Source organism: Dendrobates tinctorius, unplaced genomic scaffold (genome assembly GCF_039654945.1).
Source record: "Dendrobates tinctorius isolate UK_male_01 unplaced genomic scaffold, ASM3965494v1 ptg000232l, whole genome shotgun sequence".
NCBI lineage: Eukaryota > Metazoa > Chordata > Amphibia > Anura > Dendrobatidae > Dendrobates > Dendrobates tinctorius.
The window spans coordinates 17,592,148-17,736,326 of record NW_027361899.1 but is presented as its reverse complement, the minus strand read 5'-3'; the positions used below and the strand labels follow the sequence as shown (position 1 = coordinate 17,736,326).

The 144,179-nt window shown below is 43.5% G+C and overlaps 2 protein-coding genes across 2 annotated transcripts; one reads left to right on the top strand and one right to left on the bottom strand.

Moving 5' to 3' along the window:
* Positions 1-32,852: 32,852 nt before the first annotated feature.
* LOC141060153 (uncharacterized) lies at positions 32,853-42,477 on the top strand. Its single transcript, XM_073556431.1, has 3 exons — positions 32,853-33,133; positions 33,392-34,113; positions 42,274-42,477. The coding sequence occupies exons 1-3, from the start codon at positions 32,968-32,970 to the stop codon at positions 42,475-42,477; spliced, it is 1,092 nt and encodes a 363-aa protein (XP_073412532.1). The 5' UTR covers positions 32,853-32,967.
* A 2,030-nt stretch (positions 42,478-44,507) lies between these two features.
* Positions 44,508-131,879, bottom strand: ITPKB (inositol-trisphosphate 3-kinase B). Its single transcript, XM_073556380.1, has 8 exons — positions 131,578-131,879; positions 119,346-120,633; positions 73,558-73,657; positions 73,110-73,323; positions 65,702-65,906; positions 60,003-60,104; positions 59,522-59,593; positions 44,508-52,025 (listed from the first exon to the last, which is right to left on the bottom strand). The coding sequence occupies exons 2-8, from the start codon at positions 120,465-120,467 to the stop codon at positions 51,810-51,812; spliced, it is 2,031 nt and encodes a 676-aa protein (XP_073412481.1). The 5' UTR covers positions 120,468-120,633; positions 131,578-131,879; the 3' UTR covers positions 44,508-51,809.
* Between the last annotated feature and the right edge of the window lie 12,300 nt (positions 131,880-144,179).

Sequence of the window (144,179 nt, the reverse complement as noted above, 5' to 3'; positions counted from 1 at the left end):
GCAAGGAAACTCCTAGAGAGGGCGTCTGCCTTGACATTCTTAGTGCCCGGAAGAAAAGAGACCACAAAATCAAAACTTGTGAAAAACAAGGCCCACCTAGCCTGTCTAGGATTCAAGCGCTTGGCCGACTCCAGGTAAATCAAATTCTTGTGGTCAGTAAGGACCACGACTTGGTGTCTGGCTCCCTCCAACCAATGTCTCCACTCCAAAAATGCCCATTTCATGGCCAACAGTTCCCGATTCCCCACATCATAGTTACATTCGGATGGGGAGAACTTTCGGGAAAAGAAAGCACAAGGATTCATTTTAGATGTCACAGGATCTTTTTGGGACAACACCGCTCCTGCACCAATCTCAGAAGCGTCCACCTCCACCTGAAACGGGAGTGAGACATCAGGTTGCCGCAAAATCTGAGCAGAAGTCAATCTTCGCTTCAGCTCCTGAAAGGAAGAAACAGCCTCCGGAGACCAATTCAGCACATCAGCACCCTTCCTAGTCAAATCTGTCAATGGCTTGGCAATACCAGAAAAATTAGCTATAAATTTCCGATAAAAATTAGCAAAACCCAAAAACTTCTGGAGGGCTTTCAAAGAAGTGGGCTGAACCCAATCATAAATGGCCTGTACCTTGGCCGGGTCCATTTCAATAGTTGACGGAGACAAAATAAATCCCAAAAATGAAATCCTCTGTACCCCAAAAAGGCATTTCGATCCCTTGACATACAGGGAATTCTCCCTCAAAATCTGGAACACAGTCCGAACATGTTCCACATGAGAGTCCCAATTCTTGGAGAAGATCAAAATATCATCCAGATAGATAATCAAAAATTTATCCACAAAGTCTCGGAATATATCGTTCATGAAGCACTGGAAGACAGAAGGGGCATTAGTGAGCCCAAAAGGCATCACCAGGTACTCAAAATGTCCCTCCGGAGTATTAAACGCCGTCTTCCATTCATCCCCATGCTTAATGCGAATAAGATTATACGCCCCCCTGAGGTCAAGCTTGGTAAACCAGCAAGCACCTTTAACTCTGGAGAATAGATCAGAAATCAGGGGTAACGGATACTGATATTTAACAGTAATTTTGTTGAGGGCACGATAGTCAATACAAGGCCTTAATGAACCATCCTTTTTAGCCACGAAAAAAAAACCAGCACCTAAGGGTGAAGAGGATGGTCTAATATGACCCTTCTCCAATGCCTCCTTAATATAGGATCGCATAGCCTCGTGCTCGGGTACAGATAAATTGAAAAGCCGACCCTTGGGGAATTTACACCCCGGGTTCAGCTCAATAGCACAGTCATAACTCCTATGAGGAGGCAAAGACGCAGACTCATTCTCACTAAATACATCATAAAAGTCAGCCAAATAGTCAGGAACATCATGTGACTGGGGAGAGGTGGAGAAAACAGGAGCATCACTAAGGGCACACCGACAACCCCAACTCACCACAGACAAAGATTTCCAATCCAGAACTGGATTATGGATTTGCAACCAGGGAAACCCCAGAACAATGGTATCATGCAAATTATGCAACACCAAAAATCTGCAATTTTCTTGATGGTCTGGGGCGACCCGCATTACCACCTGGGTCCAAAACTGAGGTTTATTCTTCGCCAAAGGAGTAGCATCAATACCCCTCAAAGGGATAGGCGTCCACAGAGGTGTCATAGGAAATCCACAACGTTTAGCAAAATCCAAGTCCATCAGGTTCAGAGCTGCTCCTGAATCCACAAAAGCCTTGGCGGAAAATGTGGACAGGGAGCAGATCAGAGTAATTGCCAGAAGAAACTTAGGTTGAACACCACCCACAGAAAACGTGTGTGCACAACGTTTCTCTCGTTTAGGGCAGACAGAAATAATATGCGAGGCATCTCCACAAAAAAAACACAGCTTATTACGCCTTCTGAACTCCTGACGTTGCGCCCTAGACAAAACTCTATCACATTGCATAGGTTCAGACATTTGTTCAACAGGTGGTAACATCTCTCGTGTAGTTTTGCGTTCACGTAAACGCCGATCCACCTGAATGGCTAATGACATAGAATCGTCAAGACCAGAGGGAACAAGAAATCCCACCATAGTATCTTTTACAGTTTCTGACAAACCCTTCCGAAAGAGGGCTGCCAAGGCACCATCATTCCAGGTAGTAAGGACCGCCCACCTTCGGAATTTTTGACAGTACAACTCCGCCGAATCCCGACCCTGGTTCAATGCCAACAGGGTCTTTTCAGCCTGATCAATAGCATTAGGTTCATCATACAACAACCCCAAGGCTTGAAAAAATGCGTTCACATTATTCAGAATAGGATCATCAGGTTTCAAAGAAAACGCCCAATCCTGGGGATCGCCACGCAGCAAAGAGATGACAATTTTAACCTGCTGCGCAGAGTTAGGCTTCAAGGCAAAAAATAATTTACAATTATTCTTGAAATTCAAGAATTTAGACCGATCCCCCAAAAATACATCAGGAGAAGGAATCTTTGGTTCAGCAGCATGTGAATGAGCAAGATAGGCGGAAATTCCCCGCACTTCAGCAGCGAGCTGCTCCACACAATCAGACAATTGCTTCATCTCCATTGAGAGAAAAATCCCCCTACGGCCTCAGAGATATAGAGGAAAAAATATGCACACAAAAAAAAAAAAAATTCTGACACTTTTTTTTTTTTTTTTACAATTCTCTCCTGCTATTGAGTACCCTAGAATCTGCGGTATGGCTGGTGATTCTGTTATGATGAGTCACCGAAGGAGGAAAAAACAAAATACCAGCTAAGTCCAGAAAGACCAGAGAGGCTGGCAGCTATCGGATTGCAGACCCCTGAACCTATCCACACAACTAGCAGTAGCCGTGGGGGGTTCCTACGGTGCCCTAGACCCCTCGATCACAGCCGGAGAACTATATAGCCTAAAGACAGAAAGGGGAAAAACTAAACTGCCTGTTATGATTCCACCACACGGCAGGGGAAGAAGGTGCCACTGAGCTCCACCCACCACTGACCCTACCTACTTGCTGGTCCCACCCTAGCCGGTGGGCGACAACTGGGCGGCGGTCCCTACCTCGGCGTAAGTGCAGGGAGCTACAGTGAGGGTAAACCGAGGGTGGAATGAGTGCAGGACAACCTAAGGGAGACAAGCAGCAGCAAGGAGGACTCCTAGAGTGAAACTAAAGAGTGAATGAACCTGAAGGGTAAAACCATGAAACCCAAGCTAACACAAAAAATACTAAGATTTCAGCAAAGACAAAAGCGGAAAGCTGGAGTCCCAGAGGTACTCAACGAAAGAGAGACCGGGAGGCTGTCAGAGGTTGTACCGGACAGCGCTGTAGGGAAGACAGGAATCCGTACCACAGAAGAATCACCGGCAAGGAGTGAGAGCCCTGTGGAGTGTTAAATAGGAAAAAGGCGGGACATAAGCACAGGAAACAGTGAAGCAGCCAATCACCAGAACGGAGGAAGAACGATGAACGAAAGAGAACTAGTTGATCAGAAACTGTATCTTAAGACTGGTTGTGTGGCACAGCCAGTAAGGCAGCGAGACTTGCTGTGGAACACAGACTAGACCCCGGTACGAATCCTGACATTACCCCCTCCTTTATGAGGGGCCCCTGGACCCTCACACAGGGAAGGCTTCTCAGGAAAATTGATATGGAACCTCTTACATAACCTGGGAGCATGAACCTCAGAATGAGACACCCACAACCTCTCCTCAGGGCCATACCCCTTCCAGTCCACCAGGTATTGCAGGACCCCACGAACTTTCCTGGAATCCAAGATCTTTTTTACCTCAAACTCGGGGTGACCAAGTACAACAACAGGAGCAGGAGGTGTGTCAGCCGGACAAACTGGAGGTACATAAGGTTTTAGGAGAGAGACATGGAATACCTTATGCACTCTCATCGCCTGGGGGGAGATCCAGTTTGACAGAAACAGAGTTGATTATCTGAGATATTTTAAAAGGACCAATGTACCGGGGAGCCAGTTTACCAGAGGGGACTCTTAGTTTCAGATTTTTAGTAGAAAGCCACACTTTCTGCCCAACTTCAAAGGAAGGACTTCTCCTCCTTTTCATATTAGCAAAGTGGCATTGTGACTCATGAGCCTTTTTGATGTTGCTTTGGACTTGCTCCCAAACTGACCGCAGATCAGAGGAAACAATCTCTACCTCAGGATTGTCCGAGGGGTCCTCAGAGAAAGAGCTGGATTTAGGGTGAAATCCCATGTTGCAGAAGAAGGGAGACATCCCTGTGGAAGAGTTCACCCTATTATTTATGGCAAACTCTGCCAAGGCAATAAAAGATGCCCAGGTCTCTTGCTTATCAGCCACATAGCAACGTAAGAATTGTTCAAGGGCTTGATTGGCCCGTTCTGTCTGCCCATTGGTCTCCGGGTGAAAGGCCGATGAGAAAGCAAGGGAAACGCCAATTTTACTACAGAAAGCTCTCCAGAATTTGGAGACAAATTGGGTACCCCTATCTGACACAATATTAGAAGGAATTCCATGCAGCCGCACCACATGATTTAGAAACAAGGGGACCAATTGCTTGGCGGATGGCAATTTGGGTAAAGGAATAAAGTGCGCCATCTTACTAAAGCGATCCACCACAACCCACAAGGTAGTCATTCCCAGGGAGGAAGGTAAATCAGTAACAAAGTCCATGGAAAGATGGGTCCATGGCTTGGAGGGAACAGGTAGAGGACATAGTTCACCCAAAGGCCGTGAGCGGTTAACCTTAGACCGGGCACAAATGTCACACGCCTTGACATAGGCAGTGGCATCCCGGCGTAAAGTCGGCCACCAAAAATTTCTGGAGATTGACTCCATAGTACCAGAGATACCAGGGTGACCTGAAAGAGGAGAGTTGTGGTGTTCATTCAGCAGTCTCAAACGCAAATGACAGGGAACGAACCATTTATTATCAGGAGAGCTGGACGGAGACAAATGTTGAAATTGCTTAACTTCAGCAAACAAATCAGAGGAATTAGCAGCCAAAAATACTTTATCAGGTAAAATGGGAACAGGTGGGATGTTTGACGGTTGTTCAGGCAAGAAGCTTCTAGATAGCGCGTCTGCTCTGGCGTTTTTGCAGCCGGGTCTGAAAGAAATCACAAAATTAAAACGTGAAAAGAACAACGCCCACCTTGCCTGTCTTGGATTAAGCCGTTTGGCCGTTTTCAGATATTCAAGATTTTTATGGTCGGTGAGGACAGTAACAGGATGTTTGGCCCCCTCCAGGAAATGTCGCCATTCCTCAAAGGCCAATTTTATAGCGAGCAGTTCCCTATTCCCAATATCATAATTTTTTTCAGCTGGGGAAAACTTCTTTGAGAAGAACGCACAGGGTTTCAAATGAGTCAAAGACGAAGTCCCCTGTGAAAGTACTGCCCCCACCCCTGCCTCCGAGGCGTCAACCTCAACAACAAAGGGTCTCTCCTGATCAGGCTGGGTAAGAACAGGAGCAGTGGCAAAGCTCTCCTTAAGAAACGTGAAGGCGTCCACTGCATCTTTACTCCAGTTTACCAAGTCGGAACCTTTCACAGTAAGATCTGTGAGAGGTTTCACCACAATGGAGAAGTTTTTTATAAACTTGCGGTAAAAATTGGCAAACCCCAGAAATCTTTGAAGAGCTTTCAAAGATGCAGGACGAGCCCAATTAAGAACCGCTTTTACCTTCTCCGGCTCCATTGTGATGGCCTGGGGTGTCAAAATATGACCCAAAAAAGATAGACTTTGGACCCCGAAAATACACTTGTCTTGCTTGGCGAAAAGTTGGTTATTGCGGAGTACCTGGAGAACATCCCTTACATGATTTAAATGTGAGTCCCAGTCAGGAGAGAACACTAAAATATCATCCAGGTAGACAATTACATAGCGGCCAATAGCATGTTGGAAAATATCATTGGTGAAATTTTGAAAAATCGCCGGAGCATTGCACAGCCCAAAGGGCATAACCAGACACTCGAAGTGGCCCTCGGGGGTATTGAAGGCGGTCTTCCACTCGTCGCCAGCCTTTACACGAATGAGATTATACGCCCCTCTCGGGTCCAACTCCGAGAACCATCGAGCCCCCTGAACCTGGTTAAACAGGTCCGGAATCAACGGTAGTGGATATTGGTTACGGACAGTTATTTCATTAAGACCTCGGTAGTCTACACACGGCCTAAGTCCTCCATCCTTTTTACTGACAAAAAAGAAACCTGCGGCCAGGGGTGAGGTGGACGGACGGATATGCCCCTTTCTTAGAGCCTCTTGTACATATTCACGTAAAGCTTCTCTTTCAGGAGGTGATAAATTCCCTTAGGGAATTTACAATTGGGAACCAAATTGATAGTACAGTCATAGGAGCGATGAGGTGGCAACCGCTCAGATTCCTTCATAGAAAAGACATCTGCGAATTGGCCCAAAAGATTCTGAAGAGAAGCTTGTACGGAGACGATACCACAAACGTGTGTTAACAAGCATTTCCGTGAATAATCTGCACCCCACTTCTCCAATTCACCAGAAACCCAGTTAATGTTGGGGTTATGGAGCTGGAGCCATGGAAGCCCCAGTATGACACTAGTTGGGAGGTCATGCATAACCAAAAATGACAGCTGTTCCACATGCAGTACACCAACCTGAAATGATAGCAATGGAGTACAGAGACTAATCTCCCCATTTGCTAGTGGGGTGTTATCAATACCAACTAATTTAGTGGGGTGAGCGAGTGGAAATAAAGAAATACCCAATGAGACAGCAAACTCATAACACATAAAATTAGCAGTAGCCCCTGAATCAATCATGGCAACTCCTTCTCCCTTAGAGGAGGTGAAAGCAATAGAAATTGGCACTAAGAGTCTCTTAGAACTTAAAGGAATTACCTGTCCACCCACAGGCCTAGGTGGTGTATTCCGAGAAGATTCCTGTGGAGTGCCAGGGCGCCGCGGGCAATCCTTTATCCAGGGCCGAGGATCTCCGCAGTAAAAACAGGTTCCAGGTGCGTGGCGTGGACGGCAAGGACTTGGATCTGTGGTAGCTTGCATGGCTCCCAATTCCATAGGTTCGGCAGCTGGCAGATTGGGAACAGCCGGAGTGACCCTAGAGAAAACGGAAACTTGTGCTGCTGCCTGCTCCGATCTCCTCGCCCTTAACCTGCGATCTATTCTGACCATTAAAGCCATCAGCTCTTCCAGAGACTGGGGCAGAGTGTAGTGTACCAATTCATCCTTTAGGGCTGGTGAAAGGCCCCGCTGAAATTGATTCCGAAGGGCGGGATCATTCCAACGGGTAGCTAAGCTCCATCTACGAAACAGGGTGCAATAAACCTCTACCTCCTGATCACCCTGGGTCAGGGAGGTAAGGTTTGCCTCGGCCAGAGCGACTTGGTCAGGCTCATCATAAATATTCCCTAAGGCTTGAAAGAAGTTGTCTACTGAATCACGGAGATTTGAATCTGGCGGCAGAGAGAAGGCCCACTCTTGGGGTCCCTCCCGTAAGCGAGAGATTATGATACGGACTCTTTGAGCTGGGGGGCCAGAAGAAATAGGTCGTAATTGAAAATATAATTTACAATTTTCTCTAAAAGAAGCAAATTGGCTTCTATCTCCGAAAAATGGCTCGGGTAAGTTAACTCTAGGCTCAGAATTAGTTGTCCCTGCAACGGCAGCTGCTTGAATTTGCTCCTGACGCTGGACCTGCGCAGCAAGATCTTGCACCAGCTGAGTAAGACCCTGCATTTGATTGACTAAAGAGGTCATAGCGTCCATAGGGAAGGCCGGTGATTCTGTTATGATTCCACCACACGGCAGGGGAAGAAGGTGCCACTGAGCTCCACCCACCACTGACCCTACCTACTTGCTGGTCCCACCCTAGCCGGTGGGCGACAACTGGGCGGCGGTCCCTACCTCGGCGTAAGTGCAGGGAGCTACAGTGAGGGTAAACCGAGGGTGGAATGAGTGCAGGACAACCTAAGGGAGACAAGCAGCAGCAAGGAGGACTCCTAGAGTGAAACTAAAGAGTGAATGAACCTGAAGGGTAAAACCATGAAACCCAAGCTAACACAAAAAATACTAAGATTTCAGCAAAGACAAAAGCGGAAAGCTGGAGTCCCAGAGGTACTCAACGAAAGAGAGACCGGGAGGCTGTCAGAGGTTGTACCGGACAGCGCTGTAGGGAAGACAGGAATCCGTACCACAGAAGAATCACCGGCAAGGAGTGAGAGCCCTGTGGAGTGTTAAATAGGAAAAAGGCGGGACATAAGCACAGGAAACAGTGAAGCAGCCAATCACCAGAACGGAGGAAGAACGATGAACGAAAGAGAACTAGTTGACCAGAAACTGTATCTTAAGACTGGTTGTGTGGCACAGCCAGTAAGGCAGCGAGACTTGCTGTGGAACACAGACTAGACCCCGGTACGAATCCTGACATTACCCCCTCCTTTATGAGGGGCCCCTGGACCCTCACACAGGGAAGGCTTCTCAGGAAAATTGATATGGAACCTCTTACATAACCTGGGAGCATGAACCTCAGAATGAGACACCCACGACCTCTCCTCAGGGCCATACCCCTTCCAGTCAGGCAGCGAGACTTGCTGTGGAGCACAGACTAGACCCCGGTACGAATCCTGACACTGCCCCAGAGCAGACCCCAAAGCAATAGGCAGCCCCCAACATATAATGACGGTGAAGCAAGATGAAAACACTAACACAGATAGAAAGATAGGTTGAGCAAATGATGGGGCCCAAGCTAACTACATAGGACAGGATAGGAAAGCTGCTGTCTGCCATCCGCAAAAACCCTATCAAAATGAGCCAACCGACTGATAGGAAAAACAGGCCCTGAAGTCGCTAGGCTTCAAAAGACTATATCAGCACTCAGGTATATTCTGAAGACAGAGCAAAATATCAACAGAACAGAGACAAAAATGGAATCCAGCTCACCCCCGGCCGGGGATGGCAGAACTCCCAAAAAACAAGGCAAAACAAAAACAAAACTGAAGAGTACAAAGCAGAGCAGAAAAACTTAGCTTTGAGATGCAGGAATCAGACTGGTCTCCAAGAATCCAGCAGGAAAATCACCAGCCAGGAAGAAGGGCGTCGGCAGCCTTATATCCAGTCCTCAATTCCAGCCACCCAGTCATCATCCAGCTGCCCAGGTGTTTGGTAATCAGTCTCACTACCTTCTTTCACTAGAGGAGGGAGTTCATCAGACCTCAATGCTGAAGGGAAAAATGAACTCACAACATATGGCTCCTTATCCCCATCCTTGTATGCATGGCTCCTTATCCCCATCCTTCTATGCATGGCTCCATATCCCCATCCTTGCATGCATGGCTCCTTATCCCCATCCTTGCATGCATGGCTCCTTATCCCCTATCTTTGTATGCATGGCTCCTTATCCCCATCCTTGTATGCATGGCTCCTTATTCTTATCCTTATCTGCATGGCTCCTTATTCTTATCCTTATCTTCATGGCTCCTTATCCCCATCCTTGTATGCATGGCTCCTTATCCCCATCCTTGCATGCATGGCTCCTTATCACCTATCTTTGTATGCATGGCTCCTGATCCCCATCCTTGTATGCATGGCTCCTTATCCCCATCCTTGTCTGCATGGCTCCTTATCCCCATCCTTGTATGCATGGCTCCTTATCCCCATCCTTGTATGCATGGCTCCTTATGCCCATCCTTGTATGCATGGCTCCTTATCCCCATCCTTGTATGCATGGCTCCTTATTCCCATCCTTGTATGCATGGCTCCTTATCCCCTATCTTTGTATGCATGGCTCCTTATCCCCATCCTTGTATGCATGGCTCCTTATCCCCATCCTTGTATGCATGGCTCCTTATTCCCATCCTTGTCTGCATGGCTCCTTATCTCCATCCTTGTCTGCATGGCTCCTTATCCCCATCCTTGTATGCATAGCTCCTTATCCCCATCCTTGCATGCATGGCTCCTTATCCCCTATCTTTGTATGCATGGCTCCTTATCCCCATCCTTGTATGCATGGCTCCTTAATCCCATCCTTGTATGCATGGCTACTTATCCAAATACTTGTATGCATGGCTCCTTATCCCCTATCTTTGTATGCATGGCTCCTTATCCCCATCCTTGTATGCATGGCTCCTTATTCCCATCCTTGCATGCATGGCTCCTTATCCCCATCCTTGTATGCATGGCTCCTTATCCCCATCCTTGTATGCATGACTACTTATCCCCATCCTTGCATGTATGGCTCCTTATCCCCTATCTTTGTATGCATGGCTCGGCTCCTTATCCCCATCCTTGTATGCATGGCTCCTTATTCCCATCCTTGTATGCATGGCTCCTTATCCCCATCCTTGTATGCATGGCTCCTTATTCCCATCCTTGTATGCATGGCTCCTTATCCCCATCCTTGTATGCATGGCTCCTTATCCCCATCCTTGTATGCATGGCTCCTTATCCCCATCCTTGCATGCATGGCTCCTTATCCCCATCCTTGTATGCATGGCTCCTTATCCCCATCCTTGCATGCATGGCTCCTTATCCCTTATCTTTGTATGCATGGCTCCTTAACCCCATCCTTGTATGCCTGACTCCTTATTCCCATCCTTGTATGCATGGCTCCTGATCCCCATCCTTGTATGCATGGCTCCGTATTCCCATCCTTGTATGCATGGCACCTTATCCCCATCCTTGCATGCATGGCTCCTTATCCCCTATCTTTGTATGCATGGCTCCTTATCCCCATCCTTGTCTGCATGGCTCCTTATCCCCATCCTTGTATGCATGGCTCCTTATTCCTTTCCTTGCATGCATGGCTCCTTATCCCATCCTTGTAAGCATGGCTCCTCATCCCGATCTTTGTCTGCATGGCTCCTTATCCCCATCTCTGTCTGCATGGCTCCTCATCCCTGTCCTGGTATGCATGGCTCCTTATCCCCATCCTTGTATGCATGGCTCTTTATCCCCTATCCTTGTATGCATGGCTCCTTATCCCCATCCTTGTCTGCATGGCTCCTTATCCCCATCCTTGTATGCATGGCTCCTTATCCCCATCCTTGTATGCATGGCTCCTTATGCCCATCCTTGTATGCATGGCTCCTTATCCCCATCCTTATATGCATGGCTCCTTATTCCCATCCTTGTATGCATGGCTCCTTATCCCCATCCTTGTATGCATGGCTCCTTATCCCCATCCTTGTATGCATGGCTCCTTATTCCCATCCTTGTCTGCATGGCTCCTTATCTCCATCCTTGTCTGCATGGCTCCTTATCCCCATCCTTGTATGCATAGCTCCTTATCCCCATCCTTGCATGCATGGCTCCTTATCCCCTATCTTTGTATGCATGGCTCCTTATCCCCATCCTTGTATGCATGGCTCCTTAATCCCATCCTTGCATGCATGGCTCCTTATCCCAATCATTGTATGCATGGCTCCTTATCCCCTATCTTTGTATGCATGGCTCCTTATCCCCATCCTTGTATACATGGCTCCTTATTCCCATCCTTGCATGCATGGCTCCTTATCCCCATCCTTGTATGCATGGCTCCTTATCCCCATCCTTGTATGCATGACTCCTTATCCCCATCCTTGCATGTATGGCTCCTTATCCCCTATCTTTGTATGCATGGCTCCTTATCCCCATCCTTGTATGCATGGCTCCTTATTCCCATCCTTGAATGCATGGCTCCTTATCCCCATCCTTGTATGCATGGCTCCTTATTCCCATCCTTGTATGCATGGCTCCTTATCCCCATCCTTGTATGCATGGCTCCTTATCCCCATCCTTGTATGCATGGCTCCTTATCCCCATCCTTGCATGCATGGCTCCTTATCCCCATCCTTGTATGCATGGCTCCTTATCCCCATCCTTGCATGCATGGCTACTTATCCCTTATCTTTGTATGCATGGCTCCTTATTCCCATCCTTGTATGCATGGCTCCTTATCCCCATCCTTGTATGCATGGCTCCTTATCCCCATCCTTGTATGCATGACTACTTATCCCCATCCTTGCATGTATGGCTCCTTATCCCCTATCTTTGTATGCATGGCTCGGCTCCTTATCCCCATCCTTGTATGCATGGCTCCTTATTCCCATCCTTGTATGCATGGCTCCTTATCCCCATCCTTGTATGCATGGCTCCTTATTCCCATCCTTGTATGCATGGCTCCTTATCCCCATCCTTGTATGCATGGCTCCTTATCCCCATCCTTGTATGCATGGCTCCTTATCCCCATCCTTGCATGCATGGCTCCTTATCCCCATCCTTGTATGCATGGCTCCTTATCCCCATCCTTGCATACATGGCTCCTTATCCCTTATCTTTGTATGCATGGCTCCTTAACCCCATCCTTGTATGCCTGACTCCTTATTCCCATCCTTGTATGCATGGCTCCTGATCCCCATCCTTGTATGCATGGCTCCGTATTCCCATCCTTGTATGCATGGCACCTTATCCCCATCCTTGCATGCATGGCTCCTTATCCCCTATCTTTGTATGCATGGCTCCTTATCCCCATCCTTGTCTGCATGGCTCCTTATCCCCATCCTTGTATGCATGGCTCCTTATTCCTTTCCTTGCATGCATGGCTCCTTATCCCATCCTTGTAAGCATGGCTCCTCATCCCGATCTTTGTCTGCATGGCTCCTTATCCCCATCTCTGTCTGCATGGCTCCTCATCCCTGTCCTGGTATGCATGGCTCCTTATCCCCATCCTTGTATGCATGGCTCTTTATCCCCTATCCTTGTATGCATGGCTCCTTATCCCCATCCTTGTCTGCATGGCTCCTTATCCCCATCCTTGTATGCATGGCTCCTTATCCCCATCCTTGTATGCATGGCTCCTTATGCCCATCCTTGTATGCATGGCTCCTTATCCCCATCCTTATATGCATGGCTCCTTATTCCCATCCTTGTATGCATGGCTCCTTATCCCCATCCTTGTATGCATGGCTCCTTATCCCCATCCTTGTATGCATGGCTCCTTATTCCCATCCTTGTCTGCATGGCTCCTTATCTCCATCCTTGTCTGCATGGCTCCTTATCCCCATCCTTGTATGCATAGCTCCTTATCCCCATCCTTGCATGCATGGCTCCTTATCCCCTATCTTTGTATGCATGGCTCCTTATCCCCATCCTTGTATGCATGGCTCCTTAATCCCATCCTTGCATGCATGGCTCCTTATCCCAATCATTGTATGCATGGCTCCTTATCCCCTATCTTTGTATGCATGGCTCCTTATCCCCATCCTTGTATACATGGCTCCTTATTCCCATCCTTGCATGCATGGCTCCTTATCCCCATCCTTGTATGCATGGCTCCTTATCCCCATCCTTGTATGCATGACTCCTTATCCCCATCCTTGCATGTATGGCTCCTTATCCCCTATCTTTGTATGCATGGCTCCTTATCCCCATCCTTGTATGCATGGCTCCTTATTCCCATCCTTGTATGCATGGCTCCTTATCCCCATCCTTGTATGCATGGCTCCTTATTCCCATCCTTGTATGCATGGCTCCTTATCCCCATCCTTGTATGCATGGCTCCTTATCCCCATCCTTGTATGCATGGCTCCTTATCCCCATCCTTGCATGCATGGCTCCTTATCCCCATCCTTGTATGCATGGCTCCTTATCCCCATCCTTGCATGCATGGCTACTTATCCCTTATCTGAGTATGCATGGCTCCTTAACCCCATCCTTGTATGCCTGACTCCTTATTCCCATCCTTGTATGCATGGCTCCTGATCCCCATCCTTGTATGCATGGCTCCTTATTCCCATCCTTGTATGCATGGCTCCTTATCCCCATCCTTGTATGCATGGCTCCTTATCCCCATCCTTGTATGCATGGCTCCTTATCCCCATCCTTGCATGCATAGCTCCTTATCCCCTATCTTTGTATGCATGGCTCCTTATCCCCATCCTTGTATGCATGGCTCCTTATCCCCATCCTTGTATGCATGGCTCCTTATCCCCATCCTTGTATGCATGGCTCCCTATTTCCTTTCCTTGCATGCATGGCTCCTTATCCCATCCTTGTAAGCATGGCTCCTCATCCCGATCTTTGTCTGCATGGCTCCTTATCCCCATCTCTGTCTGCATGGCTCCTCATCCCTGTCCTGGTATGCATGGCTCCTTATCCCCATCCTTGTATGCATGGCTCTTTATCCCCTATCCTTGTATGCATGGCTCCTTATCCCCATCATTGTCTGCATGGCTCATTATCCCCTATCCTTGTACGCATGGCTCATTATCCCCATCCTTGTATGCATGGCTCCTTATTCCTATCCTTGTATGCATGGCTCCTTATTCCCATCCTTGTATGCATGGCTCCTTATCCCCATCCTTGTATGCATGGCTCCTTATTCCCATCCTTGTATGCATGGCTCCTTATCCCCATCCTTGTATGCATGGCTTTTTATCCCCATCCTTGTATGCATGGCTCCTTATCCCCATCCTTGCATGCATGGCTCCTTATCCCCATCCTTGTATGCATGGCTCCTTATCCCCATCCTTGTATGCATGGCTCCTTATCCCCTTCCTTGCATGCATGGCTCCTTATCCCTTATCTTTGTATGCAAGGCTCCTTAACCCCATCCCTGTATGCATGGCTCCTTATTCCCATCCTTGTATGCATGGCTCCTTATCCCCATCCTTGTATGCATGGCTCCTTATCCCCATCCTTGTATGCATGGCTCCTTATCCCCATCCTTGCATGCATGGCTCCTTATCCCCATCCTTGTATGCATGGCTCCTTATCCCCATCCTTGTATGCATGGCTCCTTATCCCCATCCTTGCATGCATGGCTCCTTATCCCTTATCTTTGTATGCATGGCTCCTTAACCCCATCCCTGTATGCATGGCTCCTTATTCCCATCCTTGTATGCATGGCTCCTTATCCCCATCCTTGTATGCATGGCTCCTTATTCCCATCCTTGTATGCGTGGCTCCTTATCCCCATCCTTGTATGCATGGCTCCTTATCCCCATCCTTGTATGCATGGCTCCTTATCCCCATCCTTCCATGCATGGCTCCTTATCCCCTATCTTTGTATGCATGGCTCCTTATCCCCATCCTTGTATGCATGGCTCCTTATCCCCATCCTTCCATGCATGGCTCCTTATCCCCTATCTTTGTATGCATGGCTCCTTATCCCCATCCTTGTATGCATGGCTCCTTATCCCCATCCTTGTATCCATGGCTCCTCATCCCTGTCCTGGTATGCATGGCTCCTTATCCCCATCCTTGTATGCTTGGCTCCTTATTCCTATCCTTGTATGCATGGCTCCTTATCCCCATCCTTGTATGCATGGCTCCTTATTCCTTTCCTTGCATGCATGGCTCCTTATCCCATCCTTGTAAGCATGGCTCCTCATCCCGATCTTTGTCTGCATGGCTCCTTATCCCCATCTCTGTCTGCATGGCTCCTCATCCCTGTCCTGGTATGCATGGCTCCTTATCCCCATCCTTGTATGCATGGCTCTTTATCCCCTATCCTTGTATGCATGGCTCCTTATCCCCATCCTTGTCTGCATGGCTCATTATCCCCTATCCTTGTATGCATGACTCATTATCCCCATCCTTGTATGCATGGCTCCTTATTCCTATCCTTGTATGCATGGCTTCTTATCCCCATCCTTGTCTGCATGGCTCCTTGTCCCCATTCTTCTATGCATGGCTCCTTATTCCTATCCCTGTATGCATGGCTCTTTATCCCCTATTCTTGTATGCATGGCTCCTTATTCCCATCCTTGTATGCATGGCTCCTTATTCCCATCCTTGTATGCATGGCTCCTTATTCCCATCCTTGTATGCATGGCTCCTTATCCCCATCCTTGTATGCATGGCTCCTTATTCCTATCCTTGTATGCATGGCTTCTTATCCCCATCCTTGTGTGCATGGCTCCTTATCCCTATCCTTGTATGCATGGCTCCTTATCCCTATCCTTGTATGCATGGCTCCTTATCGCCATCCTTGTATGCATGGCTCCTTATCCCTATCCTTGTATGCATGGCTCCTTATTCCTATCCTTGTATGCATGGCTCCTTATCCCTATCCTTGTATGCATGGCTCCTTATTCCCATCCTTGTGTGCATGGCTCCTTATTCCCATCCTTGTATGCATGGCTCCTTGTCCCCATCCATGTATGCATGGCTCCTTATCCCTATCCTTGTATGCATGGCTCCTTATCCCTATCCTTGTATGCATGGCTCCTTATCGCCATCCTTGTATGCATAGCTCCTTAGCCCCATCCTTGTATGCATGGCTCCTTATTCCTATCCTTGTATGCATGGCTCCTTGTCCCCATCCTTGTATGCATGGCTCCTTATCCCTATCCTTGTATGCATGGCTCCTTATTCCTATCCTTGTATGCATGGCTCCTTATCCCCATTCTTGTATGCATGGCTCCTTATCCCCATCCTTGTATGCATGGCTCCTTATCCCTATCCTTGTATGCATGGCGCCTTATCGCCATCCTTGTATGCATGGCTCCTTATCCCCATCCTTGAATGCATGGCTCCTTATCCCCATCCTTGTATCCATGGCTCCTCATCCCTGTCCTGGTATGCATGGCTCCTTATCCCCATCCTTGTATGCTTGGCTCCTTATTCCTATCCTTGTATGCATTGCTCCTTATCCACATCCTTGTATGCATGGCTCCTTATTCCTTTCCTTGCATGCATGGCTCCTTATCCCATCCTTGTAAGCATGGCTCCTCATCCCGATCTTTGTCTGCATGGCTCCTTATCCCCATCTCTGTCTGCATGGCTCCTCATCCCTGTCCTGGTATGCATGGCTCCTTATCCCCATCCTTGTATGCATGGCTCTTTATCCCCTATCCTTGTATGCATGGCTCCTTATCCCCATCCTTGTCTGCATGGCTCATTATCCCCTATCCTTGTATGCATGGCTCCTTATTCCTATCCTTGTATGCATGGCTTCTTATCCCCATTCTTCTATGCATGGCTCCTTATTCCTATCCTTGTATGCATGGCTCTTTATCCCCTATTCTTGTATGCATGGCTCCTTATTCCCATCCTTGTATGCATGGCTCCTTATTCCCATCCTTGTATGCATGGCTCCTTATCCCCATCCTTGTATGCATGGCTCCTTATTCCTATCCTTGTATGCATGGCTTCTTATCCCCATCCTTGTATGCATGGCTCCTTGTCCCCATCCTTGTATGCATGGCTCCTTATCCCTATCCTTGTATGCATGGCTCCTTATCCCTATCCTTGTATGCATGGCTCCTTATCGCCATCCTTGTATGCATGGCTCCTTATCCCCATCCTTGTATGCATGGCTCCTTATTCCTATCCTTGTATGCATGGCTCCTTGTCCCCATCCTTGTATGCATGGCTCCTTATCCCTATCCTTGTATGCATGGCTTCTTATTCCTATCCTTGTATGCATGGCTCCTTATCCCCATTCTTGTATGCATGGCTCCTTATCCCCATCCTTGTATGCATGGCTCCTTATTCCTATCCTTGTATGCATGGCTCCTTATCCCTATCCTTGTATGCATGGCTCCTTATCCCCATCCTTGTATGCATGGCTCCTTATTCCTATCCTTGTATGCATGGCTCCTTGTCCCCATCCTTGTATGCCTGGCTCCTTATCCCTATCCTTGTATGCATGGCTCCTTATTCCTATCCTTGTATGCATGGCTCCTTATCCCTATCCTTGTATGCATGGCTCCTTATTCCCATCCTTGTGTGCATGGCTCCTTATTCCCATCCTTGTATGCATGGCTCCTTGTCCCCATCCTTGTATGCATGGCTCCTTATCCCTATCCTTGTATGCATGGCTCCTTATCCCTATCCTTGTATGCATGGCTCCTTATCGCCATCCTTGTATGCATGGCTCCTTATCCCCATCCTTGTATGCATGGCTCCTTATTCATATCCTTGTATGCATGGCTCCTTGTCCCCATCCTTGTATGCATGGCTCCTTATCCCTATCCTTGTATGCATGGGTCCTTATTCCTATCCTTGTATGCATGGCTCCTTATCCCCATTCTTGTATGCATGGCTCCTTATCCCCATCCTTGTATGCATGGCTCCTTATTCCTATCCTTGTATGCATGGCTCCTTATCCCTATCCTTGTATGCATGGCTCCTTATCCCCATCCTTGTATGCATGGCTCCTTATTCCTATCCTTGTATGCATGGCTCCTTGTCCCTATCCTTGTATGCATGGCTCCTTATCGCCATCCTTGTATGCATGGCTCCTTATCCCCATCCTTGTATGCATGGCTCCTTATTCCTAACCTTGTATGCATGGCTCCTTGTCCCCATCCTTGTATGCATGGCTCCTTATCCCTATCCTTGTATGCATGGCTCCTTATTCCTATCCTTGTATGCATGGCTCCTTATTCCTATCCTTGTATGCATGGCTCCTTATCCCTATCCTTGTATGCATGGCTCCTTATTCCCATCCTTGTGTGCATGGCTCCTTATTCCCATCCTTGTATGCATGGCTCCTTGTCCCCATCCTTGTATGCATGGCTCCTTATCCCTATCCTTGTATGCATGGCTCCTTATCCCTATCCTTGTATGCATGGCTCCTTATCGCCATCCTTGTATGCATGGCTCCTTATCCCCATCCTTGTATGCATGGCTCCTTATTCATATCCTTGTATGCATGGCTCCTTGTCCCCATCCTTGTATGCATGGCTCCTTATCCCTATCCTTGTATGCATGGGTCCTTATTCCTATCCTTGTATGCATGGCTCCTTATCCCCATTCTTGTATGCATGGCTCCTTATCCCCATCCTTGTATGCATGGCTCCTTATTCCTATCCTTGTATGCATGGCTCCTTATCCCTATCCTTGTATGCATGGCTCCTTATCCCCATCCTTGTATGCATGGCTCCTTATTCCTATCCTTGTATGCATGGCTCCTTGTCCCTATCCTTGTATGCATGGCTCCTTATCGCCATCCTTGTATGCATGGCTCCTTATCCCCATCCTTGTATGCATGGCTCCTTATTCCTAACCTTGTATGCATGGCTCCTTGTCCCCATCCTTGTATGCATGGCTCCTTATCCCTATCCTTGTATGCATGGCTCCTTATTCCTAACCTTGTATGCATGGCTCCTTGTCCCCATCCTTGTATGCATGGCTCCTTATCCCTATCCTTATATGCATGGCTCCTTATTCCTATCCTTGTATGCATGGCTCCTTATTCCTATCCTTGTATGCATGGCTCCTTATCCCCATTCTTGTATGCATGGCTCCTTATCCCCATCCTTGTATGCATGGCTCCTTATCCCTATCCTTGTATGCATGGCTCCTTATCGCCATCCTTGTATGCATGGCTCCTTATTCCCATCCTTGTATGCATGGCTCCTTATCCCCATCCTTGTATCCATGGCTCCTCATCCCTGTCCTGGTATGCATGGCTCCTTATCCCCATCCTTGTATGCTTGGCTCCTTATTCCTATCCTTGTATGCATTGCTCCTTATCCCCATCCTTGTATGCATGGCTCCTTATTCCTTTCCTTGCATGCATGGCTCCTTATCCCATCCTTGTAAGCATGGCTCCTCATCCCGATCTTTGTCTGCATGGCTCCTTATCCCCATCTCTGTCTGCATGGCTCCTCATCCCTGTCCTGGTATGCATGGCTCCTTATCCCCATCCTTGTATGCATGGCTCTTTATCCCCTATCCTTGTATGCATGGCTCCTTATCCCCTTCCTTGTCTGCATGGCTCATTATCCCCTATCCTTGTATGCATGGCTCCTTATTCCTATCCTTGTATGCATGGCTTCTTATCCCCATCCTTGTCTGCATGGCTCCTTATCCCCATCCTTGTATGCATGGCTCCTTGTCCCCATTCTTCTATGCATGGCTCCTTATTCCTATCCTTGTATGCATGGCTCTTTATCCCCTATTCTTGTATGCATGGCTCCTTATTCCCATCCTTGTATGCATGGCTCCTTATTCCCATCCTTGTATGCATGGCTCCTTATCCCCATCCTTGTATGCATGGCTCCTTATTCCTATCCTTGTATGCATGGCTTCTTATCCCCATCCTTGTATGCATGGCTCCTTATCCCTATCCTTGTATGCATGGCTCCTTGTCCCCATCCTTGTATGCATGGCTCCTTATCCCTATCCTTGTATGCATGGCTCCTTATTCCTATCCTTGTATGCATGGCTCCTTATTCCTATCCTTGTATGCATGGCTCCTTATCCCCATTCTTGTATGCATGGCTCCTTATCCCCATCCTTGTATGCATGGCTCCTTATCCCTATCCTTGTATGCATGGCTCCTTATCGCCATCCTTGTACGCATGGCTCCTTATTCCCATCCTTGTATGCATGGCTCCTTATCCCCATCCTTGTATCCATGGCTCCTCATCCCTGTCCTGGTATGCATGGCTCCTTATCCCCATCCTTGTATGCTTGGCTCCTTATTCCTATCCTTGTATGCATTGCTCCTTATCCCCATCCTTGTATGCATGGCTCCTTATTCCTTTCCTTGCATGCATGGCTCCTTATCCCATCCTTGTAAGCATGGCTCCTCATCCCGATCTTTGTCTGCATGGCTCCTTATCCCCATCTCTGTCTGCATGGCTCCTCATCCCTGTCCTGGTATGCATGGCTCCTTATCCCCATCCTTGTATGCATGGCTCTTTATCCCCTATCCTTGTATGCATGGCTCCTTATCCCCTTCCTTGTATGCATGGCTCATTATCCCCTATCCTTGTATGCATGGCTCCTTATTCCTATCCTTGTATGCATGGCTTCTTATCCCCATCCTTGTCTGCATGGCTCCTTATCCCCATCCTTGTATGCATGGCTCCTTGTCCCCATTCTTCTATGCATGGCTCCTTATTCCTATCCTTGTATGCATGGCTCTTTATCCCCTATTCTTGTATGCATGGCTCCTTATTCCCATCCTTGTATGCATGGCTCCTTATTCCCATCCTTGTATGCATGGCTCCTTATCCCCATCCTTGTATGCATGGCTCCTTATTCCTATCCTTGTATGCATGGCTTCTTATCCCCATCCTTGTATGCATGGCTCCTTATCCCTATCCTTGTATGCATGGCTCTTTGTCCCCATCCTTGTATGCATGGCTCCTTATCCCTATCCTTGTATGCATGGCTCCTTATTCCTATCCTTGTATGCATGGCTCCTTATTCCTATCCTTGTATGCATGGCTCCTTATCGCCATTCTTGTATGCATGGCTCCTTATCCCCATCCTTGTATGCATGGCTCCTTATCCCTATCCTTGTATGCATGGCTCCTTATCGCCATCCTTGTATGCATGGCTCCTTATTCCCATCCTTGTATGCATGGCTCCTTATCCCCATCCTTGTATCCATGGCTCCTCATCCCTGTCCTGGTATGCATGGCTCCTTATCCCCATCCTTGTATGCTTGGCTCCTTATTCCTATCCTTGTATGCATTGCTCCTTATCCCCATCCTTGTATGCATGGCTCCTTATTCCTTTCCTTGCATGCATGGCTCCTTATCCCATCCTTGTAAGCATGGCTCCTCATCCCGATCTTTGTCTGCATGGCTCCTTATCCCCATCTCTGTCTGCATGGCTCCTCATCCCTGTCCTGGTATGCATGGCTCCTTATCCCCATCCTTGTATGCATGGCTCTTTATCCCCTATCCTTGTATGCATGGCTCCTTATCCCCTTCCTTGTCTGCATGGCTCATTATCCCCTATCCTTGTATGCATGGCTCCTTATTCCTATCCTTGTATGCATGGCTTCTTATCCCCATCCTTGTCTGCATGGCTCCTTATCCCCATCCTTGTATGCATGGCTCCTTGTCCCCATTCTTCTATGCATGGCTCCTTATTCCTATCCTTGTATGCATGGCTCTTTATCCCCTATTCTTGTATGCATGGCTCCTTATTCCCATCCTTGTATGCATGGCTCCTTATTCCCATCCTTGTATGCATGGCTCCTTATCCCCATCCTTGTATGCATGGCTCCTTATTCCTATCCTTGTATGCATGGCTTCTTATCCCCATCCTTGTATGCATGGCTCCTTATCCCTATCCTTGTATGCATGGCTCCTTATCCCTATCCTTGTATGCATGGCTCCTTATCGCCATCCTTGTATGCATGGCTCCTTATCCCCATCCTTGTATGCATGGCTCCTTATCCCTATCCTTGTATGCATGGCTCCTTATTCCTATCCTTGTATGCATGGCTCCTTGTCCCCATCCTTGTATGCCTGGCTCCTTATCCCTATCCTTGTATGCATGGCTCCTTATTCCTATCCTTGTATGCATGGCTCCTTATCCCTATCCTTGTATGCATGGCTCCTTATTCCCATCCTTGTGTGCATGGCTCCTTATTCCCATCCTTGTATGCATGGCTCCTTGTCCCCATCCTTGTATGCATGGCTCCTTATTCCTATCCTTGTATGCATGGCTCCTTATCGCCATCCTTGTATGCATGGATCCTTATCCCCATCCTTGTATGCATGGCTCCTTATTCCTATCCTTGTATGCATGGCTCCTTGTCCCCATCCTTGTATGCATGGCTCCTTATCCCTATCCTTGTATGCATGGCTCCTTATTCCTATCCTTGTATGCATGGCTCCTTATCCCCATTCTTGTATGCATGGCTCCTTATCCCCATCCTTGTATGCATGGCTCCTTATTCCTATCCTTGTATGCATGGCTCCTTATCCCTATCCTTGTATGCATGGCTCCTTATCGCCATCCTTGTATGCATGGCTCCTTATCCCCATCCTTGTATGCAAGGCTCCTTATTCCTATCCTTGTATGCATGGCTCCTTGTCCCCATCCTTGTATGCATGGCTCCTCATCCCTATCCTTGTCTGCATGGCTCCTTATCCCCATCTCTGTCTGCATGGCTCCTCATCCCTGTCCTGGTATGCATGGCTCCAGTCCTTATCGCCTTCCTTGTATGCATGGCTCCTTATCCCCATCCTTGTATGCAAGGCTCCTTATCCCCCATCCTTGTATGCATGGCTCCTTATCCTCATCCTTGTCTGCAGGGCTCCTTATCCCCCATCCTTGTATGCATGGCTCCTTATCCCCATTCTTGTATGCATGGCTCCTCATCCCTATCCTTGTCTGCATGGCTCCTTATCCCTATCCTTGTCTGCATGGCTCCTTATCCCCATCCCTGTCTGCATGGCTCCTTATCCCCATCTCTGTCTGCATGGCTCCTCATCCCTGTCCTGGTATGCATGGCTCCAGTCCTTATCCCCATCTCTGTCTGCATGGCTCCTCATCCCTGTCCTGGTATGCATGGCTCCAGTCCTTATCCCCTTCCTTGTATGCATGGCTCCTTATCCCCATCCTTGTATGCAAGGCTCCTTATCCCCCATCCTTGTCTGCATGGCTCCTTATCCCCATTCTTGTGTGCATGGCTCCTCATCCCTATCCTTGTCTGCATGTCTCCTTATCCCTATCCTTGTCTGCATGGCTCCTTATCCCCATCCTTGTATGCATGGCTCCTTATCCCTATCCTTGTATGCATGGCTCCTTATTCCTATCCTTGTATGCATGGCTCCTTATCCCTATCCTTGTATGCATGGCTCCTTATCCCCATCCTTGTATGCATGGCTCCTTATTCCTATCCTTGTATGCATGGCTCCTTGTCCCCATCCTTGTATGCATGGCTCCTTATCCCTATCCTTGTATGCATGGCTCCTTATTCCTATCCTTGTATGCATGGCACCTTATCCCTATCCTTGTATGCATGGCTCCTTATCCCCATCCTTGTATGCATGGCTCCTTATTCCTATCCTTGTATGCATGGCTCCTTGTCCCCATCCTTGTATGCATGGCTCCTTATCCCTATCCTTGTATGCATGGCTCCTTATTCCTATCCTTGTATGCATGGCTTCTTATCCCTATCCTTGTATGCATGGCTCCTTATCGCCATCCTTGTATGCATGGCTCCTTATCCCCATCCTTGTATGCATGGCTCCTTATTCCTAACCTTGTATGCATGGCTCCTTGTCCCCATCCTTGTATGCATGGCTCCTTATCCCTATCCTTGTATGCATGGCTCCTTATTCCTATCCTTGTATGCATGGCTCCTTATTCCTATCCTTGTATGCATGGCTCCTTATCCCCATTCTTGTATGCATGGCTCCTTATCCCCATCCTTGTATGCATGGCTCCTTATCCCTATCCTTGTATGCATGGCTCCTTATCCCCATCCTTGTATCCATTGCTCCTCATCCCTGTCCTGGTATGCATGGCTCCTTATCCCCATCCTTGTATGCTTGGCTCCTTATTCCTATCCTTGTATGCATTGCTCCTTATCCCCATCCTTGTATGCATGGCTCCTTATTCCTTTCCTTGCATGCATGGCTCCTTATCCCATCCTTGTAAGCATGGCTCCTCATCCCGATCTTTGTCTGCATGGCTCCTTATCCCCATCTCTGTCTGCATGGCTCCTCATCCCTGTCCTGGTATGCATGGCTCCTTATCCCCATCCTTGTATGCATGGCTCTTTATCCCCTATCCTTGTATGCATGGCTCCTTATCCCCTTCCTTGTCTGCATGGCTCATTATCCCCTATCCTTGTATGCATGGCTCCTTATTCCTATCCTTGTATGCATGGCTTCTTATCCCCATCCTTGTCTGCATGGCTCCTTATCCCCATCCTTGTATGCATGGCTCCTTGTCCCCATTCTTCTATGCATGGCTCCTTATTCCTATCCTTGTATGCATGGCTCTTTATCCCCTATTCTTGTATGCATGGCTCCTTATTCCCATCCTTGTATGCATGGCTCCTTATTCCCATCCTTGTATGCATGGCTCCTTATCCCCATCCTTGTATGCATGGCTCCTTATTCCTATCCTTGTATGCATGGCTTCTTATCCCCATCCTTGTATGCATGGCTCCTTATCCCTATCCTTGTATGCATGGCTCCTTGTCCCCATCCTTGTATGCATGGCTCCTTATCCCTATCCTTGTATGCATGGCTCCTTATTCCTATCCTTGTATGCATGGCTCCTTATTCCTATCCTTGTATGCATGGCTCCTTATCCCCATTCTTGTATGCATGGCTCCTTATCCCCATCCTTGTATGCATGGCTCCTTATCCCTATCCTTGTATGCATGGCTCCTTATCGCCATCCTTGTATGCATGGCTCCTTATTCCCATCCTTGTATGCATGGCTCCTTATCCCCATCCTTGTATCCATGGCTCCTCATCCCTGTCCTGGTATGCATGGCTCCTTATCCCCATCCTTTTATGCTTGGCTCCTTATTCCTATCCTTGTATGCATTGCTCCTTATCCCCATCCTTGTATGCATGGCTCCTTATTCCTTTCCTTGCATGCATGGCTCCTTATCCCATCCTTGTAAGCATGGCTCCTCATCCCGATCTTTGTCTGCATGGCTCCTTATCCCCATCTCTGTCTGCATGGCTCCTCATCCCTGTCCTGGTATGCATGGCTCCTTATCCCCATCCTTGTATGCATGGCTCTTTATCCCCTATCCTTGTATGCATTTCTCCTTATCCCCTTCCTTGTCTGCATGGCTCATTATCCCCTATCCTTGTATGCATTGCTCCTTATTCCTATCCTTGTATGCATGGCTTCTTATCCCCATCCTTGTCTGCATGGCTCCTTATCCCCATCCTTGTATGCATGGCTCCTTGTCCCCATTCTTCTATGCATGGCTCCTTATTCCTATCCTTGTATGCATGGCTCTTTATCCCCTATTCTTGTATGCATGGCTCCTTATTCCCATCCTTGTATGCATGGCTTCTTATTCCCATCCTTGTATGCATGGCTCCTTATCCCCATCCTTGTATGCATGGCTCCTTATTCCTATCCTTGTATGCATGGCTTCTTATCCCCATCCTTGTATGCATGGCTCCTTATCCCTATCCTTGTATGCATGGCTCCTTATCCCTATCCTTGTATGCATGGCTCCTTATCGCCATCCTTGTATGCATGGCTCCTTATCCCCATCCTTGTATGCATGGCTCCTTATCCCTATCCTTGTATGCATGGCTCCTTATTCCTATCCTTGTATGCATGGCTCCTTGTCCCCATCCTTGTATGCCTGGCTCCTTATCCCTATCCTTGTATGCATGGCTCCTTATTCCTATCCTTGTATGCATGGCTCCTTATCCCTATCCTTGTATGCATGGCTCCTTATTCCCATCCTTGTGTGCATGGCTCCTTATTCCCATCCTTGTATGCATGGCTCCTTGTCCCCATCCTTGTATGCATGGCTCCTTATTCCTATCCTTGTATGCATGGCTCCTTATCGCCATCCTTGTATGCATGGATCCTTATCCCCATCCTTGTATGCATGGCTCCTTATTCCTATCCTTGTATGCATGGCTCCTTGTCCCCATCCTTGTATGCATGGCTCCTTATCCCTATCCTTGTATGCATGGCTCCTTATTCCTATCCTTGTATGCATGGCTCCTTATCCCCATTCTTGTATGCATGGCTCCTTATCCCCATCCTTGTATGCATGGCTCCTTATTCCTATCCTTGTATGCATGGCTCCTTATCCCTATCCTTGTATGCATGGCTCCTTATCGCCATCCTTGTATGCATGGCTCCTTATCCCCATCCTTGTATGCAAGGCTCCTTATTCCTATCCTTGTATGCATGGCTCCTTGTCCCCATCCTTGTATGCATGGCTCCTCATCCCTATCCTTGTCTGCATGGCTCCTTATCCCCATCTCTGTCTGCATGGCTCCTCATCCCTGTCCTGGTATGCATGGCTCCAGTCCTTATCGCCTTCCTTGTATGCATGGCTCCTTATCCCCATCCTTGTATGCAAGGCTCCTTATCCCCCATCCTTGTATGCATGGCTCCTTATCCTCATCCTTGTCTGCAGGGCTCCTTAACCCCCATCCTTGTATGCATGGCTCCTTATCCCCATTCTTGTATGCATGGCTTCTTATCCCCATCCTTGTATGCATGGCTCCTTATCCCTATCCTTGTATGCATGGCTCCTTATCCCTATCCTTGTATGCATGGCTCCTTATTCCCATCCTTGTGTGCATGGCTCCTTATTCCCATCCTTGTATGCATGGCTCCTTGTCCCCATCCTTGTATGCATGGCTCCTTATTCCTATCCTTGTATGCATGGCTCCTTATCGCCATCCTTGTATGCATGGATCCTTATCCCCATCCTTGTATGCATGGCTCCTTATTCCTATCCTTGTATGCATGGCTCCTTGTCCCCATCCTTGTATGCATGGCTCCTTATCCCTATCCTTGTATGCATGGCTCCTTATTCCTATCCTTGTATGCATGGCTCCTTATCCCCATTCTTGTATGCATGGCTCCTTATCCCCATCCTTGTATGCATGGCTCCTTATTCCTATCCTTGTATGCATGGCTCCTTATCCCTATCCTTGTATGCATGGCTCCTTTTCGCCATCCTTGTATGCATGGCTCCTTATCCCCATCCTTGTATGCAAGGCTCCTTATTCCTATCCTTGTATGCATGGCTCCTTGTCCCCATCCTTGTATGCATGGCTCCTCATCCCTATCCTTGTCTGCATGGCTCCTTATCCCCATCTCTGTCTGCATGGCTCCTCATCCCTGTCCTGGTATGCATGGCTCCAGTCCTTATCGCCTTCCTTGTATGCATGGCTCCTTATCCCCATCCTTGTATGCAAGGCTCCTTATCCCCCATCCTTGTATGCATGGCTCCTTATCCTCATCCTTGTCTGCAGGGCTCCTTATCCCCCATCCTTGTATGCATGGCTCCTTATCCCCATTCTTGTATGCATGGCTCCTCATCCCTATCCTTGTCTGCATGGCTCCTTATCCCTATCCTTGTCTGCATGGCTCCTTATCCCCATCCCTGTCTGCATGGCTCCTTATCCCCATCTCTGTCTGCATGGCTCCTCATCCCTGTCCTGGTATGCATGGCTCCAGTCCTTATCCCCATCTCTGTCTGCATGGCTCCTCATCCCTGTCCTGGTATGCATGGCTCCAGTCCTTATCCCCTTCCTTGTATGCATGGCTCCTTATCCCCATCCTTGTATGCAAGGCTCCTTATCCCCCATCCTTGTCTGCATGGCTCCTTATCCCCATTCTTGTGTGCATGGCTCCTCATCCCTATCCTTGTCTGCATGTCTCCTTATCCCTATCCTTGTCTGCATGGCTCCTTATCCCCATCCCTGTCTGCATGGCTCCTTATCCCCATCTCTGTCTGCATGGCTCCTCATCCCTGTCCTGGTATGAATGGCTCCAGTCCTTATCCCCATCTCTGTCTGCATGGCTCCTCATCCCTGTCCTGGTATGCATGGCTCCAGTCCTTATCCCCATCTCTGTCTGCATGGCTCCCCCATCCCTGTCCTTGTCTGCATGGCTCCTTATCCCCTTCCTTGTATGCAAGGCTCCTTATCCCCCATCCTTGTCTGCATGGCTCCTTATCCTCATCCTTGTCTGCATGGCTCCTTATCCCCCATCCTTGTCTGCATGGCTCCTTATCTCCATCCCTGTATGCATGGCTCCTCATCCCCATCCTTGTATGCATGGCTCCTTATCCCCATCCCTGTATGCATGGCTCCTCATCCCCATCCTTGTCTGCATGGCTCCTTATCCCCATCTCTGTCTGCATGGCTCCTCATCCCTGTCCTGGTATGCATGGTACCTCATCCCTATCTTTGTATGCATGGCCCCCATGAGAAAAGCATTAAAAAAACAAACAAACATGCTACTTAACCTTCCCTGTGCGCCCTTGCAGCATCTTATTCCGGTGACAGCAGCTCTTGCAGATGAGCGATCACGTGTCCTCCCTCATTAAGGGAATGAATATTCACTCCACGCCTATGGGAGTGGAGAGAGGTGAATATTCATTACCTTAATGAGCGGGCACCCGTGATAGCCCGGCAGCTGCTGGAAGCCGGTGGCTGCGGCTGTAACTGTGCGCGTGCCATAGGTTCGCCGCACTGTCGTATGCTGATCCTCAAAATCAGATCAGAACAAAACATTCTCAGATCCATGATTTTCATGTATGTGTGAATGGACCTTTAAAACTCTACGATCTCCTGTGCCATCCGATAAAAAAAACCTGGAAGCACAAGGACATTTCACACAAATATGAGAATGCAGAATAAGGGAATTTACAGATAACATTATCCCTCCACGTCAGAGCAGACACAGAATAATATCTACATCCCGGCACTTACCCCTGATGTCTTGTCTGATTAGAGACACTTTCTCCTGTTTCTTCGCCATCTGGTCAGACCTTCATGTCGCCATCTCCCAGCCACGACTCGTCTTGTCACGATGATCGTCACAGCCCTGAAAATAACAATGTCACATACATTGTATACATACATGTGTTTCCCCCTGAATACAGATCTGTACCCCACCATTAATGTGCTATTAACCATGCACCAATATAAATATACAGTGATAAGCTGCTCTGTGCCCCCCATTCACTATCATCTCTGACTCCCAGTAATATAAATTATTGAGTCTGTGTGCACACGGAAACTACGCACGGTTTTACAGTACAGGAAAAGTGAATGAGATCCTTGAAGTCTCCTGCACACGCTGCTTATTTATTCCTTGCAGATTTGTAGCAAAATAAAATCTGCATAATGTCAATTCTTGCAGCGTGTTTCACCTGTACTAGTGGGGAAAAACACGTAACAAAAGCATGGCCAAAAAATACATGTATTTTACGCAGCATTCTTCCTGACAACACATTAGGACATGTAGCAGAATGTCCTGCAAATCCTGACCGTGTGCACATAGCCTTAGTCCCTGTCCTGAGTGCCCATCATTCATTATAAGTCCTTTAAAGCATCATAATGAATTTGGGGGTGAGAGGAGACATTATCATGTACTGAGCATCCTCCGCCCCCTCCCAATTCATTACAAGTCCCTGACAGCGTCTTCTCCCATCTTTCAGTTCATTATAAAGGGTCCTGTGCACCTTATCGCCTCCTCTCCCCAATAAATTTTAAGTTCCCGATAGCATCACAATGAATTGTGACATGAGGGGAGGATGCTATCAGGGGCTTAGCACCGTCCTCCACCACCCAATTCATTTTACATCCATATCTAATGTCCTCCTCTCTCTGTTTGTAAGTCCATTATAAGTCCCCCTTCCTCCCATCCCAATCCCCCACCTCCATCATTGCCCTCTCCAACACCCCAAGCACTTTTCTTCCCCACCATCCCTATCATTGCCCTTTCCACCACCACCACCATCTTTGCCTTCTACCCCACCACCCCCATCATGGCCCTTTCCACCACCCCCATCAGTGCCCTCTCCACCACCTACACACACACACACCACCGCTCACCTCCGCGCACACACACACACACAGCATCACCCATCTCTACGCACACACACACACACACACCACCGCTCACCTCCGCGCACACACACACAGCATCACCCACCTCTACGCACACACACACAGCATCACCCACCTCTACGCACACACACACACACACACACCACCGCTCACCTCCGCGCACACACACACAGCATCACCCACCTCTACGCACACACACACACACACCACCACCACTCACCTCTCGGCCCGTTTCCCGCAGCCGCAGCATGACCGTCGCCGGCAGCTTCCTCTCTCTGACACAGACGCATGCTGAATGTTGACATCATCCAGCCGCGCTGCTGTCTCAGATAGGAAACGCGGGCAGGAAGCAGGTCTGATCCCTGCAGCTCTGCTGCCATTTCCATTTTCTCCTATAGACAGCGGAGCTGCAAAGATCACTCCCTGCCCGCCGCACATGAGGGCAATCTAGCCAGAGCCTCGGGGCCGGAGAAATGGTCCAGATTGCCCTCATTATTAGCCCCCCTCCACCACCAGGCCCCAGTGCAGCTGCATCGGCTGCACATGCGGTATGTCTGCCCCTGACCTCCAAAGCAGGTGAAATTTTGCATTAAGAAGTACTACTGGACTGTACAGGGCCCATCTACTGTTCTTTCACAGGGGCCCTTTTTGGTCTGTGTCCGTCAGTGCACTAGAGGGAATAGGAAGCAGAACATACAGTCTCTAGGAGGAAAGATAGTCCATACGGTCAGTCCCTACATTGAGTCCCTACAGTCAGTCCCTGTGGGTGTAAAATAGCGACACCAGCTGGAATTTTTTGCAAAGCTTTTAAAGGGGTTGTCCACAACTTAGACAACTCCTTCATAAATACTATATTCACCTCCTGCACCCCGGCGTGGTTCCACTGATGTCGGCGCCGGGTCTCCCCGCACTCCGATGACATTGTCATGTTATGTGAGTAGTGCAGGAGGTGAGGATCTGTTATTCTTATTTTATACTGTGGAATATAGTATTTATATCTAATAAAGGGTGTCTTAATAGTGGACAATCCCTTTAAGTCTGCATTACGCCATGATTTTCTCCTAACTCTCAGTCACTGTGCAGCTCTCAGCAGGTCTCTCCATAATGATAAGTATTGAAATGAATGCACACACTGCCATCTTGTGGGCTTTATGCAAAACTGCAGCTTTACAGAATTTTTTTTTGTCTAGTCTGCGACTTTGCTTTCTAATATCTGTGAAGGTCTATCAGTGGTAATTATATTGTTAGATGATGTCTAAGGAAAATCTGTCTATAATTGAATTTTATTTAAGTAATATACACAGAATTCTTCTTTTTTAATGGTTAGTAATGCATCATGCTGCTCCTGCGCCCCACTGACAAAAAAAGAAAGAAAAGGATCCACATGGCCATATGAATAAAAATCTGTAGCTTTATTTCACTTGATTAAAAAGGTTGTCCAGACAATTAAAAAACAGTGCACATTCTGAACCGTTTCTGGCCGAAGCCCTTAGTTATAGAATATAGAATGATACCTGCGCCCCACTATCTTCTCCCTCTGCCAACTCGTTCAAATGATGTTATGCCTCTGAATTGGTAGTTGGCTTTTCTGCTGCTACTTTGCTGTATAAGGCTAGTTTCACACTAGCGTTTGTGAGAGCAGCGACGGCCTGCGCACGGCCGCCGCTAAGCCCCGCCCCCTGCCGCGCCTCCGCCGGTAGCTCCGCCTACCGGCGCATGACGCTGCATGCGCCCTGCGTCCCCTATCTTTATCACTGGGGGTGCAGGCCGTGCGCAGTATGCGTTTGGCGGCGCATGCGCCTTTTTGACGGTGCGCCGACGCAACCAAACTGCAGCAGGTTGCGTTTGGTGCAGGTCGGCGCACCGTCAAAAGGACGCATGCACCGCCAAACGCATACTGCGCACTAGGGTGACCGGATCTCATATGGGGGAAAAAAATATCGGAATCTTGTTCGTCTGGACCCCACAAAACGATTCCCCTTTCCAGATATTGAGATAGCCAAAATTTGAGCTCGATCAAACGACGTTAACCCATGCCGCTCGTTGCTCAAAGTTTGAAAAAATCCAAATTTTTGGCCAAAAAGCTGACATATGGAGCCATAACTCCAGAATGGTAAATAATAAAAACACGCTTAATATCTCAAAAGAAAGCTAATGTTGTTCTTCAAAATGTATATGTTACACACAGGGTGCATGTAATTTCTATTTTAGGGATGGTGATTTTACTTCGGCGTACAACCGACCTTTTATTTATTCAGTTTAGTTTCTATAGTGCCTTTGAGCTGGTTAGATCGAACAATTATCCAGTGAAGATATTTTAACGTTTTTTTTAAATTTTCCAAGTGTGTGTGTTATTGTTTTTATAGCTATTATTATTATTATTATTATTATTATTATTATTTATTGTTATAGGGCCATTTATTCCATGGCGCTTTACATGTAAGGAGCGGTATACATAATAAAAGTACAATAATGTTAAACAATACAAGTCATAACTGGTACAGGAGGAGAGAGGACCCTGCCCGCGAGGGCTCACAATCTACAAGATGTGGGTGATAATACAGTAGGCGAGGGTAGAAAAAACTTCACGTCGAGTGGAGAAGTCTTCAAAAAGACCGGAAGAAAACATCGGAAACGGCCAAGAACAAATTTAAACAGTTTGTTGAAAAGTTGAATGATCTCTTTGATATTGCTCAACAAGATGCCTTGGCTCTGATGAAATTGGAAGAAGATAAGGCATTTCTCGTGAAACAGAGGCAGAAGGGCCGCCCAGGTTCCATGGCTGGAGTGGATCTCAAGTTGTCTCGAGCTGAAGAAATCAAGGCGCAAAAGGAACTTGCAAAAATGAACCGACAAATCCAAGAAGAAACTTTTGATATTGGTGAGTTTATTTTATTATTATTATTATTATTATTATTCTAAAAAGTAGATAAACAAATAAGTAAATAGTTTCATTATAATTGAAAGAAAATTGTACATGAGAGCATCATTTGGCATCTTTATGATTGAGTTTATATTCTTAAAATAATACCTATTGATAATTAGAAGTAGGTAATTTAGTACCTATGTATTATTACTATTCTGCTAAAACGACAAGTTTTTATAGTCTTTTTTTTCTCTTTCTTTTGTTGCTTCTTAGAGACGGATGATGAAGACAAGCTCGAAGAAGGAAAAGAAGAAGATACTGAAGAGGACAGCATCTACCAGGAACTTGAGAGCTTGGAGGAAATGGACATCCCTGAAGAAGCTGCAGAAGATCCAGGACCATCTGAGAGCAAGAGGATGAAAGTTTCATTTGCAAGGGGCGTTAAAGAGATTTTAAACATGAAATTATCCATTGTGTTAGATCGATGTAAGGTATCCGACAGAAATGCCACGAGAATTTTAATAGCTACTCTAGAAGCACTAAACCTTGACCCTCTTGAGTACAAAGTCTCGAAAACTTTATTACATTCTAGAAGGCAAATGTTCAGAGAACAATATACTAAAAAATTTTTAGATAAAGTAAACATTCCTGAAAAAGAGCCCGTGGTTGTCCATTGGGATGGTAAACTTTTACCGGGTGTTTTAAAACATGAGCAATGTGAGCGAATAACTATTGCTATTTCATATGGCGAAAAGGAACAGCTGCTGGGAGTTCCTGTAACAGCAAGCAGCTCTGGAGAAGAGCAAGCCGTAGCCGTATATGAATGCCTACAGGAATGGGGTCTTCCCAACACCGTCAAGGCGATGTGCTTCGACACTGCAGCATCGAACACGGGAAGACTCAAAGGAGCATGCGTCCTATTGGAGCAAATGTTAGGAAGAGAATTGCTACACCTAGCTTGCCGTCACCATATCTTGGAAATTTTGTTAAGAGGCGTATTCGACACAAAAATGGGATCAACCACTGGACCTCATCCAGACATTTTCAAAAGATTCCTCACTGCGTGGCCCAAGATAGACAAAGGAAAATACGACACAGGTATCAGTGACAATCTAATACAAAAGCAGCTAACTCCAGAAGTAATTGCAAATGTTACTGCTGAATTCGAGACCAAATTAACTGAGAGCCACCCCAGAGATGACTACAAGGAACTGTTGCAGTTGGTTCTTGTATTTGTTGGATCACTAGACGGCAATGTTGTGGGTTTTAGAACTCCAGGAGCCATTCATCACGCTAGGTGGATGGCAAAGGCTATTTACTGCTTAAAAATGTTCATTTTTCGTCATCAATTTAAGATGTCTAAAGAAGAAGAAAGTTCTGTGCGTGCCATTTCTGTTTTCCTAGTTAAAATTTATTGTAAAGCTTGGTTCAATGCTCCAAAAGCTCATCTTGCGCCAAAGCAAGATTTAGGTATTTTGCATAGTCTGTTAGACTATAAAGAATGTGACAACGACATTGCAGGAATAGCCCTGACCAAATTTTCGAACCATTAGTGGTATTTGAATGCAGAGTTGGTGGGATTATCGTTTTTTGATCCCACCATTACAGACGATGAAAAGTTGTTAATGGCTAATAAATTGCTCAGTAGCACAGATGAACCATCAGAGCACGCTAGGGTTGTAAATCCAAAAGTTAGGAAAGAAAAATTAAAAGAGGTAGGAAGTAACCGACTTTAACGACCTTCTGACAAAAGATGAAGAACAAAAGCAATATGTCCTGCAAGTTGTAAGCAAATGCCGAGCGTTATATTCTGACGTTTCAAAAACTACTTTAACAAAAGCTCTAGAATAGATTAGATAACTATGTAAAATTATCAACTCGTGTAGGTACTACGTCTGTGTCTTTTCTGTGTCTGTTTTGTATGTATTATATACCTCATTTTTTTATTTCAAAATAAAAAATGTCATTAGACTTATCAGTATTACTTGTTTTTTTGTTATATTTCTACTTTAAACTCAAAAATATACCAAAAAAAAAACAAAATTTATCACTTAATAACAAAATATACGAAGTATGCTCCATTGCTCCTAGTGGTACCAGGTCACGTTCTTGGGGCTAAAAGCTGTTGTAACTCAGTTTGACTTAAAATAACAACAATTATGTATAAAATATAAATTTTGAAGAACAACATTAGCTTTCTTTTGAGATATTAAGCGTGTTTTTATTATTTACCGTTCTGGAGTTATGGCTCCATATGTCAGCTTTTTGGCCAAAAATTTGGATTTTTTCAAACTTTGAGCGATGAGCGGCACGGGTTAACGTCGTTTGATCGAGCTCAAATTTTGGCTATCTCAATATCTGGAAAGGGGAATCATTTTGTGGGGTCCAGACGGACAAAATTCCGACATCGATTTTTTGTGGTCACCCTACTGCGCACGGCCTGCGCCCCCAGTGTTAAAGATAGGGGACGCAGGGCGCATGCAGCGTCATGCGCTGGTAGGCGGAGCTACCGGCGGAGGCACGGCAGGGGGCGGGGCTTAGCGGCGGCCGTGCGCAGGCCGTCGCTGTGCTCACAAATGCTAGTGTGAAACTAGCCTTAGCCATCTAAGTTCTAGTTCCAGTTCACATGTCCTGATAGTACCGGTACTGGAATTCTAGTACCAATGCTATCTGTGTCCATGTGTCTGTGTCTAAGGCTAGGTTCACATTGCGTTAGGGCATCCGTTTAACGGATCCGTTACACGGATGCGCTAACGCTAATGTCATTTTTGGTATCTTTAGCGCCATAGTGCTAACGGTATGCATTAACGCATGGTAGCACTCCGGTACCTAGTGCTACTATGCGTTAGCCCATACATTCCTATGCACAGCGAATGGGTCCGTTCGCTGTGCGTTAATGCCAATGCACCCAAAAACGCTGCAAGCAGCGTTCGAGGGTGGGTCAGGAAATAACGTATACTTTCTAATGCATGCCGATTTTGGCATGCGTTAGTATGCGTTACTAACATTGCGGGCAATGGGTGCGCTAATGGATCCGTTAGATAGCGTTAGCGCCGCTATCTAACGGATCGTGCTAGCGGATTGCCCCTAATGCAATGTGAACCCAGTCTAATACACGTGTGGCATCCATGTGTCATTCGTGTGCTGCATCAGTGTCACACGTAAGAGTGCCTGGGAAAAGCAGTACAATTAGTGTTGTTCCCAAGTGCCGGGTGCTAAATGCAGCTCTCAACATTTTTGCCTGGTTTCCCTGCGATCAGGAGTTGGAGTCAGCACCCACTATGTGTGTTTATCGTGTATTAAATAAATACATTTAAAAAAAAGTCATATGGTGCCCTTCATTTTCCTAACCAGCTGAGGGAAAGCCAACAGCTGGGAGGCTGATGTTAATGTTCTGAGAAGGGGCTAATAGCCATAATGGTTCCCAGGCTATTAATCTCAGTTCACAGCTTTGTACTTAGCCTTTAATGGTTATTGTAGGGGAGACTCCCCCAAAAAAATGATGTGGGGTACCCCTATATTTAATAACCAGCAAAGGCTAAACATTCAGTTGCAGGATGATATTAATAGATGAGGAAGGGGCCATGGATATAAATGGTGCATCCAATAGATGCCCCCTGTATTTCTAATTTAATACTGGACATACCAGCAGTGCTGAGGTAGCAAGAGGTTGCTCACACTACTGTCAAACCTGTCTTTCTGATTAAATACTGGAAATACCAGGGAATGCTAAGATGAGAAGAAGCTGCTCATACTTCTGTCTACCTTGTCTATCTGATCTAATACTGGAGATACCAGGGGTGTGGAGGTAAGAAGAGGCTGCTCACACTGATGTTCACCTGTCATAGCTCAGTTTGGGTATTTGTTCCTGTGACCCGTTGCGTGGTCGGTTCCTCTGTCTGCTGAGTTATTGCCCTTTCTTCCCTGTCCAAATGTTGATGGTTTCTAATTTTTTAGTTTTCCTTTCTTGGTTTGATTCTCTTTAGATGGTTCTCATTTTCCTATTTTGGTTTGCCCTATCACATTCTGAGTGGAGTATTATATGTTCACAAGTCACTGCATTTCCTTGCTGACTATACTATTGGTCGATGTGTGTTCAGGAATTCCATCCCTTAAGCTAAGGGATTTACCTTGTTTGGTAAATTCCAGCTGTATTCTTGCAGTGAGTCTATTTGCTGTCCCACCCTGCTCCTTTTCCTTTTCCCACTGTTGACTTTCAGAGAGATTATACTTGCTCCTTTTATTTAAGGTTCTCCTTAGCTTTCCCTCTCTACTCTATATGTGTTGTAGGTAATGATAGGTGAACCCGAACAGTAAGGTTCAGGGTCCATGTCGAACACCTACTGTTCGGGCAAACCCTGAACACGGACTTCTCCAGGAAGTCCGTGTTATTGTTTGAGTTCGGTACACCGTACCTGATCATCAGGTACTTCCCACATTGCATGACAGTGGAGAAACACCGGCAGCTTTGATCAGCGATAAGATCATTACTGCCGGTCAGAGCGCTAGCAGCCTTGACTGACGGTAAAAAGTTTACCTCCAGTCACAGAAGCACTGGCTGATGAGAGTATGCTATTCCCATCAGTCTACACCTGCTGCTGCTAATAACAGAGACACCAGGAGTGCTGATGTCAGTGGTGCTTCTGCTATAAGTAAATATATATATATATATATATATTTTTAAATGGCATGGGTTCCCCTCTATTTTTGATAACCAGAGTGGCAAAACCGACAGCTTCAGGGAGCAACCCCTGGCTGTTAGCTTTATCATGGCTGGTTATCAAGAATAGAGGGTCTCAACATTTTTTTAAGCTATTTAAATAAATAATTTTAAAAAACAATGTGGGTTCCCCCCCATTTTTTACAACCAGCCTTGCTTAAGCAGACAGCAGGGAGCTGATATTCTAAGGCTGGTAAGGGGCCATGGATATTGCCCCCCAGCCTAAAAATAGCAGTCTGCAGCTGCCCCAGAAAAAGCAGTGTCAAGAGGGGTTCATATTTGTTGGGTTGATGTCACCTTTCTATTTTCAGGTGACATCAAGTCCACAGGTTAGTAATTGAAAGGTGTCTATAAAACACCTATCCATTACTAACACCATAGTCATATGGTCATGGTCAGAAAAAAATATCCAGAATAAAGTCCTTTATTTAATAATAATAATCTTTATTTTTGTATAGCGCTAACATATTCCGCAGCGCTTTACAGTTTGCACACATTTTCATCACTGTCCCCGATGGGGCTCACAATCTAAATTCCCTATCAGTATGTCTTTGGAGTGTGGGAGGAAACCGGAGTGCCCGGAGGAAACCCACGCAAACACGGGGAGAACATACAAACTCTTTGCAGATGTTGTCCTTGGTGGGATTCGTACCCAGGACCCCAGCGCTGCAAGGCTGCAGCGCTAACCACTGAGCCACCGTGCTGCCCATAAAATAAACATTGAAATAAAATAAACATTGTTTTACAAATGTATTTAAATATAACAATTGCAGTTATACTCACCTTACGCTCATTCCATTGAAGCACTGGTTTCTGTAAAAAAACCCAGAAAATAATAAGCAGCAAAAATGCTCACCTAACGCACATTTCATTGAAGCCCTGGTCTCCTGTAAAAAAAACTGAAATAAAAAACTATATCCCTCACCTGTCCAACATACTGTTCCATGCCATAATTCATGTCTGTGATAATTGGTTTTCAACCTAGACGGTGCCAAGATGCGATCGAACAGCCTGAAAACTACAGGAGAATGGGCTGCTGTGAGCGCAGCGACAGTGACTAACGGTGACATCATCGAGGCTACCATAGGTCACTGAGGCTGCGTTCCCAGCTGGTTCAATGAACTGCGGTAACCTCAGTGAGATTCCCACTAACACCCTGAGAAAAAGTTTCACGGTGTAGCGCTGAGCTCAGTGAGTTCATCGCAGTTCACTGTGAGAAACTTCTCATGGTGTCTCACGGAGCAGAGCTGAGCTAAGTAAGTTCACTGCAGTTCAATGTGGCTGAATCCAAGATCCGTAAATTGGTTAAGGGAGGCCACAAAGCTGAGGATTACTGCTCAGAGTTTAGACACTGGGTAGTAGAGACCTCCTGGATTGACTTTGCTCTTCGGAGTCAGTTCTGCCAGCAGTTGACCCCTCGCCAAGCCAGGTGGATATTCTTCTTCGTTCGTTTTAACTTCGAATTACACTTTCATCCTGCAGAAAAGAACAGGGTCGAACTGGGGTGTCTGGGGACCACAGGGGGAATTGACCTTAGGGGCCGACCCTACAGCTATATGCAAATAACTTAGCTGTTATCCCCGATATAGTGGTGCGCCGACTGTAAAACACAGGCGGCTCCTACACATCTACTGTGCGCCACCATAACTGGGATGTACAATTACGGTAGTTTGCATGAAAGGGTTCTTGGATGAAAGCAAGTTATCACCGATCCACAGGTTAGGTAGGCAATAACTTATTGATCGGTGTAATCCAACCATTGGAAACCGCACGGTTCGGAAGAATGGGGAACTTTTATCTCTGGTTAACTTTGTGGGCTGGACTTGCAGCCTCAGGGAGAGGGAAGCTACTGCTTGCTGTCAGAAGCTCAGGTACCCTAGCCCTGAGCAGACGTGCAGTAAGAGACTGGGCATTGCCAGACTCCCAGTTGGGAGAGATCTGTTGCCCCAGTGTCAGGAAGTGAAATACGATGTTTTCTTGTTCCCTTCCTCAGAGTTGTCCCTCCTATGTTACTATGTATATATTGCTGTATTATAATGGTTCTGTTTAACGTCGCGGTACTGCTACATAGCAATACGTATTACCGCCAGTCTTTAAAGGTATTGCCACATGTACTTGTTACCATTGTGTATTGTATAATATTATTGTCTATGTATAGTTAGGATAAGCTAGTGCATTCTTCTTGGGACATTAGAGGAGGGCACTCTTAGTATATAGTTTCCCCTATAGATCGGGTAGATGTAATTATGTTGTGAGCCACTAGATGGGGGTATACGAGTGGGGCCTGATAGGATGTTCACAGAGGGTTAATTGTAGGAGGGGCTGCTGAGAGTTAAGGTTAGTGCTGAAGAGCAGTTTAATCAGATGGGACCAGGGCACCTAAGTGTCCACATGGGCTATAGGCCCGGACAGCTTGGCAGTAACATAACGTTAAGTCGTTATAGCCCACGTTACCCATGGCTGCTGCGTGTCTTAGCAGTGGGCCAGAACAGGAAAGGAAAGATGTGGCGTCTCATCGCCTGGGCCAGTGTTTTTAGGGCAGAAGATGGCTGGACTAAGGAAATGAAGGGAGTTGGAGCTTCGACGAGATCGGTACAGAAGGGCCGGATGCTTCCCTAGGGGCCACTAAACGTAATGACTAATGAATTCATGTCTGGGGTGAAACAGGCTGAAGGAAATGTCAATATAGTGAGGTCAGGCCAGGAAGGAACTGGGAAGCAGTGTAAGACGGTCCGGTCCGGGCGTGTGCTGCACAGAAGTGACAACGAGCAAGTGAAAGATGAGGAAGCAAATGTAATGATGTATCAACAGTGCATGTAACGTGCGAAATCCTAACTAATGAAAGTGTTAAAGTCGCCTCGGACTGTGTCTCCATTGATGGGGTCGCCTAGAAGAGGGACCGTTATGGCGTGGGAAGTGCCCGGGTGAAGCTGAATCTGGAGATGCAGGTATGCCGAGGAGAATGTAGGGGAAGGACTGGACACAGCTGCTACAGTAATATAGGTCATGACCACAGTCCTGTCGCTCCCTTACACCGGACTCAAGGACCTAAAGAAGGACTCAAGGACTAGAAAGGACTAAGAACCACAACACTGGCCACAGGACTCTAGAATTAATTTAGAACACTAGGCTCAGAATAAATGCGACTTTGTGTATATTCTTTTAAAAGCGTGTGTCATCCTTGTTTTTCCAGTATGGATATAGAAAATGAAATTACAAAGCTTCTCCTATACTTGAAATGTTAAGGGGAACTTGTCACCCGAAAACATACTATTAACCTGCAGATATGGGGTTAATCTGCAGGTTAATAGCGTCACATGATGTTCCCAAAAACATTATTTCCTATAGAGGGGTTCAATTTCTGGTTAGCTTTTGGCATAGTTTTTTCTTCTTTTTTTTTTTTTTGCTTTACACAACCGTTCCTCTCCAGGACTACCGGGATACAGTAAAACTACGGGACTCTATACCGTAAACTCACCCTAGTGGTGGCAGAAGGAATTGGATTTTTTTTTTACTTGATCTCCTGCTCTGGCTATTGGTTGTTTTTGCAATTAATGAGCAATCATGAAAATAAAAGTATCACATTTTAGGGGAAGTCATTTTCCAGTTTGCGCAACCATGTAAGATACCGTAGACAATACAATCTGGGATGCTGCTTATTAAAGGGGCATAAACTGCATAATATCTGCAAAAATATTATACATATGATGGCGGTCATCAATCCTCATCATCCACATACTGTATGATGTTTAGATTTGGGACAAGACCCTCATAGACTTCTGCTTCATCCAAAAGAGAACTCGGTGTCCTATGGAACCCATCATACAAATATCTAAATCCAGGATCAATCCCGATAATCCAAAAATGTGGGGGGAAAAATAGACCTATTCTGGATTAAATTTATTAGTACATTATTCTCCCTCGACGCCCTTTTCCTCACTTATCTGTGATGTAGGATTTCAATAAAAATTGTGCTTTACTTTCATTTTGGCCATTATGTTTTTTGGGTGTTTTAATGTCCTTAATTTTTTGTGATTGATTAGATCTTTTTTATTGTGATTAAATAATTTTTGTGCCTTTTTTAATACGTTTTTGTATATGCCGTTTTATTTTTTTTGTGATTATCTTTTATTTTTGTGATTTTCATTTATCTTCTGTGATTATGACTTCATTTTTGTGATTATGATTTTTTGTTTTTGTGATTGTCTTTTCTATTTTTTGCGATTTTTTTTATTTTTGATTTTTTTTATTACGTCTTGTTCATTTTCACTGTTTTTTTTTTTTAAATTTAGTAACTATGTCTTTTTTTTTTGCGATGAAGCCTTTGGATTATTTTGTGATTGTATCATTTTATGTTTCCGATTTTTTTTTTTTTTTTTTATTGTGGCTTTTTTATTTTTGTGATTTTTTTTAATGTATTGGCTTTTTTTGACAGATAAGGAAATATGGCACCTCTAGGCTTCCTGGTACTCGGATGGGGTCCAAACCTGTAGTAAAAGGGATTCCGGGACTCCAAAATATGAATGAAAGTAAAATGTACTCAATGCAAATGGTCGAATATGGTGTAAAGCAATGTGACGTTTTGGACGACACAACCTTCATCAAACAAGCCCCAAGAGACTTAAGACCTCCATTCTAAAATAAGATCAGTGGCACAGTGTAGTAAAGGCGCTTTTTATGTTTTTAATTATGGGTTTATTTTGTGACTTTTTTTTTTCATTTTTGTAATTGTATTTTACTTGCGAGATTATTTTTTTCTGTGATTTTTTTTCTTGTCTATGTGATTGTTTCTTTTTATTTTTTAGGATTTTTTTATTTTTAGTGAATATATCTTGTTTATTTTTATTATTTTTTATTATTATTCCTTGTACTCAGGCACGCCGACAACGGACAAGCCGCTATCTAACACACATATTTGGCTATTGCCTTTGCTGCTGAATCTTATAGATTTCTGTTTTTCTTCTTTTTATGAGGTTTTTATCTTCTCACTCATGCGTTCTTACATCTTCCTGGGCTGGACACCTATAGAAATCTTCTTACTTTTTTTTTTCACACTGTTGGGAATTGGCGGCAGAGGGGTTTGCTTTATAAAGTTTCTTGATGTTATCTCGGCTCCCATTATGTAGGCATGGCGATGGGAAAAGTGCGGCCCCTAGGGTCCAGGTCCAGAAAATGGCGGGTTCTTGTAGTTCGAGACACAGTAAGCACGAGATGTGGGCACTCGTAGGTGGAGTGACAATAGAGACATAAGTTTTGTTTTTGGTACCAGCCCTGCCAGGCATATACCCACTTCACCCATATATATACGGCAGGAGTAGAATCATAGAATCGTAGAGTTGGAAGGGACCTCCTGGGCCATCTGGTCCAACCCCCTGCTCAAATCAGGATTCGCTAAATCATCCCAGTCAGATGTCTGTCCAGCCTCTGTTTGAAGACTTCCATTGAAGGAGAACTCACCACTTCTCGTGGCAGCTTGTTCCACTCATTGATCACTCTAACTGTCAAAAAGTTTTTTCTAATATCTAATCTGTGTCTCCTCCCATTCAGTTTCATCCCATTGCTTCTAGTCTTTCCTTGTGCAAATGAGAATAAAGTTGATCCTTCTACAATGTGACAGCCCTTTAGATATTTGTAGACCGCTATTAAGTCTCCTCTCAGTCTTCTCTTTTGCAAACTAAACATTCCCAAATCCTGCAACCTTTCCTCATAAGACAGGGTTTGCAGACCGGTCACCATTCTGGTTGCTCTTTTCTGAACTTGCTCCAGTTTGTTGATGTCTTTTTTAAAATGTGGCGCCCACAACTGGACAAAGTATTCCAGATGAGGTCTGACCAAAGAGGAGTAGAGGGAAATAATGACTTCACGTGATCTAGACTGTATGCTTCTGTTAATACATCCTAGAATTGCATTTGTCTTTTTTGCTGCTGCATCACACTGTTAACTCATATTCAGTCTGTGATTATTAGTATACCCAAGTCTTTTTCACATGTGCTGTTGCTTAGCCCTATTCCTCCCATTCTGTATATGCTTTTTTCATTTTTATTGCCCAGATGTAGTGCTTTGCATTTTTCCCTGTTAAAAACCATTCTGTTTTTATGTATGCAGGATTTATATGGAGTGAACACATGCGAAAGAAGCAACCAACCTTAGACACCCATTGGTTATTTCTGCCATTGGAGTTAGCTCTGGTCACAACAGGTTAACCCCCTTAGATGCCGTGGTGAGCAGCGACCATAGCATCTAAGTGGTTAGAAGGTCCTCTTTCCTTATTAAACAACTATGTCATGATCGGTGGAACCCAAATGATGCCACTGGCTGTGACCTATGAAGGGCAGAGGGGATGTGCCGGTTGTCCATCCAAGATGGCGTCCATCTGATAGATGTTGTGTATGTGCAGTAGGGAAGCACTGGGAGGAAAAGATGCGAGAGTGTCAAAATGAGGGGGACCCACCATAGCCAAGCAGTCAGCAATGGTGAGAAGTACTGAAGCTTCTGGACCCCAATGTAAACTCCAATCAGGACCACCTATGTACCACTTATGGCCTTAGTGTCTTCTTATGTATCAGACCCTGGATATGACCGCTACCTCTGTACCCCGCGATCGCGACACCCTGCATGGCTGCACCGATCACTCCGACCTCACAAAAAAAATCCCAAACACCAGAGAAGTCTCATATACATGCCTTTATTGGATAAACGGGGCTAGAGGCACCGGAGGAGGAGGAGCGTCCTCTACGTCCAAACTATAGCATGTACCAGGTAATATTCACAGCAAAGAAACACGTCCAGACAACCCTCCCACCCGCCACGAGAAAACAACCCCCGCAAACTGTATGTACAGCGAGACGCGACGCAATATAAGACTAACCAAGCAGGGAAAACGCGCGCCGCCATGCTGTTAGTGTCCTGTGCAATAAAAAAAAATAAATATAAATTAAAAACATGACAGAAAAAAAGCAAGTTATTAAGGCACTTTATAATATACGGATGATATAAATATATAATCTACATGTAACAATGTAAACGTGCCGGCAAACGGGGGAGGAAATATACAACATGGAGACCTCAGGGGAGAAAACAAAAATCCGCTCTTCCTTTTCTGATTTTGCCCAACCAAAATGTCCGCTGTTTCCTCACATTCACACATCTTTCTAGTCAGGCGGCCTACTGCATCATAACTACACAGGTCTGTGAATGGTGGCACGGCGGCCATTTTGGTTGTCCCCATCTTCCCCAGAAACCTATAAGGAAATGACTGAAGAGATTGTGCTTTTTTTTTAACAACTAACGACAGAAAAGGTCAATGGGTAGAAAGAAGACCCATAAAACAAATGTGCGGCTTTGACTAACGGGAATGTGTTTATTAAAAATTGGTTCCAAATGCATAGAAACCAGCGTGGACATAGGTGTTGCCCGTAACAACCAATCAGATTGAGGCTCTTATTTTCCCTATGGTGTAAGCTGCGATCTGATTGGTTGTTATGAATGAGGTCCGCTATGCTTTCACCATTAACTGCCAATCATAGGCCAGGAATATTCATAAGCTTGATTCTGATTGGCCGGTATGGTACACAACAAAAATAAAATGGCCACCGCCTGTTCTGTGATATTATAATGTTTACGGGGGCTAATAATATAATCTTTTTATGCAGAATGACATTTTGGGTCCTTACTGCACCTAGACTGTACTTTACGAGTCATACAGTCAATTTCTAAAAAGTCATAATAGAAACACTCTCTCTTAATCATACAGCTACCCTTCAATAAGGCGCAGCCATGCCTCCAGCCTCATTAATGCAATGCTCCACTATTGAGGTTACATGTGTCCTTTTGACGGTGCGCCGACCAGCGCCAAACGCAACCTGTTGCAATTTGGTTGCGCTCGGCGCACCGTCAAAAGGACGCATGCGCCGCCAAATGCATACTGCGCACGGCCTGCGTCCCCAGTGATAGATAGGGGACACAGGACGCATGCAGCGTCATGCACCGGTAGGCGGAGCTACCGGAGGAGGCGCGGCAGGGGGCGGGGCTTAGCGGCGGCCGTGCGCAGGCCGTCGCTGCGCCCTGACACGCAAATGTGAAACCGGCATTACTAGGACGTAAATTATGGCGGCTTATATAAATATTCACATTTGGCGGTAGAATACTAACTTAATGACTTGTTTAACTAATTAGACCATGTGCACGGTAACATTATTATCTGTGGACACAGCCCATCCTCCAGTACAATATGTACTGTTCTAGTCTACAATATTGAGCATTAAGGATGAAACAATGACCATGGAGGATTACAACCAATGTTCACATCCTTCAGTACAATGTGTACCGTTCTAGACAAGAACTTTACACATTAGAGATGAAAAAAACTACCATGGAGGATTGCAACCAACCTACAGATCCTCCAGTACAATATGTACTGTTGTAGACTGGAATATTACAAATGCCGTGAAGGATTACAATGAAAGCTCACAACTTTCGGAACAATATGTACTTTCCTAGATTACAACCAAGGTTTAATAAGGGATAGATGCTGTAATTTTCATTATATTGCGACATAGTTTTTCTTTGTTTTTATTATGTGACCCCCATCTTCCTCATTACAAACACGAGACCCCTTACGCCCACTGCGGATATTGAGGAACATGCTTTGTTCAGCTCTTGGAAATTGACAGGAAACGTGTTTAAATATTTTTTTTTCATTGTTTTTGTAGAAAAAAATGGCATTAGTGGAGTAAACAGCACCAGTGCACTGGATGTAGAGTCACGAAGGTGACCCGGATATCTGCTAATGAGTAAAGGTGGGATAATCCAGTGACGTCCGTCCCTAGGGAGGATATCCTGAAAAGACATATTGTTCAGGAAAATACAACCATAAAATGAAATTACCAGAGAAACATTAGAAAATGCAGTTCCTTATGCTGCCACTAGGTGGCAGTCAGCACCACCGTTATTATTAACCAAATTTTGCAAAAATTTTAAATATTTTCGTTTGGAAATAATTCTACACAAAAAGGTTCACCATGTAAATTTCCAGAATAATCTCCAATACAGTGAATTAGCCTGTAACTGGCGCTGCCATGATTTCAGTACTTAAAGGAGCTGGAATTTTTATATTTTAATTAAATTAAGAATTTATTTTTTTTTTCTATTTTAGAGGTTTCTTGCATTTGATGTGCTTCATATTCTAATTATCTACATCCTGCAACAGAAAGGCTTTTATGTAAATGATCAGCACTGATCTTAATTACCCTTTATAGGAAATGTCACAAGTGGTGATAAACGATGGTCGTAAGAGTGCCTTAAAATATTTTATTACTCTCCCCTTCCTTTTGGCTTCTTGCATAGCTTTACTGTGTAATTTCCAGTCAGGGGCTCCATGAAATTCTACATACTGTATATAAGTTACCGTATATATAAATGTGTGTGTGTATACTGTATATATATTATATATATACAGTGGGTAGGGAAAGTATTCACACCCCTTTACATTTCTATTTGTTTCATTACAGCCATTTGGTAAATTCAAAAAAGTTCATTTTTTTCTCATTAATGTGCACTCTGCACCCCATCTTGATTGAAAAAAAACTGAAATGTAGAAATTTTTGCAAATTTATAAAAAAAAAAAACTAAAATATCACATGGTCATAAGTCTTCAGACCCTTTGCTCAGTATTGAGTAGAGGAACCTTTTGAGCTAGTACAGCCATGAGTCTTCTAGGGAATGACGCCATAAGTTTTTCACCCCTGGATTTGGGGATCCTCTGCCATTCTTCCTTGCAGATCCTCTCCAGTTCCGTCAGGTTGGATGGTGAACGTTGGTGGACAGCCATTTTCAGGTCTCTCCAGAGATGCTCAGTTGGGTTTAGGTCATGGCTCTGGCTGGGCCAGTCAGGAATGGTCACAGAGTTGTTCTGAAGTCACTCCTTTGTTACTATAGCTGTGTGCTTAGGGTCATTGTCTTGTTGGAAGGTGAACCTTCAGCCAAGTCTGAGGTCCAGAGTATTCTGGAAGAGGTTTTCATCCAGGATATCTCTGTACTTGGCCGCCTTCATGTTTCCTTCAATTGCAACCAGTCGTCCTGTCCCTGCAGGTGAAAAACACCCCCATAGCATGATGCTGCCACTATGTTTCACTGTTGGGATTGTATTGGGCAGGTGATGAGCAGTGCCTGGTTTTCTCCACACATACCGCTTAGAATTATCACCAGAAAGTTCTATCTTCGTCTCATCAGAGCAGAGAATCTTATTTTTCATATTCTAGGAGTCCTTCATGTGTTTTTTTAGCAAACTCTATGCGGTCTTTCATATGTCTTGCACTGAGGAGAGGCTTCCCTCGGGTCACTCTGCCATAAAGGCCTGACTGGTGGAGGGCTGCAGTGATAGTTGACTTTGTGGAACTTTCTCCCATCTCCCTACTGCATCTGTGGAGCTCAGCCACAGTGATCTTGGGGTTCTTCTTTACCTCTCTCACCAAGGCTCTTCTCCCACAATTGCTCAGTTTGGCTGGACGGCCAGGTCAAGGAAGACTTCTGGTGGTCCCAAACTTCTTCCATTTAAGGATTATGGAGGCCACTGTGCTCTTAGGAACCTTGAGTTCTGCAGAAATTTTTTTATAACCTTGGCCAGATCTGTGCCTTGCCACAATTCTGTCTCTGAGCTCCTTGGCCAGTTCCTTTGACCTCATGATTCTCATTTGGTCTGACATGCACTGTGAGCTGTGAGGTCTTATATAGACAGGTGTGTGCCGTTACAGATCAAGTCCTATCAGTTTAATCAAACACAGCTGGACTCCAATGAAGGAGTAGAACCATCTCAAGGAGGATCCCAAGGAAATGGACAGCACATGACTTACATATGAGTGTCTGCGCAAAGGGTCTGAATACTTATGACCATGTGATAGTTCAGTTTTCTTTTTTAATAAATTTGCAAAAATTTCTACATTTATAGGGGGAGTTTCTGTGAAGATGGGGTGCAGAGTGTACAATAATGAGAAAAAATGAACTGCAATGAAACAAAGAGTGAAAAATGTAAAGGGGTCTGAATACTTTCCGTACCCACTCTATATACATATGTATATGTTTATGAAATCAGGCATAATATATACGAACGCCTCTCTCTATACATACATATATATAAATATATATATTGTACTGTATTTGATGTACATACATCAAAAACGTACATCACATGCCCACTACGGCTAGACTGCAATAGTGTATGGATTCTGGATGTATAAAACATCCACCTTTTAAGAGCATGTCGTCTTTAGAGCCATTGTATTCCGTGCAGGATTATTTTTTAGAACTCTGTATAGCAGTCAGAGCTTCATTTTTTTTTTCTGATACAGAGCTCCAAAATCTCTGCTTATAGATAAATGACAAAACTTTGCTTACCTGCAGCGACCACTAGAGGGAGCGCATTATGCAGAGAGCTCCCCCTGGTGGTGGCTAGAGGTAACCAGAATTTGTCAATAACCAGAATTATGGCTTATTAGCCATGACGGCAGATTACCGAAAAGCCTTTTTAGTATGTGTAATGATGGCGCCTGACTTTCCGGCCACATGTAAGTTGGTTGGTCAATATTGAGGCATTATTATATGAAAAAGGGGCACTTTAAATGGTAACTTCACTCATTGATGATGTTAACATTATACTGTAATCCTTCCCGAGTCATAATATATTAAAAATGTATTTTTCCCTTAAAAACGTTTTAATCAATTATGAACTTTCCTTTCGCCGACAGTCACTGGGGCTTATTTATCAAAATTGTCTTTGCTGCTTATAACAACCAATCAGAACTCAGCTTTCATTTACTAACCCCTTACTGACATAGGACGTAATAGTCTTACATCGACTGCTGGTGTATAGAGTTGGAGCTGGCTCCAATAACTGTGGTTAACCATTTACATGCTGCTGGTAATCTCTGACAGTGTCATATAAATAGATCTCTGGGTGTCGATGGCTTACAATGGCAGCTAGGGGGCCTACCATAGGCCCAGGTCAAGGCATGCTTGTACTTTCTGTGGCCGGGCTTTATAGGAGATTGTTAAATGATTACAGGTTAAAGTTCCCTAAGGGGACAAAAAAAAAATAAAGTAAAAGTTAATAAAAGAGAGTTTTAAAAAATCTAAAAGTTTGAATTATTCCCCTTCTTTTCCCCAAAACTAGAGAAATAGAAAAAAATAAATAAAAAAGATAAAACATATTTGATATCACCAGAAATATCCAATCTATGAAATTATAAATGCATTAACCCGTACGTTAAATGCCATTTAAAAAAAAAAAAAAAGAAAGGAAAATGGTGATACAAACATATATTTTAACAAAGTTCTGATTTTTTAAATAACAATTTTTAAGAAAAAAATTTATACAAATTGGGTCATTTCCGGATCATTTTTACTGCACAATGAATGCTGTAAAAACCAAATTCCCCCCCAAAAAAACAATGGCGGAATGGGATTTTTTTTTCACCATTTCACAGCACTTTGATTTTTTTTCCCTGTTTTTCAATACATTATATGTTAAATTGAATGATGCCACTCAAAACTAAAACTCGTGCAGCAAAAAAAAAACAAGTTGTCATAAAATAAAAAATAAAAAATTATGCCTTTTGGAAGAAGAGGGTAAAAATGGTAATGGCAAAAAAGGGTTAATGAGCGCTGCAAAAAATAGTACAAATTAAAGCTGCTCTCTGATTGGTTGCTTTGGGTTATAGTATTAATTTTTGAGACCCATAATCTATAAACTGGTGCTCATCATCACCCCCTGCAAGTACAGACTGGGGAAGGAATGTGACAACGGCTTTGAGTGTATTACGGTCTGACAACCGGCGTTCAATGTATCAGTACTGCCCCCTATGGAGAAAAATATGGAAATGAACAGGTGGGAAAGTTTACATTGGACTGGAACTGCTTTTATGAGTTTTGATGTGAATCTTTAGATTTATAGAAGCATCTTTTATATCGAAGTGAATAAAGCAAAGAGCTTACAATCTAATGAGTATATGTGAAATAGACATGGCAGGCAATGTCGGCACAAAGTAGCACGGCACACAAAGGCCCAGGCCCATCACTGACCTCTCTTTAATCTCTGGCTTGAAAATATTACTGTGAACCGACAGACAATGGGAGCAGCCATTTTCTGGACCGTACCACTATTCTTTAAAGAGGACCTGTCAACAGGTTAACAGTGTCCAGTTTTACTTCTTATTTTATTCCCACTGCTCCTCTGAGTATTCCAGTTTTTGTTTTTTCTAAATCCGCCATACGGTTCAAAAGATATGGGCCTTTTTATTTAGTGCCAAATGTTATGGTCTTTATGAAGTGGGCGTGGCTCACGGAGCAACACTAGAGCCACGCCCCTCAACGCATCCTGTGAGCTACGCCCCCTCGTAAATACACGTGAAAATTAGCACTAAATGAAAAGGCTCATATCTCTTGGACAGTATGGCGGATTTAGAAAAAACAAAAAACGTCTTTTTCAGGGGAGCAGCAGGAAAAAAACAGAAGCAAAAATTGGCCACTTTTGATCTGGTGACAGGTGCCCTTTAAGAAGATGCCATGAAAAGAGTTTTGGACCGGCCCATACATCTTAATTATCAGGCTGCACCATCTAGGGGTGGAAAGAAAAATGGCAGCCTCCATTGGGCATCACTGGCAGGTGTGCGAGTTAATAGGATATTAGGATAAAGGATAAAAAGATAAAAAGACGACGAGACTGAGGATAAAGAAATCGCCGCCTACAAGTCTATAGAATATTCCGGTTAAAAAAAAGAAAGTCTCTTTGTTCTGGAGAGTATTTACAAAAAAAAAAAAAAAAATCAATTAATATAAAAATAGGTCTTTATCCACCCTATTACGGTAAGAGGGTCACTGCAGGGTTTCCAGTATCCGTAGGTGGGTGACCCCTATAAGCGTCCTGTAGTGCATTGATGGAGTGTCAGTCGGGAGAAGTATGACCCCTCGCCGACCCCGTTAATTAATATCTTTCTCGTCTGCCATCTCTTTGAGGATGTCTATCAGATTATCGAGTCCGTACAGGTAGCCGTCCTCGCGGTTGCCCTCCACCCAGGCTATCCTGTGGTTCAGCTCTTCGCCTTCCGGTAACTGCGTGGTTTTTCCGAAGTCGATCATCCAGACCTTGGCTTGTTCCCTCTTGTCGTGGATGAAAAGTAAGGAGCTTCCAATGACCTGAAGGAGGAACACAAACATTTTTTTACGACCTAATCAAGCTCATTTGCCCATTTAAAGGGGTCTTGATTTTATAACCCCTTTAAATGACATAAAGGGGCTTCCATGCAAGAAGTAAAGGCAAGCTATCACTGTGATGGACCCATTAAAATAATGATATTGTCATAGAAATACATTTGTGGGTACAACATTACACCAAGTACAGACCCCCAAACGTACCCAAAACAGCACTTCCTCTTTACATGTGCCCACATGGTGTATCACATGATCCCTTTCAGCCAATCAGCAGTCACGAAGTGCATCACGTGATGCAGAGGGTGACTGCAGGACTCTGCGAGCATATAGGTGATAAGTTACTGATCGATGGGGGTCCGATCACTGGAAACCTCACTGATCGGCAGAATGGGGAATTTTTTTTATCACTGCTGGTACACTTTTATCCCCTTTACAAAATTGATGCCCTGACTGCCTCTCTATGAGGCTGTCAGAAAAAGTGTAACGCAGCACTTGGCAGCGCAACAGGGAATGAGTAGAGTGTTGACCGCGCACATGCGCACTAAAAATAAAAATGCCCCATTTTGCGGATTGGTGCGTGTTCCAGCGGTCGGACCCCTACTGATCAATTTATCATTTATCCTGTGGATAGGTAATAATGTATTTTCATCAGACAACCCCTTTAAGTCCCGCCCCCAAGACTTTTCCAGGAATGCCCACCTTTGTGTCGGGTTTATGTAAACCCCATTTCTTTTTTGGACTGGGATATGCCCAAATTTTCTTGCATTATTTCCAAAAATTTGTGATGGCGACTATGTATAGAGGCGAAGTCACGTGATCCTAGAGAGCATACAGAAACCTTCAGGTGGTCAGAAGAATTATGAATGCAGCTCTGGATGTCAATTCTAAAAAACACATCCCAAATAATAACTAACTAATAATTACATATTCAAAATGCGAATCTGTGCCCCCGATACTCTCCCAATGCATACAAAACGAAGCTAAGTCCGACTCTGGGCCCTATCGTTTTGTATTAAGGCAGCCCAAATTTTTGAGAGCAGCTCTGGATGTGAATGGAGGATAAAGACTAAAACAAAAAAAAAAAAGTAAAGTAAAAACTGTAAAGCTACTGAACTTTTTATGAAGATACAAACGCATTCTCGAGATGTAACCAATTAAGCAAACGTTGCAGGTGTCACTTGCACATGTCAGTTCCGAATTCTGCTGTAAATCCTACTATCCCCTAAGCCAATGTACTTGGCGCTGCGCTCGCTCTCGTGTGCGGACAGCCGACATAAAACTATTAACGCTTCTAAGGAGATAATAAGAGCTTTGTTGTACAGTAAATGAGTCATAAAAAAAAGATTAAGATATATTGTGTTTCACAAGGAGCCATATTTAGCAGCTCGCTGTAGCCTATAAAAAACTCCGCACTGGAAGCTCTGAGCACCGAAACCCGCACCAAGTCTATCATGACGGCAGCTGAATGGCCAAACTAGAGAACAAGAGACTTCAAGACGCACGATAACCCGGAGCCAAAAGTGTCACGTAACACCGAAATTCATTTCTACCAGCATGTCATAGGTAAAATCTGCATCAAAACTTACAGCGAAGGTTCTATTACTGTCCAGAACCCGACCACAGAAATGTTCTAGAACACCAATAAATATTCTAGAACACCAAACAGCCCAATTCATTATTGCATTTTATGGTGAGTTTTTTGGAGTTTTGCAACTTTTTTCTTTCGCCTTTTTTAAGTCATTTTTATATGACTTCATCTGTTTTTATTTTTTCGTTCCCCATAGTGGTCGTATTTTAAGTTTTCCAGATGTTTTCACGAAATTAAATCATTGCAAAATTTGTGTCAAATTTGCTCTATCTAGTCCATTCCCAGACTCAATTTATGTACCGCAGAAATTTTAGCGCATTTTTTTTGCTGTTTTTTTGCGAAACGTGTGATTCTATGCTTTAAATTACTGCAAAACTGGTTAAAGAAAGAAAAAAGGACCATTATTAAAGTAAAATTCATGAACCGTGAGCACCACTTTTGATGGCGTCGGCACTAACAAAAGTCAGCGAATATTAGAAGATAATAAAAGAAAAGTGACATCAAAAAACACAAGTGATGAACTGGACCCCGGTGTCAGCAAGAATTTCACATATCTGTAAATCACCAGCTCTGTGGCTCAGTTTTGCTCAAGAACCCTAAATATCAAGCATGCTTCCTGAACCCCTAATTAGTGCTTTGTAGAAACCGCAAGCATCAGCAATGTTCTTGAATTGGACTCTTCTAGATCTCATTGTTAAATAATGTCCTAAAACCCAATATATCAGCAATGTTCTATAACTATCAGTATTGTTCTAGAACTCCAAGCTACAATAATGCTCCAGAACCACAAGTTTCATCAGTGTGCCATACCCCCAATTACCAGTAAAGATCATTAATGTTCCAGAATCCCAATTGTCGTTAATATTATAAATCTCCAAGTATCAGTAATGCTGAAGAGCACCCAGAAATAAAGATCCAGAACATTAAGCATCAATAATGTTCTTGAACCCTAAATGTTCCAGAACCTCGAGTCGTAGTAATGCTTTGGAACACCAAGAAACAGTAATGTTTTAGAACATGAAGAATCAGTGATACTCTAGACCTCCAAGTTCAGTAATGTTGCATGATCCCAAGTACCTCAAGTATCAGTAAGGCTCCAAAACCACAAGCTTCATTAATTGTCCCAAACCCCAATTATCAGTAATCCTCCAAAATACCAACTACAAGTAATGTTAGAGATCTCTAAGTATCAGTAGTGCTCCAGAGACACAAGCATTTATAATGTTCTAGAATCCCTAGTATTAGTAATGCTTCAGTACCGCATTTCTCAATAATGCCCAAAGAACCGAAAGATTGGTAATGCTTCAGAATCCCAAGTACTGGTAATGTTCTAGAACCTCATATATAAAAATGTTTCACAACTCCAAGCATCAGTAATGTTCTAGAAATCCAGGCATTAATAATGCTCCAGAATCTCAAATATCAGTGATGTCTCAAAAAGTATCAGAAATGTTTTAGAAACTCATATATAAAAATGTTCCACAACTCCAAGTGTCCGTAACGCTTCGGAGCACTAAGTATAAGTGATATTCTAGAATCCTAAGTATCAGTAGTTCTCCAGAACCACAAGGATTAGTAATGCTCTAGAACTCCTTAGTCTATGTGCACACGCTGCGGATTGGTCTGCGGATTTTTCCGCACAGATTTTACAAAATCCGCAGGCAAATCCGCAGGTCAAAAGACCTGCTATTTACCTGCGGATTAGCCTGCGGTTTAGCCCTGCGGTTTCACACCCCTACAATGGAGCAGGTGTGAAACCGCTGAGGATTCCGCACAAAGAAGTGACATGCTGCGGATTTGAACCCGCAGCAAATCCGCAGCATGTCACGTGCACAGCGTTTTTTGATTTTCATAGAATATAATGGTACTGTACAACGCAGCAGAATCTGCTGCGGATCCGCAGGGCCAAATCCACAGCGGATCCGTAGCAGAATCCACAGCGTGTGCACATACCCTTAGTAATACAGGTGCACTGATATTCTAGAACGTCAAATATCAGCAATGCCTCAAAAAGTATCAGTAATGTTCTAGTTGTTGACATCAGGAGTCAATACACTCCAGGATCCCAAGTATTGGTAATCTTCTAGAGCTCCTCCAAAGCAATCACATTAGGACCCAAGCATCTGTAATGCTCTAGAACCACAAGTCTTCGTACAGTTCGTAACCATAATGCTGTAGAACAAGAATCGGTCGCACACTAGAACTACAAGTACCAGCCATGCTCTTGAGACTCAATTTATTACCTGAGTTGTGAGACGTAACAACATTGCAATGTAATAATAAATAGCCCACAATATGGCCACGGTGCCCTGCTGGTCCAGAGCCCATACAGCGCCATGTCACAGGGCAGACAGCACATACACCTGTCATTGTCTGAGCTATGCCCGCCTGTGCCAACGCCTCTGGAGCTGAGGACTGCATGCCTGGGCGGGGTGCCCTCCACCGAATATTTACCTTTCCAGGTACATGTTATACGAGCAAACAGATGGCACAGAGCGGATATCGCAGCATAAAGAGGCAAATATCTGCTGCTCCCTGCAGCCAAGCCACAATGAAGTCACCTCTCCAGCGACCGAGACGTGTCCATAAAGGGAAGAGGACGGAGCACGAAGGAGGCCGAGAGCGCTGCCATCAGCTCAGAGTAGGGGATTCTCGGGGACACGACCTGTAAGCGGGGGTGGATATTTATTGCAATAGCCTTATGTATTCTACTGCATAAAATGCTGAATAAAGAGAAAGCTAGGTGATAGCAATGCTGGATGATGGAAAAGCTGGAGGGTGGGAAAGCTGGGTGACATGATAGCTGGATAATGGGAAAGCTAGGTGATTGGAAAGCTCGGTGACAGAAAGCTGGAAAATGGGAAAACTAAGTTATGGGAAAGTTGGATGAGTGAAAAGCTGGGTACTGAGAAAGCTGGGTGACATGATAGCTCGATGATGGGAAAGCTAAGTGATAGGAATGCTGGATGATAGAAAATCTGGATGGTGGGAAAGCTGGGTAACATGATAGCTCGATAATAGGAAAGCTAGGTGACAGTAATGCTGGATGATGGAAAAGCTGGATGGTGGGATAGCTAGGTGAAATGATAGCTGGATAATGGGAAAGCTAGATGATAGGAAAGCTGATTGTGAGGAAAGTTGGGTGACAGGAAAGCTGGAAAATGAGAAAACTAAGTTATGGGAAAGCTGGATGAGTGAAAAACTGGGTACTGAGAAAGCTGGGCAATGGAAAAGCTGGATATCAGAATAACAATGATAAGAAATCTGGGTGGCAGGAAAGTTAGATGATGGGAAAAATGAATGATGGAAAATCTGTGTGATGGGAAAACTTGGTGATAGGAAAGTTGAGTGACTGGAAAGCTGGATGACTGAAAATCTGAGTGATGAGAAAACGTGATGACGGGAAAGTTGGGTGACAGGAAAGCAGAGTGACGGGAAAGTTCAGTGACCACACCTATGGATGCTGTCCAGACAGCCATATTGAGAGTCACCCAGCTTTTCTAGAGAGATGCAGAGACCCAGCACTCTTGTCCTAACAGGACGTCTTCTCATTTCCTATTCTTATTGGATTTCTCTCTCCGCAATGTACATTCTATGCCAAATTTGTCAATGAAACCAGCGATTGTTTCCCGCGCCTGCGGTGGCCTCCATGGAATATTCCGTCTTCGAGGGTCTCAGTGTCTTGCAGAATTCCTCTCCATGGGAGATGCTGACTTTAGATGACCCCCTGTAAAGTCCTCTGAAGGGACAAGTGTCGCTGGCAGAAGTCTGAGAAAACGTCCCACATGGCGGAGACACTGGGGAATATTCATCTGCGCGGCCATATAAAGAAACATCGGGTCGTGGACAGAATTCTCATTTTAGTCGACTCAAACAATATTTGCTCTTGTTGCTAAGTGAGTGGAGTGAGACCCCATAAATACAAGGTTACACGATGTCGGGGGGCTGACGCGATCCACATTCCAACAGCAAGCGGCAGGGTCCTTGGCCGAGCGGCCGGAGGTCCCTGATCTGAGGATCGGCCGAGGGCTCGGTGCAGCTCAGTGATTGTGCCACGAGGTAGGACTTTACAATAAACTTTGTGCGGATTAAGATCTCTGCTTGTTATCAATGAATGGAAGTCGCCGTCACTGTGTTTAGTTCGTTAAGACTGATACATTGCAACAGATCCCCCACTGTGAGGTTTCCATTCACTTACTTGGTCCCTTTGCTTCCTCCTACGGCCGAACAGGCATGTGCCCAACCAGTGGCCACAGTGGTGACCTATGGTCAAGTGGAAGAGGACCCATTGAGAACCCATGTGCCAGTGGAAAACATTGATCGGTAAGCAGATAGTACATTATTTATTTTTTATTTTTGAAAATTCTGGTGGACAACCCCTTTAAGGCGGCCATACACATTACATACATGTTGGCCGTACCCATCAATAACAAAGGGACCGTCCAGCCGTCTAATGTTTATGGAGTTGTACAAATTCTCCTCGATGTCAGATAATTATCCCGCGATTGGGCATGATGAAACTTAACATGTCCGATCTTTTTTTTTCATAGGCGGGAGAATTGTCTTGAGGGGACAGAGCTGTCAGGTGGCGGCGTACTCCTCTTTACCCATTGAGAATACAGGAGCTCTCTCTAAGGCTACTTTCACATGTCCGTCGGTGGCATTCCGGCGCCATGCGGCAAAAAGATGGAGTGCCGGATCCAGCCGTGAACGGAGGGACCGGAAGTATATGCGGCGCATCTTACGGCGCCTGACACGGCTATGTTGCAAAGGGGTCACCAGGGAAGAAAAGGATCCAGGAGCCGGTGAACGGGGTATGAAAAAGAGAGAGAACGTGGTATGAAAGAGAGAGAGAGAACGGGGTATGAAAGAGAGAGAACGGGGTATGAGAGAGAGAGAACGGGGTATGAAAGAGAGAGAGAGAACGGGGTATGAGAGAGAGAGAACGGGGTATGAAAGAGAGAGAGAGAACGGGGTATGAGAGAGAGAGAACGGGGTATGAAGAGAGAGAGAACGGGGTATGAAAGAGAGAGAGAGAACGGGGTTGAAAGAGAGAGAGAGAACGGGGTATGAGAGAGAGAGAACGGGGTATGAAAGAGAGAGAGAGAACGGGGTATGAAAGAGAGAGAGAGAACGGGGTATGAGAGAGAGAGAACGGGGTATGAAAGAGAGAGAGAGAACGGGGTATGAAAGAGAGAGAGAGAACGGGGTATGAGAGAGAGAGAACGGGGTATGAAAGAGAGAGAGAGAACGGGGTATGAAAGAGAGAGAGAGAACGGGGTATGAGAGAGAGAGAACGGGGTATGAAAGAGAGAGAGAGAACGGGGTATGAGAGAGAGAGAACGGGTTAAAGAGAGAGAGATATCCGGGCATGCGCACAGGGTAAAACCGTGCATGCGGTGGCCGGATCAGGTAGAAGTCTGATCCGGCGGCCGGAATGTGCCATTGAGAAACATTGTCCCGCAGAGCCGGAAGGGCCGCATACGTCCATGTCCGGCTTTTTTCGCCGGACAAAAAAACGCTGCAGCACCCGTCCTGTCCGGCCGCCGGACAGAGGAATTCAGCCGGATCCGGTAAAAACCGGAACAAACGGAAGCACATGCGGCGCGATCCGGCGCATGTGCTTCTCAATGACAAAAAAACGCATCCGGCGGTAAAAAAAACCGGATCCGTTTTTTTACACACATGCCGGATTGTGCCTGACGGCACAAACCGGATGTGTGAAAGAGGCCTTAGAGTTCATTTTCTCCCCTTTTATGACTACAGGGTGGTCTCCTGTCATCCAAACACAGCGCCATCTGGTGGCCACACAAGAAAATCATTGAGATTCCATTGGAATGTCGTTGTATATTGGGTGGTAACACAAAAGTCACGACCCCAAATTCTAACTCACCTCGTGGGTCTTGAAGAAGTGAGACTGTTCCAATATGGTGCGGATATCTTCTAAACGGGTCAGGTAAGACTTCTGAAAAGATAAACGTATGGTGTATTCTGATGGCAAGAAGACAAAAGTTTCCATTCTACACCCCTATCAGAGATCTTATAACGCACTGACTTTTTGGGCGGCCCTTTGTGGGATTGTATTTTTTTTTCAGACTGTCACCCAATGCCTGCTGAGAACATTACATCACTCACAATGCACCATGGCATAGCAGATCCTGTACAGACCATGAGCCAGCAGAATTATGAATGCAGCTCTGGATGTGAGAAGAATAGCAAAATAATGACCTCCATTTCCCAATTTAGGACAGCCTGAATCGGTGAATGAGAGGATCCCTAATTGAGGAAAGTCCTGCGGACATACCGCGGACCTTTAAGTGGGGACTACCCCTTTAAGGCAATCAAGCAGCCGTAACGAGACCTGCAGCACTTACTAAAATAGTAGCATTGGCTTTTGTAAACTCTCTGAAGGCAGCCATGACTTGATCTCGGCTTTTGGTCTTTTTAAAGTCTTTGTTCACAGTTCCGTCTTCCTTCTGCAAAAAGAAACAAAACGCAAAAAAATTAGATAGATTTAGAAAGGACAATCAGAGCTGCAGTGTAAAGCATGGCAGTGAGACAAAGAAGCAACTTAACCTTCCGGTGAGACTTAAGTAAGGAAGGGGGGTTTCAGACGACCTCAGTCTCCAATTGTAAACAGTGGATTTATATATATAGAAGATGGAGTCCGTGTTAATCGGTGTTTCACTATACTTTGGAACAGTTGTGAAAAGTAGACCCCAAAAGCGGCAAAGTTATACTGATTTATAGCAAAAAAAATATAAAATAAGATGATATAGAATGTCATTATGCTATAGAAATACAGTTGACAATTTGGACAATCAGAGCTGCAGTGTAAAGCATGGCGGAAAGACAAAGCATAAATTCGAGACTAAGATAAGAAGAGGGGTTTCCGATTTCTGCAGCCTCCAATATACGGTGTATCTAAGCTGGAGTCTGACTTTATAGCTGTATCGCTATTTTCTCAAGGCAGCCATGAAACATAACCACAAAAAAATAAACATAATAATAAAAAAATACAGAATTTTTGGGGAGTTGTTTTTTAGGCAACAATTTACAGGCTGGGGGCTTAAATGTCATGGGATTTGTGATTTTAAGGTTGTTAGTTACACATGCCGCATCCGGATTATCTGGTTTGGCAAGAACAAAAGTTAAGACATATATACAAATATATATACACTGCTCAAAAAAATAAAGAGAACACTAAAATACCACATCCTAGATATCTCTGAATGAAAAATTCCAGTTGCAAATTTTTATTCATTGCATAGTGGAATGTGTTCAGAACAATAAAACATAACAATTATCAATGTAAATCAAAATGAATATCCCATGGAGGTCTGGATATGGAATGATACTTAAAATCAAAGAGGAAAATCAAATTACAGGCTGATCCAACTTCAGTGGAAATGCCTCATGACAAGGAAAAGATGCTCAGTATTGTGTGTGACCTCCACGTGCCTGTATGACCTCCCCTACTGTACAACGCCTGGGCATGCTCCTGATGAGGCGACGGATGGCCTGGACTAAAGCATCCGCCATCTCCTGGACAGTTTGTGATGCAACATGACGTTGGTGGATGGAGTGAGACATGATGTCCCAGATGTGCTCAATCACACTGCTGACACACTCCAGCCACATGAGGTCTGGCATTGTCCTGCATTAGGAGGAACCCAGGGCCAACAGCACCAGCATATGGTCTCCCAAGGGGTCTAAGGATCTCATCTAGGTACCTAATGACAGTCAGGCTACCTTTGGCGAGCACATAGAGGGTTGTGCGGCCCTCCAGAGAAATGCCACCCCACACCATTACTGGCCCACTGCCAAACCGGTAATGCTGAAGGATGTTGCAGGCAGATCACTCTCCACGGCGTCTCCAGACTCTGTCATGTCTGTCACATGTGCTCAGTGTGAACCTGCTTTCATCTGTGAAGACCACAAGGAGCCAGTGGCGAATTTGCCAATCCTGGTGTTCTGTGGCAAATGCCAAGCGTCCTGCATGGTGTTGGGCTGTGAGCACAACCCCCATCTGTGGACGTCGGGCCCTCAGACCATCCTCATGGAGTCGGTTTCTAACTATTTGTGCAGGCACATACATGCACATTTGTGGCCTGCTCCTCCTTGCACAAAGGCTGAGGTAGCAGTCCTGCTGCTGGGTTGTTGCCCTTCCTACGGCTCCCTCCACGTCTCCTGGTGTACTGACCTGTCTCCTGGTAGCACCTCCAACCTCTGGACATTACGCTGACAGACACAGCAAACCTTCTTGCCACAGCTCGCATTGATGTGCCATCCTGGATGAGCTGCACTACCTGAGCCACTTGTGTGGGTTGTAGAGTCCATCTCATGCTACCACGAGAGTGAAAGCACAACCAACATTCAAAAGTGACCAAAACATCAGCCAGAAAGCATTGGGACTGAGATGTGGTCTGTGGTCCCCACCTGCAGAACCACTCCTTTATTGAGGGTGTCTTGATAATTGCCAATAATTTCCATCTGTTGTCTATTCCATTTGCACAACAGCATGTGAAATTGATTGTCAGTCAGTGTTGCTTCCTAAGTGGACAGTTTGATTTCACAGAAGTTTGATTTACTAGGAGTTAGATTCTGTTGTTTACGTGTTCCCTTTATTTTTTGAGCAGTGTATATAAAAAAAAACCACAAAAATAATTGCAACACTAAAAGAAAAGGTCAAGGCTAGTTTCTTAAATATTGCTGACATTTGTTCGCAGCTACAGAGGGAATTTAATTTAACGCAAACTAACAAAAATAATATTATTTTAGTCTTTTCCTGCATCGCGCTGCCGACACATTTTAAAGGTTATCAGTGGTTTTGTGGTCAGCGTCCAAGTCCCGGACGTAAAAATAAATAAATGTTCATGGCAGAAGCGTCTCCTGCAACCAAGAAAGAATGTATTTATTCATTTTACTTGCTTATATAGCGTTTTACAGATATCATCACTGTCCCCATCGGGACTCACAATCTAGATTCCCTATCAGTCTTTGGAGTGTGGGAGGAAACCGGAGAACCCGGAGGAAACCCACACAAACACGGGGAGAACATAAAGGGAAAAAATAAAGTAAATAAAGCTTGATTGTAAATATTTGTGAAAAAATAGATTTTTCCTAACACTTTACCCTGTATTACGACTACTACGGAGTGACATGATGGGCTACAATGTCGCCATATAGCAATATCACATGCAGAATTGCATGTAGTTCCGCCATCGCAATGGACACCGGTGACTGTAAAAAGCTGCACCTGCCGTGAATAACCCAAAGGGATACTATATGTTGGGTTTCATTAAAAATTGAGCACTATTTCTGTTCTATACAGTAGACTCTGTCTTGTATTGTTGGCTACAGAATGAGTCAACTGAGAATCTGTCACTGAGCTCCTTCTTACAGGTTTTTACGGGAGACTTTGTAACTCCTTTTATCTGTTTTTCTGAACTCCTCTCGGCTGCTGTGTGTGCTGCGAACAAAAAAGCCTGTAAAAGCCAAATAACGTAACATTTTTAATGAATCCCAATAGCAAATTTGGGAAATAGGTAAAGTTAGAACTAATTTGGGGAGAAGTTTGCAGCCAGGGGCCAAGAAATCTACTTAAATGAAGTGATTTACAAAAGTAACTCCTCACGACAAGTATAAAAAAGAGAGAGAGAAATAAGTCCATATTCCAGGGCTATGATGTGGGGGGGAGTCATATTTCGGTTTTGGCTCTGGGCTCCAGGCACAGGTATTTCTTTATTAAATCTCCATGTATTTTGCTTCTAGCAACATTCACACGATGCTCCATGTAAGGAAACTTTCCAGACATCACTTTTATTTCCTATCGAATCCAACTCCCCCCGCAGCCGCCGAGATCTTTATATCAATCCATTTCTGGCACGTCCCCCTATAATATTGCTCATCCGTACGTCAGTCATTCTATTCATCGCCATATACTGAGAGTCGTTACTTTTACATAACGGGGTGCTTGATTTTTACGGTGAGAGCTGTAGTTTGTATTGCTACAATTTTGACTGGACTTTTTTTCATTATCGGCCCGAAAACAGATTCAGAATGTATTTTTTTTTTGCATTTACTTTTTGGGATTTTTTTTATATATATTTTATTAGTTTGGACAATTATGAATATTTCCATAGAAGAAAAAGGGGTATTATTTAAACTTTTATATTTTTCAATTTTTATTGTTTTTTTTATATTTTTGAAAAATATAATTTTACATTTTTTATTAGTCTCCATACCTGCTTAAAAATACAACTGTCCCTGACATACATAAAAACTAAGAGAAACGCTTATCTTACATTTAAAGGGGACCTTTCGCTTGATTTTTTAAATTAAAACTAATGACCTCCTTCAATTGCCACTGTTCTACTGATTCTGGAACAGTTTTTCTTTTTCGTCTATGTCCCTCCGTTCCAAAGTTATGCCCCCTGATAATAATGGTGGCAAATTTTCCCTTCCGCTAACTGGGCGTATACTACAGAATTTCTCTGTGGGTGTTTGCTGTTTTCTCCTATGGTGCTGACCAATCAAAACACAGCCACGCCCACAGAGAAGTTTGGTGGTACACGACCAGTTAGTCTAAGGAAAAATATGCACCACGATTACCAGGGGCATAACTTTGGATCAGGAAGGCACAGAAGAAGAAGAAAAACTGTTCTAGAATCAGCAAAACAGCAGCAAATAGTCCAAGTACTCAAATTAATTTTCAAAAAGTCCCCTGTTATGAACGGCTAGCCAAGGAGGAAATCAAAAAACAATACAAGCTAAGTCTCAGAAAACCAAAGAGGTTGGTAACTATGCAGACTGCAGACCCCTGATCCTAACACGCAACTAGCAGCAGTCGTGGAGCGTTCCTACGGTGGTCCTAGATGCCTTGTCACAACCGGAGAACTAAATATGCCTAAAGCAGGAAAAGAGGAAAACTAACTGCCCCAGAGCAGACCCCAAAGGAGAGACAGCCCCCCACATGTATTGACGGTGAAAAAAGATGAAAACACAAACAAAGACAGGAAAATAGGCAGAGCAAACGATGGGGCCAAGCTAACTAGAAAGGACAGGAAAGGAAAGACACTGTCTGCAGTCTGCCAAAAAACCCTACAAAATGTCCAACACAACTGATAGCAAAATGAACCCTGAAGTCACACTAGACTTCTCCCACTATATCAGCACTCTGAAATACTCTGAGACAGAGCAAAAAGAGGCCAATCTAATAAGGGACAAAAAAAAAGGCAATTTGGAAAATAAGAGTGGAAATTCAGCACAGCCCAGCCGGGCTGGCTGACCACACAAAAAACTGAAAAGACCAACAAGAGCAAGTGTGAACATTAGCAAAAAACAAACTTATCTTGGGAAGACTGGAACTGAGCTGAGTCCTAGACCTGAGAAACAGACTGAATCACCAGCACTAGGATAGGGCGTCGGCTGTCTTATATCCAGTCTGACACTCCAGAGATCCAATCATTATCTTCCTCACCAGGTGGCAGATCACTACCGCTTAAACCAACCTCACTACCTCCCGTCACCACCAGAGGGAGAACGGAAGGGGAACTCTCAACTGGTGGAGCAGAAAATGAGCTCATAACAGTCCCCTTTTAGTTATATTCTTTTGAACTACAGCAGTAGAGAAGCAAAAAACTTTTTTTTTACCCCCAAATAGCATTAATACAACTGAAAAAACGTCAACAACAGTCCACACTGCAGGCGACAGAAAACTTCACGTCAAGTGTGAAGTCACTTAAACACACCAGGCCCATTTCCTTAAAGGAAGGCGCTGACATGATGGAAGGAAAATACACATCCTGTATGATCCCATTAGTGAACCTACAGCGGTATACATCCTTCCTGAGACACGGCGGCCGGTCACGTATGGGACACAGCTGTTATATAACAATGTCCTGAGTGATATAACAATGCCCAGCTGATAAGCTTACATTCTTGTTTATATCTAAAGACTGTAACCCTGAAAGAACCTACATTGGGATCCGTACATGGAACGCAAAAGTTGACCAGAGGTCAGTGGTATGTTTAATTGAAGATGGAGTACCCCTTTAATTCTGGTCTGTACCTTTATGCCTTCGATTCTGAATCCCAGGGTGGCGGTGGAGCTGATGGTTTCCCTCCATGTCATGTATCGTGGTTTGGTGACCGCCCTCTGTTGGTTTTCTTCATCAGTTGGGGCGCTGGGATCGACCTCGATCATCTTGGCGTACATGTCCTTCCGTAGACTTGGCTTTTTCCTGGCTTTGGTCAGCTCTTCCTCTAAGTAGGTCCTGCATATAGTGACACATCAGTAGATATCAGAGGAGAAGGAGGAAAGAAGCGTCTCAGCATTATCATCTCTGCTTTAAAATCTGGAAATAAACAGATGTTAAGAGCGATAAAAAAAATCTTTAAATGGGTGGTCTCATCCGGAAAACCCCTTCTCTAAACAAAGGTCTGCTAATTTCATCTAATATCCCCAATGATCACCTATGATCGCCAGGAAAGGCTGTAAAGAGCTGCACATTATTCCTACAGTGGCCAGGAGAAGAGTGGTATCGCATGGCTATCATTCAAATGAATGGTCAACCATACAATACATGAGTGTCGGGTCCTCCAGCGTGGCGGACAGTTTTCTTACTTATCAGACTTTTTTGATTATAAGGTGATGGATTAAATAAATTTTAGTGTATGCATTGTCAATGCGATGGCCGTGCTGGGAAGGACGATCTGAGGTTGAAGGCCTCTGGACCCCTTCTCCCAGTCCCTGCGGTGGGCTGTACGGAAGGACAGGGTGTGTGCCTATTGTCCATGTATTTTGGATCCGTTGACTTTTCACTCTGCTTCGGGTCTTGTCGACAATGGAAACTTGTGCGCTGATATGTATAACAATAGCCTGTGTAATTATTACACTGTCGAGGGAAGAGTTTCCAGAGAGCAAACAGGAAGAGGAGCCGAGGAGATAAGGAGGAACCGCGAGAAAAGCCAATGCCACAGTGTAACACTGAAGAGCAAAGGTCAAGGTCTTATGGAATTATAGAACAGCCTTCACCTGGGCGACCGGATCCACGGAAATGTCCCCGGCATGTGCAAAATACATCAGCACTGCATGTAATGGGACACGGGAGGGGGGGTAGAAATGCTACAAACAGGAGCTCCAGTATCTGCGCTGGTCTCTGTTATGGGGGTTCTGTCTCTGATGTATATGGACTGTGTAGTGTTATGGGCGCACTACAGCGAGCTTTGTTATGGGGACACTATGGCTGGATATGTAATAGGGACACTATGGCAGGATCTGTTATGGGGGCACTATGGCAGGATCTGTTATGGGGACACTATGGCAGGATCTGTTATGGGGACACTATGGCAGGATCTGTTATGGGGACACTATGGCAGGATCTGTTATGGGGACACTATGGCTGGATCTGTTATGGGGACACTATGGCTGGATCTGTTATGGGGACACTATGGCAGGATCTGTTATGGGGACACTATGGCAGGATCTGTTATGGGGACACTATGGCAGGATCTGTTATGGGGACACTATGGCAGGATCTGTTATGGGGACACTATGGCAGGATCTGTTATGGGGACACTATGGCTGGATCTGTTATGGGGACACTATGGCAGGATCTGTTATGGGGACACTATGGCAGGATCTGTTATGGGGACACTATGGCTGGATCTGTTATGGGGACACTATGGCTGGATCTGTTATGGGGACACTATGGCAGGATCTGTTATGGGGACACTATGGCTGGATCTGTTATGGGGACACTATGGCAGGATCTGTTATGGGGACACTATGGCAGGATCTGTTATGGGGACACTATGGCAGGATCTGTTATGGGGACACTATGGCTGGATCTGTTATGGGGACACTATGGCTGGATCTGTTATGGGGACACTATGGCAGGATCTGTTATGGGGACACTATGGCAGGATCTGTTATGGGGACACTATGGCAGGATCTGTTATGGGGACACTATGGCAGGATCTGTTATGGGGACACTATGGCAGGATCTGTTATGGGGACACTATGGCAGGATCTGTTATGGGGACACTATGGCTGGATCTGTTATGGGGACACTATGGCTGGATCTGTTATGGGGACACTATGGCAGGATCTGTTATGGGGACACTATGGCTGGATCTGTTATGGGGACACTATGGCAGGATCTGTTATGGGGACACTATGGCTGGATCTGTTATGGGGACACTATGGCTGGATCTGTTATGGGGACACTATGGCAGGATCTGTTATGGGGACACTATGGCTGGATATGTAATAGGGACACTATGGCAGGATCTGTTATGGGGGCACTATGGCAGGATCTGTTATGGGGACACTATGGCAGGATCTGTTATGGGGACACTATGGCAGGATCTGTTATGGGGACACTATGGCAGGATCTGTTATGGGGACACTATGGCTGGATCTGTTATGGGGACACTATGGCTGGATCTGTTATGGGGACACTATGGCAGGATCTGTTATGGGGACACTATGGCAGGATCTGTTATGGGGACACTATGGCTGGATCTGTTATGGGGACACTATGGCTGGATCTGTTATGGGGGCACTATGGCAGGATCTGTTATGGGGGCTTGTACCGGTATCCCTATACGAATCCAAATATTAATTCCTAGCCCTCGTATGAACAAAGTTGCAAAGAATAAAGTCCTTTTCTAGCACAAACGTCTCCCTCAGTCCCTGCCTCGGGTGGAGTATTTCGGGGGCTCTGTGGCGGTGGGGCAGAGCTCGGGCTGCACTTATCACAGTCAGCATAGACACATGTAGCAGGGTTTCCTTCCATCTATATACAGCGCACACCCACGCACTATCTGGCTTTAGGCAGCTCCTTTAACCCCTCGGATGCTGGAAGGCTGCGTCTCTGCGGTCATGAGCTATCACATCCATGTGTCTCTGACCGACCTCTGACTAATTTATCCCTCATTGCTGTTATTTTTCCCAGCATCTGATTTTCAGACCTGAAAACAAGTCCTGAATATACGGTATATTAATTATTATTACATTTATTATTATTACTGATCAAGAGGGGGCAGCAGAGCTCGAAGGAGGGGTCTGTACAAGGTCTGACACTTGCATTACTTGTAGGAGTCTGACCTGGGGGCTGGAATCTCTTTATTTAAGGCTATGTGCACACGCTGCGGATTCACCGGCGGATTTGTATCTGCGGATCCGCAGGTAAAATAACCTGCGGTTTTACCTGCGGATTGGCCAGCGGTTTTCCCCTGCGGTTTGCCACCTGGACAATGGAATAGGTGGCAAACCGCAGCGGAATCCGCAGAAAGAATTGACATGTCAATTCTTTCTGCGGATTCAAAACCGCAGCTTTTCCGCAGTTGAAAATCCGCAGCATGTGCACAGCGGAATGTAAATCCCATAGACTTACATGCTACTGTACACTGTCTGCAGAACTGCTGCAGATCCGCAGCGGCCAAAACCACAGCGGATCCGTAGCAAAAACCGCAGCGTGTGCACATAGCCTAAGGGGTCTTGATTCGGGTCCAAATTTATCTAGGGGGTCAGTATTTATGTAGGAGTGCGGTCTAGGGACGGTATCTATTTAGCGGATCTGGGATTTGTATTTAGGGGTCTGGTCTGGCGTTTACATTGATTTAAGGGTTCTGGGGTTGGGTACAGAGAGCCTGTGTATATTTAGGGCTCTGGGGTCTGTATTTGTTTAGGGATCTTGTCTGGAGTCTGTAATGGATCTAGGGTTTGTATTTAGGGATCTGTATTGGGGTCTGTATTTGTTTAAGGGTCTAGTTTGGGGTCTATATTTATTAAGAGGATATGGGGATTGTATTTAGGGGTCTGGTCTGGGGTCTGCAATGGTTTAGGGTTCTAGTCTAGAGTCTTTATTTAGGGGTCTGATTTGGAGTTTGCATTTATTTAGGAGTCTGGGTCTGCATGTGTCTGGGGTCTGGTCTGGCATCAGTATCTATTTAGGGGTCTCGTTTGGGGTCTGCATCATACTCTATTTTATTTAAGAGAGTATGGGGGTCTGGTGTATAGTCCAGAAGTATTCAGAGGGCCCAGAGGGCCCCCAGACCTGAGAACAGACAGGGTGGAGGTGTTGGTTTGCTCCTTTCATCACAATGTGCTTTCCAGGTCATCCCCCCGGTTCCCTCACTTACATTTCCTTCCTTTGAAGTCCACGCCGTCAGACTCTTTAAGCCCTTCTCCTTACGAGTGGCGGTCGTTTATCGCCCTCCAGGCTCCTCCCGCCAGTTTCTAGACCAATTCACCACCTGGCTTACTCACTTTCTATCCTGTGACATCCCCACCCTCATCATGGGAGACTTTAACATCCCCATCAATGATCCGCTTTCCCAGTCTGCCTCTCATCTTCTTTCTCTAACTTCTTCATTCGGCCTCTCACAGTTTACTAATTCTCCTACACATGAGGACGGGAATACTCTGGACCTGGTTTTCTCCCGTCCCGGCTCGCTGCACGACTTTACTAATTCACCCCTCCCGCTCTCGGACCACAACCTTCTTTCCTTCTCTGTCAAAAATTGTCTCCTCACCCGGAACACCCCCACTTACCACACTTATCGGAATACACGTACCATTAATACCCAACAGCTTAGGGACAATCTCCACACATCTTTAGCCCCCATCTCCACCCTCTCCTGTCCAGACATAGCATTGTCACACTTCAATAATACACTGAAGAATGCCCTAGATGAAGCAGCACCTTCTATACGCAGAAAGACCCGACACAGACAACGGCAGCCCTGGCACACAACGCAAACACGCTCTCTTCAGCGCTGCTCGAGGTGTGCAGAGCGGCAGTGGAGAAAATCTCTCTTAGCAGAAGACTTCATCCACTATAAGTTCATGCTCAAAACCTATAACTCTGCCCTTCATCTGGCCAAACAATCCTACTTCACCACCCTCATCACCTCACTATCCAACAACCCAAGACGACTTTTTGAAACCTTAAACTCCCTCCTGAAACCTAAAGTACAGGCCCCCATCACCAACCTCAGCGGTGAGGATCTGGCCACTTATTTCCTAGAAAAAATCAACCACATCCATCAGGATATCTCAGCCCTATCTCCTCAGTGCCTGGATCCCCTTCCCTGCCGCACCTCAAGCTCACTAGACATCTTTGAGCCTGTTTCAGAAGAAGAAGTTTCCAAGCTCCTCGCTTCTGCTCGGCCTACAACCTGCAACAGTGACCCTATTCCTTCACAGCTCCTGCAGTCTCTCTCACCAGTGGTCACCACTCACCTGACTAAAATATTTAACCTCTCTCTTTCTTCAGGTATATTTCCCTCCTCATTTAAACATGCCATCATAACCCCTTTACTTAAAAAGCCATCCCTGGACCAGAACTGCACTGCTAACTACAGAACTGTCTCTAACCTTCCCTTCATCTCTAAACTCCTGGAACGCCTGGTCCACTCCCGTCTAATCCGCTATCTCTCAGATAACTCTCTTCTCGACCCCTTACAATCTGGTTTCCGCTCTTTACACTCTACTGAAACTGCCCTCACTAAAGTCTCTAATGATTTAATAACAGCTAAATCGAAAGGTCATTGCTCCCTGCTGATTCTCCTGGATCTCTCTGCCGCATTTGACACTGTGGATCACCAGCTCCTCCTCACTATGCTCCGCTCTATAGGCCTCAAGGACACGGCCCTCTCCTGGTTCTCCTCCTACCTCTCTGACCGCTCCTTCACTGTATCTTTTTCCGGCTCCTCTTCCTCTTCTCGTCCCCTTACTATCGGGGTCCCGCAGGGCTCAGTCCTAGGCCCCCTCCTCTTCTCTTTATACACTGCCCCTATTGGACAAACAATCAGCAGATTTGGGTTCCAGTATCATCTCTATGCTGATGACACCCAATTATACACTTCTTCCCCTGACATCACCCCTACCCTAATTCAAAATACCAAGGATTGTCTGTCTGCTGTCTCTAGCATCATGTCCTCCCTCTATCTGAAACTAAATCTCTCTAAAACTGAACTTCTTCTGTTTCTCCCCTCTACTAACCTCACTCTACCTAACATCGAAATAACCCTGGAGGGTTCAACCATAACTCCCAAGCAGCATGCCCGCTGTCTTGGGGTCATATTCGACACTGAACTTTCCTTTACTCCGTACATCCGATCACTCAGTCGCTCTTGTCACCTGCATCTTAAAAACATCTCCAGAATCCGACCTTTTCTCACCTTTGAAACTGCTAAGACTCTTACTGTCGCTCTTATTCATTCTCGCCTGGACTACTGCAACTCTCTTCTGATCGGTCTCCCTCTTACCAAACTTTCTCCTCTCCAATCCATCTTGAATGCGGCAGCCAGGGTCATATTTCTGTCCAGCCGCTTCACCGATGCCTCCATCTTGTGCCAGTCATTACACTGGCTACCTATTCGCTACAGGGTCCAGTATAAACTCATCTCTCTCACCCACAAAGCTCTCCACTGTTCTGCACCGCCTTATATCTCCTCTCTCATCTCTGTCTATCGCCCTACACGTGCCCTCCGTTCTACAAATGACCTAAGACTAACATCCCCCGTAATCCGAACCTCGCACCTCCGCCTCCAAGACTTCTCTCGTGCTGCTCCAGCTCTCTGGAATGCACTTCCCCAGGCGATCAGACTGATACCTAGCCCTGACCTATTCAAGCGCGCTTTGAAAACCCATCTCTTCAAACAAGCCTACCACATCAACTACCCAGCAAGCTAACTTTGCCCTGTTCCCTCCTTCCAAATATTATTCTGAATCTGCACCCTACTATTCATCTGTCTCCACACCCTTCATGCACAGGATAACTGCACTTGATACTTGTCTATTGCACTTAAACACACGGGCTGATGACCGGATCATGCAGCTTTATATGAAAATCCCTATTATAATTGCCAGACCTGAATTAACAAGCATTTCTCACCTACTGTGTCCCCCCATTTCCTTGTAGATTGTAAGCTTGCGAGCAGGGACCTCACTCCTAATGTCACTGTTTGAATTGTCTTAACTTGTATTGAATTTATTGTCTGTACATGTCCCCGCTTAATTGTAAAGTGCTGCGGAATATGTTGGCGCTATATAAATAAAAATTATTATTATTATTATTAGAGGGCAGGCTTAAAATCTACATTAGTTTAGGGAGTGTTCTCTGGCATCTATGTTTCTTTAGGTTTTCTGTATATATTTAGAGGATCTGGTCTGCACTTTGTATTTAGTGAATCCGGGATCTATATTAGTTTTGGTGGTCCAGTCTGGGGTCTGTATGAGTTTAAGGGATCTGAGTCTAGAGGTCAGAGGAGACCCATTTCCCAAAAGGGTTGAAGTGGACATAACTTATTTATCCCCTTATTTTTGAAGGATCATTTACATTTTCCAGGTTTGTCCCCCCCCCCGTACCACTTGGGTAGTACATTGTACAGACCCCCTCATGTCCTGGTGACCTGTCTCCTCCATGCATCAGTCATTAAGTGTCCCTCTTGGACATAAATCTCACCTCACGCCCATCTTACAATCCATGACACAGGGGCTATCGAAATCGGAGAGCAGATCTTCCATCTGGTTGTATCTCTCCCCGTCTTTCAGCACGTCCCCGTGATAGGCGGGTACATACGGCTTCAGGGCGTCGCTCATCAGCTGGCTCAGGCACCGCTGCTCACAGTCACAGTGCTTCTTCAGGATTTTACCATTGGCTGCCGCCTTAAAACTACCTGTGGATCGAAGGACAAGAAGCCTCTCAGCCTATGGGTAAATAGGGGGGCACACATTTTTTTAACATGTAATTGTGTGTCCTGAAGTAATAGAAGCCTCCTCACTGAAAGATTTACAGAACAGAGGTGGCAATAAATACCACCGACCCAAACACCAACAATTGCATTCTCATATAGGCGCTAACTTCACCAGATCCAGGCCTCTAGGTGGCAGCCACAGCGTCTGTCTGGTACCTGCATGTCCCGCCAGCTGGACCCACGGATATTTCTTCTTGAATGACATAACGAAGGGCGACCAATGGACCATGTTCTTGATTTTTCTCCATGATTTGCTCTGAAAATTAAAGAATATCAGAAATCAAATTAGTGGTCCGAGTCTGATGCTGCTATTTATTATTAATATTGTTTATTTTTTTGTATATTTCTAAAATATATTATAACATATGGCCCCCGTCATGTAAAAATATCCTCCGTCCTTGCACCTATCCTCTAATAATGTCCCCCCGTATGTGATAACAACACTAAGTAACAAGTATTTTTGACATGTAAAGGAAATGATACATGATTTTCTAAATATTGTTAAAATATAAATCTGACAATTGTGAGGTGCATTTGTATTCATTCCCGAGTCAAGACTTTTCACGTCTTGTCACAGATTCTCAATGGGATTCAGGTCTGGACTGTGACTTGGCTGGTCACACACATGAATATGCTTTGATCTAAACCATCCATTGTAGCTCTGGCAGGATGTTTAGGGTCGTTGTCCTGCTGGAAGGTGAATGTACGCCCCAGTCTCAAGTCTTTTGCAACCTTTATCAGATTTTCCTCCTGGATTGACGTGTATTTAGTGCCATCCATCTTCCCATTAAATCTGACCTGCTTTCCTGCCCCTGCTTAAGAAAAGCCTCTGCACAGCAGGATGCTGCCACCACCATGTATGACAGTGGGGATGGTATTTTCAGGGTGATGTGCAGTGTTAGGTTTCTGCCACACATAGCGTTTTGTATTTGGCCCAAAAAGTCTAATCTGAGTAGAGCACCTTCTTCCACATGCTCGCTGTGTTTCCTGCATGGTTTTTTGCCATCTTCCCATGGGACTTCTTATGTCTTGCTTTAAAAAATGTCTTTTTTGCCACTCTTCTATAAAGGTCAGATTTGTGGCATGTAAAACTAATAGTTGTCCTGTGGACATATTCTCTCCCCAGAGCTGTGGATCTTTGCAACTCCTCCAGAGTGACCATGGACTTCTTGGCTGCTTCTCTAATTAGTGCTTGCCTTGCTTGGGATGTCAGTGTAGATGCACAGCCATGTCTTGGTAGGTTTGCAGTCATGCCATACTCCTTCCATTTTGAAAAGTGGTCCGCACTATATTCTGAGTTTGGGCTATTAATTTATAACCTAACCCTACTTTACGCTTCTCCACACCTTTATCCCTGACCTGTTTGGTGGGCTCCTTGGTTTTTATGATGCTGTTTGATCTCTGAAGTTCTCACACAAACCTCCGAGGCCTTCATAGAAGAGCTGTAGCTATACTGAGAAGAAATCACACCCAGGTGAACTCAGCATACTAATTATGTGACATCTGTGGGAAATTGATCACTCAGGATTCTATGTAGGGGAATCAGACTACAGCGGGATGAATACAAATGCACAACACAATTTTCAGATTTATATTTTCAAAATTATTAGAAAACCCTGTATCATTTCCTTAACACTTCACAAATACTTGTTACTTAGTGTTGGTATAACATAAAATACCAGTAAAATACATTTAAATCCCCAGTGATCATCTCTATATCTGTGGTAAGAAGGCAAGTCCCCTGCAGTGCCACCACAGGAGGTATGAGGTATTGCACAGTGGCCATTGTAATCAATGAGTATTTGGTCCTCCAGGCTGGCCCTAATTAATGATTTACAGACTACCTAATAAATGAAAAGTAACACTAATCGCTCCCTATTATCCTCACGTACGGCTTCGTAAATGTAAAAAGAAGAAAACTTTAAGTGGAGAAAAAGACACAAAATTGGCGCTGAAAACAAAAAAAGAAAGAACCTTCCAGCTTTCTTGTTTCAAAGTTCAACATCAGTGAAATAAAAGTCTGCATCTTGTAGGAGGACATGCTGGGAATACTGAACTCTCCCCCATTCCCCTCCGGCCTGCAGGAGGCGAGCGGCCGGCACAATTGTATGAGATATACAGTATCATGGCATCGCAACCATGATCCACAGCTGTGGATAAAGCATCGGTCACAAAGGGTCAGAATACAATAAAACCGCCTCATATCGAGTAGAAAATGTCCTAATGTACAGTATAAAGATCAATCTCCTAATATATAACATAGCGCAACACAAAGTAAGAATGGCCTAATATATATGATGAGCGAAAGTGCTCGCTACTCGGGTTTGCATCAAGTGCTTGGGTACGTGCTGAGTATGCGGACCTGAGACCGCCAAAAAATCTGAGGGGATTGCCCATGTATGGCACTACTAATATATAGTATAAATGCCATAGCATAAAGGAAACGTAGCCTAATATACAGTATAAATGCCACATGAAGGAAAAATGGCCTAATATACAGTATAAATACCACAACATAAAGGAAAAAATGGGCTACTATACAGTATAAATGCCACAACATACCGTAATAAAGAAAAATGGCCTAATATACAGTATAAATGCCACATCATAAAGGAAAATGGCCTAATATACAGTATAAATGCCACAACATAAAGGAAAAATGGACTAATATACAGTATAAATGGCACAAAATAAAGGAAAAATGGACTAATAAACAATATAAATGTCACAGCAGATAGTAAAAATAGCTTATATGAAATATAAATGCTACAGCAAACAGAAAAATAATGTAATGTACAGTATGCATACCAAAGTATACAGTACAAATGACCTAATATATAATATTGATGTCCTATCGCCCAGTATAAAGTTCATAAAATACAGTATTAATGAAGTAAAATAAAATGTAAACAGCCTAATGTACCAACATCCCTGAACACAAAGCACAAATAGCCCAATATGCAATATAAATGTCACAGTATACAGTAAAAATGCCTAAAATACAGCATAAATGCCCTATTATGTCATATGAAGTCCTCATGTACAAAAACCATTGCCTAATATAAAGTATAAATAGCCTAAAACTCAGTATAACACCTGCCTGTAAAGTATAAATGCCCTAATATACAGTCAAAATGACCTAATATACGGTAGAAAAGTCTAATATACAGTATAAAAAAGCCTAAAACATTCTGACATTCACTTGTTAGGCAAAATGATTATTTTCCTAATATACAATGAGCATAGTCTAATATAGATCATACAGAGCAGAATAAGCAGAAATGTCATTCCATTTGTGCCGCCAAATTGCATAGGAGAGAATATGTACTTTATCTTGGATGTCACTATGGGGAGAGGGGGTGCTTTTTCTTGGCGCACCCCTTTAAATGGTGGCATACCCCTTTAAAATGATAATGTCTGTAAAGCGCTGTGGAATATGTTGGTGCTATATAAAAAGATTATTATTATTAATAAGTACCGTAGCTCACAAATCTTTAAAATGGAAAAAAAACGTGGTGAATACAGAAAAGTTGACCTTACATCTGATATTTACGCACAATGGCCAAATTTTCAGCTATTGTTGTCCATGGGTGTTGTTTAAACACTTTGTTTAGCGGCCACACCTTTTGTTTCCAGGGCCGGGATTCCTGGAAGATGTTTAGCCACATGCTGAAAACATCATTTATGTGAGCGTAAAGTCCTCGTTTTTTGCCTGTTATGAACTAAGGTCTAATTTAACCCCTTTTATACCATATCGAGAGTATAAAAAAAATGCTTCAGACAACCCCTTGAAGAATTAAAGGAGTGTTGGTGCCTATAAGCAAGCCACTGGAAGCGGAACAGCTGCGGGATGGCGATGCGCTATGTTCACCATCTGGCGGCTGAGCTGGAAAAAAGGGCATTGATCGGCCCCTGACCGGTTCAATAAGTGACATATATTTTCTTTTGTGACTTTTTGTATTGTATTGTATTGTATTCTCTTTTGTAACTGAAGACACGTCATTAAAATCTGCAGATATGTGGGGGCTCCAGGAATCAACTTACCACCCCCAGCAGAACAGCACATCTGTAATCTTTAATTGTTTCCTTCTGGGATCTGTAAATGGCGCCTCAATATGAGCCGGCGTTACGGAAAATGGCACCCCACCCCGCAATGACATTTGCTTCATGTGCTCTTTTATTACACCCTGGAGGGTAACTTCTCTAAATGACCACGGATGGAAATATTTAAAGTTCCTGTAAAAGAAGATCAGGTGGATGCAGGGATCTGCTGAGGAGAGAGGACGGCGAGAAGATGAGATGTCTTCAATTAAATTATTGTAAAGTAAAGAAAACAATGTAAAAGAGCAATGAACAGGTATGATGAGTGAGCTCCGAGTATCCATCAGGCGCCAAAATATGGAAAAATGCTTTTGAAATATCATATCGCTGTAACATGACGTCGAGTGGAAAACTATATTGTGGCACAAGTAGAACATACTATATATGCACAAAATATCTACTATATACTGTATTTTTTGTACTATAAAGACGCCCTTGTTTCCCCCAAATTTGGGGGTGAAATGGAAGTGCGTCTTATAATCTGAATGTAGCTTACTGTGGGCGGCACAGTGGCGGTGGAGTGGGATCACAGGAGGCAGCGTTTCTGCTACAAGAAGATGCTCCACCTCGGGCGGCCAATTTCCTAAAGCCCACCGCCGTGAAATCAGTGGGCAAAGTGGTCATTCCGATCACCCCTGACATTTCCTGGAAGCTATGGGCCAGCGGCCTGACACCGCTTGGACATCCACTCCTCCCAGCCCGAGGCCCACTGCAACGACCCAATTCTGGCACCGCCAGCTTCCTGCAGCAGCGACCCTACTTCCTAGGACCCCACTCCACCACCGCCGATTCCCCCAGTAAGCTACCGTAAATTCGAACTAAAAGACAGACCACCATTTTCTTAAAAACATTTTTTTTATTTTAATACCCCAAATTTGGGGTACGTCTTATAGTTCATCCGCAAAATACGGTATATAATACTGACCTCTAGGTACAAGAATATAACTACTATAAAACTGCCTCCTATGTACAAGAATATAACTACTATAATACTGCCTCCTATGTACAAGAATATAACTACTATAATACTGCTCCTATGTACAAGAATATAACTACTATAATACTGACCTCTAGGTACAAGAATATAACGACTATTATACTGCTCCCTATGTACAAGGATATAACTACTATAATACTGCCTCCTATGTACAAGAATATAACTACTATAATACTGCCTCCTATGTACAAGAATATAACTACTATAATACTGCCTCCTATGTACAAGAATATAACTACTATAAAACTGCCTCCTATGTACAAGAATATAACTACTATAAAACTGCCCCTATGTACAAGGATATAACTACTATAATACTGCCCCTATGTACAAGAATATAACTACTATAATACTGACCTCTAGGTACAAGAATATAACTACTATAATACTGCCTCCTATGTACAAGAATATAACTACTATAATACTGCTCCTATGTACAAGAATATAACTACTATAATACTGACCTCTAGGTACAAGAATATAACTACTATAAAACTGCCCCTATGTACAAGGATATAACTACTATAATACTGCCCCTATCTACAAGAATATAACTACTATAATACTGCTCCTATGTACAAGAATATAACCACTATAATACTGCTCCCATGTACAAGAATATAACTACTATAATACTGACCTCTAGGTACAAGAATATAACTACTATAAAACTGCCCCTATGTACAAGAATATAACTATTATAATACTGCCTCCTAGGTACAAGAATATAACTACTATAATACTGCTCCTATGTTCAAGAATATAACTACTATAATACTGCTCCTATGTTCAAGAATATAACTACTATAATACTGACCTCTAGGTACAAGAATATAACTACTATAATACTGCCCCTATGTACAAGAATATAACTACTATAATACTGCTCCTATATACAAGAATATAACTACTATAATACTGTTCCTATGTACAAGAATATAACTACTATAATACTGCCTCCTAGGTACAAGAATATAACTACTATAATACTGCTCCTAAGTACAAGAATATAACTACTATAATACTGCCCCTATGTACAAGAATATAACTACTATAATACTGCCCCTATGTACAAGAATATAACTACTATAATACTTCTCCTATATACAAGAATATAACTACTATAATACTGTTCCTATGTACAAGAATATAACTACTATAATACTGCCTCCTAGGTACAAGAATATAACTACTATAATACTGCTCCTAAGTACAAGAATATAACTACTATAATACTGCCCCTATGTACAAGAATATAATTACTATAATACTGCCCCTATGTACAAGAATATAACTACTATAATACTGCTCCTATATGCAAGAATATAACTACTAGAATAATGCTCCAATGCACAAGAATATAACTACTGTAATACTGTTCCTATATACAAGAATATAACTACTATAATACTGCTCCTATGTACAAGAATATAACTACTATAATACTGCTCATATGTACAGGAATATAACTACCATAATACTGCCCCTATGTACAAGAATATAACTACTATAATACTGACCTCTAGGTACAAGAATATAACTACTATAAAACTGCCCCTATGTACAAGGATATAACTACTATAATACTGCCTCCTATGTACAAGAATATAACTATTATAATACTGCCTCCTAGGTACAAGAGTATAACTACTATAATAGTGCTCCTATGTTCAAGAATATAACTACTATAATACTGCTCCTATGTACAAGAATATAACTACTATAATACTGCTCATATGTACAGGAATATAACTACTATAATACTGCCCCTATGTACAAGAATATAACTACTATAATACTGCTCCTATGTACAAGAATATAACTACTATAATACTGCCCCTATGTACAAGAATATAACTACTATAATACTGCTCCTATGTACAAGAATATAACTACTATAATACTGCTCCTATGTACAAGAATATAACTACTATAATACTGCTCCTATGCACAAGAATATAACTACTATAATACTGCTCCCTATGTACAAGAATATAACTACTATACTACTGCTCCCTATATACAACAATATAACTACTATAATACTGCCCCCTATATACAAGAATATAACTACTATAATAATGCCCCCTATGTACAAGAATATAACTACTATAATAATGCCCCCTATGTACAAGAATATAACTTCTATAATACTGCCCCCTATGTACAAGAATATAGCTACTACAATACTGCTCCTTTGTTCAAGAATATTACTACTATAATACTGCCCCTATGTACAAGAATATAACTACTGTAATACTGACCCTATGTACAAGAATATAACTACTATAATACTGCTCCTATGTACAAGAATATAACTGCTATACCACTGCTCCCTATTAATAATAATAATAATAATAATACATTTTATTTCTATAGCGCCGACATATTCCGCAGCACTTTACATTTCAGAGGGGATTTGTACAGACAATATACATTGCAGCATAACAATAATCACATAGATCATAATACCAAGAGGAATGAGGGCCCTGCTCGCAAGCTTACAGTCTATGAGGGAAAAGGTAGACACGAAAGGTGGGTGGTAACAGTTGCCCTGATTGTATGGACCAGCCATAATGTTAAGTGTGTAACAGTACAGACACAGAGGGATAATGGATGCATAAAGCATGTGGGAACATGATGCGGGGAACCTGCTTATGGTAAAACTTTTGGCTGTGCCACACAGGGATAGATTAGGTTAATGTGTTGAGGCGGTAGGCCAGTCTGAATAAATGCATTTTCAGGGCACGCTTAAAATTGTGGGGATTGGGGACTAATCGTATTGACCTGGGAAGTGCATTCCAAAGAATTGGCGCAGCATGTGTAAAGTCTTGGAGACGAAAGTGGGACCTTCTGATTATTGAGGATGCTAACCTCAGGTCATCAGCAGATTGGAAGGCGCGGGTAGGGTGGTATACTGAAACAAGGGAGGAGATGTAGGGTGGTGCTGAGCCATGGAGAGCTTTGTGGGTGAGGGTAATAAGTTTGTACCTGAATTCTGGAGTGGATGGGTAGCCAGTGTAATGACTGGCACAAGGTAGAGGCATCGGTGTAACGATTGGCGAGGAATATGATCCTGGCTGCATCATTCAAGACAGATTGGAGGGGGGAGAGTTTGGTAAGAGGGAGACCGATTAGAAGAGAGTTACAATAGTCGAGACGAGAATGAACAAGAGAAACAGTAAGAGTTTTTGCGGAGTCAAAAGTAAGAAAAGGTCGAATTCTAGAAATGTTTTTGAGGTGCAGATGACAAGAGCGAGCCAGTGATCGAATGTGGGGGGCAAAGGAAAGCTCGGAGTCAAGTATGACCCCAAGACAGCAGGCATGGAACCACATACGGAAATGGCAATGTCGGGTGTTACGTGTTAGAGAACCACTTAGCACCCAGAATATGTTGTGCAGTTATATGTATGTATAATAGGTTCTATGTGAGATGCATGTCCCTAATGCATCAGCCCACAGGCTGTGCTCCTGGGCAGAGGGGACACGATATTCTCCTTTTGTCCGCCCTCCCTCCACCTTTGTAATTCCCACAGTAAACATCGGCAGGCTCCGGCCACCTGCGGCTTTTGTAATGCATGTCTGGCCTGCCGCTTTTCTATTGGCCTGCCCTCTGTATCTGTGTGATATATTCTGTGTCCTGTGAGTAAAGTGTTGTCAGACTGGAAATACGTGGAGAAGCAGTGATCTTTTATATGCGCCCATGTAACCAAGGAATTCCAGCCAGCGTCATTGATTCAGACTCCAGCCAACGCAGAGCGGACCTCCGAAAACACGGGGTGGTACTGAAAGAGGTACTCCAGCCTGGGTAGACCCCGTTACATCGGGTATAGGTACATTAATGACATATTATAAATAAGTTATGGTTGCTGATAAATAAATCCGCCTTCTATTCTGTTCCGTCTGATATTCTCATTTGTGTGTTTGATAACAGATGCCGCACTCCGGTGCCAGGACATGGAAGGAGCAGAACAAATGTTCTCTGGTTGGATTTGCCACCTGGCCTAAGTCCGGTTATTTATCATGAATCTCAGTTATAATGTGAATGAATAAATGAATGTAGTGAAAAATAGAGAAGTTCTGTTCTGTGGCTTTTTAATTAGCTAAATAGTGCTGCAATAGTGACAACAATGAGGATAAACGGTAAATAATCTGAAATCATGTGGACTGCACGATGCCGAACTCCTGGATACGCTAGATGTCTGCATTATATTTATCAATGTCATTTTGGTGAATGTCTAGCCTGCGTAAACAACTTTTTCTGTACTTTGACTCTTTAGAGCATATTATAACTCTGTAGAACCTCAGAGTTGTATGGCGCCATAATCGGTCATTCATAGACATCTGTTGAACTTTACTGTACACCTTGGGGGAGGGCACAGGTAAAATATCACAGCAATACCATCAGACGCCATTGTACAAGCCATTGCTCTTAGAGGGGGAACACTACTACTTTGTGGTGTCATATGGAGCACCATGTGGCGGCACATGTATTTCTGTGCCCCAGGGATGGTTTTAGATTACTTTCTGATAATTCAGCATTGCAATTATGTTATCAGGTATAAAATTAACGGGAATTGTGTATTGTGTTGATTCATTGTGTATGAAGGACAGTATGTCAGTATGTGGCACATGGACAGTACAAGAAAATAAAAAAAAACAGATTGGACCAGCAGGACGTAGGAAGCTAAGGAGAGGACTGGAGATAAGATTGGATCATTATTTGTCAAGATAAAACATTGAGAGAGTATTTAAAAAAAATGTGAAAAACAAAAGAAAAATGTGAAAAGTCTAACAAAATAAATATTTTTTTAATGTGCATCATTTAATGCTATATCCACATATGCGTCTTGCAGAGAACATTTTCTCGAAGAACTCCCTACCTCATGTCATTAATCCCAGCATATACAGTTGTGGCCAAAAGTATTGACACCCCTGCAATTCTGTCAGATAATACTGAGTTTCTTCCTGAAAATGATTGCAAACACAAATTCTTTGGTATTATTATCTTCATTTAATTTGTCTTAAATTAAAAAAACACAAAAGAGAATGAAGCAAAAAGCAAAACATTGATCATTTCAGACAAAACTCCAAAAATTAGCCAGACAAAAGTATTGGCACCCTCAGCCTAATACTTGGTTGCACAACCTTTAGCCAAAATAACTGCGACCAACCGCCTCCGGTAACCATCAATGAGTTTCTTACAACGCTCTGCTGGAATTTTAGACCATTCTTCTTTGGCAAACTGCTCGAGGTCCCTGATATTTGAAGGGTGCCTTCTCCAAACTGCCATTTTTAGATCTCTCCACAGGTGTTCTATGGGATTCAGGTCTGGACTCATTGCTGGCCACCTTAAAAGTCTCCAGTGCTTTCTCACAAACCATTTTCTAGTGCTTTTTGAAGTGTGTTTTGGGTCATTGTCCTGCTGGAAGACCCATGACCCTGGGCCCTACATTATGCTGCAAAATTTGTTAGTAGTCTTCAGACTTCATAATGCCATGCACACGGTCAAGCAGTCCAGTGCCAGAGGCAGCAAAGCAACCCCAAAACATCAGGGAACCTCCGCCATGTTTGACTGTTGGGACCGTGTTTTTTTCTTTGAATGCCTCTTTTTTCTCCTGTAAACTCTATGTTGATGCCTTTGCCCAAAAAGCTCTACTTTTGTCTCATCTGACCAGAGAACATTCTTCCAAAACGTTTTAGGCTTTTTCAGGTAAGTTTTGGCAAACTCCAGCCTGGCTTTTTTATGTCTCGGGGTAAGAAGTGGGGTCTTCCTGGGTCTTCTACCATACAGTCCCTTTTCATTCAGACGCCGACGGATAGTACGGGTTGACACTGTTGTACCCACGGACTGCAGGGCAGCTTGAACTTGTTTGGATGTTAGTCGAGGTTCTTTATCCAACATCCGCACAATCTTGTGTTGAAATCTCTTGTCAATTTTTCTTTTCCGTCCACATCTAGGGAGGTTAGCCACAGTGCCATGGGCTTTACACTTCTTGATGACACTGCGCACGGTAGACACAGGAACATTCAGGTCTTTGGAGATGGACTTGTAGCCTTGAGATTGCTCATGCTTCCTCACAATTTAGTTTCTCAATTCCTCAGACAGTTCTTTGGTCTTCTTTCTTTTCTCCATGCTCAATGTGGTACACACAAGGACACAGGACAGAGATTGAGTCAACTTTAATCCATGTCAACTGGCTGCAAGTGTGATTAAGTTATTGCCAACACCTGTTAGGTGCCACAGGTAAGTTACAGGTGCTGTTAATTACACAAATCAGAGAAGCATCACATGATTTTTCCAACAGTGTCAATACTTTTGTCCACCCTCTTTTTTATGTTTGGTGTGGAATTATATCCAATTTGGCTTTAGGACAATTCTTTTTGTGTTTTTTCATTTAAGACAAATTAAATGAAGATAATAATACCAAAGAATTTGTGTTTGCAATCATTTTCAGGAAGAAACTGAGTATTATCTGACAGAATTGCAGGGGTGTCAATACTTTTGGCCACAACTGTGTATATTAGGGTGACCGCAAAAAATCGATGTTGGAATTTTGTCCGTCTGGACCCCACAAAACGATTCCCCTTTCCAGATATTGAGATAGCCAAAATTTGAGCTCGATCAAACGACGTTAACCCGTGCCGCTCGTCGCTCAAAGTTTGAAAAAATCCAAATTGAGGTATTTTAAGATTTAGGTATTTTGCATAGTCTGTTAGACTATAAAGAATGTGACAACAACATTGCAGAAATAGCCCTGACCAAATTTTCGGACCATTTGTGGTATTTGAATGCAGAGTTGGTGGGATTATCGTTTTTTGATCCCACCATTACAGACAATGAAAAGTTGTTAATGGCTAATAAATTGCTCAGTAGCACAGATGAACCATCAGAGCACGCTAGGGTTGTAAATCCAAAAGTTAGGAAAGAAAAATTAAAAGAGGTAGGAAGTAACCGACTTTAACGACCTTCTGACAAAAGATGAAGAACAAAAGCAATATGTCCTGCAAGTTGTAAGCAAATGCCGAGCATTATATTCTGACGTTTCAAAAACTACTTTAACAAAAGCTCTAGAATAGATTAGATAACTATGTAAAATTATCAACTCATGTAGGTTAGCGTGCTCTGATGGTTCATCTGTGCTACTGAGCAATTTATTAGCCATTAACAACTTTTCATTGTCTGTAATGGTGGGATCAAAAAACGATAATCCCACCAACTCTGCATTCAAATACCACAAATGGTTCGAAAATTTGGTCAGGGCTATTTCTGCAATGTTGTTGTCACATTCTTTATAGTCTAACAGACTATGCAAAATACCTAAATCTTAAAATACCTCAATTTGGATTTTTTTCAAACTTTGAGCGACGAGCGGCACGGGTTAACGTCGCTTGATCGAGCTCAAATTTTGGCTATCTCAATATCTGGAAAGGGGAATTGTTTTGTGGGGTCCAGACGAACAAGATTCTGACATTTTTTCTCCCCCATATGAGATCCGGTCACCCTAGTGTATATATATATATATATATATATATATATATAGTCATTAATCCCAGTATATATATATATATATATATATATATATATATATATATACACACACACTTACATAATAGTTTCCAATCCACAATCCTTACAGGGCTGGTTAAGCATTGGCTAATATTTTTCATGATGAAACAAGAAAAAAATGGGAGCTTCTAAAAAAAATGTGAAAAACTTTTTAAGGTTAATTACGCCTTTTTTTCTTTTTTTTATATATTTTCATGATTCAATGCTATATTTATATGGTTCATGCAGAGAACAGTTCCTCGAAAAACTCCCTGAGCTTTTGAATAATCTGCATAAGAAAAAAAGTGAAAAATGTAAGGATAATTACGGTATGCCTGTTTTTTAAAACTTGCGTCATTTAATGCTATGTCTATGTTTCTTGCAGAGAACGGTTCCTCAAAGGACTCCCTGACTTTTTTTAATAATCCGCATAAGAAAAAAAATGTGAAAAATACAATGAAAAAAATCACGCCTGGTTTTCTATACATTTATTTTTGCGTCATTTAACGCTATATCCACTATCCACATATGCCTCATATGCAGAGAACAGTTTCTCAAAGAACTCCCCAACCCTTGTCAATAAACTGCATATAATAGCTTTCTTTCCCCAATCCCTAGGATTGGCTTAGCGATACACATTTTTCAAGACGAACTAAGAAAAAAATGGAAGTTTTTTTTTAGAAAAATGCAAAAAAATTTTAGAAAAATACAAAAAAATAATAATAAAAAAATATGTCTGTGTTTTTGCAATTTTCGTCATTTAATGCTATATCAACATACGCCTCTTACAGAGAACAGTTCCTCGAATATCTCCCTACCCCTTGTCATTAATCGGCTTTCGTATCAGCTTACATAATGGATTCCTATCCATAAAACCCTACAGGGCTGGCTGATGTTTTTCAAGATGAAGCAAGAAAAAAATTGAAGGTTCTTAAAAAAAAAAAAAAAAGCAAAAATTTAAGGATATACCGTAATTATGGCTGATTTTTTTTCCCCATTTTTCATCATTTAGCGGTGTATCCGTATACGCCTCTTGCAGAGGACGGTTCATGAAGAACTCCGTGCCGTTTGCCATTAATCCGCACACGTAACCGCTTACATAATAGTTTCCTATCCACCAACCCTCCAGTCCTCGCTCTACAAGCAGCGCAGAGGCCATTGTGTAACTTTGCTTTTGTAAAGTGTTCATTTAATAAACATCTCAACCATCACCCCAGCGGAGAGGAACCCCGAGAGCCGCGCTCTACAGGCCCCAGTCTATTTACTCTGGCCTTTAAATAGCAGAACAAATGCTTGTTGAATTTTCCATTGCTGCCAGCGATCGCTTAATCTCCTGCAGGGTTTCCCTGAGAGACCATTCTGCCTGTCCGCAGGTGAAGAGCGAGAACGACTTCACCATTATCATCCCCGTAATTATTGCCCTTTTTGCCCTTCCCCTCCTCCATTGGACGCACACGACACAAGTATTACATGAGTTATTCGGTGCAAGCCCGGACAGGCCGTGACCGCGCTCATGGGCTCCATCCCAGAACACGATGTAACATGTAGAAAAAGGAATTAACCCTAAGCGGCATCTGAAAAAAAAAAAAAAGAAGTACGGTAAATGGGCGCCATTATTTTTGCAAAAAAACATTCGTGGTATTTTCACCAACAAGGATGTGTGCGTGAGCAAGAAAAAGTGGGGAGCGTTTGTCATAGGGATGACGATGGGGACTGGAAAAATGGCAGCAGTGGATCTTGATGATTTTCCCGAATGCATTGAGCGGCAGACCATTCCTCAGACGACCATTATTAGTGACAGCAGCCGAGGCTGGAAGTGCCGGGATTTCTCCCTGTGACACCTATACTCCAGACTGAAGAAATGGAGATGTTCTAAAAATTTTATTTCCTATTTTCATCATTTGCAGATCGGTGACGTCTCCATCCTGAGATTTCCGCTTTTCCTTCTTGGTGGTGTAATGTTCAGGAGTGGATTTATATAAAACATAATTACAAATTCAGACATAATGTATTGGGGTTTTTTTCCTGTTATACCCCATGTTGAGTGTTTTGGGGTAGGGGGGGGTCACTTTCATAACTAATAATAAATCCGAATTTTCTCCTTTTTATTCTCCATAATGACGAAGGAATGAGCACGGCTGCTGTGAGCCATTGTCCCCGTCCCGTGTCACCGCGGTCGGCGTCTCGTACGGCGCTTCATAATTGGGAACTCCCATTGGTCATCGCACACTCGCCAACAGCGTTTGCTTTGTGCCGGGGCCCTGATTTTATAAATAGTAGGAATGTTTGCCAGCCTTGTACAAAGCACACTTGTTTAGCTGAGCCTCAGTTTACTTTTCCATCCTATGCTACATCTGTCAACACATCCATATTTCATCAGATTCGGAGGGGAGCTCGCAGCGGACTCCCAACAATGGGGATTTCTACATTGGATGTGATGAATTACAATTATCCAAAAATTAGGGGTGGAAGTTCTGATCCTGGGAAAGATGGGTGACCTCCATTACAGGACTGTGCAGAGGTTTTAGGCAGGTGTGTAAAAAAAATCCCCCAAAGTAAGAAGCTTTCAAAAATAGAAGGGATAATTGTATTTTGTTAATTGATAAAAAAAAATAAACTAAGTGAATGAACAAAATAGAAATGTAAATCCCATCAATGTTTGGTGACCGCCCGTCGCCTCCATCAATTCTTCTAGCTACACTTGCACAAAGTCAGGGATTTTGTAGGATTATAGGCAGGTGTATGAGGAACCAGTTTTACCATACTTGTGATAATGATCGTCATTGTCATTTGTAGGTTCTAAGACAATCATTAACTGGAACAGAAACAGCTGTGTAGGAGACACCAAATTGGGTGAGGAACAGCCAAACTCTGCTAAAAAGGTGGAAGACAGTTTCATGTCACAGCATGGTAAGAGTGAGAACAGCAACAAGACACAAGGTAGTTATACTGCATCATCCAGGGCTCTCCCAGGAAAAGATTTCAAAGCAGACGGCGATTTGGTGATGTGCTGTTCAAGTTATTTTGAAGAAGCAACTGGAAATGGGCAACATTGAGGACCGTAGACACAGAGTATGTTGCAGAGTTGAATGCCCGGCATGTGCCGCCTTATGACGTTTTTGTACTATATCATGTTATGATAGGAGATTTCGGCATAATATGGTGCACTATGTGGCATGTCTGCTGGATTCTAGGTTCACAGCCATCCTATTAAATAGCACACGGGCTTATGGGGGTGACTGCCACCTTCACACCCCCTATAGCAATGCTCTGGACTTTGCTGTTTTTAGACATTTCTGCCCTTTCAGGTGTCTCAGAAAGCTGGATCACGACCATTTCAGCCCCAAGAACTGTGACACCTATATACATCATGTATAATAGGAAAACTACTGTGTGTTACTTGTTGCAGCAATTGTAGCAGCAGAGCCTGGAAATGTTTGGACTTGCTGAGTTTGGAAAAAAATTGTTGATTTTATGTCAAACGTGTTCATTTTTGGTTAATGTCATATTTCCCATCCATCTTGGCCCCGTCAGATGGAACTTTCTGCCAGATGAAACGTTGTTTCATTGAGTCAGAGATGTCAGGACGTCTCCGAGTTCGGGATTTTCACCAGGAATTTCGAAGGCAAATGTTTAATAAATGACAACTTTAGTGACCGCAGAAATGGAGTTTCCATCTACATGAAAGTGAAGGCTAATATTTATCTTCTCTGTGAATTTCCAATAACATATAACAGGTTTGAGTGATGGCGGACGACTGTGCTCTTTATCATCCCTTCTGTGTAACATTACAGTAATAAGAAATCTGATAATCCACGGATTTTGATAAATGGTCACAGAATTACAGCATAAGAGGAGGAACTTGCTGTACATTGTCATTCATGCCGCAGCTTTATAGTGTTATATCTCACCCCAGTTACAGACTAACAGCTACACTGATCAACCGCTGTATAATGTCCTCTCTTCTGATGCTTGTTAGTAATTTTTTTTTCTTGCCCAAACCTGGATTCACAGCTAGGGTGCTTAGAACTGATGTATAATGTTCTTCATGCTTCTGCTTTCTAGTAAGTGTGTATCTCACTCTAGACCTGTATTCACAGGTACACACCTCAGTAATGCTATAAAATGTCCTCCATTCTTCTGCTTTTTATTAATTTATTATCTTGTCCCAGAGACCAGTGCAGCTAAGTACTGATATGTAATTGCTTCCATGCTTCTGCTTTTATGTAAGTTTTTATCTCACCCTAGACTTGTATTCACAGCTACACCACTCAGCACTGCTATAAAATGGCCTCCATTCTTTGGCTTTGTACTAGGCCTTGTATATTACCTCAGAGAGCAGTACTGTTTAATACTACCACTGTGTAGTATCCGCCATGCTTCTGCTTTCTTGTAAGTGTTTATCTCACCCTAGCCTTGGAATCACAGCTGCAATGCTCAGTACTGCTGTATAATGTTTTTCATGCTGCTGCTTTCCTGTGTTTTAGTTCACTCTAGTGTTGGATTCACAGGTACATGGCTCAGTACTTCACTATAATGTCCTATAGAGCTGGATTCACAGCTGTACCACTCAAATTCCCTCTATGCTGCTGATTCTGAATGCACAGTGGCATGAAACCGTTTGGGCACCCCTGGTCAAAATTTCAGTTAAGGAAACTCAAGATGAAACGATTTCTAAATATTTCTAAAAGGGTTACAGTTAAAGATGACACATTGTCTTTGTACTTAAAAAAATATATATATATATTAATTCCTCATTTTTAGATAATCTTCAACTTGCTTAACTGTTCACAATAACATTAATTTTGACTAGGGGTGACAAAGTTTTACCTGCCACTGTATGTTACAGGGGAAGAAGATTCCTTTATGTCTGTGTATGCTGTGTATAGAACACAGTATAGCAGCTAATCTGCACCCATAGAAGAGCCAAAAATTAGAGGTAGATCCTGCAAAGGGGAAACTGATGAAAAATGCAGGATACAAGACTTATCTGAAAAAGAAAGAGATTAAACAGACAGATAATAGATAGATAGATAGATAGATAGATAGATAGATAGATAGATAGATAGATAGATAGATAGATAGATAGATAGATGATATTGCAGTCTAAAACTGCCTCAATTTATGCCGCCTTGTAATATAACTTTATCAACTGGGAGTGAAATAGACAAAAGAGAAAAAAACTTCTGTACAATGTAAACTGTAAGGCCGACTTTTCCTTTATTTTAATCTCTGGTCAGAATTAATGTCAACAGTCTGCTGGATGGAGTACAAGTAACGGATCCTGACTTCCTCTGACTAGTTCTAGATATCAGTATAATCTCATATAAGACCCCAAATGGGTACAACAGTATGAATGATGAAGTATCTATCTATTATCTATCTATGTCTGCCCAATCTATCTTTATTTTTAGAAAGGTCCTCAAATGGATCGAAACGCTGACATTATGGGCAATTAAGCATCACCTGTTATCAGTGGCATAACTAGAGTTTGGAAATGGACTCTCCCACACGCACACAGCCGCACTCCCACAGCCCATCCACCTCCCCCCCATGTTGGTCAGATATATGGTCTCTCGTAGTATTCTAAATCCTATAAGATATATGAGTTGCCAACCCCCTCCGCATTATGCAGTAATGTCCTCCATCCTGGTTTATACTGTATGTTCCCCATCCTGTTATATTTGATCTCGATCCTGGTATACAGTATATGTTCCCAAACCTAGGCCCGTCCTGGTATATATGTTCCCTATCCTATGATATACCGTATTTTTCGGATTATAAGACTCACTTTTTCCCAAAAAAATTTGGTGGGAAAATGGGTGTGCGTCTTTTTAATGTGGCTATACCTTATCGGCACTCCTCTGCGGGTCTCTGGTGCTGCTGCTGCGCTATGTCCGGTGTTGCTACTGCTGCGCTGTATCTGGTGTTGCTGCGCTGTGTCCGGGCTCATCTCCCGAGATCTTGGTGCTGAGATCTCCATCTGCGTATACGCCACCCCCCCCGGCGGCCATTTTCCCGGAGTCCACCGCACAGGAAACCATGGAACTGCGGGGGGCTCTGGCCTTTCACAAAATTGTCATCAGAGCTCCCTGCAGCACCGCCGGACACAGCACAGCAGCAGTACCGGACACAGCGCAGCAGCACTGGACACCGCGCAGCAGCACCGGACTCCTGCAGCAGCGCACCGCACATCGGAACACCCTCTCATCCCAGCCTGCGGCCTGCAGCAACGCTCCACTCTTGCCTCCTCCAACAGCGACCCTGGGACCCCACTTCACCGCAGCCACCACCCCCAAGCTATAAGACGCATGGATTATAAGAAGCACCACCATGTTATTTAAAAAAGTTTTTCCCTATTTTTCTCCTCAAAATTTGGGGTGCGTCTTATAATCTAAAAAATACAGTATGTTACGCATCCTGGCCCCATTATGATATATATATAGCCCCCATCATGGGCACGCCCTGGTATATATATCTTAGTACATATGTCCCTTATCCTGGGACCCTTTCCTGGTATATATCCCACGTTCTGCCGCTGTTTAATGCATAGAAAAAAATAAGTGATTCTACTCACCTTCTCTCTGCTCCCCCGCCGTGCAGTGTCCTCTTCTGAAGCCGGCAGCTGACATCAGCATATAAATGACGGGAGCGCATGATGTCACTGTGTGCGCTGATGTCAGCTGCTGGCTTCTGATCGTCCGGTAGCATGTATTGCGGTTCACGGATCTCTGCACTGCAATACACTTCAAACAATGTGCGCCAATGGACGCACATCCAGGAGAAGTTGGCGCTGGCTTCGGCGGGCCCCTCACTGGCATAGGCCCGGTCAAGACCTCTGTTACACCCCCTGTCTATTATACTTATTTTGGAGTGCTGCTTTCGTTTTCTTGTTTATCCATCCCTCTAATTATATAAGTACTTGTATAAGATTTTGATTTCGTAATTCACGGTATTCTTTCTACATTTTTTTCTTACAATGGAATTATCCGCTGAGGCGGAATGGAAACACTGCAATGCTCCAAGTGTCAATGCACAGTCACGTCATGGGACGATGGCTGCAGTTAGCGCTAAGCCGTGCACACTTTCCATGCAAGTAATGAAAAGATCGCCTCGTATTCTGCATTTCAGCATCTGCCATGGGACAGGGACTAAGGAAGAGCACGTACATATAGAAATATTTATCTGTATATGTACTGTACATACACCACATATGTCCCATCACATATACTGTGTGTATATATATATATAATAATCTTTATTTTTATATAGCGCTAACATATTCCGCAGGGCTTTACAGTTTGCACACATTATCATCACTGTCCCCGATGGGGCTCACAATCTACATTCCCTATCAGTATGTCTTTGGAATGTGGGAGGAAACCGGAGAACCCGGAGGAAACCCACGCAAACACGGGGAGAACATACAAACTCCTTGCAGATGTTGTCCTTGGTGGGATTCGAACCCAGGACTCCAGCGCTGCAAGGCCACCGTGCTGCCTATATATATATATATGCAGTATATATGACATTTATACTTCCTGTCAGCCCTGAAAAGTTGTCATTCCTTATAGTGAATGCATTTTCCCAAATGACTTCCCCTGCACGTAGCTACAGGGAGTAAAGGAAGTCTGTCCGACAGAGGTCAGCGGGGGTCCGGCATTATTGCGGTTACCACATTTGTTTAAAGTAAAATGCAATGTTTTGCAATTTATTTATTTTGCATGAGCAAAATTTATTATAGTCTAGCCTGAAATTTCAATTATTTTACACTACATTCAAGAGTCACAAAAAAAAAAAAACTTACTCCAATAAGGCAGTGGTGTAAAAATCGGTTGTTGTTTTTTTTTGTTTGTTTTTTTTAAATGATGTAACAAAGTTTACAAACATAGGTGCAATATTTTATGAATATAGCAAAAATGATTTTCTTTATGTAAAGTATAGCTTTTTAATATCTATCTATCTATTATCTATCTATCTATCTATCTATTATCTACAGGTGCTTCTCACAACATTAGAATATAATCAAAAAGTTAATTTATTTCAGTTCTTCAACACAAAAAGTGAATCTCCTCTATTCTATCGAGTCATTACACACAGAGTGATCTATTTCACGGGTTTATTTCTGTTAATGTTGATGATTATGGCTTACAGCCAATGAAAACCCAAAAGTCATTATCTCAGTAAATTAGAATAAATAACAAAAAACACCTGCAAAGGCTTCCTAAGCGTTTATAAAGGTCCCTTAGTCTGTTTCAGTAGCTCCACAATCATGGGGAAGACTGCTGACCTGACAGATGTCCAGAAGGCAGTCACTGACACACTCCACAAGGAGGGTAAGCCACAAAAGGTCATCGCTAAAGAAGCCGGCTGTTCACAGAGTGCTGGATCCAAGAATATTAATGGAAAGTTGAGTGGAAGGAAAAAGTGTGGTAGAAAAAGGTGAACAAATAAATTAACATTTTGATGATAGTCTTATTTTATGAGAAGCACCTGTATCTACTATCTATCTATTTATCTAACAGAACAATGGAAAGGACACCATTGTAGGCATTTACTACAGGCCGCCTGTGCAAGCTGAAGATATAGATGAACTCTTTATGCATCAAGTTCTCCAAAAAATATGACATAGTGGTCATGGGAGATTTCAACTATCCAGATATTTGTTGGGAATTTCTCTCAGGCAAAACTAACAGGTCAAGGAAATTCTTATCCTCTCTTGCTGACAACTTTATCGTCCAAAAGGTAGGGGAGAAAACAAGGGGATCTGCTACCTTGGATCTAATCCTTATAAACAGGGAGGAAATGGCTGAGGAGGTAAAAGTGGCTGGAACCCCAAGAGGTAGCGACCATGCTATTTTAAAATTTTGGATAACTAAAGGAGGAAGACCTGTGAAGACTCACACATCAAGGTTAGATTTCAGAAAGGCCGATTTTAAGAGACTCAGAAAGAAAATTGAAGGGATCCAATGGCTGGATATCCTTAAAGACAAAAATGTCCAGGAAGGATGGGAAATCTTGAAAAATGAGATTTTCAAAGCACAATCGTTAACAATTCCGAAAAGAGGGAAGAATAGGAAGCATTTAAGGAAACCAGGATGGATGAACACAGAACTTAAACACATGCTAAAAAGGAAGAAAGAAATGTTTATCAAATGGAAACAGGGAGGCATATCTAAAAAAGAATATAATGTTGTCTGCAGAACCTGCAGGGCACAAATCAGATTAGCTAAAGCTGACAATGAATTAAGGCTTGAAATATGTCAAAAGCAATAAAAAAGGATTTTGGGGATATGTAAAAGGTAAAAAGAAAAGTCAAAGATGCTATAGGATTTTTACAGGATGAAAATAATGAAATGGTAAGACAGGATGTTGAGAAGGCCGAACTTTTAAATTCCTATTTTGCATCTGTTTTCTCTCAGAAAGGAAATGTAACATCAACTGATCTTTACTGTCCTATTAAGGGAATAGAAGAATCCAGGATATCTATAAACAGAAAGATAGTGAGGAAACACTTAGCTAACCTAAATGAATTCAAGTCTTCAGGTCCAGATGAATTACACCCCAGAGTACTGAAGGAGATAGCAGAAGAAATTTTTGAACCACTCTCCATAATCTTTGAAAATTCTTGGAGAACAGGAGAAGTCCCAGAAAACTGGAGAAGAGCAAATGTTGTTCCTATCTTGAAAAAGGGGAACAAGGTGGACCCAGGGAACTATAGGATGGAGAGTCTGACTTCTATACCAGGAAAGATCTTTGAACAATTAATTAAACAACATGTGTGTAAGTACCTGGATAAGAATGAAGTGATTACCCAGAGTCAGCATGGGTTTGTAACTAATAGTCATGGCAGACTAACTTAATTTCCTTCTATGACAGAATCAGTGATTGGGTGGATCAGGGAAATGCTGTAGATATAGTATATTTTGACTTCAGCAAAGCATTTGACAAAGTCTCTCATACAATCCTTATTGAAAAAATGACTAAGTATGGAATGGACAAGGCAACTGTTAGGTGGATTCATAACTGGCTTAGTGATCGGACCCAAAGAGTAGTTGTACATAGCTGCACATCCAGTTGGAAGAATGTCTCAAGTGGGGTACCACAGGGCTCTGTCCTGGGCCCTGTATTGTTCAACATCTTTATCAACGATTTAGATGAAGGAATTGAGGGTAAACTGATTAAATTTGTTGATGATACAAAGCTAGGAAGGATAGCTAATAATAGAGAAGAGAGAGAGAGGATTCAAAAAGATATAAATAAACTGGAGCAGTGGGCAGCAACTAACAGAATGGTTTTTAAAAGGGAAAAATGCAAAGTACTACATCTGGGCAATAAAAATGAAAAAAGCATATACAGAATGGGAGGAATAGGACTAAGCAACAGCACATGTGAAAAAGACTTGGGTATACTAATAGATCACAGACTGAACATGAGTCAACAGTGTGATGCAGCAGCAAAAAAGGCAAATACAATTCTGGGATGTATTAACAGAAGCATACAGTCTAGATCACGTGAAGTCATTATTTCCCTCTACTCCTCTTTGGTCAGACCTCATCTGGAATATTGTGTCCAGTTTTGGGCACCACATTTTAAAAAATACATCAATAAACTGAAGAAAGTTCAGAGAAGAGCAACCAGAATGGTGACCGGTCTGCAAACCCTGTCTTATGAGGAATGGTAGCAGGATTTGGGAATGTTTAGCTTGCAAAAGAGAAGACTGAGATGAGATGTAATAGCTGTGTACAAATATCTCAAGGGCTGTCACATTGTAGAAGGATCAACTTTATTATCATTTGCACAATGAAAGACTAGAAGCAATGGGATGAAACTGAATGTTAGGAGACACAGATTAGATATTAGAAAAAACTTTTTGACAGTGAGGGTGATCAATGAGCGATGGTGAGTTCTCCTTCAATGGAAGTCTTCAAACAGAGGCTGGACATACATCTGTCTGGGATGATTTAGTGAATCCTGCTTTGAGCAGGGGATTGGATATGATGACCCAGGAGGTCCCTTCCATCTCTACCATGCTATGATTCTATCATTATCTATCTATTTATTAGCTATCTATTTATCTATATATCTCAGGGATCTCATCTCCCGCGATCTTTGTGCCGAGATCTCCATCTGCGCATGCGCCACCCCGGCAGCCATTTTCCCAGAGTCCACCGGATAGGAAACCATGGAACTGTGGGGTCTCTGGCCTTTCATAAAATGTCGGTAGAGCCTCCTCAGCAGCACCGGACACTCGCAGCAGCACCGGACACCCGCAGCAGAACCGGACACCCGAAGCACCGAACACCCACAGCGGTGTGCCGCACATCCAAACAACCCCTCATCCCAGCCTGCAGCAACACTCCACTCCTGCCTCCTCCAGCAGGGACCCTGGGACACCGCTTCACCGCAGCCACCATCCCTGTTAAGCAATAAGACTCATGGATTATACGAAGCACCACCATTTTATTAAAAATAATTTTTTTTCCTACTTTTCTCCTCAAAATTTGGGGTGTGTCTTATAATCCGGAGCATCTTATAATCCGCAAAATATTTTTTTTTTTACTTTTCACTGTATTTTGTAATCCTCTCTGGGGAACTGAACCTGCGATCGACTGATCATTTGTATTTTGCACAGTAATTCCACAGTAGTGCTGTGTATACAGTATATGACACTTGGGTGAAAGTTAAGGCATTTGGGAAAGCCAAATTAATATTATTTTTAATGTTTGCTTTACTATTTGATTTTCCCCAACTACAAACCCCAGCGTTGCTCTGTGAGTTTACTCAGCAAGCGCCGACTTATAAAGGGAAATACTCGGCGAGTGTTTCTATTTACCGCAGCACTTGTTGCTGGGGGGGGGGAAGTGGTTTTTGACCCCGAGGGGAAACACTCGTTTGAAACAGGAAAATGGAACCCTTAATTTTCCATTGTAGCGGTGCACGTATAATCCACGTATAAACCAGCACAGTAACAGTATCATCGTGTATTGTGACTGCACCATACAGAATGTGGCGCCGTCACGAATAGAGGACCAACTACAATGTAGCAGGTATGGTCGTGGCCAAAAGTTTTGAGATTGACGCAAATTGTGGTTTTCACAGTATTGCTGATCCAGCTTTTTTTATGTTTCAGTCGGATGTTTCAACAATTATAAACTTTTTTTTAGATGTTTTTAAACTTTTGTTGACAAATAATGCAAAGCCTCAATATTTACAATGAAGCAGTATCGTGTATCTAATACTCGCCGCATATCTAACGCCAGCGCATGATATAATCTACAGTTGTGCTCAAAAGTTTACATACCCAGGCTACGGGCAGAGACACACTGGCGAATTTTTCGTCCAAGAATCGGATCGTAAAACTTGCCCTGGCCGGCACCTCTCCTGACCTGAACTTGACAGCTGCATAGCAATCCATCACGCTGTCATGCTCAGGTCAGGAGAGGTGCCGGCCAGGGCATCCTCACCTGTGACCTGTTTGCTTGTAATCAGGGTGTGTGCATAAAAGCTGAGTGAGTTTCTGGGATCCAGACAGACTCTTGCATCTTTCATCCAGCCACTGACATTTCTGGATTGTGAGTCAAGGGGAAAGGCAAAAGAATTTTCAACGGATATACGGGAAAAGGTGGTTCAACTGTATAAAACAGGAAGGGATACAAAAAGATATCCAAGAAATTGATAATGCCACTAAGCAGCGTTCAAACTGTGATCAACAAATGGAAAATCAGTGGCTTCACCCAACCACTAACCATGAGTGGAGAAAAAGTTTTGAAGTTATCATTCATATTATCTGAAAAAAGGCCAAGAAAGCAAAAATTCTGCTGGGGTATGTAAACTTTTTAGCACAACTGTATGTATCTAACCCCAGTGTGTAATTCTCGCCGCATATCTAAGCCCAACACATGATACTGTCCATGTATCTAACCCCAGAGCGTGATACTCGCTGCATAGCTAACCCCAGCACAAGATACAAACTATGTATATAACCTCAGTGCGTTATACTCATTGCATATCTAACACCAGCACATGATACAATCCATGTATCTAACCCCAGTGCGTGATATAAGAAGCATATCTAACCCCAACACATGATACAATCCATGTATCTAACCCCAGTGCGTGATATAAGAAGCATATCTAACCCCAACACATGATACAATCCATGTATCTAACCCCAGTGCGTGATATAAGAAGCATATCTAACCCCAACACATGATACAATCCATGTATCTAACCCCAGTGCGTGACATAAGAAGCATATCTAACCCCAACACATGATACAATCCATGTATCTAACCCCAGTGCGTGATATAAGAAGCATATCTAACCCCAACACATGATACAATCCATGTATCTAACCCCAGTGCGTGACATAAGAAGCATATCTAACCCCAACACATGATACAATCCATGTATCTAACCCCAGTGCGTGACATAAGAAGCATATCTAACCCCAACACATGATACAATCCATGTATCTAACCCCAGTGCGTGACATAAGAAGCATATCTAACCCCAACACATGATACAATCCATGTATCTAACCCCAGTGCGTGACATAAGAAGCATATCTAACCCCAACACATGATACAATCCATGTATCTAACCCCAGTGCGTGACATAAGAAGCATATCTAACCCCAACACATGATACAATCCATGTATCTAACCCCAGTGCGTGACATAAGAAGCATATCTAACCCCAACACATGATACAATCCATGTATCTAACCCCAGTGCGTGACATAAGAAGCATATCTAACCCCAACACATGATACAATCCATGTATCTAACCCCAGTGCGTGACATAAGAAGCATATCTAACCCCAACACATGATACAATCCATGTATCTAACCCCAGTGCGTGATATAAGAAGCATATCTAACCCCAACACATGATACAATCCATGTATCTAACCCCAGTGCGTGATATAAGAAGCATATCTAACCCCAACACATGATACAATCCATGTATCTAACCCCAGTGGATGCTATTTGCTGCATATCTAATCCCAGCGCATGATACTTGTTGCATATCTAACACCAGAACATGATACAATCTATGTATCTAACCCCAGTGTATGATACAATCCATGTATCTAACCTCAGTGCATTATACTCGTTGCATATCTAACCCCAGTGTATGATACAATCCATGTATCTAACCTCAGTGGATGATACTTGCCACATATCTAAACCCAGCGCATGATAGAGTCCGTGTAGCTAACCCCTGTGCGTGATACGCGCCGCATATCTAACCCCAACACATGATACATGAAGCATATCTAACCTCATAGTGTGATATAGTCGTCATATCCAATTCTAGAGCGGGATACAGTCTATTTATATATTCCCTGATAATTATACAGAAGTCAGCACCAACTTTCAAAATCAGCGCTGCCGAACGTCCTCGGTGACACTTTCCATATCTTGGTATCCTAAACTTCTTCCTCCCTTATCCTTTTGCACATGCCCAGAAGAGGAGGAGAGTAGTGACATCACAGTCATGTGATCAGATCCCGCTCATATTTACAGCAGTCATAAGGCGAGCTAGCACTACACTAGGTTTGCATGACAAACTCCAGCAGCTGCTGCCCCCTAGTATTTAAAAGTGAAAAACATCAAAACTTTTTAACTTATTTTTCAGATTTTATACTATTAAAAAGAACTGAATAAATGTTTTTTTTACTTAAAACATTAATATTTTGCATTTCATCAATTGTTGAAAAAAATATCTGCATCAATGTCAGGAGACGCTACGGTTTGTTTGAGGAGACCTCGGGCACATTTTGAATTGAGCGGTTGATCATCTGAAATATTTGAGATTGCTAAATATTTGCTGCTGGGATCCTGTGAACGGTGAGACGTTGTGTCACGCTGCACATAGTGACGTTGCTCTCTTCTATGTACAGAAATAAGAACCAACCTATAGCTAAAAACACTCCATGGAGAGCTAATCGGATCTGCTGTGCAGGAGGGCGTAAAATTAGCTGTATGCAATTTTGATCATTTATAGTATAGGTTATAGAAAAAATAAAGTTACTGAGCAGCAATACCAAACACAGACTGTATATTAATAGCAATATATACAGTATATTAAAAACCCTACAGTATTAGTGCAGTATTTTATTACTCATTACTGGTGTGTGAAGGCTCCTACACCCGTCTTTTCACACAGCTCCGCAGTTCTGCTCTGTTTATGGCCGTTTTGACACATCCATATTTCATGGTCCATGAAAGAACCAAAATTTCTGGTCAAAAATGCGTATGATGCTGTTGAGCTCAGGTCAGGAGAAACACAAACAATACAGAAATCTCAATCATAGGCATGTGGAAATGATTAAAATAACAAGTGCGTTCTCCAACCAGAACAAAATACCACATTTACTACTGCAGTCTCAGAACTATTCACTATTCATTGAAAGCTTCTTAAATACTTAGTAAAGCTCCTCTGGCTGTTATGACCTGCTGCCCCTCTTTCTGTTATAACCTGATGCCCCTCTGGCAGTGATAACCTGCTGCCCCTCTGGCTGTTATGACCTGCTGCCCCTCTGGCTGTTATAACCTGCTGCCCCTCTGGCTGTTATAACCTGCTGCCCCTCTGGCTGTTATAACCTGCTGCCCCTCTGGCTGTTATGACCTGCTGCCCCTCTGGCTGTTATGACCTGCTGCTCCTCTGGCTGTTATGACCTGCTGCCCCTCTGGCTGTTATGACCTGCTGCCCCTCTGGCTGTTATGACCTGCTGCCCCTCTGGCTGTTATGACCTGCTGCATATGTGATGTATAACCAGACACCGACTCCTGGCAGCGTTCCTGTGGAACCATAGCCCATTCCTCATTGGCAATAGCCTCCAAGTCACTAATATTCTTGGATTTGATATTCTTATTGTATGCAGCAGAAATCGAAAGATTTTGATTGCATCTGTAGAAAGATACATAAATAGATACAGTGGATAAAAAGTCTACACACCTGCTAAAATTCAAGGTTTTTGTTATGTAAAAAAAATCCTACCAACAAGAATCATCTAAGAATTTTTTTCCAACTTTAGTATTGTCAATAAGCTGTACAAATCCATTGAGAAACAAATTCATATAATTTTGAAGGGGAAAATAAAAATAACACAATAATGTGCATAAGTGTGAACACCCTCTTATAATTAGGGATGTGGCTGTGTTCAATTTAGCCAATCACATTACCCCCCCATGTTACATAATAATGAACGGTCACCGTCATTTACAGCGATTCTGATTAACCCCACAGAAAGTTTTGCTGTTCTAGGAGGATTTCCCTGACATTTTCTGGTCCATAAACAGCTGACAACACAGCAAATTATATCATTGTTGAAAGTTATCAGTCTGAAGAAGGGCACAGCAAAAATTTCCAAGGCATTAGATCTATCTGTGAAGACATTATCAAGAACTGGCTTCAAGGTGACACAACAGTGACATTAACTAGAACTGGATGTCAGTCACAAATTTTGTGCAAAGACAAGAGGAAAATTGATTTGGGAGACTGCTAAGAGGCCTACAGCAACATTAAAGGGCTGCAGGAATTTATGTAAAATCCTGGTTGTGTCCTGCCTATGACATTAATTTCCCAAATTTTTCATATATCTGGCCTGTTGGGTCGGGTGGCAAGACGGAAGCCTTTTCTTACAAAGAAAAACATCCAAACTTGGTTATGTTTTGCTAAAACCTACATCAAATCTGCCAAAAACATGTGGGCAATGAGGAGACTAAGGTGGAACTTTTTGGCCATAATCCCAAAAGGTGCAAAACTAATAGTGCACATCATCAAAAGAACAACATACCCCCAGTGAGGCATGATGGGGGCAGCATTATGCTTAGGGCAGTTTTTCAGGAGATGGAGCTGATGCTTTAGTCAAGGTGGAGGGAATTATGAACGTTTCCAAATATCAATCAACTCAGTCTATTTTTAAATGGATTTGTTCAGATTATGGACAAAAGCAAAGATGGGAAAAGTTCGGAAATGATTCTTCTTGGGGTGATTTTTTTTTACATGACAAAAACCTGGTATTTTAAAAGGGGTGCGTAGACTTTTCATATTCCCTGTTAGCAGGTAAATATATAGAGAGATTCTGGATACATGCTGTATAGAAGGGTTTTGTAGGGTCTGCTGTTATATTTTACAATATTCCCCCTATGTCAGGACTGAGCACACAACGAGACCTGACTTGTGACACTCTCCATGTGCGGCGGCGGCCCGGTCAGTAATGATAATAATTACCGCTGGCTGGATCTTTTTGCGCCTTTCTATCGTCCAAACCCGAGGCTGTGAAATGTCCAGCTGTCAGGAAAAAAATTCAACAGGAAAGAAGTCGTGTCGACCGATCGCTCCGCACCACAAACACTCTTTTGTCTGAGAAGAACACAGCGGATTTTTCTAATAAGGGATGTATAGGATGATGTAAAGCTTGGAGACAATGGGAAGGAAGCGAAGGGATTCAGAGAGATGACGCAGATCCGCGCAGGTGATCTGTCTCTCTGATACAAGACGAAAATATTTACCGGAAACGTAACATCAAGGGTGAAAAATGAACAAGCCTCAAAGTACGTGTGATTAAATATGTCAAAATATCTCTTAATACTGCACGCCGACATCCCCGACATCCCTCTGTTATTCCTCCTGGGCGTTACCACTGCCCCGTCAATAGGTCGAGTCTCCGCCTACTCTAACAATAATAGCACTGATTGGACAGCAAGGACAAACACATCTGAATGGAAATACAAATGTACATTTCCAAGAGGAATAACAGAGGAACGACACAAAATAAAAGATGGTGCCGTGGTAGCAATCAGGAGAGCTGGTAGATGGCAACATCACATTAGGGAATTGCAATAAGCGATTGTCTTACAAACTGAAAATCAGTAAAAGTAAGAGCTTATTATCCGCTGCTTGTGGGTAATATTCGCCATGACGTCCCCTCTACGCAAAATCTGTATCACGCTGGAAAAACAGACGTGAAAAAAAAAACTGTTATTGGAAAACCTCAAGAAGATTTGACTCCTGAACAAATTACAAGTGTCAGATTTTCTCAGCTGTGAAGTCCCCAAGAAAGGTCACAGCTTTCCATGGAGAATCCTGTCCCTGTGCACACAACACAACGTGTATCACTGTGTCAACAAACCAGGCAGAGCTACGTTACAAGGGATACCCTGTACAGGGACGGGTCAGCGCAATGCTGGCTCCTGTACAATACTACACACCGGGAGCGCCCAGATTAAGGACATGCCAGAGTATATACACAGAACATCTATCTATCTTGTTCTACTCACCATTCTGCTGGTGCAGTCACTGTGTACATACATTACATTACTGATCCTGAGCTACATCCTGTATTATACCCCAGAGCTGCACTCACTATTCTGCTGGTGCAGTCACTGTGTACATACATTACATTACTGATCCTGAGTTATATCCTGTATTATACCCCAGAGCTGCACTCACTATTCTGCTGGTGGAGTCACTGTGTACATATATTACATTACTGATCCAGAGTTATATCCTGTATTATGCTCCAGAGCTGCACTCACTATTCTGCTGGTGCAGTCACTGTGTACATACATTACTGATCCTGAGTTATATCCTGTATTATGCTCCAGAGCTGCACTCACTATTCTGCTGGTGCAGTCACTGTGTACATACATTACTGATCCTGAGTTATATCCTGTATTATACCCCAGAGCTACATTCACTATTCTGCTGGTACAGTCACTGTGTACATATATTACTGATCCTGAGTTACATCCTGTATTATACCCCAGAGCTGCACTCACTCTTCTGCTGGTGCAGTCACTGTGTACATACATTACATTACTGATCCTGAGTTACATCCTGTATTATACTCCAGAGCTGCACTCACTATTCTGCTGGTGCAGTCACTGTGTACATACATTACATTACTGATCCTGAGTTACCTCCTGTATCACCAGAGCTGCACTCACTATTCTGCTGGTGCAGTCACTGTGTACATACATTACATTACTGATCCTGAGTTACATCCTGTATTATTCTCCAGAGCTACACTCACTATTCTGCTGGTGCAGTCACTGTGTACATACATTACATTACTGATCCTGAGTTACATCCTGTATTATACCCCAGAGCTGCACTCACTATTCTGCTGGTGCAGTCACTGTGTACATACATTACATTACTGATCCTGAGTTACATCCTGTATTATACTCCAGAGCTGCACTCACTATTCTGCTGGTGCAGTCACTGTGTACATACATTACTGATCCTGAGTTACATCCTGTATTATACTCCAGAGCTGCACTCACTATTCTGCTGGTGCAGTCACTGTGTACATACATTACATTACTGATCCTGAGTTACATCCTGTATTATACCCCAGAGCTGCACTCACTATTCTGCTGGTGCAGTCAGTGTGTACATACATTACATTACTGATCCTGAGTTACAACCTGTATTATACCCCAGAGCTGCACTCACTATTCTGCTGGTGCAGTCACTGTGTACATACATTACTGATCCTGAGTTACAACCTGTATTATACCCCAGAGCTGCACTCACTATTCTGCTGGTGCAGTCACTGTGTACATACATTACTGATCCTGAGTTATATCCTGTATTATACCCCAGAGCTGCACTCACTATTCTGCTGGTGCAGTCACTGTGTACATACATTACTGATCCTGAGTTACATCCTGTATTATACCCCAGAGCTGCACTCACTATTCTGCTGGTGCAGTCACTGCGTACATACATTACATTACTGATCCTGAGTTACATCCTGTATTATACCCCAGAGCTGCACTCACTATTCTGCTGGTGCAGTCACTGTGTACATACATGAACACTGCCTGATATAAAGTTGACAAGTCACAGAATGTAAAACACTAGAGTGAACCTGTCTGGATTGGGAAACACGCAGGGAATGCTGGGAGATTTGCTCCAGACTTGTTTGGGGACACTGGTATCGCTATAATCCACCAATCGCCATCGGTCACTGGTTGTTTGGACCGCGCTTCAGCTAATGAGATCTTCTGTCAAAATCCAAAGAAAAGCGTAAAAACTTTCAGAGACGTCGTCCAGGAAAAAATAACAATCCGGCTTTCACGCTGTCTGTGTAGTGACAGCAGTAATTAGGCGACCGCTGAACCGTCAACACAAAAATTATAAAAATCAAATCCCGCGACCGCCCACTCACTACCCGTCTGACACAGAAAATCAGATCTACTGGAGAACAAATTTAAAGGGAATCTTTTTTCATTCATCATCAAGATTTTTCTTTAAGTGTAAAATACATTTTTATAGTGGAGAACGACATTTATCCGAGACAGAGTGACATATTCCCTGCAGAGGCATAGTGCTAGTAGATAAAATCCTGTCTGTCTGCACTCACCACTAGGGGGAGCTCAGGAACATACCGCATACTGATCATGCAATGAACTTTATAAAAAAATCGTATACAATGCGTTCCCTCTAGTGGTGGAGCAGGCAGCACAGCAGGCGGCCAGGCGGTGATGTGCAAGCATTTCTTGTACTTGCCTGTCCTTATCCTGGGTCCCCCCTGCTATTTTGCGCCCAGTAGCAAGTGTGTGGACATTGAAAAGTCTGCAGTGTTGTCATTTTATGAGAAAGTAGCCAAAATCTGTTCAAAAGTTGTGTATTTTGTGCAAATTTTCCATAAAATCTGCAGTATTTTAAGAGTACCAGCAAAGAGAGCCCTATGCACATGCCTAGTTTGCCATCCCCTAGAGGTGACAAGAGTTTAAAGCTCATTGTCAGGTAACCCCCTGCAATTCTAATAATTAGGGAATTACTAGTTGAGCGATTACCTGATTCATTCACGACTCCCCCCCAGGAAAGGCTGACATTCTACAGTTTGCAGTAAATACTCAAGTTGCTTCGCTCGCCCTTCCCCCCCCCCGTAAAACTTTGAGACCGTCTCAGCTTATTTTCCATTATAGAGCAGGAAATTCTATGAAGTCAACTTTTTTTCTTTCTTTTTCGTATGAAAGTTCCCATTTCAAGCACAAAAATGCTTAAAAAAGGGCAACAAAGAAAACCTTCTGCCTTCTTCCAAGTACTTGCGCTACCTTAGTCCATAAGCTGTACCTATGAAATCATATTTAAATGGGACTGAGCTGCAGTACCAGATGCAACCAATGGTCAAGAGTGGCGCTGTTTCTGAAAGCAGCCAAGTTTTACAGCACAGAGTACGGTATATCGGATGCTTTGTTGGATCATGTGATACAGAGTGGACATTTCTTCATAATGAGATGTAATAATAAAAGCATTCACCCCTTTAAAGAAAAACCTGTCACTTATAAATATTACATTTCTTTTTACCCGGTGTAAACGCCGCTGGTCTCCTGAATCCGGCGATGTTTTTCTTTTGATCCTGCGCCTCTCTGTTCCTTAGATATGGCCTCCTTTTCACTGTATATAAATGGAGTCTTGTAAGCCAAAAGGGTGTGATTCTCAACTGTTTTTGTGGGTGTGTTAATTAGGACCACGCCTCCTTGGCTAACAAGAGAAAATGTATATACAAGGAAGATGGGGCCATATCTCAGGAATGGAGAGGCTCAGGAAGAAAAGAAAAACATCGCCGGATTCAGGAGGACAGCGGCATTTACACCAGGTTAAAAAAAATATTTATGGCCGATCCCCTTTAAATTGAGAGTCCTAGTATAACATAGGCAATGGGTGGAGTAATAGATCATTGCAAAACTAAGCAGATTTGCCATTTCGTCTGTGAAAACTGGGTGGAAACCATACTTGTAAACTCTCCCAAAAAGTGGGGGGAGACATCCCGGACTCCCAAAAGAGTAGGCAACGTTTTTTTGTGTCCTGAGGACTTCAAATCCTAGCTAGTCTGCTGTGAAAGGGATATCTAGTGACTACAAACCCCTGTATGGACTCAGCATCTCGCATCTTCTTATGGGCCCTGCATTGTGTCATCTCCATTTTAGTAAACAGGGCTGAGCTGCAATACCACTCATAGCCTGTGGACAGGGGTGGCGCTGTGCGCTTTTCTAATAATGGACTATCCCTTTAATTTTGCCGATATTATGTATCACCGTGCTTCATGATTGTCTTCTAGTTTTAGAAAGACAGGCCGGGCTCTGACAACCTCACAGTCTTATAAAAGTCACTGGTTGTCACTGTGAGATGAAGCAGTCAGGTCGAAATTCTCTTTTTCAGAAACGGTATGTGTGGATCTCATGCTCGGATAATGGGGAATATTGTAGCTAAGCAACAGAGACATATTTACATATTTATTAGTGATGGCGTTAAAGGCAAAATCTGTAATAGGAACCATAATGAGAGTGGACAGATAAAGAGTTAAAGTGTGTGGGGGGGTCTCCTTCTAGGACGATCCGGCAATAATAAGCTTATTACAGAGTGCGCACAACCGCTGCGATTCACCAGTGATCGTCTGATCACCTGCTAAGGATCAAAGACATAAGTGTACAGTTCTCCTGCAGCGCCACCACTGGGGAAATGAAGAATTACATGGTTTCCATTAAAGTAAATGGGCCGATCTCATAATGCACAAACGTGTTGGGTCCTCCAGGAAGAAAAATGCTCTAGGTCGCCCCGTCTGGAAAAAGTATACAGAATTCACTAATTAAATGGGTTCATAAAATGATAATTAAGTGACCCCCTTTCATTGGCTGAAACATACAAATCCCCCCCACCCGTGCATCGAGCTTATCCTGCATCTGCGCAGCACAAAGTTTTCTGCAGAGCTGGTAACCACATGCAACGTGAAGTTTCCACTCCGTAGTAAGTGTGCCGCGCCCACGCTGTGTTATAGTATGACATAACGTGGCGGGGGGGGGGGGGCGGATAAAACATTTTTAGGGGAATTTAGCATTTGCAAGTAAACATGGTCTAATGGTGTTTAGTGCTTAACAGGATAACAGAATTATAGCTATAAAAATTATAGATATTAAAAACATTATTTTATTTTTAATTAATTTTACTCCCTTTTATCCTTTGTTTTTTTTTGTTTTTTTTTTGCAGTTTATGTGCTTATTCTCTTTATATCAAAACATCCGGTGGTTTGGCCCCTGACATATAAATGAAAAAAACACAAATGTAAAAATAAATAAATAATGAGATCATGAATAGCTAAAGCTTTTACGTATATAAGTATATAATAAGAATAATAGTAGTAATAATAATTAATATATATATATAAAAAATATAGATTATATGTGTGTGTAATATATATTTATAATTAATTAATAAAATATATATATATAAAAAAAATTATAGAATATTATATATATACACTACCGTTCAAAAGTTTAGGGTCACTTAGAAATTTCCATATATTTGAAAGAAAAGCAGTTTTTTTCCAATTAAGCAAACATTAAATGATTCAGAAATACACTCTATACATTGTTAATGTGGTAAATGACTATTCTAGCTGCAAACGTCTGGTTTGTAATGCAATATCTTCATAGGTGTATAGAGGCCCATTTCCAACAACCACCACTCCACTGTTCTTATGGTACTTTTGCTGTGTAAGAAGGCTAATGGATGGTTAGAATACCCTTGAAAACCCTTGTGCAAGTATGATAGCACAGCTGAAAACAGTTTGGCTGATTAGAGAAGCTGTAAACCTGACCTTCCTTTGAGCTAGTTGAGAATCTGGAGCATTACATTTGTTGGTTCCATTAAACGCTCAAAATGGCCAGAAAAAAAGAACTGTCATGTGAAACTCGACAGTCTATTCTTTTTCTTAGAAATAAAGGCTATTCCATGTGAGAAATTGCCAAGAAACTGAAGATTTCCTACAACGGTGTGTACAACTCCCTTCAGAGGAGAGCACAAACAGGCTCTAACCAGAGTAGAAAGAGAAGTTGGAGGCCCCGCTGCACAACGGAGCAACAAGACAAGTACATTAGAGTCTGTAGTTTGAGAAATCGACGCCTCACAGGTCCTCAACTGGCAGCTTCATTAAATAGTACATGCAAAACGCCAGTGTCAATGTCTACAGTGAAGAGGCGACTCCGGGATGAGTCAGGGCAGAGTGGCAAAGAAAAAGCCATATCTGAGACTGGCTAATAAAAGGAAAAGATTAATATGGGCAAAAGAACACGGACATTAGACAGAGGAAGATTGGAAAAAAGTGTTATGGACAGACGAATCCAAGTTTGAGGTGTTTGGATCACACAGAAGAACATTTGTGAGACGCAGAACAAGTGAAAAGATGCTGGAAGAGTGCCAGACGCCATCTGTCAAGCATGGTGGAGGTAATGTGATGGTCTGGGGTTGCTTTGATGCTGGTAAATGGGAGATTTGTACAAGGTAAAAGGGATTTTGAATAAGGAAGGCTATCACTCCATTTTGCAACACCATGCCATACCCAGTGGACAGCGCTTGATTGGAGCCAATTTCATCCTACAACAGGACAATGGCCCAAAGCACGCCTCCAAATTATACAAGAACTATTTAGGGAAGAAGCCGGCAGCTGGTATTCTATCTGTAATGGAGTGGCCAGAGCAGTCACCAGATCTCAGCCCCATTGAGCTGTTGTGGGAGCAGCTTGACCGTATGGTGCGCAAAAAGTGCCCATCAAGCCAAACCAACTAGTGGGAGGGGCTTCTGGAAGCATGGGGTGAAAGTTCTCCAGATTATCTCAGCAAATTAACTGCTAGAATGCCAAAGGTCTGCGATGCTGGAATTGCTGCAAAGGGTTTTCATGGAAAACACAAAATTGTTTGGGTCACCCCAAACTTTTGAACGGTAGTGTGTGTATATATATATATATATATATATATATATATATATATGTGTAATATATAATATTTATAATGTTAAAAATATAATTATACAAACATATAATAATAGAAACTATAATAACAAACACCAGTAAGGTACATATGAGCTGGTTGGGGTTGTTCAGGATCCTCATCATCTCTCTGGAGGACCCAGCATGTTATTGATTTCAAGAAGAACTGTGTAATACTTCATGCGTCCTGTTGTGGTGCTGTAGGGAAATGAAGAAACTTTTCCAGGGATCCAAGACGCTGTCTTGATTTGCATTCCCTGAGTAGTATACAGTATACGCTCCGTGGTAGCATCTGATTCATAACAAGCCGATTGGTTCCTGAAATCAGAATAATTTGGGAAGTTCTCGGAAAAAAAAAAAAAAGAAGAGACCTCCCAGACTCCTGACAAAGTCGGCAAATCTTCAGGCTCTGGCCAAAACCTTCTAGGTGTGCGCGATTCTGGAAAGTTTCTTGTGATAGTGCTTAGAAATCCAAGCACTTTTGCAATTTACTGCTTATTAAAATTTTCAGCTGTTCTTAAGATATCAACATTTTTCTTTTCTTTTGTCTACAGCCGGTTGCCTTGGCGACCGACCACCGCTGCTGGGCAGCAGAATATGCACTGTGCTTACCACTTCTTTTCTATTGAGCTTGTAAGCACTGTTTGATAGCTGGCCAGGGTCGATGGAGCTCGCCTGTTACATCCTAAAAATCCTAGCCAGGTTCAGCGCAATGCTTACAAGCTAGACAGCAGCAGAGGTGGTCGGTCTCCTAGGTAACGAGCTGTAAAACAAAAGAAAAGTGCTAATATCTCAAGAACGGCTGCAAATTTTAACAAGCAGTAAATTGCAAAAGTGCTTGTTTTTACAAACACTATGCCGACGGTATCCATGTATGAAGATGAAGATTAACCCTTTAATCCAAGGAATTCCATGCATGGGTCATAAGTCTTTACAATGTATCTTTTGTGTGTGTTTGTAATTTGCAAAAAAAAAAGATACATTGTATCCAGAAAAATAAACAACATGGTCCCTCAATCTGGAAAGCAAAAAAATTTGCAGTGCAGCTGGCCGTTATATAAAGTGATTTATCCCTCCATTCTACATTCTAATCCAACAATCAACTGGAAACTATTTCCCAGCTCCACCAGTACAGTTTAATAAATCTGCTGGGATAAGACTGCAGGTCCGGAAAGTACCGTAATACTACAGGCATATCTTGTACTTTTCATCAAAAAACAGAGTAGTGCGAATGTGAGATATGAAAAAAAAAAGGGCACTCCGACTTCTATGTCCATGAATGGACTGGACAGATGGCGTGAGGATTGCACCCTATGCACCTCTCATACGCAGGACAAGGGCACAGGACTCCAGAAACCAATATCTCCAGGAATGGAAATACCCATTTAGAATAAAAATGTGGACTAATTACGACACAGACGCTAATTTCCGAATGCAGCTCTGGATGTGACTAGTGTATACAATATACTGGTGGTCAAAATCAGTGATAGAGAAGTAACAGAATTTGGAGGCAAATCGCTACTCATATCTATCTCACTGGGTGGTTAAAATGTCACATTAAAAAAAACAAAAAAACTGGAAGCTCTTTTCTGAATTATGGATGCAGCTTTGGGTGTGACTAGAGAAATAAAACAAAGTATGTTGATTCCAAGGGTGCTATAATCGGCAAAGCCATCTGGGGATCGGTGCAAGCTCATTGTTAAAAGATATATTTTCAAAAAAACTTAGGACTTTCGGTAGATCTTTCAGACACACTGAATTTTGAATGCGGATTTGGAGGTGACTAGAGAAATAAAACATAATAGCTGCGTTACTTGGAAGCTAAACTGGGAAAATCTTAACCAGTTCTATAAAAGCATGGGCTAAGGAAGTGTGTTCATATAAGTTAGGATACTCAACAGTTATGTGACAGAGTAAATTTTTAATGCAGCTCTAGAAGTGACTAAGAAAATAAAACATAAATGTTTGGATTTCCAGGATGTTTTAGCTGGTAAAACCTTATCTAGGTCTATACAAAAAAAAAAAAAAAAAAAAAGAGTATTTTCATAAAGAATAAGAACTCTGGACAGCAGGTAATATTCAGACATAGTGAATGTTGAATGCAGCTCTAGAGGTGACTAGAGAAATAAAACAAAGGGGTTAGATTTCCAGGAGGCTCTACCTGGCAAACCCTCCAGATCTATGTATGTTGATTGCCTTGATAAAAGAAGTATTTTCATAAAATCGGCTTTTGGCAGGTAATACAAACTCACTGAATTTTGAATGCAGATTTGGAGGTGACTAGAGAAACTAAACATAGTATTTCGATCTCTAGGACACTAGATAGGCAAAAACTGAATCCAGATCCATTAAACTGTATGAAAATTAGGACTCTTGGCAGGAATTTGAAACGCTGAATTTCGAAAGCAGCTGTGGAGGTGACTAGAGTAAAACAAAGTATTTGGATTCCTAGGATGTTATAACTGGCGAAAACAAATGCAGATCTATGTAAGCCCGCTGCACTGGTAAGGCAAGCATTGTCGTAAAAATAAGGACTCTTGGCAGGTACTTTAGAGACACTGAATAATGAGTGCAGCTCTGGATGTGACTAGAAAAAAATAAAGCAAAGTACTTGGAATTTTCAGGATGCTCTAACTGGCAAAATCTTATCCTGATCTATCTATGCTAGTAACAGTATTTAAAGAGGTCTTTTCATAAAAATTTGGACCCTTGGCAGGTAACTCATACACTGAATTTTGAACGCAGCTTTAGAGGTATCCAGATCTATCAAATTGTAGGTATTTCAGTCATTGAATTTTTATAGCATCTCTGGAGGTGATTATTTGGACTTCTAGAATGCTAAAACAGCCAAAACCTGATCTAGGTCAAACTCCATAGAAATTAGGACTCTTTGCATTTATTTCAGCCACACACTGAATTCAGAATGCAGCTCTGGTTGTGACTAGAGAAGTAAAACAAAGCATTTATGTTACATTTCCAGGATGATACAGCTGGCAAACCTTTATATAAAACTGTTTCTGTGTTTTCATAAAAACTTGGACTCAAACATTTTAGATACACTGAAATTTGAATGCATCTCTGGAGGTGACTAGAGGAGTATTTGGACTTTTAAGATGCTAAAACCGCCCAAAACCACATCCAGGTCTATCAACGGCTTAGAAATTAAGATTGTTTGCATTTATTTCAGACACACTGAATTCGGAATGCAGCTTTGGATGCGAATAGAGAAGTAAAACAAAGGTTGTTTTTTCTTAATTTCCAGGATGCTACATCTGGCTAAATGTTACCGAAATCTATATAAAACTGTTGCCGTTTTTTCATAAAAGCTATGACACATCAACCGTTTCAGATGTGCTGAATTTTGAAAGCAGCTTCGGAGGTGATTAGAGAAATAAAAGATAGTATTTGGATTCCTAAGACATGATAACAGACACAACTGGATCCAGATCTATCAAACTGTAGAAAAGTTTAGGAGTTTTGGCAGGTATTTTAGACACCTTGAATTTTTAGTGCAGCTCTGGAGGATTAAAACAACAGCTCTGGATGTGACTAGAGTATAAGATGATGGAATCAATACAAGATGATTTTAGCATTTATTTGCAAAGTGACTCGATACAAATGAGCCGTTGGGTGAGACGTAATGGCGACCGTATTGGTAGTCACCCAGCTTTCCCAGGATCAGATATGACTTGACAGTAGGGATCATCCAGAAAGGCGCAGGCCATATGTGGGCTGCAATCCCTCCGCAACCATGCGCCACTTCCCTGCAGAGACGCCGCTGTCTGTGACAGCGGCATTCCACAGACCAATATGCATTGAAGTTTATTTTCTTTGGCCACAGCCTCTTTCCCTCCAATCTACCGCAAGCGTTTCCTATAGACGGACGTATAGAGGATCAGGCAGAAATAGCTATTTTGTTTTTTCTGGATTTCGTCCCGCAGCTCTTGTGCTATTTTTATCGCACCGCTCGATATGTGCTTCATAAAAAGTGAATTGTGCCATAACTGCGGCCGCTGCGCACACCCCCTGTCCGATGGATGTTATTTAAATCTGCGCCGCAGTCCGTGGATCCCTGCGGGTTACTGCAATCATATGAAAAGTACAAGACGATGCCAGACCGTGCACACGATTAATAGGTCACCGCTGTTACAACAAGCATGCCGCTCTCTGGACATAATGGCACTATATGATTCAGCATGCCCTGCTAGCTAAAAGGTCACCAAGCAGAATGCCAAACTGTTCAGAGATTTGAAACTTGGTAATTTTCAGTTGCCTTTCCCATACTATATAAGGTACCGCCATACAGTGCACACATAGTCTTTCCATATGAAGCCTATAAGATGCTGGACAAAAAAACAAAACAAAACTGAAAGATATGATGCAGAGAGCCACTAGACGCAATCCACTGCAAAAATAAGGTGCTTATACGGCAGTGTCGCTCAAGTTAATACTACCATATACCGTAGTGCTCACATAAAACCAATATACAGTACAATGAGCTAATAACACCTACATAAATAAAGTAATACCAATTCAAAGCCATACTATATAGAGTCGCCCCCGCCTGAATGTGCAAAATATTGAAGCAGAGCCACGCAATGCAAATACCACCAAGTAGCACTTAAATAATACCGTCATGCAGTGGTCAAATAATACCAACATTCAATGACCAGATAACAACTACTTACATAAAGTAACAGCACTTTAATATAATTCAATACAGAGCTGCCCCCAGCTGAATGCGCATTATGAAAATAACACCATGCAGCACTTAAATAATACCATCCTACAGTGTTCAAATAATACCAACAAACCATGACCAGATAAATCCTTACAAAAAGTAATAGCACTTCAAGTAAATGCTATATAGATCTGCCCCCACCATTGACTGCAAAAATATGCTACAGCAGCATCACACAATGAAATGTTACCATACAAGACCTAAATAATATCGTAATATAGTAACCAATCTGCATTTCCAAACATAAAGCAATAGCGCTTTAATATGATGCTAAACTCACCATAGACGTTAAACAGTTATTAAATTATACCGCCATTTGGTGACTAAATGTAAACTGCAGCTGCATACATAAATTAATAGGACTTCAATATGATGCCATATAGTGACACCCCCTCCAAAGACCGTAAAATATACTTTTGAAGTTGCACACAATGTACATACAGCCATACAGAGTTTAAATAATAACGTCATATGGTAATTATAGAGCAGCTTGATAGCACTTCAATATGATGCTATATAATGCAACCCCCACCATAGACTACAAAATCATCTGTATCAGTGTACTTGTTGAATATACCATTGTGCACTGCATAAATAAAACCGACATACAGAGATTAAATAATACCACTATATAGTGATTAAATAACAGCTCCATTCATAAGGTAATTGCACTTCAATACGATGCTACATAGTACCAGCCCTACCATAGACTACAAGGTACACTGTAGTAGTGCCACACGAGGTAGCTACTGTTATAGAGTGTTCAAATAATACTGTCACCCAGTGTTCAAATCAGTAAAACATCTTTATTGAGCAGTTTAGCCATTTCAGGGAATCAGAGGGGTCTTCTTCTCTGGCATAGTGGAAAATACCTTTAAGTGCAGTATTATTATAGTGATGAGTGGCGGCATGAATACACGACCGGGGAACCTTCTGAACGGAATTTGCATGTTTTCCGTGATTGTTCACTATATCCTCAGGGCGCTTCTATCCACAAACCAGACACATACCGGTAGATCAATCCCCTCCATAATGATGACTTCCAGTCTGTGCGTGCTTATGGCATTACTAAGGGAATTAGATTGTGAGCTCTTCTGTAGTAGATCCCGCCACAAATGAACACAGTGTATAAGCCCTGCAGTATAGGTCGCTGATATACTGTATATATGTTACACTTCATTAGATGGGGAAAGAAAGTGAGGATTGTATTTTGGAGGGACAGGGTAGGGGGAAGTATGTAATGTGGAGGCTGATGATCTTGCTCAGCATACCAGCTCTCAATATAGCTTCATTTATCCCTTGTCTACGTTCCCTAAGCCTGAGCCTATATATATCTATACATCTGTAGACAATCATACAGGGCAGGATTACATCCAACAAACCTGACTCATAATACAGCCAAATAGTTCCCAAATCTACCGTAATTCAACCATACAGTGCCTAAACCGTACATCATACTGTGCTCCAATAATACATCCATACAGTGCCGATACAGTAGAATTATACAGTGCCTAAACCTTACATTATATAATGTGCTCCAATAATACGGCCATATAGTGCCCAAATCTAATAGAACCATACAGTGCCTAAACCTTACATCATATTGTGCTCCAATAATACAGCCATAAAGTGCCCGAATCTAATAGAACCATACAATGCCTAAACCTTACATCATATTGTGCTCCAATAATACAGCCATAAAGTGCTGATACAGTAGAACTATACAGTGCCTAAACCTTACATCATACTGTGCTCCAATAATACGGCCATACAGTGCCCAAATCTAATAGAACCATTGAGTGCCTAAACCTTTCATCATACTGTACTCCAATAATACGGCCATACAGTGCCAATACAGTAGAACTATATAGTGCCTAAACCTTACATCGCACTGTGCTCCAATAATACTGCCATACAGTGCTGATACAGTAGAACTATACAATGCCTAAAACTTACATCATACTGTGCTCCAATAATACAGCCATAGAGTGCCCAAATCTAATAGAACCATACAGTGCCTAAACCTTACATCATACTACTCTCCAATAATACAGCCATACAGTGCCCAAATAATAGAACCATACAGTGCCCAAATAATAGAACCATACAGTGCCTATTTTTTTAGAGGTTTGCTACTAACTTAAGGGTTTATTTGTACGTGACCCGAAAAAATTATTGTGACACTGAAACTGCGTGAAAAGCGCCATACAGATGACATGACCCACCAGGTCTTCGCACTATAAGCGTCTATAGTAAATGTTTAGCATTGCCAGAGAGCAGAATATAACTTCTGCAAAAAAAAAAAAAAAGTATCTACAGGAAGGTTCTGTTTTCTTGGTGAAGGTCGTGGGTACCACGTGAAGTTCATGCAGCAGGGTGTGGTGGAATTAATGCCAGGGCTGGGCGCCACATTTTATGCCATGTTCCTGCTGCTTTGTTTGATTGAAACACATGAAAAATACCCCAAATATACAGAAGATGCTTTTGGGAGTTGTAGTCTAGAATTTTAACCATGAACCAGGTGGCGCATGATGAACAGCCCCATAAGCTCCTTACATGCATAGAATTGTCAAAGGACTGATACTAAAGCAGAAGTAAAAAGGAAATATCCAAGGAGAATTCCTAAACTTCTATTTCCTAGTGCTTATATCTATATACAACGTTTTCACGCCACAATTAAATCTGGAGGGGTGTACATACTTTTCTCTAGACCCTATAGTGTGTATATATTATATACACATCTGATGGTTGCACAACAATCCCAAAGCAACTATTGTTTTCCTTGCAGGGTTGAATACTTTTGCAAGCCATAGTTGGTTCCACATATCCGTCAGTCACGTTCACTGTTCGGACCGGTCACGAGTCACCTGACCCTTACTCATATAGGATGTATGTGGCACTTGAGACTGGGTCAAGAGACCCGCAATCGTACTAGGACAAGGAATGTCCGACATGTGAAACCTGCATAAAGTGCATAAAATAAGTTTTCACTCCCTCAATAAACGTATTGATATTCACTATGTTGAATATAGGTCATCTGGATGGGGTGCAAATACTTTTCTTTAAGCACTGTACGTGACAGTTGAGTAAAAAGATTCTCAGGACGCTGGTCCAGCAGCCACATCGGTAGTCCGTGACTGCCAGATCAGAGCCACGTGAACCTTCTCCTAACTATTGGCATCCCCGGCGCCTCTTCTGGTTAGTAGACCCCCGCAAAGTAAAACCACTATGCAATAATGACACAAAATCTACTAATCACAAGATTCCGAAATGTACGAAGAGGTCCGCAGGAGCCTGATCCGTTGTTCCCTGACTACCAATGTGCCCCCTGGACCAGGGTCCTGAGAATTTCTTTGCTCAATTCTACTGTATATATATGATGCATCATTTATACTCATCTGAGGGTTACATAACAAGGAAAAATGAGCATTTTTAAATTGTTATTATGGGGTTGAATAAGTTTGCAAACTACTGCATTTAGTTATCCTGCACAAAAAAGCTTCTGACAGTTGCACAGCGATGCAGAACCAACAATCTGTAAAAACACAGACACAGCAATATGGGTGAGGCACAATGCAAAACTCGGAAACTTTGAAGGACATGAAAGTGCAGAGCTGAGCAAGGGTGATGCAGCAGAGCTGAAATTGTCAGATAACATTCCTCATTATCTCAGCTTAGAAAGTTGTCAATAATGAAGCCCCAGTTCAGCTCTGCTGCTTCCGTGACGAGCTGAGATCATGACAACTTCACTACTACTCACCACTCTTGGCTTTTCCTCAATTGTTTGCAGAAATGGCGTGCTGTGTTCTGGGGATTTCTCAGGATCGCTGGATACATCATCCTCAGATTCATCCCAAGAAGAAGAGAAGCCAGTGGATGAAGCTGAAGATGAGGACAATTTCCTAGGAAGATTAGTAGGATTGATGCTTAGGCTATTACTGTCCGTCAGACCTTCACAGTCTTCCCCATGGTCAGTGACTATGACGGCAGGTATAAGTCCTGGAGAAATAACCCTAGATGGGGTGGTCTTACTTGAGTCTTCAAGGGTGTTGAGGCTTTGCTCAGATTTGGAGCTATTGTAAGTTCTACATTTGTCCTTTTCCGAAGACAAGACCACTGATGGTGATAGTGGAACCATCGATGGTGATACTGGAGCCACCGATGGTGATAGTGGAACCACCGATGGTGATATAGGTGATGTAGGGGTTGATGTTCCTTCCAAGCTAGAACATGATGATTTATGTCTTCTATCATGACTAAAACTAAACACACTGTCCTCCCGTTTACTAAATCGTAAAGGTGAGGGGGATCTGCTGCCCAGACGAGGACTTCTAAGCACTGGAGAAACCGATCGGTTTTTAGCTTGAATATGGGCTTCAAAGAGTCCCACAACTTGATTGACCTGAACATTTTGGAGTTCCCGTTGTATCTGAGCAAGACGTCTTTTCTCTTCCGATTCCCCAAGTCCCATTCCTGATCCATTGCCATGCACCAAACCCAACAAAGACCCCGTTCGTGAATCTATTACAGAAACCGCTTCCCCCACATTCCCTCCATGAAGTCGTAAAGGTGATGGACACCTTCTAAACCTTGCCAACCTGGGAGAGTGCTCCTCTTTGCCGTTAAAACTTGGACTTCGACTTCTTGACGTGGATCGTTCTCCAGATTCGGGAAAGACAAAGGAGGGTGCGTTGTGGTTCCGTGGAGAGCTACCAGGACTGGTGGCACTGGGGCTATGGAGAGGCAGTGGTGATTGAACCAACAGTGGACAATAGGTGCTACGTCTCTCGGGCACGGGCAGCACGGGTCTCTGGCTCGTCTTCGTCACACCGTTGTTATTCATCATGACCAAGCTATTCAAGGCATAGCAATACACAGCCATAGTCCTGTGATGAGAGGAGCTGCAGATACGGGGCGTGCAGGGCACCACCGGCTCACACACACAGATCCCAAAGACGTCTTCTCGTCCACAGCAACGACATTGTTAGAAGAGTTGAGCAGATGACGACTGAGCCGGGCAAGTGCCCAGACCTCCATAAACAAATCAGCTGTAAATGAGAAGAGAAGAGAGAAATGTAAATGATGTTGACCTGGACTCTTTCAACCAACGAGATCATAAAAGAAAAAGTCTGTAGCTCGGTAAGTTCATGGCCGTAACTCACGCCGATAAAGGAGGACTCATTTGCATATACCTGTCCAATACTTACAACCTGTATTGTAAACAAGGCGTGATATCAGACGCAAGAACGGGCATGTACAACCATGTAAGAAATGTGAGAGAGCCCTCCCAGAGCCACTTCCTTCTCCATTACTTAACCTCGTGTGCTATGTAGAATGTGGAATACAAATGGCACGGAGTGTGGGAAAATTGTAAAGAAAAAAAAAAGCAAAAACAAACCATACACTAACCTCTTAAGTCTTACTGTTGGTCTCTAATACACATTTTTTTATTTTTTTTTTACCCCATCATTTTTTACAATGTTATATGAGTATTACCTAGTTTTTTTTTTATCCTCTGTTATTTTTTTTATTATTATTATTCAGGGGTGATGATTTTAGACACATCATGGATAATAATGGTACACTGGAAAAATATCAGCATTTATGGCATAATCTTCAACATCATATGTCTTGTCATTTTTTTATTCAATGTTACAAGGGCTAAGACACAAAAAAGGTGAAAAGAAAAATACCGTAGAAGGCAAAAAAAAAACATAACACTTCCCAAAATAAATGAAAAGGCATCCGCTTAATTATTTTCTGGACTTTGTTGTTCCTTATATTCATTTATGTTGTAAAAAAAATTTCATTTTATTATTTTGTATTTTTATATTACATTTATTATATTTTTTTATGTTTTTTCACATAACCATATTTTTATGGTTTTTATTTTACTCTAGATGTAATTTACCATGGTATTATCATGCATGAGGCATTTTTGGTCCGAGCTATCAGATGGCTCATCTTCATGATGCATGACGTGTTAGGCTACTTTCACATTAGTGTTTTTTTGCGCAATAGAAATGCATGCAAAAATGCATCATGCGTTTTGCATGCGTTTGCGTTTTTTAAGTGCATGCGTTTTAACCAGTTTCTAACCATGCTAACTCTTAAAACGCATGCGTTTGCAAACGCAGGCGTACACATGTCCATGCGCACGCCTGCGTTCCCATAGACTGTAATGTGTTATTTTGTTGCATTCCGTGCGCAAGCGTGCATGTGCGTTTTTTGACGCCGTTGGACGGACCCAAAAATGCAACAGGTTGCGTCTGGCGCGCCTAGGGGCACACCTTAAAAACCGCATGCGCACGAAAACGCATACGAACGCGTGCAAACGTTAGAACATGCGCACGCCATGTTAAAGATAGGTGCGCATGACGCATGCGCATGGACGCTAATGTGAAACCAGCCTTATACAGTGGCATGTAAAAGTTTGGGCAAAGTTATCTGAGCACACAAATCTCCAAGTGTGCTTAAAATTGTGCATTGGCCTTTTCTCCTTTTTGTAATTGGTGGCTATGGTTAGCCCAACACTATCTTGGGACTCCTGTGAAGCCCTAGTATGTAGTGTAGTATATAGTACAAGAGATCAAACAATCGCAGGTTAAAGTTCCCTTGGGGGACTAAAAAATAAAGTAAAAGAAAATATTATTAAAAATACGGTAATGTTTGACTCACAACCCCAGGTCAGGCACAATCAGAGATCACAACTAAAGAAACGAGAAAAGTAAATGTATTTGATATCGCCACATCCGTAAAAGTCTGAACTATTAGGCTATGTTCACACATTACGTTTTTTACTGTGGGTTTTTTTTTTTCCGCAGGCAGAACCTTCTCTACGGCAGTAAAGAAGCTGCTTACAAAAAGCTGGTTTTGCCACGTTTTTGCACTTACCCATTACTTTGCTGCAAAAACACAGAAAGAAGTGACATGCAGCAGTTTTCCACAACAGTCAGGAAAAAAAAAAAAATGTGTGTGCATAAGATCCCTGAAATCTCACAGCTTTGCTGGTACTTTAAAATGCGGCTTAAAATTAGCAGTAAAAGACGCAGCAAAAATGCAACATTTGAACGTAGCCGTGGGCATGATTTACCTGCGGATTTTCATCATCTAATGCAAATCTATGGGGAAAATCTGCACAGAAAACTCAGCAAGAGAAATTGACATGCTGCGGATTGGAGACACCGCACGTCAGTTTATGCCAGTTCACTGACTGGGTGGATCAAGGAAATGCTGTAGATATAGTATATCTTGACTTCAGCAAAGCATTTGACAAAGTATCTCATACAATCCTTATTGAAAAAATGACTAAGTATGGAATGGACAAGGCAACTGTTAGGTGGATTCATAACTGGCTTAGTGATCGGACCCAAAGAATGGTTGTAAATGGCTGCACATCCAGTTGGAAGAATGTCTCAAGTGGGGTACCACAGGGCTCTGTCCTGGGCCCTGTATTGTTCAACATCTTTATCAACGATTTAGATGAAGGAATTGAGGGTAAACTGATTAAATTTGCTGATGACACAAAGTTAGGAGGAATAGCTAATACTAGAGAATAGAGAGAGAGGATTCAAAAAGATATAAATAAACTGGAGAAGTGGGCAGCAACTAACAGAATGGTTTCTAACAGGGAAAAAAGCAAAATACTACATCTGGGCAATAAAAATGAAAAAAGCATATACAGAATGGGAGGAATAGAGCTAAGCAACAGCACATGTGAAAAAGACTTGTGTATACTAATAGATCACAGACTGAATATGAGTCAACAGTGTGATGCAGCAGCAAAAAAGACAAATGCATTTCTAAGATGTATTAACAGAAGCATACAGTTTAGATCACGTGAAGTCATTATTTCCCTATACTCCTCTTTGGTCAGACCTCATCTGGAATATTGTGTCCAGTTTTGGGCGCCACATTTTAAAAAAGACATCAACAAACTGGAGCAAGTTCAGAAAAGAGCGACCAGAATGGTGACCGGTCTGCAAACCCTGTCTTATGAGGAAAGGTTGCAGGATTTGGGAATGTTTAGTTTGCAAAAGAGAAGACTGAGAGGAGACTTAATAGCTGTCTACAAATATATCAAGGGCTGTCACATTGTAGAAGGATCAACTTTATTCTCATTTGCACAAGGAAAGACTAGAAGCAATGGGATGAAACTGAATGGGAGGAGACACAGATTAGATATTAGAAAAAACTTTTTGACAGTTAGAGTGATCAATGAGTGGAACAGGCTGCCACGAGAAGTGGTGAGTTCTCCTTCAATGGAAGTCTTCAAACAGAGGCTGGACAGACATCTGTCTGGGATGATTTAGCGAATCCTGCTTTGAGCAGGGGGTTGGACCAGATGGCCCAGGAGGTCCCTTCCAACTCGACGATTCTATGATTCTATGAGTAAAATAAAAGCACAGTGGCCATGAAATTTCTAAAAATCCCATCCAATTTGCTGGAACTGTAAGACGCTGCTTTATTGAGGCAGGAAAAATATGTAGCGTCAAAAAATGCACCAAAAGACCTTATTGTGGGAACGCAGCCTCAAATGAAAAATTCATTAACACAGTGAAGAGTAAAAAAAAACTGACAGAATTGCAGTTTTTTGGTCACTGAACAACCTTTAAAAAAAGAAAAGTAATTAAAACATTGAATGTACCTCAAAATGATATCAATAAAACTACAGCTGGCCGTGCAACAAGAAAAAAACCCTCATACAACTCAATGGCCAGAAAAATAAATAAATAATTGCCAGTCTTGGAAAGTGGCGAAAAAAAAATAATTTCACTTTCTGTTACAAAGTTCTGAATTGTTTTTACCACTAAAATTAAAAAAAAAAAACTTGCACCCATTTTCATTATCGCCATACTTGTACGGGGGGAGAATCGTGTTACTAAGTCATTTTAACAATACACTGGTGAAACCTAAAGGGCAGGGTTGTGTTTCTTCACCATTTCACACCATTTTAAACGTTTCTTAGGCTTCGTTTGTCAAAATAGGCCTCATTTGCCCTTGTTGCCCATAGCAACCAATTAGAGTTCAGCTTTCACTGTTTAAACTGCTGTGGGCAGATGAAAGCTGAGTACTGATTGGTTGATATGGACAAAAATAACTGAGGCCTAGTATCGTATAACAAACATTGCAGCACAAATCCCATAGTACTCAATGCGATGGATATCAAATATTGGGTCTATTGCAATAGCGACACACAGGCGCCATTACTTTCTGCTTTGTGACCACATAATATTAGGTGAAGAATGAATTTAGCCTGTAAACTGTGCGACATGTAATAGATAATAATGGACGGCCCATCTTCCAGATCATCAGTAACAGGCTGGGAACCTGAAGCCTGGCGCGTTTCCAGACCTGGTATTATGCAGAACCAGTTTTAGCGACAGGTGATTGCTCTGCACAAGGCAGCAGTGTTTGTACTGCAGAGAATTATCCGCACTGTCCATGGCCGGGATACACAGGGAATTCCCCCGCAGCTGGCATCCATTGCATAAACACAACTCCAATACTACAGGGAAATATGAATGGCTTGTGAACCAGACCAGAATAGTCAGGCGGTAAAATCCTGATGGACAAAGGGAAATCATTATTTCTAAGGGGCATAGGGCATCAAAAGGGGATTACTATGGGGTGGAAGCGCCCAACTGTGGTGAGAAGTTAACCACATGAGAAACCAACAGTCATGTCACACTGCCGCTTCTTCGCTGTGGATTCAAGATTCACCTTGGAAAATGATCCACTAGAAGCAAAGAGCCCATGCAGAATAGTGAGTGCAGCTCTGGGGTATAATACAGGGTGTAACTCAGGATCAGTAATGTATGTACACTCTGACTGCACCAGCAGAATAGTGAGTGCAGCTCTGGGGTATAATACAGGGTGTAACTCAGGATCAGTAATGTATGTACACTCTGACTGCACCAGCAGAATAGTGAGTGCAGCTCTGGGGTATAATACAGGGTGTAACTCAGGATCAGTAATGTATGTACACTCTGACTGCACCAGCAGAATAGTGAGTGCAGCTCTGGGGTATAATACAGGGTGTAACTCAGGATCAGTAATGTAATGTATGTACACAGTGACTGCACCAGCAGAATAGTGAGTGCAGCTCTGGAGTATAATACAGGATGTAACTCAGGATCAGTAATGTAATGTATGTACACAGTGACTGCACCAGCAGAATAGTGAGTGCAGCGCTGGAGTATAATACAGGGTGTAACTCAGGATCAGTAATGTAATGTATGTACACAGTGACTGCACCAGCAGAATAGTGAGCGAAGCTCTGGAGTATAATACAGGCTGTAACTCAGGATCAGTAATGTAATGTATGTACACAGTGACTGCACCAGCAGAATAGTGAGTGCAGCACTGGAGTATAATACAGGGTGTAACTCAGGATCAGTAATGTAATGTATGTACACAGTGACTGCACCAGCAGAATAGTGAGTGCAGCTCTGGAGTATAATACAGGATGTAACTCAGGATCAGTAATGTATTGTATGTACACAGTGACTGCACCAGCAGAATAGTGAGTGCAGCTCTGCGATATAATACAGGATGTAACTCAGGATCAGTAATGTATGTACACAGTGACTGCACCAGCAGAATAGTGAGTGCAGCTCTGGGGTATAATACAGGATGTAACTCAGGATCAGTAATGTAATGTATGTACACAGTGACTGCACCAGCAGAATAGTGAGTGCAGCTCTGGAGTATAATACAGGATGTAACTCAGGATCAGTAATGTAATGTATGTACACAGTGACTGCACCAGCAGAATAGTGAGTGCAGCTCTGGGGTATAATACAGGATGTAACTCAGGATCAGTAATGTATTGTATGCACACAGTGACTGCACCAGCAGAATAGTGAGTGCAGCTCTGGAGTATAATACAGGATGTAACTCAGGATCAGTAATGTAATGTATGTACACAGTGACTGCACCAGCAGAATAGTGAGTGCAGCGCTGGAGTATAATACAGGATATAACTCAGGATCAGTAATGTAATGTATGTACACAGTGACTGCACCAGCAGAATAGTGAGCGAAGCTCTGGAGTATAATACAGGCTGTAACTCAGGATCAGTAATGTATGTACACAGTGACTGCACCAGCAGAATAGTGAGTGCAGCACTGGAGTATAATACAGGGTGTAACTCAGGATCAGTAATGTAATGTATGTACACAGTGACTGCACCAGCAGAATAGTGAGTGCAGCTCTGGAGTATAATACAGGATGTAACTCAGGATCAGTAATGTATTGTATGTACACAGTGACTGCACCAGCAGAATAGTGAGTGCAGCTCTGCGATATAATACAGGATGTAACTCAGGATCAGTAATGTATGTACACAGTGACTGCACCAGCAGAATAGTGAGTGCAGCTCTGGGGTATAATACAGGATGTAACTCAGGATCAGTAATGTAATGTATGTACACAGTGACTGCACCAGCAGAATAGTGAGTGCAGCTCTGGAGTATAATACAGGATGTAACTCAGGATCAGTAATGTAATGTATGTACACAGTGACTGCACCAGAAGAATAGTGAGTGCAGCTCTGGAGTATAATACAAGATGTAACTCAGGATCAGTAATGTAATGTATGTACACAGTGACTGCACCAGCAGGATAGTGAGTGCTGCTCTGGGGTATAATACAGGATGCAACTCAGGATCAGTAATGTAATGTATATACACAGTGATTGCACCAGCAGAATAGTGAGTGCAGCTCTGGGGTATAATACAGGATGTAACTCAGGATCAGTAATGTAATGTATGTACACAGTGACTGCACCAGCAGGATAGTGAGTGCAGCTCTGGGGTATAATACAGGATGTAACTCAGGATCAGTAATGTAATGTGTGTACACAGTGACTGCACCAGCAGAATAGTGAGTGCAGCTCTGGGGTATAATACAGGATGTAACTCAGGATCAGTAATGTAATGTATGTACACAGTGACTGCACCAGCAGGATAGTGAGTGCAGCTCTGGGGTATAATACAGGATGTAACTCAGGATCAGTAATGTAATGTATATACACAGTGATTGCACCAGCAGAATAGTGAGTGCAGCTCTGGGGTATAATACAGGATGTAACTCAGGATCAGTAATGTAATGTGTGTACACAGTGACTGCACCAGCAGAATAGTGAGTGCAGCTCTGGGGTATAATACCGGATGTAACTCAGGATCAGTAATGTAATGTGTGTACACAGTGACTGCACCAGCAGAATAGTGAGTGCAGCTCTGGAGTATAATACAGGATGTAACTCAGGATCAGAACAGGATCAGTAATGTATGTACACAGTGACTACACCAGCAGAATAGTGAGTGCAGCTCTGGAGTATAATACAGGATGTAACTCAGGATCAGAACAGGATCAGTAATGTATGTACACAGTGACTGCATCAGCAGAATAGTGAGTGCAGCTCTGGAGTATAATACCGGATGTAACTCAGGATCAGTAATGTAATGTGTGTACACAGTGACTGCACCAGCAGAATAGTGAGTGCAGCTCTGGAGTACAATACAGGATGTAACTCAGGATCAGAACAGGATCAGTAATGTAATGTATGTATGACTACACCAGCAGAATAGTGAGTGCAGCTCTGGGGTATAATACAGGATGTAACTCAGGATCAGTAATGTAATGTATGTACACAGTGACTGCACCAGCAGAATAGTGAGTGCAGCTCTGGAGTATAATACAGGATGTAACTCAGGATCAGTAATGTAATGTATGTACACAGTGACTGCACCAGCAGGATAGTGAGTGCAGCTCTGGGGTATAATACAGGATGTAACTCAGGATCAGTAATGTAATGTATGTACACAGTGACTGCATCAGCAGAATAGTGAGTGCAGCTCTGGAGTATAATACCGGATGTAACTCAGGATCAGTAATGTAATGTGTGTACACAGTGACTGCACCAGCAGAATAGTGAGTGCAGCTCTGGAGTATAATACAGGATGTAACTCAGGATCAGAACAGGATCAGTAATGTATGTACACAGTGACTACACCAGCAGAATAGTGAGTGCAGCTCTGGGGTATAATACAGGATGTAACTCAGGATCAGTAATGTAATGTATGTACACAGTGACTGCACCAGCAGAATAGTGAGTGCAGCTCTGGAGTATAATACAGGATGTAACTCAGTATCAGTAATGTAATGTATGTACACAGGGACTGCACCAGCAGAATAGTGAGTGCAGCTCTGGGGTATAATACAGGAGGTAACTCAGGATCAGTAATGTAATGTACGTACACAGTGACTGCACCAGCAGAATAGTGAGTGCAGCTCTGGGGTATTATACAGGATGTAACTCAGGATCAGTAATGTAATGTATGTACACAGTGACTACACCAGCAGAATACTGAGTGCAGCTCTGGAGTATAATACAGGATGTAACTCAGGATCAGTAATGTATGTACACAGTGACTACACCAGCAGAATAGTGAGTGCAGCTCTGGAGTATAATACAGGATGTAACTCAGGATCAGTAATGTAATGTATGTACACAGTGACTACACCAGCAGAATAGTGAGTGCAGCTCTGGAGCATAATACCGGATGTAACTCAGGATCAGTAATGTATGTGCACAGTGACTACACCAGCAGAATAGTGAGTGCAGCTCTGGAGTATAAGACAGAATGTAACTCAGGATCAGTACAGGATTAGTAATATAATGTATGTACACAGTGACTGCTCCAGAAGAATAGTGAGGGCAGCTCTGGGGTATAATACAGGATGCAACTCAGGATCAGTAATGTAATGTATGTACACAGAGACTGCACCAGCAGAATAGTGAGTGCAGCTCTGGAGTATAATACAGGATGTAACTCAGGATCAGTAATGTAATGTATGTACACAGTGACTGCACCAGAAGAATAGTGAGTGCAGCTCTGGGGTATAATACAGGATGCAACTCAGGATCAGTAATGTAATGTACAGTATGTACACAGCGACTGCACCAGAAGAATAGTGAGTGCAGCTCTGGAGTATAATACAGGATGTAACTCAGGATCAGTAATGTAATGTATGTACACAGTGACTGCACCAGAAGAATAGTGAGTGCAGCTCTGCGATATAATACAGGATGTAACTCAGGATCAGTAATGTAATGTGTGTACACAGTGACTGCACCAGCAGAATAGTGAGTGCAGCTCTGGAGTATAATACCGGATGTAACTCAGGATCAGTAATGTATGTACACAGTGACTGCATCAACAGAATAGTGAGAGCAGCTCTGGAGTATAATACAGGATGTAACTCAGGATCAGTAATGTAATGTATGTACACAGTGACTGCACCAGCAGAATAATGAATGCAGCTCTACGGTATAGTACAGGAGGTAACTCAGGATCAGTAATGTAATGTATGTACAAAGTGACTGAACCAGCAGAATAATGAGTGCAGCTCTGGGGTATAATACAGGGTGTAACTCGTGATCAGTACATGATAAGTAATGTAGAACTTGATTTGATTGTTACTTATTTAATGGCAGCTATATTAATGGTTATTACATAACGTTAATATGACAAGAAGCTTCGATAACTAGCACTTTAACACTATGATCTATTTGCATATTTAAAGTGGAAGTCCACAACTTCATTCTGTACAGATGATGGTACATTTCAAGGCGTTGTGACATTTTTTTTTCACTTGAGGTTGGATTACCGGGTATACTCACTAACGCCTTATTGACAAAAGTATTAAAACCCATTTCATGTAGCTCCGCCTGTCCTATCCTTCTACACACCTGCAGGAGTATATCGATTAGTAACATAACAATATGTCGCCCTGCCACCATTCACCTGACGAGTGACGATCCTCTGCCCGTCATTACAGCGTTCACAATTCTCATTGTCCCCACAGGTGACATAATTCTCATGTTATCATGTCGCTGCTTAGTTTATAAATACTCTATGGGTCACCCCCTATTGGAGCACATCCTCATATACGCTGCAGATCCCAAACTGTTAGCAAATTTACCGACAGCTGGTGAGCAATGCAATCTGGCCTCTAAACAATAACTAAGGATGTCAGTAAAATAACGATCCTCTGCCAAATGGATAATGCTACACCATATCATAGGACAATAAAGTATGAACATGAAGCAATTCCCTAATATAAACTGGTATTAGGATATCTCCAAAAAGGGGCAATGACAGTAAAAAGATTTACAGGTCCATGGAAATCCTGTATCTATACGACTGGATCACCATCGCATTGTATAGGGAGCAACTGCATATATTTGAGGGAAATGATATTTTTGCAATTCAATAATAGAGGTAAACTTAAAGTGCAATATCCATTTATACCGTGATCATATACACTACAGCGATTGCAAAAAGGTTCCTGCAGTACTGATCAACGTACACAATTATAATAGGTGGAGAAATTGCATAAATAGCAATTCCAGTATACATACAGCATATGTGTATATATATGCTCTTCCTGCAGGCGTAATGGGATCATTAAGGTGGATATAGCATCTGGCGTTTTCAGCAGAAGCGAACTTCATGAATGGATCTGTGGAATTGTTATTTATGCACTTTCCTTATATTCTATAGAACATTTTCTGGTTAATAGCTTCTGTAACTAGGACCAGATCCAAAACCTACATACTACTACTACCTTCATCACATGATGGGGGTTGTAATCCCACCAATATGTGTCTGGAAAGTTGCGCACAAAACTTTTCTGCAAATAAAAAGTTAGGGATCTTATCGTCATGGCAGCGATCAGCACTATTTGGGGCGATTATTCCGCTTGATTATCGTTTTGTCATCGGTCGATCTGTTGGGCACAGCAGATGGATTATTAGTGCTCACAGTATACAGACAGACACCTACCCACACAGGGCGCCCAGCGACAGGCACCCAGCGACAGGCGCCCAGCGACAGGCACCCATGACCCTGCTGCACCACCCCACCAGTGTACATTATAGATACAGTGTGCGGTGTAGCTGTATCTAATCTGATAGACTTTACCTGACTCCTAGCACCCAGTCCCTGGTGTCCAGCTCCCACAGCCCTTCCTCCTGCAGGGTGATCGCACCTTTTCTTCTGCAAGGATCCAGGATCCAGCCCAGGGGTCCCTGGATGAGCAGGATCCGCCGCTCGCTGCTTTCTTTGTGCCTCCTCTGCAGTGTTTGTTCAATGTGTAAAGTATGTAGCAGGAAGGAAGTTGTGTAGTTTGTCTGGAGCTGAACTCTGCTAGCTTCCTTGTAGTGGGGGAACTGAGAAAGTTTCCATTGTCAGGACCCAGCTCTGCCTGCAGCTCAGCGACTTTCCACTGCAGCGCCTGGGAGCCAGGAGACGGCTTTTCTCTCCTCTGCCATCCAATCACTGGGGCAGGAGGAGGACACAGCTCCATGGCTGAAAGAGGGGAGAAGCAGAACGACTGGCATGAATGGCGCCCCGGGGCAGCCTGGCCTGGGCACTGTGGCTGGGCGAGGGCTGGAGAGCCGGGAGCAGCTCCTCACCATCATCTGATGGAGGGGTTCACAGAAAAAGTCCTAAAAGCTATAGACTGGTCTACTAGGAGAGTGAGATGGTGTATCTAAGCTAGTCATGTGTGATACTGTCTGCTGAGCCGTGTATCTAATCCTATCCTGTGCGATACTGACTGCTGAGCCGTGTATCTAATCCTATCCTGTGTGATACTGACTGCTGAGCTGTGTATCTAATCCTCTCCTGTGTGATACTGACTGCTGAGCCGTGTATCTAATCCTATCCTGTGTGATACTGACTGCTGAGCTGTGTATCTAATCCTCTCCTGTGTGATACTGACTGCTGAGCCGTGTATCTAATCCTCTCCTGTATGATACTGTCTGCTGAGCTGTGTATCTAATCCTCTCCTGTGTGATACTGTCTGCTGAGCCGTGTATCTAATCCTATCCTGTGTGATACTGTCTGCTGAGCTGTGTATCTAATCCTATCCTGTGTGATACTGACTGCTGAGCCATGTATCTAATCCTATCCTGTGTGATACTGACTGCTGAGCCATGTATCTAATCCTATCCTGTGTGATACTGACTGCTGAGCCATGTATCTAATCCTATCCTGTGTGATACTGTCTGCTGAGCTGTGTATCTAATCCTCTCCTGTATGATACTGTCTGCTGAGCTGTGTATCTAATCCTATCCTGTGTGATACTGCTGAGCTGTGGATCTAATCCTATCCTGTGTGATACTGTCTGCTGAGCTGTGTATCTAATCCTATACTGTGATACTGACTGCTGAGCCGTGTATCTAATCCTATTCTGTGTGATACTGACTACTGAGATGTGTATCTAAACCTATCCTGTGTGATACTGACTGCTGAGCCGTGTATCTAATCCTATTCTGTGTGATACTGACTGCTGAGCTGTGTATCCAATCCTATCCTGTGTGATACTGACTGCTGAGCCGTGTATCTAATCCTATCCTGTGCGATACTGACTGCTGAGCTGTGTATCTAATCCTCTCCTGTGTGATACTGACTGCTGAGCTGTGTATCTAATCCTCTCCTGTGTGATACTGACTGCTGAGCTGTGTATCTAATCCTATTCTGTGTGATACTGACTGCTGAGCTGTGTATCTAATCCTATCCTGTGTGATACTGACTGCTCAGCTGTGTATCTAATCCTCTCCTGTGTGATACTGACTGCTGAGCCGTGTATCTAATCCTTTCCTGTGTGATACTATCTTGCTCTGACAATGTCTGGGAATGTTTACCATACAGAATATTAAGTACTTTTTCCTGTAGTTGTTTTTGATGGCTGAGTTGGGAATAATTCTGCCCCGATCTGTAACCTTAGGGTCGCTCTCTCTTTCCCCTTCATGGGCCTATCGCCATCGTTCTTGCCCAAATTTAGGCTCCATTTCCTCCTCAAGCTCTGGTTCCCCCTATAGGATGCTCTCTTCTCCCTCCTTGGACCTTTCTTCTCCCTCCTTTGATCTTCCTCTTTGGACCTCTTTCCATCCTACTTGGGCTCCTCAGGCCACTGCCGGTGTCATCCCTACCATCCTCGGGCAGCGATTTACCCTCTTCAGGCCTCGCTCTTCACACCCGTTCTGGGTCTTTCTCAATCCCCATGGTCCATACTCTTGGGTATCACTAATATACTCTCTCTTATCAGGGTCCTTCACTCGGTGGAGACCCTCCTATGTCATCAGGATATTCTCCACATTAAATTATTCAAATGTTAGGGCATCTGACACGTGACTCACATGCTCAAAATGCAACATGCACGTAATACACAGATGCACGTTTTAGGTGCATTTTATTCATGGTCCATGGCGTTGACATTTCTTGGTAGATCCTCAGAGCCACAGACTGAAACCTCTGCTCCCACCAAAGGGATCTATAACAAAACATTTCTTCTTTAGATTTTTCATGAATATTTCAATCACTTGTAGCTTTTTAAAAAAAATGTGTTTATGTTTTGCTCCGACCCAGGGGCAACATTATGTGTTTGTGGGGGGGATTCATATTGGGCAATTGCCCATGTCCCCAGCCCCATAAGGGTCCCCAGCAATTACTAGTGGAAATTGCACTAAATGCCAATTCTGCGTTATCAGTGCAGCTATCGATGTTAAAAGTGCAGCAGGATCTTTTGTAACATTAGTCATGTGACCATCATGTGACCAAAGGTTCTACACTCTGCAGAAGTCTTGAAGAACTGAACAGAAGACAGACTGATAAGTCCTCTATAGTGTATGTGCTCTGTGTATTCACGTGTGTATGTATGTGCTCTGTGTGTATGCATGCTTTGTGTATATCTGTATGTGCTGTGTGTGTATGCATGAGTTCTGTGTATACCTGTTTTAGTATACATGTGATCTATAGATATACAGTTGTGCTCAAAAGTTTGCATACCCCGGCAGAATTTTTGCTTTCTTGGCCTTTTTTCAGAGGATATGAATGATAACACCAAACCTTTTTCTCCACTCATGGTTAGTGGTTGGGTGAAGCCATTTATTGTCAGACTACTGTTTTTCTCTTTTTGAATCATAATGACAACCCAAAACATCCAAATGACCCTGATTAAAAGTTCACATACCCCATTTCTTAATACCATGTATTGCCCCCTCTAACATCAATGACAGCTTGAAGTCTTTTGTGGTAGTTGTGGATGAGGTTCTTTATTTTCTCAGATGGTAAAGCTGCCCTCTCTTCTTGGCAAAAAGCCTCCAGTTCCTGTAAATTCCTGGGCTGTCTAGCATGAATTGCACGCTTGGGATCTCCTCAGAGTGACTCAATGATATTGAGGTCAGGAGACTGAGATGGCCACTTTAGAACATCAACTTTGTTCTGCTGTAGCCAATGACAGGTCGACTTGGCCTTGTGTTTTGGATCTTTGTCATGTTGGATCGTCCAAGTACGTCCCATGCGCAGCTTCCGGGCTGATGATCACAAATTTACCTCCAGTATTTGCTCATAACGTGCTGCATTCATCTTTCCTTCAACTATGACCAAGTTTCCTGTGCCTTTGTAGCTCACACATCCCAAAAACATCAGCGATCCACCTCCGTGCTTTACAGTAGGAATGGTGTTCCTTTCATCACAGACCTTTTTGACCTCTCTTCAAATGTAACGTTTATGGTTGTGGCCAAAAAGTTCAATTTTGGTCTCATCACTTCAAATTCCCTTGTTCCAGAAGTTTTGAGGCTTGTCTCTGTGCTGTTTTGCGTACTGTAGGTGAGCTACTTTGTGTCATTTGCGCAGTATTGGCTTTCTTCTCGCGACTTGACCATGCTGCCCATTTTTCTTCAAGAGCCTCCTTATTGTATATCTTGAAACAGCCACACCGCCAGTTTTCAGAGAGTCCAGTATTTCAGCTGATGTTATTTGTGGGTTTTTCTATGCATCTCGAACAACTTTCCTGGCAGTTGTGGACGCTATTTTTGTTGGTCTACCTGACCGTGGTTTTGTTTTTACAGAGCCCCTGATTTTCCATTTGTTAATCACAGAACGCTGCTGTCTGGCATTATCAATTCCTTGGATATCTTTTTGTATCCCTTTCCTGTTTTATACAATTCAACCACCTTCTCCTGTAGATCTGTTGACAATTCTTTTGCTTTACCCAAGACTCACAATCCAGAAACATCAGTGGCTGGATGAAAGACACAATAGTCTGTCTGGATCCCACAAGCTCACTCGGCTTTTATGCACACACACTGGTTACAAGCAGACAGGTCACAGGTGAGGATGTTACCTTTAGTAGCCATTCAAACCCATTTGTCTCAACTTCAGTGCATGTTATCAGCCCAAAATCACCAGGGTATGTGAACTTTTGATCAGGGTCATTTGGATGTTTTGGGTTGTCATTATGATTTAAAAAGAGAAAGCACAGTAGTCTGACAATAAATGGCTTCACCCAACCACTAACCATGAGTGGAGAAAAGCTTTTGATGTTATCATTCATGTTCTCTGAAAAAAGGCCGTGAAAGCAAAAATTCTGCCGGGGTATGTAAACTTTTTGAGCACAACTGTATATACATATGTGTGTATGTATGTGCTATGCATATATACATGTGTACATGTTCAATGTGTATGTGCTTTGGGGCATTTTATATATTTGGTAATCCTCACAGTACTAGTACTATAACTTTACAGTATATGATCATATCTTAGTCCATTTATTACATCACTGCACACTAGCGTCACCTTCTTGTAACTACGGGATATATGCTTAGGGAAGGGTGTAAAGGTCCTAATTGCAGTCACACCCTCACCCTTTAAAGTTGGAATTAATGCAATAGTATGTAAGTATAGCAGAAAAGACTCTTTCTGCAGGGTTAGAAGGGAATATATTGTCAGCTACCAGAAGGGGAAGAAGACTGATTCTGTCCAAAGCTACCACTTACTGCACAAATTAATAGCAGTAATAAGGGAAATACATGAATGCAAAGGGGTTTTTTTACTATTTTTTTTTTTTAGCATTTGATTTCATTTTATCTATTCTTGCATTCACAATGCTTCTTATGGCCCTTTAAAGCAGACCCTTTAGCTGCTCCCCACTGTCAGACACGTAACACCAGGGCTTTACCTCTATTTTGCATCCAACCTCTCAAAATGCCCTACTCAACTGAAAATCTGTACAAAATTTGTAAAGCAAAGTATTTGCAAAGTTACTGATCATTTGATGTGGATTTTAGCAGTAATGTGTAAATCATTCTTCAAAAGTGGAGTTCCCCTTTAAGTAGCACAGGATTGCGCATGAGGACATTAGTGTTTGCAGTGTGTTTTGCGAGTGTCCTCTTTATGCTGTTTGCTCGGCCTGTGGACTATAGGAAGGATTATGGTCATGTTTTACCATGAAACAAAAAAACAATGTATCTATAGTAACGCGGGAGGCATTGTCTGGTAAAGTCGGCGGTCTATATAGGGCATTTGTCATAGCATGTATACGGTATATGGTTACGGCGCCGGCTATTACGCCGTGTGTACTGTACACATATGGTAGTTGCTGTATAAGAAAAACAACAGAAGGGAGAAAACAAACACGACTTGTTTGTGTATTCTGCTTTATTTATTCAGAGCAAATGAACTCTCAGGGCGCACCCAGCCGGGAACGGGAGACGCACCGCAGAGCGGAAAAACTCAATCTATGCAAGAGAGAAATGTTTAGATGTTAGAAGAGATCTTAACATGCTGTTTATGGCTTTTTTAAAGCAATCTGCAGTTTTTCTAGCGTAACAAAAATAACATTTTCATAACTTTGCTGGATAGAATCAGTCCTCTTCTCCTTCTGGCAGCTGGCAATGTAATCCCTTCTTACTACCCATACAGAAGGAGTTTTTCTGCTATAGTACTGCTCTACTCCTTTCCTGACCATCAGGCAGAAAGCTACTTCTATTGGTTGCTCTGTAGAGGAGAGGATCACTATGGCAGTTTTAAGAGTGACCAAGCATGTGCGACCACCAGGTGATTGTGTACACTGCTAGATACATTGTGTTAGGAATGGCGGAACGCACTAAATAAAATAATAATCAAGTGCGTTCGCCGCTCGGGGTCCACCGTGCAGTAGGTGGTATAACTGCTGCTAAGTGGTGGCAGACAAGCAATATGGCGGTATGATGCACACAGGTTAAACTTCACCCGGAGTGCACAGAGCGGCCTCTGATCACACAGAGGTGCCGCAACAAAAAACATACAAAACGCTGAACCTGTTAGTGACACAGGCTTCAGGTAGATGCACACATGGTGTCTGGACACAGGAGCAGGACCCAAGACAGAGGAGCTGCGTCCCTCTAGACCTACCATGCATGCGGCGTCGCTTCTGCGGACGCCAAGGAGGGCTGCAACAGCAGCGTGGCGCAGGACACTGCCGCTTAACGACAAAGCCAGAAAGCAAGCACGATGTCGGACGCTAGCATGGCGGTGCGGTGAGCACAGTGGCTTAAGGCTTGCCACTGACTGGCGCTGACTGCTGCACTAATTACCTAACCACATGTGTAATATCAGAGGGAAGGGGTTTCAAATGAGTCGGTCACCAGAGTCATACATCCGTCACCATTCACACATAGCACGTATTGTCTATACTAGCGCATGGCGGAACAGCCATGCGCGCTTTTTATAGCAGTGCGGGACCTTCCAGATCTCCGAGATGGACCAATGAGATCTGGAACAGGACCTTGGCACATGACTCCCGATGTCCAATGGGAGATCATCTCGTGAGCATGCCCAGAAGGAGTACAGGAACTTAGTCTCTGGAGCGGTCTGCTGCAAAGTAATCTCTGCAATAGATAGCCAGCAGGAGACCGCAGAATGTGAGGCTCTGAATTCCTGCAGAGCAGATGCAGAAACCAGACGCCTAACATTACCCCCCTCCTAGGGCCCCCTCCCCTCTGAGCCTTCCAATCCACCACCCTGTGCCCATCAGAGGCATAGATCTCAGACTCGTCCAAAGGCAAGTCTGATGTCCCGGTAGATGACATGGAAAACCGGGACACGTGGAAGGTATCAGAGGCAGCAAGATCGCCAGGTTTAAGAAGGGATACGTGGTGGGAGACAACGGGAGCGGCAAAACCGGCCGGATCATAGGTTGAAGTGGAACGCCGCGGTGTATCGGCGGACATTTCCACTCTGTTTAAGGAGGCTATCCCGAGCACATGAGGCGCATGCCTGAATATATTTCTTAATGTCCTGAGCCCTGTGCGACCACCAATACGACCCACCAGGAGTTTTGTGGTCTGCATGTAGCCACAGTGACCACCCGCCCTGGACACGTGCGCCCACGCGAGAGCCTTCGGCCGAAGGTGAGGAGGGACAAAAGGTCTTGCCCGGTGGCACAGAGTTTGCCCACTGCTGGACCCCGTTATCCTGGGGGACAGAGTGTTGACAATGACAACCACAGATGGAGTTTTGTGCCGGACGCGCCTCGAGAACGGCACGAGACACCTCCATGGGCTCTGGGTGTGAAGTCTCTGGCTGGGGTAGTTCCAGAGGCTCAAAAAAGTTGGGAGCCGAGGTAACCTTCCGTTTGGATTGAGCACGCTCCAGGCCGCGCTCTGAAAAACGGAGATCAATGCGGGTGGAAATAGCAATCAGCTCTTCCAAACTTGCAGGAACCTCTCTGGTAGACAGAGCATCCTTAACATGCTCAGCTAAACCTCTCCAAAACACAGGGATGAGGGCTTTGTCAGACCACTCCAGCTCGGAAGCCAGAGTCCGGAAACGAACGGTATACTAACCGAGAGGGATCCCTGAGTCAAAGCCAGTAGCTGTAGAGAGGTGTCGTGCGTGACCCGCGGTCCTAGGAAGACCTGCTTAATAGCTGTTAGAAACTGAGCAACGGTCCGAACCTCTGGGTCACCACGCTCCCATAATGGCATAGCCCATTCCAACGCCTTGCCCGACAGCAGGGAGACAATAAACCCCACCTTGGCCCGTTCCGTAGGGAATCGCGCGTCCAGTAACTCCAGCTGGATAGAGCACTGGCTGACGAAACCCCTACAGGAGGCGCCATCGCCAGAAAATTTATCGGCCAACGGGAGGCGGGTAACTGTCGGCGCGTGGGAGGACGTGGACATACGGGAAACCGCCTCGGCGATCGCCTGTACAGCAGCCTCCGAAGACTTCGCCGCTGCGATGACACTCTCAAGCGTAGCCAACCGGCCCTCTAGCTGGCGAATGCACTGAAAGAGTTGCTGCTGATCTGCCATCACTAGCCAGACCCTGGCGCTAGTATAATGTTAGAGACGGCGGAACGCACTAAATAAAATAATAAAGTGCGTTCGCCGCTCGGGGTCCACCGTGCAGTAGGTGGTATAACTGCTGCTAAGTGGTGGCAGGAGCAATATGGCGGTATAAGGCACACGGGTTAAACTTCACCCGGAGTGCGCAGAGCGGCCTCTGTTCACACACAGAGGTGCCGCAACAAAAAACATACAAAACGCTGAACCTGTTAGTGACACAGGCTTCAGGTAGATGCACACACGGTATCAGGTCACAGGAGCAGGACCCAAGACAGAGGAGCTGCGTCCCTCTAGACCTACCATGCGTGCGGTGTCGCTTCAGCGGACGCCAAGGAGGGCTGCAACTGCAGCGCTGCGTAGGACACTGCTCAACGACAAAGCCAGAAAGCAAGCGCGATGTCGGACGCTAGCGTAGAGGTGCGGTGTGCACAGTGGCCTAAGGCTTACCACTGACTGGCGCTGACTGCTAAACTAATTCCCTAACCACATGCGTAATATCAGAGGGAAGGGGTTTCAAATGAGTCAGTCTCCAGAATCATACATCCGCCACCATTCACACATAGCACGTATTGTCTATACTAGTGCATGGCGGAATGGCCATGCGCGCTTTTTATAGCAGTGCGGGACCTTCCAGATCTCCGAGATGGACCAATGAGATCTTGAACAGGACCTGGGCACATGACTCCCGATCTCCAATGGGAGATCGTCTCGTGAGCATGCCCAGAAGGAGCACAGAGGAACATAGTCTCTGGAGCGGTCTGCTGCAAAGTAATCTTCTCTGCAGTAGATAGACAGCAGGAGACCGCAGAATGTGAGGCTCTGAATTCCTGCAGAGCAGATGCAGAAACTAGACGCCTAACACATTGACCACCAGGTGGTTCCGTACTGTGTAGTATAAATGTTATAACTCATCGTTGGAATGTTATTTCATCTTTTTTACTGGCAATCTCCTTTAAAAGGTAGAATTAGCAACTACAGTGGCGTGTAAAATTTTGGGCACCTCTGTTCAAAATTGCTGTTATTGTGAACAGTTAAGCAAGTTGAAGACGAAATGATCTAAAAACTCTAATGTTAAAGATGATGCATTTTCTTTGTAACTTAGTCAAGCATATATACATTTTCAACTTTTACATTTAAAAAATTACAAAAAGGAAAATGGGTCGATGCAAAAGTTTGGGCACCCTGCATTGCCAGTACTTAGTTTCCCCCCCCTTTTGCAAGTATTGCAGCTTGTAAGCGCTTTTTGTAGCCAAGCGTTTTTCAATTCTTATTTGAGGGATTTTCCTCCATTCTTCTTTGTAGAATTCCTCCAGTTCTGTGAGATTCCTGGGTCGTTTTGCTTTTTCTGCTATTTTGAGTTCTAGCCACAGATCATCAATGATGTTCAGATCAGAGGACTGTGCGGGCCATTGTAAAACCGTCATCTTGCGCCTTTTGAGGTCGTCTATCGTGGATTTTGCCGTGTGTTTAGGATCATTATCCATTTGCAGACGCCATCCTCTTCCTGTTTTCACCTTGAGCTTTTTTACAGATGTGTTATGTTTGCATCAAGAATTTGTTGAAATTTAATTGAATCCATTCTTTCCTCTACCCGTGAAATGTTCCCCGTGCCATTGGCTGCAGCACAATCCCAAAGCTTGATTGATCCACCACCATGCTTAATGGCTGGTAAGATGTTCCTTTCCTAAAAATCTGTGCCATTTTTCTACACATATGCCTTTGATCATTGTGGCCAAAGATTTCTATTTTACCCTCATTGGTCCACAGGACTTGTTTCCAAAATGCATCAGTCTTGCTTAGATGTTTTTTTTTTTTGTATACTTCTGACACTGAATTTTATGGTGAGGATGCAGGAGAGTTTTTTTTCTGATGCCTCTTCCATGAAGGCCATATTTGTCTTTGAACAGTAAAATAATGTACCACAACTCCAGAGACTGCTAAATCTTTCTGAAGGTTTTTTGCAGTCAATCAGGGGTTCTGATTTGCCTCTCTAGCAATCCTACGAGCAGCTCTCAGTGAAATTTTTCTTGATCTTCCAGATATTATCTTGACCTCCACTGTTCCTGATAACTGTCATTTCTTAATTACATTTCAAACTGAGGAAAGGGCAACTTGAAAACACTTTGCTATCTTCTTATAACCTTCTCCTGCTTTGTGAGCCTCCACCATTTCCAATTTCAGAATGCTAGGCAGCTCCTAACAAGAACCCATGGCTGCTGGTTTTTGGCACAAGGGTAGGGTTAGAGGAAACTGAGTTTTTATAAAGTTGGATAACGATGATGGTGAACAAGCCATGACCCTAACAGGCTAATTAAGGTCTGAGACCTTGGTCAAAGTTATCGGAGCACACAAATCACCCAGGGTGCCCAAAGTTTTGCATCGGCCCATCTTATTTTTGTAATTTTTAAAATGCAAAAGATGACAATATATATCTAATATATAATGCTCAATGTGGATGTGTATGTATGTATGTCCGGGATTGGCATCCGCACCGTCGCAGGTACAGCCACAAAATTAGGCACAGTCACACGTCTGGACCCCGAGAGCGTCCTAGGCTATGTTGTGAAGCAAAATTTTAACCCAGCACGTTCCAATTCACCAAACAATTTTGCCCCTATCTACATAATGGGGAAAAAGTGAAAGGAAAAGTGTTGGAGGCAAATTGACAGCTGCCAGATGTGAACAAGAATGAGAGCGATGCCGCCAAACAGTATATACCGTACAGTTGCTAAAGTGGCGCCCTGACGGGTGGATTAAGGGTAGCCAGGGCCCGGGGCAGTTCAGACTCTGTGGGCCCCCCTCGTCAAGTGACGGGGGTCACGAATCGTAGAGCCACACTCTACATAGAGAATAATGGGGCCTCCAGCACCGACCTCCACCCGCAGAGCCACACTCCACATAGAGAATAATGGGGCCTCCAGCACCGACCTCCACCCGCAGAGCCACACTCCACATAGAGAATAATGGGGCCTCCAGCACCTAACTCCACCCGCAGAGCCCCACTCCACATAAAGAATAATGGAGCCTCCAGCACCAACCTCCACCCGCAGAGCCGCACTCCACATAGAGAATAATGGAGCCTCCAGCACCGACCTCCACCTGCAGAGCCCCACTCCACATAGAGAATAATGGAGCCTCCGACACCGACCTCCACCCGCAGAGCCGCACTCCACATAGAGAATAATGGAGCCTCCAGCACCGACCTCCACCCGCAGAGCCACACTCCACATAGAGAATAATGGAGCCTCCAGCACTGACCTCCACCCGCAGAGCCGCACTCCACATAGAGAATAATGGAGCCTCCAGCACCGACCTCCACCCGCAGAGCCGCACTCCACATAGAGAATAATGGAGCCTCCAGCACCGACCTCCACCCGCACTCCACAGAGAATAATGGAGCCTCCGACACCGACCTCCACCCGCAGAGCCGCACTCCACATAGAGAATAATGGAGCCTCCAGCACCGACCTCCACCCGCAGAGCCACACTCCACATAGAGAATAATGGAGCCTCCAGCACCGACCTCCACCCGCAGAGCCACACTCCACATAGAGAATAATGGAGCCTCCGACACCGACCTCCACCCGCAGAGCCGCACTCCACATAGAGAATAATGGAGCCTCCAGCACCGACCTCCACCAGCAGAGCCGCACTCCACATAGAGAATAATGGAGCCTCCAGCACCGACCTCCACCAGCAGAGCCGCACTCCACATAGAGAATAATGGAGCCTCCAGCACCGACCTCCACCCGCAGAGCCACACTCCACATAGAGAATAATGGAGCCTCCAGCACCGACCTCCACCCGCAGAGCCACACTCCACATAGAGAATAATGGAGCCTCCAGCACCGACCTCCACCCGCAGAGCCGCACTCCACATAGAGAATAATGGAGCCTCCAGCACCGACCTCCACCCGCACTCCACATAGAGAATAATGGAGCCTCCAGCACCGACCTCCACCCGCAGAGCCACACTCCACATAGAGAATAATGGAGCCTCCAGCACCGACCTCCACCCGCACTCCACACTCCACATAGAGAATAATGGGGCCTCCAGCACCGACCTCCACCCGCAGAGCCACACTCCACATAGAGAATAATGGAGCCTCCAGCACCGACCTCCACCCGCACTCCACACTCCACATAGAGAATAATGGAGCCTCCAGCACCGACCTCCACCCGCAGAGCCACACTCCACATAGAGAATAATGGGGCCTCCAGCACCGACCTCCACCCGCACTCCACACTCCACATAGAGAATAATGGGGCCTCCGACACCGACCTCCACCCGCAGAGCCGCACTCCACATAGAGAATAATGGAGCCTCCAGCACTGACCTCCACCCGCAGAGCCACACTCCACATAGAGAATAATGGAGCCTCCAGCACCGACCTCCACCCGCAGAGC

Bases quoted from the DNA above. Each gene is read 5' to 3' on its own strand.
- LOC141060153 (XM_073556431.1), top strand. From the start codon at position 32,968: ATGAAATTGGAAGAAGATAAGGCATTTCTCGTGAAACAGAGGCAGAAG. The intron at 33,134-33,391 runs GTGAGTTTATTT...GTTGCTTCTTAG, and splicing joins AGAAGAAACTTTTGATATTG to AGACGGATGATGAAGACAAG. The intron at 34,114-42,273 runs GTATTCGACACA...TTTTTTTGACAG, and splicing joins TGGAAATTTTGTTAAGAGGC to ATAAGGAAATATGGCACCTC.
- ITPKB (XM_073556380.1), bottom strand. From the start codon at position 120,467: ATGGCTGTGTATTGCTATGCCTTGAATAGCTTGGTCATGATGAATAAC. The intron at 73,658-119,345 runs GTGAGTAGTAGT...TTTAATTTTCAG, and splicing joins TTGAGGAAAAGCCAAGAGTG to AGCAAATCATGGAGAAAAAT. The intron at 52,026-59,521 runs GTGAGTTAGAAT...TTCCTCCTTCAG, and splicing joins ACTTCTTCAAGACCCACGAG to GTCATTGGAAGCTCCTTACT.